The sequence below is a fragment of the Pinus tabuliformis genome, chromosome J, assembly GCF_031772625.1.
Source record: "Pinus tabuliformis cultivar Carrire ecotype Pingquan chromosome J, CPIR1, whole genome shotgun sequence".
Classification (NCBI taxonomy): Eukaryota; Viridiplantae; Streptophyta; class Pinopsida; order Pinales; family Pinaceae; genus Pinus; species Pinus tabuliformis.
This window is the reverse complement of record NC_142295.1, coordinates 248,538,917-248,683,095: the sequence shown is the minus strand read 5'-3', so window position 1 is coordinate 248,683,095 and position 144,179 is coordinate 248,538,917. Positions and strand designations below refer to the sequence as shown.

At 38.5% G+C, this 144,179-nt stretch overlaps 1 pseudogene; it reads right to left on the bottom strand.

Moving 5' to 3' along the window:
* Window positions 1-41,829: 41,829 nt before the first annotated feature.
* LOC149226697 (LRR receptor-like serine/threonine-protein kinase FEI 1) lies at window positions 41,830-114,442 on the bottom strand (annotated as a pseudogene).
* Window positions 114,443-144,179: the final 29,737 nt, after the last annotated feature.

Here is a 144,179-nt window from a genome sequence, read left to right as displayed (position 1 = left end):
ATGCTCAATAAGGAAATTTTGGAGGAAGAAATCCAAAATATGGTGTTCTTATTTCATTTGGATAAAACTCCTAGTCTGGATAGGTTTTCCACTCACTTTTATCATCAATTTTGGGAGGTAATAAAATATGATTTTTGTAGAATGATTGACTACTCATTTAAACACAATTGCATGGGTGGAGGAATCAATACTTTTTTCATAGCATTTGTTTCAAAGGAAGCAAATCAATCTTATTTTTCTAGGTTTACAACAATCTCTTTGTGTAATGTTTCTTATAAAGTCATTTCAAATATTTTTTCCTCAAGATTGAAATTTCTTCCCCTAAAATTAATCTTTCAGAACCAGGGTGGATTTGTGCACAAAATACAAATATTTGATAATATTATCCTCATATAGGAAGTAATTCATTCTAGTTAAGAAATAGGAGAACAAGCCATGATCATCAAGCTTGATATGGCTAATGCCTTTGACTAGGTTAGACATGATTATTTATTCAAGGTTATGCCAATATTTTGCTTTGATGAAAGGTTTATACATTGGGTTTCCCTCTGCAATAAATCACCTTGGATATCACCATTAATAAATGGAAAGGCGATTGGATTCTTTCATGCTTCTCATGGCCTTCATCAAGGCTTCCCTTTGTTCCCATTTTTATGTATCATAATGGCTTACTCCCTTAGCAGAAGCTTGGATTTTGAAAGAAGCCATGAACATGTACCCAGTCTCATGTTTTCTTTTGAAATAAAGGATATAAATCACTCTCAATTTTCTAATGATACCCTCATTTTGGGATGGGCTTCTACAATAATTGTACATAGATTTGAATTTGTCCTTGATATTTTTTTGGACATCTATGGAGGTCTAAAATACTCAAGAAAATCACAGATTTATTTTTTGAATACCTCCTCTTACAAGCAAAGACAAATAGGAAGTATTATGGGCTTCCACTGTGGAATCTTGGAGATAATTTAAATATTTGTGGATTCCTATTTGTATGAAAACATCCTTCAAAATATGATATGGTTTCATACTAAATTTAAAAATGAAACTTTCTCATAGGGATCTCGTTGGCTCAACTTAGCTAGCCACTTTATGTTGATCAAAGAAGTTATTTTTTAGCTCTCCCTTTGTACTAATTCCCTACCATTCTTGCCCCAAAAAATTTGTATCTATGGTGGATAAGGAAATTTGTAAGTTTCTTTAGGAAGGGGGGCATTCTATCCCGAAAACAATTATTTGATAAAATAGGCAAGAATTGAGTATCTGAAAACCCATGGGGGCCTTGGCATTAAATACCCTATTCTTATGAACAAAGAAATAGGAGTAGAGTTATTATGAAGGTTTATCACTCAGTAAAAATATTGGTAGAAGGAAATCCTTAAGGAAAAATATATTTAGATAAAATGAATTTTATTGCTTAGAGTCAATTCAATCCCCCAAAGGAGGCTTGAGGGTTTAGAAACTACTCACTTCAACCACCCCTTTGATTGGATTGGATGTCTTTTGGGAACCTATAAATGGAAGAGATGCTAATTTATGGAGGGAGTGGTTAAAAATCCCTTTGAACAAAATTATGAGTTTCTACCTCTAATGGAATTATTGTGTGCTCAAGGAAATCAACACTAACAGGCATTTCATTTTGGGACAATGAAGGAAATTGGATAATCTAGAACCTTGGAGGAGTCCCTACAAAGTTGCAACATTTGACTTACAAACTTCAAAATAGTCTAGTTGGTTTTGCTTCGTGGTGGCTAGAGGAGGTAGATTAGCTTGAATGGAAGCATTCTTTGTACTTGGTGAAGGAAGATTGCACATCCTTTCTTTTCCCTCAGCAATCTCCCTCTATATCAAATATTTGGATGAAGATATAAAGAGTTAATGTCAATATAAAGGTAAATTCATTTCGATAGCTCCTTGTGCATAAAAAATAATTCATGGCTAATAATTTTGAGAAACAAAGGAATTCAAGGTCCTTCAAGGTGTCTTCTTTGAAAGGAGTAACAGGAATATATCACTAGTACAAAATGGCTAATTAGTTACTAAAAAATGACTAAAATTTATATATAAATGATTATTTTTTGGTTGGTGACCAATAGTGACTAATATATAGTATCTTATAACGCAGCCAACTTTTAGTCATATTTAGCTTAATCATTAATTGGTTATCTCAAATTTATCATCTAGTAGTACATTTAGTCATTAATTCGGTCATTAATTTAGTCATTCATTTAGTCATTAATTGCCACAATTAATGGCCAAATACACAACAAATTATACTATTACATGATCACCCGAGAAAATCAATTAATGGCCAAAGAAATATAACCAAAATGTTGGTTGTGTTACAAGCTACTATAAATTAGCTACTATAGTCATATATATGCAAATTGTAGTCATCATTTGAAACCACTTAATGACCAAAGAAATATGACTAAATTTTGGTCGTGATATAAGATACTGTAAATTAGCTCGTATATATGCAAAATTTAGTTGTCATTTGTAATCACAAATTTATCATTTTGCAGTGGTCATTTATCTTCTTTTGGTAGTTTCATGTTCATTATATAAAATACTGATTTTGTACTTTCTATTCATTTCATTTAGTTTCATTAATAATCATTATAAACAACTAATTTAGTCATTATATATTCATTTTATTTGTGTTAATCATTAATCAATATATACTACTAATTTAGTAGTTTTAGATTGATTTTATGTGTTCAGTATTAATCAACATAAATTAATTAGTATGATTTTGTGACTAAATTAAAACAAGAGCCATGTGGTGGCATGTCACTAATTTTTAATATATATGAATTATATGATTTTTTGGTTTATTGATTGGCAAGGGGAAATTTTCCTACACTTATTTACTTGATCTCTAAATTGTGTTTAAGAGTAGCATAGAGATAGGAAGTAACCACAGAGAAAGGCCAATATGCTTGAAATGCATCATAGTATTGAAGATACATGTTATCAAGTTATAGAGGTATGCATTTTTGCATGGATAAGCATTAAGCATAATTTCCAAACTATCAAAATCCCCATGGTATGACAATGCTCAAACAATCCATCATGGATGTTCAAAGTGGTAAATCAACTTTTTATAATCCATCCAAGGAATTAGATATGCTTAGTACACACTGTGAAAATGTTACAAACTACAAATATAGTCATGTTATCTTACTTAAATATATATCATGTTTGATACAAGGCCTCACCAAGTATAGGCTCCCAAAAATATGTCTATTTTCCAAATATTGAATTTTCCATGATAATTATTGTTTAGATTTTTTTGAAACTATATTTATTTGAACATGGTAAAAAATGATTATTATGATTTCCAATGCTATAATTTCTAAAAATAGGAATTTAATAATAGAAAATCAAATGAAAGTTGTATATTTATATTAGTTTGTTACCCTTTCAACACTTGAAGTGTTGCATCAATACTTGGCAAAAGGAAAATTAGATATTAGCTTCAAATATTGCATTGTACCTGTCCAACATAAGCAATGAAACCTTGTTTTTGTAAATTTAAAATAGAAAAGATTCATACAACTAGTAGCATATAGTATACCTGTTACACAAAGCACTATTCCTCCAAGTGAAATTGAACCCCTTTATGAATCTCTTCTGAAGTAATCAAAGATGTATTTGGGATAGAAATCTTGGAGGACAATTGTATCATATTTGACGATATCGTAGACATTGATGAAGGTAATAAAGGAGTACCATATCAAAATAGCTGGAGCAAATGAGTAGTGAACTTTTAGGGTTTCAAATCTCTCCACAGTGAAAAGCATAATTAAGATGGCCATTGATATCCTAGTTATTTCCTATGCAAAACCATTTGCAACTTAATTTCCTTATTTCCATTATAATTTTTAACATAAACTCATAAAGCACCTTGATGAGTGCCTACCCTGGCTTATTGAATTGTCAACTTGTCGTATCACTTGAAATTTTGATAGAACTATTGCATGGAAATAATATTAGCTTTCTATATCAGGAAAAACCAAAAAACCAATGAGTAGAATATGGTGTTTATAATACAAATGTTAGTAATCCAATAACATATAAACTTAATAGTATCAAAACCTTTAGGTATGAAAGGCCTTTTGGATAAAAGTTCAATCAATAAACTAGTTTATACTATATAGCATATAGAGAGTTATTTCATGCTAAGTGAGTTTGATTGATGTTCCTATATAAAGTTCACATGATACATATGCATTAAAGTAACATGCAAGAGTATTCATATTTAGAGAAATGACTCATCTAAAAAAAAATGAATGTTCTTTAATAGGAGAGAATATCCATTCATCATATATCTTTCTTCATTGCATGTGTTTAAATTTATATACACATTTTATCCCATTCAACGTGTTTAGAATGTTTCGTGTATAAAATGAACTTTAATACTTTGGAAAACATGTTAAGGTATGACACCAAATTTTCCCAAGGAAAAAATAGATCTAGGAACCTCAATTGAATCAAAGGCTTTTATTTTACCTTATGAATGATTATAATCCATTACATACATAATAAATGATCCACCACCACAACCTAACAAAGTTTGGAAATTTTGTGGCTTACCTAGAAATTGCAATACAACTTCAACCAAGATGAATCTATTAAAAATGGAACAAGAAACCATTGAAATCTAATTGATACAGAAAGAAGTATGCCTCGCCTAGCATTAAGAGAAGCTCTGACACAGGAAGAAATAATGTTGCCATATCATTAATAGACCCTCTACTAAAGCAAAAATAAGTCATAGGCAAACCATTGTGTCCTTTGTTTTAAATTGCCAGGAACCTTCATTGAACATACTCTCTACATAAAGGATTCCCATCTTTATAATGTATCAAAAGTTTTCAATGGCTTGAATAGGGAAGGATCTATAGGGAAGCTAATGTCGGTCCCTTACAAAAATAAATTTACACTACTATATTATGCTAGTCATAATTTTCGAATTAGATAATTTATTTTCTTCATTAGATGATAAAAAGAGTCACACATCTTTAAAAATACTGTAAAAAACATGTAACAAACATAAAGTAATTGATTATTAATTTTGTGAAGGCAGGAATTCTCATAAAATAAATGTGCATATTATATGTAATAGTAATCATGCCTATAGATTGGCTATTTTCTTCCTAGTTATGCTCATAAAGCAAGAACATGGTGAGAAACCTACAACGAGCATCACAAGAAAATATTCTATTAGTTCCATTACAAAACCTACAAGAATATTCATAATTTTAGTGCATGGTATAGTGAAAAAAATGATAATACAGACTTTGAAATTATAGGTATTCTTACCAAATAAGGGAATTGAAAGAGATACAATCAATGTTGATGTAACACACTCCTCCCACATCTACCCATGTAATGGTCCAATCGAGGTAAACATGTAACAAGAGGCTACTATAATTAGATTCAACCTCCTAGGTGACCTTAAGGAAATGGAATCGAAGGAAACACATCATACATACCTTCCACGTTAGCTACAGGATCCCTGATAACCATCCCAAAACTTATGGTGACCAACCTGTGGGTCCCACTGAGGTTTTAGGTCACTTGACCTCTGGACGCTCCCATGCTATGGGCTTGCAAGCATCTAGGAGGCTCTGGAAACTCTCATGACAAGGCATGCTAGCATCTAGGGACTATTTTTCTCAGTGTTGTGCCAATGTCCCCGAGAATTGAGCCATGTTTTCAAGCCTAGAGCCTAGGTCACTGCCTGGAATTGAATGACACCTTCAAAACAATAAGATAATCGAGAAACAATGATGCAAAAGTAAATACTTGAACAAGCGCTTAATTGGACACCTACTAACCATGACAAACATTTCTTCAAACACATCACACATGTAATCTACAGGTGTAAATAATAGATTTAATCATAGGGATCTCATACTTATCTGGGAATCGCTAAGAAAAATTGTTCCCTCATATCATTTGTTGCATTATCATTTATTAGGTCATAGATACATATCCATTCATTTACATGTAAAAACATGATCAGAGCCATACATTGCCATTGTCATAAAACACATACATAACCAGCATAATAGAAACAAAAATACCAATGAAATCATAGCCATGTGATCCACATATAAACCAGTATAATACTCATAGAGATACAAGGGGAAATAACTTCATATTAATGATGTAAAATCCAAACCCGAGATGAGACTACCATGCTCCACCTCACCATAGAATGGTTAAGCCAAATCTCTCTTCAGCCATTCAACCCCATGCCATATTCCAAGCTTGAATGTGGGACTCAAACCAAAATAACTAACCAGGACATCCCAAGGCTAAACCACCTCACCCTCATTAATAAAAACTAGGCTTTACAGTAATCCATCCCCGATCACTAGGCCAACACAATGAACATGTAATAATAGGCTTTACCATTATCTCCACCAAATTACTAGGCCAAAATAAGCATGGATGCCACCAGATTTTCCCACCTACACTGTGGGGAATTTTCCTGTCTCCTAGTCTCTCAGGCTTTACTGCAATCTGCAGTTTGATTTAGGAATCACTATGCCCTAAACCAAGACACCACCCTCTAGGCTTTACTATATATCCCACCATTCACTGACAAGGATTCCTAGGCCTAATCAAGTGAAACCACCTCTAGGATTTACCATATATCCCACCATTCATCAACAAGTATTCCTAGGCCCACCAAGGCAACACAATCATGGATTTACCATAACTCATAATCTGGCTTAGGGGTCACTAGGTTAGTGGCTTTACTGTGATCCACAGTCTAGTTTAGGGAGCACTAGTCCATGTGTTCTATCATTTGGAGATCCACCTCACTCATCTTCGAATCCATCTGGCAATCCAGCTCAACCAAAACATGAGAAGCCCATCACACCATAGCTATCCGGAAATAGCAAGGCTAGGTTGAAAACACTATCACACCTGGAAAAACCCATGCCATAATAGAAAAAGAACCACATGAAATACCATGCATGCCAAATCTAGTAAGGAAATACCACGCATGAAAAAAATGCCATTTTCGCTTTCTAAAAAAGCCTTTTCCAATTTCCTTTAGCCATAATAAACTGAAATGAGCACCCACTAGGAATTTTTTCCCACCATTCATCTTGGAATATATGTCCTATCAATCGTGGTCTTATATATCCTTACATGAGTTTTTAACTAGGGTTGTTACAGAACCCTCCCCCTTGGGGGAACACCATCCTCAGTGTTCAATGACACCTATAACCAAGAATACTGCTAAAAGAAAAACATACTTCCCATGGAACTTTATAACCCAACTTGTTGAGTTATTTACAATGACCATTGTTGAAAAATGACAGTCATATTGTTTAATCGAGCTTTATAACACAACTCATTACGTTATTTACAATAACAACCAAATATACTTAAGCACATTTTCTTCAACCAAAAAATAACCATACTGTTTGTGGGAGTTTATAAAATAGCTCGATATAGTACTTACAATAATATACACATATCCACATTTTCTCAACCAGCAAATAAAAGGATACGATGCCTTCATCCGCAACAAGGGAATCTAGATACTCACACCTCCACCCTCAAAGTAATACTCACCTCCTTCCCAGGAAGTCCAAAATCCATTGTAAGGTCAAATCTGCATCCAATGTCCAGCGCTACAATCCAGTGCCGCTTGTCCTCTCAGCAAACAATTACATGGTCATTGTTCCAAGGTGCACTCCTAATGTGCATTTGATTCCATCTAGAAATTCTAATGACCAAAAAAATATACCCCTGACCTTCCCTTCTCTACTACATAGTCCCTCAATAAATCCAGGCATCCCCTTCCATGCAGTCACTCACCTTCCAAGCTCCCCTGCATCCCCTATCCTAGGTGATCCATCCCTTGGCTAGGCTTCCTCACATCAGAAGGTCAACAACTAAGGCATATATCTACCTCAAAACCATCATACAAGTAATAGCATGCTCATGGAAATAAATGGACATTATTGGATACCAGTGTCCCACAATGGCTCTGCTCCTGAAGTACTTTACCAACATACTACCGCATGTTCCAATTCCTTTCATGGATGCTACTAATTCTTGTAGTCATTTGTAACCATCCAACCAAGAATTTTCGTGCTTCCTATACCAAGCACATAACGTCCATTAAATTTAAAATGAATTGAAATAAATTCACATCATACCTCATTGATAGCTCGTTAATAAGGTACACTTGCAATCCTGTTTGCTTCCTATCACAACAATTCAAACTAAATTTTCAATAAAATCATCATGAATAAACATATTACATCAAGTTAGCTCAAAATATAACCATCATAAATCAAAATCATAAATCACATGTAACCATTATAAACCAGAATCATAGATCACATGTAATTATCACAGACTAAAGTCATAAATCACATGCATAATAAAACCGAAATAAAATACTGATACTTATCCTTTAACCAATCCTTAGATTCTACCTTTGTCCTTATTTCTTACTCACACCAATGAGTTTCCATACCTGACAAACACCTGGTGCTTCTCCTCAACCATGTGCACATACACATAGTCTGCATCATAAACATACAACCACACACGACATACAACGCCATGAAATACATGCACATATACCTAACATACAATGCATATAGCTACATTGAGTGTACAACACAAAACAACACATACACCTACATCCGGTGTACACCACCACACAATACATACACCTACACCCTATGTACAACACAATACATATACATACACATAGTACAACACAACGAATACACATGTCATGATACCGTGACTACACAATGCACATACATAGTATCGCATGCTCACAACCTAACATGTATGACATGCACGCAATACGACATGTACACCAATACCATATGTACAACATGTACACGATACCACCAGTACATGACACCATTTGCACAATGTGTACACAACGCCACATGTACACCACACCACATGTAAAACATGTACACAATATCACATGTACACAATACCACATGCACGACATGTACATGACACCACATGTAGACATTGCCACAAGCATGACATGTACACAACACCACCTAAAGACAACGCCACTTCTACAACATGTACACAACACCACATGCACACAGCACAACTTGTATAATCATGCACACAACACCATATGTAAATACCACCACATGTACAACATGCTTGCAACACCATATGTAAATAGCCCTACATATCCAACATGAACATAGAATCATCTGTACATAACACTACATATTCAACATGCGCACAACACCATATGCACACAATGACACATATATAACATGTACATAGCACCATCTATGCCCAATACTGTGTTGGGCACCAAATTGGCCTATCTCTTTCCTGCATTTCCACTCCTCTTCTCATCCTTTTTGTATTCATTCACATATATTTACTATGCTAAAATTGTGAGGTAATTCCCCTTTCTTCGTCTCTTGGAATATTTAATTAATGAAGTAGAGTCATGAGGGTTTTGCCTATGTGAACCACTAAAACATGTTATGACCGCAGATTCTGGAGCACAGACGTTGACCTCACGGCATATTGCAGCAGTTTCACTATTCACAGCAGCTGATCGACCACGATGAAATAGCATAACCAATTTTCAGCTATTCTCAACCCGGTTTGTCTCATTTCTGTTCTTTCTCTCTCGGTGTTGGTGCTATGTTGAACTGATGTATATCTTTGGGCATATAGTTGCCAGGTTTTGGGGAGAGATATTATTTCCCTTTGTACTGTATAAAATAAGGGTCACTCCTGTACAAGGGGTTAGCCAGACGCTGATCTATATTGTAACAATATTTCTTAGATTAATAAAGTACAACCCTTTTTGCTGGTCTATCTTTCGCTGTGAGTAATGCAGCCCTGATCAGAGAGTTCGGCCCGCTCTTCTGATCAGGTGCTGCGTGTTTTCCTATTATATGTGTTGTTCATTGCTGCGTGTATTTCTTGATTGTTGTTATAGATTTCTTTAGATTACTGTGAATGCCTTTTTAAGTTCTGTAGTTTAGTTTTTATCCCTATTACAACAATGCTTTGATTTTGTAATCGTGAACCCTTGGTCGATGACAGATTGTAACCTTGCCCCTACATATACCTTGCGTGTTACCTTGAAAAGGATACGCACCCGGATTGATAAGTTAATGTAGGAAGGGGGTGAATAATTTGTTCATACCTGGACACCAACATTTTAGCACCATTGTCAGGGAGGCTAACAAGGTGCAAGACACAATCTATATGAACCAGAGGGTCAATCTCTCATCCTGGGGAGAGAACGAGATTTCTCACTCTACTCTAGGTCCTGAGTGTAGGTATTTCTTTTGTTTTGTGCTTTTACTGTTTTCCTGTTTCTATTAGTGCTGATCTCTTATCCTGGGGAGGGAAGAGTCCTTTGACACCCTGCTCTAGGCCCTGAGCTTAGATTTTTCCAGTATTTTTGTTGTTTCAGTTTTGAGAAACCCAATCTCTTGCGTTGAGGAGGGAGGGGTCCTTTGGCACCCTACTTTAGGTCTTGAAGTGTTAGGTTTTATCACATGTGTGTTATTTTCTTGTTTGGATTCTTGTCCTAGGGAGGGAGGAGTCCTTTGACGCCTTGCTCCAGGCCCTGAACCCTAGGTTCCTATTTTATTTTTCGTAGTTGTTTTCCTTTCAACATGATCTCTTGTCCTAGAGAGGGAATGGTCTTTTGACGCCCTACTCCAGGTCTTGGGCACTGTGATTTGGTATCAACATCTTTCGTCATATCAATTTGTATGAACAAAGAGCCAAATAAGAGGGGCAGAGGGAGAGCCCCAAAGAAGGGAGGACAGGATTTGGGAAGGAATACTTATATCTAGAAAATCATTACAAAAGCTGAATCAGAGGCGTCTTCCCATGCAGCCGTGAGACCAGGTGTGCGGACAAGATCCAAGGGATAATTTGTAGATCAACCAATGTTGTTCACAACACCCCCTGCCAATTCGATACAACAGATCCTTCCAACAGCTAGAGAGGCAAGAAATAGTACACTTGATAAAGGGGTACCATTGCTCATAACAAAAGAAGAAGAAGTTGCAGAAAGGAGGTCTGAAGGGTCAAGCCACTGTGACATGGAGGAAGACTTTGTAGGAACATTCCTATCACCAAGGGATAGAGGGAGCGTTGTTAAGGAAACTCAAACCTCTGTGATAAGAGCCCTTCCTGCGAAGCTGGCTGAAATCCCCAGTGAGTATTGGAGGATATTCATGGCACCTACAACCTCTACTATTGACTTCCCAATTGGGGATCTTGGGACTAGTGCACCAACAAAGCCCATTCCTTTAACAGCTTTACCCAGCTTCCATGGGCTTACTTCAAAAGACCCCAACACATTTTTGTTTGAATTTGAAATTGTGTGTCGGGGATATGATTATATAACGGATGCTCAGAAATTGAAAATCTTCCCTGCTACGCTAAAATGGACAGCCCTGCAGTGGTTTATGGGTCTTGAGGGAAGGACTATCACAACATGAGAGGAGATGAAAACTGCTTTCTTGGAGAAATACCACGATTACTGTAAATCATGGGATATTAAGGAAGAACTTTTCAAGTTCACACAGAAAAAGGAAGAAAATATGGAAGACTGTGTGGGGCATTTTAAATACACATTGTAGAGATCAGGTCACTTTGACCTAGATAAGGACATTTTGAAAATTATCCTTCTCCGGGCCTTTCAAGAGGACTCTTTGGAATTGTTAAATATAGTCGGAAAGGGAGATATATCAAAGGAGAACTTTGACACCATCTACGAATTGTGCATCCAGTGCTCAAGGGGAGTTGCAAGGAATAAACAGGGGATTCAATCAACAAAAATATCTAGTGGAGGTGTCACAAAAGTAGAAATTGGAAATCTGCTGGACAGCCTGAGGACTGATATCCTGAGTACCTTGTCTGAACAGATAGACATGCTGCAGGTAAAACAGAAACAACTAGAATTGGAAAGAACTATGGCTGTATTTTTCCCAACGTGCAGGAAGAAACACCCATAGAGGGAATGTCCATTAAACTCTATAGAGGAGTGTGTAATTTGTGAGTTGAATCATGCGAAAAGTTCATGCCCATACTTGCCAAGACTGAAAGTGATTTTTCAAGGGACAGGCGAAGAGATGGAGTAGCTGTACTTTATGGGACCTAAAAAGCCATGGAAACCTCGGCCGTCAATGGGAAATCAAGTTATGTTTCTGGATCCATCTCAATATTTTAGTAATTTTAATATGGGTCCCCAGTCCATGGCTTATCTGCCCATGTGGCCCTAATACCAGTTTCCACCTTGGCAGTAGTGGGCTCCTCAAGCTAGTTCGAGTTCCTCATGGGCTCTGAACTGGTAGGGACCTTCTCCTCCTGGGCAGTTTCCCCAATCAATGCCACAACAGCAAATCCAGTTACCCTCTAATGTGCCTCCTGGTAATCAGCCTGTTCGTCCCCAACTTCCCATCCAACCCAATCTGAATCCTAACAATAAAGGGGCTCAACAAGCTGACACCCTCAACCTACCTTCATACAACATCTCTACCACAAAATTCTATGAGATGAATTTACGATCTGGGCAGATAGTAGATGCTCAACCCTCGCCAGTTATCATTGAACAAATTGACAGTGAGGAAAAGGAACCAGAAATGGTTGAAGAGGAATCAAACCGAGTCAACAAAAATCATACACCTCCTCAACCACTAGTTACTCAAAAACACCAAGTTGAACTGCCCTATCCAGAAAGGTTGGCTTTGAGTAAACAAATCCCTCAAGCTGAGTTTGACTTGTTAGGGGAGTTACAGAATTTATTTGTCAAGATTCCCCTGTTGCAAGCTATGAGGGATGTACCTATATATGTAAAAAAATATTAGGGAATATTGTGCTAAGAAGCCTAAAAGGAAATCAAGGGACTCGCTCACTATTCATGTAATGGGGAAGCTATCAGATTTTATGATGGGAAGGTAAATGCATATAAAGTATGGGGATCCCGGGAACCCAATTTTAACCGTGCAAATTAATGGGGTAGAAATTCCAAATGTACTGGTAGATTTTGATGCTACCATAAATGTCATCACTGCTAAAACTATGCATGCATTAGGTCTTCATAACTTGAAACACACACCTACAGTGTTAGAGCTGGCAGATTGATCTACAGTAAAATTGATAGGGAAGTTACAAGATATCACAATTTTAGTTGATTCGTGGCACTACCTTGTGGACTTCAAAGTACTGCAAACGCAATCTCCAGCTGGAGGCCATCCCCTGATTCTGGTAAGACCGTGGCTAGCAACTGTAGAAACTTATATTGGGTGTCGATCTGGACATATGGTCATTTCAAATGGAAAAAACACTAAGAATTTAGTGTTATATCCTCCCACAGAACCTAACTCATTAGAAAAACCATCAAGTTGCAAGAAATCTTTGCCCAGGAAAGAGTTTGTGGAAAATAAGGAATTAGGACCAGTTCTTAAGATTGGACAGGCCCTCCAGCTGAAAACAGAGACAGAAGATGACACCATTACTACTTTTATTAGTGATCCCTGTTCTGTTTCAGATTTAAATCAACAAATCTTGGAGTGTGTCTTGAGCTGTGAGACATAGGAAAGTATTGGAATAGTAGATGGATTTGATGAGCTACCTACAACTGTGCCCCATGACAGTATTTCCATGGAAATAGAACCAAGAAAAACCCTAAATATCAATCCAGATCTGTCAGAGTCCCAGAAGAAACAACTCTTGGATGTTCTTTGGAAACACAAAGAAGCCTTCACCTGGGACTACTCAGATATGAAGGGGATTCCTACTAATCTATGTACCCATCATATATGCATTAAGGAGGACTGTCGTCCTATGAGGCAACCCCAGAGGAGAATGAACCCTGCTCTGAAAAACATTGTCAAGGAAGAGCTTCAAAAGCTATTGGACGTGGGATTTATCTACCCCATTTCAGACAGCCAATGGGTTTCCCCATTGGTAATGGTCCCTAAGAAAAACGATAAATGGCAGATATGTGTGGATTATAGAGAATTAAATAAGGCAATGCAGAAAGACCATTTTTTGTTACCATTCATTGACCAAGTCTTGGATACGTTGGCTAGGAAGAAGTTTTTCTCCTTCCTAGATGGATTTAGTGGGTACAACCAGATCTAGATAGCTCCTAAAGATCAGGATAAGACCACTTTCACATGCCCTTGGGGGACGTTCGCATACTAGGTCCTCCCATTTGGTCTTTGTAATGTGCCTGCAACATTCCAGAGGACAATTTTAGGGATTTTCTCTGATTTGATGGATGATAGTGTTGAGATTTACATGGACAATTTCACGGCATATGGGGATTCATTCAAGGAAGCGTTGGGGAAGCTAGAAAAAGTTCTTGAAAGATGCAAGCAAGCGCATGTCTCTTTAAGTGCAGAAAAATGCCATATGATGATGAACGAAGTAATAGTCCTGGGACACCTTCTTTTTGCTACAGGAATCTGAATGGACCCAGCTAAGATAAAGGTAATACAACATTTTCCAATACCCAAAACACCCACACAAGTACGTAGCTTTATCGGTTGTGCTGGTTATTACAGGCGCTTTATAGAAAATTTTGCTAAAATAGCACATCTGCTTTTTCAATTACTGACAAAAGATGCATACTTTGTGTGGACATATGACTATGATGCAGCCTTTTTGAAGATCAAGGAACTGGTCTGTAGCGCCCCGATCCTTAAAGGGCTAGACTGGGCATTACCATTCCATATTCATGCTGATGCTTCCCAAACAATAGTTCAGGCAGTTTTGGGGCAACAAGTGGATAAGGTACCATATGCAGTTTACTATGTTAGTAAGAACTTGGCTCCTACTGAGTTAAACTACATAGTGACTGAAAAAGAATTCCTTACTATCATCTACGCCATCAACAAGTTTCGGCACTACATTACTGGGTACCCCACCTTTGTCCATACTGATCATGCAGCTATCAGGTATCTGATGAATAAACCTGTTACCCCAAGTCGTATTACAAGATGGCTTTTGGTACTTCATGAATTTGACATTACTATAGTAGATAAACTAGGGAAGGACAACGTGGTTGCTGATTTTGTCTAGGTTAGAAAATAATGCCGAAGGTACACCTATTGAAGATAGATTTCTAGATGAATATCTCTTTGCAATTTCCACTAACACTTCGTGGTATGCAAATATTGCTATGTATCTTGCTACAGGGAAGGTACCTCATCATTTTTCATATAAGGATCAACAGAAAATTATTCATCATAGTACCCAATATTCATGGATGGAAAGATACCTCTTTCATACAGGGGTTGATCAACAAATTCAGCGTTGTGTATCAGAGGATGATATCTATGAGATATTGAAGGCCACCCATGATGGACCTTGTGGAGGACATTTTGTAGATAAAAGAACAGGCCACAAGGTGTTGCAAATGGGATACTATTGGCCTTCTATCTTTCGCGATGCTAGAGATTATGTCTGAAGATGTGACAGCTGTCAGTGGGTGGGACAACTTGGGAAATCAGATGAAATTCCATTACAACCCTAGATAGTCCTTGAACCTTTTGAGAAGTGGGCCATCAATTTCATTGGGCCCTTCAACCCACCTTCTCACCAAAAATTTCACATCTTGGTCTACACTAATCATGTGACTAAGTGGGTGGAAGCTAGAGCTATTGCGAAAGCAACATAACAAGTGGTTGCAAATTTCCTTTTTGAAGAGATTTTTTCCCGATATGGTACCCCAAGAGAAATTGTTTCAGATGGAGGAGCACAGTTCACATCCCACATGATAGGGAGGCTTATGCAGAAATACGGGGTTAAACACAGAGTGACAACTCCTTACCATCCCTAAGCGAATGGATAGGTAGAAAGTACAAACAAGGTATTGGAAAATATCTTGACAAAAACTATAGCAAGTCATCACCGGGATTGGTCGCAAAAACTTCCAAAAGCTCTTTAGGCATATAGGATGACATGGTGGAATACAACTGGGTTTTCACCATTTGAGTTATTCTATGGGAAATCCCCCTTGTTTCCAGTAGAGTTCGAGATCAGTACACTCAGAACAGCTTTGGAAGTGGGGTTAGACTTATCAGAGGCCCAGAAACACTGGCTAGAATAACTCAATGAATTAGATGAGATTTTTTCAGTAGCTATCCAAAAAACTACTATTATCCAATAGTAGAGGATGAAATGGCATGATAAATTTATCAAGAATAAGGTGTTTCATACATGAGATTGGGCATTGCTTTATGACTCCCAGTTCAAAGATTTTAAAGGAAATCTTCACACTCGTTGGATGGGACCCTATGAAGTGGACACTGTATTCGACAATGGAATAGTCAGACTGGTTACAGTAGATGAAAATTGTACTTCCTTCCTAGTGAATGGACACCGTCTGAAGTTATACCACCGTCCAACTTCTAAGGATGCCTTCATCAAACATCTTTCTGATACATCTGGTTTGATTGTTGTTGGTGCAAAGAATAATCTCTCTGCCTTCTGTTAAATAAATAAATAAATTTATAATATTATAATAATAATATGCTATTACTACTTACTTGTTTGTCTTTTGCAGGAATAAGAACCGAATTATGACAAGGAAAAACCAAGAAATTTTCCAAGTAACAGTCGTTGTTGTTACTCCGCTGGTGCTGTTACTCCACCATTGTTGTTACTTCACTGTTGCTATTACTCCACTGATGTTGTTACTGTTGGGTGTGGAGCCTGATTATCTTCTGTATTCAAAGGTATCACTGCATTGGACCCCAGTTCGAAACGTTGCCGCCCGTAAAATATTTCCTGCGGGGGGTGCAGGCAGGGCAACTGCGACCTTTTGGGAGCCCCCCTCTGGTAGGGGATCAGGGGCAGCACCCCCGAAGCTAAGAATAGATGTAAAATTGCCTTGTAAAATGTTGTAATTTCATAGTCAATCTAGGTCGTTCATTAGGCGGAGATATGATGGTAGAAGTTATGTTTAATTTAGGGTTTTTTTCCCTAGAAGGAAACCTCTCACTATATATGAGGGAATTGTATTGCGTCTATGTATATCTGTATTTTAAGTGAGGAAGAGAGAGGAGATTGAGATCGAAGAGGGAGTTACAGTGGATCTATTGTAGGTTGTATCTCTTCAGTTTGCTGGATAATATAAAAGAAGGACTGGCTATTTCTCCGTGGGCGTAGCCCAAACTGGGTGAACCATAGATATCTGTGTCTCTCTTGTTTTATGCTTTTTCTGTGTTTATATTTTCTGCAATATTTTATGTGTTTGATTGCTCTGTAATATATAATTTTCTAACAACTGGTATCGGAGCCGAAGGTCTATTTGGTTGATAAAATCGTAGGAGAGAAGGGTTCCTGGTTCGAGTAGGAGCAATGGCGGAAGATGGTAGTTTTAGGGTCGAAAAATTCAACGGCCAAAACTACTAGCTATTGAAGATGCAGATGGAAGATTATCTGTATCAGAGAGATCTGTACCTACCATTGAGTGGAAAGACAAAAAAGCCAATGAGTATGACAGACACAGAATGGAATATTCTCGACAGAAAGGCACTTGGAACAATACAACTATGCCTAGCGGCGTCGGTAGCGTTTAACATTTCAAAGGAAACGACAACAGAGGGTTTAATGTCGACATTGGCCAAACTATATGAAAAACCCTCGGCCTCAAATAAGGTATTTATTATGAAGCATTTATTTAATATGAAGATGTCAAAAGGTGGATCTGTTGTTGATCATTTAAATGATTTTAATATAGTTACAAGTCAGTTAAGTTCTGTAGGGGTAAATTTTGATGATGAAGTTAGGGCTCTTTTATTTATGTGCTCATTGCCAGAAAGCTAGAATGGTTTAGTTATGGCCATTAGTAACTCTGTCTCTGGATCTAGTACTTTAAAGTTGTATGATGTTGTCAGTGCAATCCTGAGTGAGGAAATGCGACAGAAAAGCTCCGATGAGACATCAAGTAATGCTTTGACTACAGAAACTAAAAGAAGAAAAATGGAAAGAGGAAAGAGCCTAGGATACTGCAATAAGTCAAGAAAAGGTAGATCCAAGTCCAGATCGGGGATAGTGTACTGGAAATGTAGGAAGAAAGGACACCTGAAGAAAGACTGTAAGTCTTGGAGGGGAAAAGAAGGAGACGTGCAGCAATAAACTAATCATTGAATTGAGGCTTCTGTGATCCATATCAAGTTAATGAGAGATTTTTTGGCATAAATCACATGATATTTCTTTTTTAGACGTGTTTCAAACCGGCCAGTGTGGTTCATCATCAGGACAAGTTGAAAAATCAGATCTGGATTGCATGTTAAATAATCATAGCAGAATCTCCAACGGCTATAATCTCTGACCAGGCAACAGCTATATTGACTAACTAACCGCTATATTAACGACTCTATTTGACCAGGAATCCGTTAGTAGGACCAGACTCAGGAAAACAATAAATAAATAAAATAAACTAATTAATAAATTACTAATTAGTTATACTACTAAAAGGTATTAATAATTATATATATATATATATATATATATATATATATATATATATATATATATAGATATATATGAAAAGTATAACTCATTAATATTTTATTTTAATTTCATTTATTTTATTTTTATTTTCTTTTATTTTATTTTTATTTTAATTTAATTATTTAATTTATTATTTATTATTAATATTATTATTACTATTTATTTATTTATAGTCCTTTCAATTATAAGGTAATATAAATATATTAACATAGATTGATTAAAATATTAAAGTAATTATTTTTCTTTTATCAATTAAGTTACAATTAATAGCATAAACTAAATGTAAATAACACATCTAAAAACAAAGGCAAAAGAGAGAGGGGAATAACGCAGGGAAAATTCACTAATGAGAAAAACAGAACCAGTTATAAAAAGAGGGAGGGGAGGAAAAGAAGAACGATTAGGAAGTGAGGGCTGGGATCCAACAACCACTAATCTTCCAGCCATCCTCTCTATTGAGATTTCTCGGCCTTTTTTCGATTTCAAGGGCTTCCTTAAATTTACGGTGATGGAATTGTGAAACCCTAGCAATAACACTGGCCTCCTCTATACAAACATGGTGTTTGGTTTTTTCTGCATGCTCTGCTAAAGCAGAAGACTTGCTTCTCCTATGTTTAAGGTCAGCTGTGTGCTCACTAATCCTCTAATTAATGGAGCGCCCAGTTTCACCAATATAGGGGGTCCCACAGGAACATGGAATGATATAAACCCCCTTCATGTCCTTAGGGTCTATAGGATCCTTCACTGATCATAAGTCCCTCAGATCAATGAAGGATCCTATAGACCCTAAGGACATGAAGGGGGTTTATATCATTCCATGTTCCTGTGGGACCCCCTATATTGGTGAAACTGGGCACTCCATTAATCAGAGGATTAGTGAGCACGCAGCTGACCTTAAACATAGGAGAACCAAGTCTTCCACTTTAGCAGAGCATGTGGAAAAAACCAAACATCATGTTTGTATAGAGGAGGCCAGTGTTATTGCTAGGGTTTTGCAATTCCATCACCGTAAATTTAGGGAAGCCCTTGAAATCGAAAAAAGGTCGAGCAATCTCAATAGGGAGGATGGTTGGAAGATCAGTAGTTGTTGGATCCCAGCCCTCACTTCCTAATCGTTCTTATTTTCCTCCCCTCCCTCTTTTTATAGCTGGTTTTGGTTTTCTCATTAGTGAGTTTTCCCTGCGTTATCCCCCCTCTCTCTTTTGCCTTTGTTTTTTAGATGTGTTATTTACATTTAGTTTATGCTATTAATTGTAACTTAATTGATAAAAGAAAAATAATTACTTTAATATTTTAATCAATCTATGTTAATATATTTTTATTACCTTATAATTGAAATGATTAAAAATAAATAAATAATATTAATAATAAATTAAATAATTAAATAATTAAATTAAAATTAAAATTAAACTAAATTAAAATAAAATAAAAATAAATGAATTAAAATAAAATATTAATGAGTTATACTTTTCATATATATATATATATATCTATATATATATATATATATATATATATATATATATATATATATATATATATATATAGATATAGATATATAGATAGATAGATAGATAGATATATATATATATATAATTTTTAATACCTTTTAGTAGTAGAACTAACTATTAATTTATTAATTAGTTTATTTTATTTTATTTTATTTATTTATTTATTTATTTTCCTGAGTCTGGTCCTACTAATCGATTCCTGGTCAAATATAGCTGTTAATATAGTCATTAGTTAGTCAATATAGCCATTGCCTGGTCAGAGATTATAGTCGTTGGAGATTCTACTATGATTATTTAACATGCAATCCAGATCTGATTTTTCAACTTGTCCTGACGATGAACCACACTGGTTGGTTCGAAACGCGTCGACAAAAGAAATATCATGTGATTTACACCAAAGAAACTAATCATGAAGCGAATGTAACAGGTGATGTGTTGCAAGATGCTTTGATTCTTTCATTAGAAAATATTATTGATGCCTGGGTGGTAGATTCAGGGGCCTCATTCCATGCCACATCTGATAAGAAACATTTTCATGATTATGTTCAAGGAGATTTTGGACAAGTTCGATTGGGTGATGATAAACCCTGTAAAATCGTTGGAATGGGTACAGTTTTCATAAAACATCAAAATGGAAATCAATGGCTATTGAAGGAGGTAAGGCATGTTCCAGATCTAAAGAAAAATCTGATTTCAACAGGGCAGTTGGGAGGTGAAGGTTGCGTAACTTCTTTCATAGATAAAACCTGGAAGGTCACTAAAGGGTCCCTAGTAATAGCGAAAGGATGAAAGGTTGGTACATTGTATTTATGCAATGGTATTTCTAATTCTGTTAATGCTTTAACCTCTATAGGAGAAGATACGGCATTGTGGCATCATAGGCTCAGGCACATGAGTAAGAAGGGGATGTAGATTCTTCACTCAAGAAATTTGTTGCCAGGTTTGAAGCATGTTGATTTAAAATTCTGTGAGAATTGTGTTTATGGAAAACAAAAGAGAGTCAGATTCCTTAGAGTTGGGAAAGAAAAGAAGAACGAAAAATTAGAGCTTGTGCATACAGATGTATGGGGACCTGCTTAGGTATCATCTCTTGGTGGCTCTCGTTATTATGTTACTTTTATTGATGATGCAACTAGAAAAACCTGTATTTATTGTATTAGAAATAAATCTGATGTATTTGATACTTTCAAGAAATGGAAAGCTTTGGTTGAAAACGAGACAGGAAAAAGGTTGAAGTGTCTTAGATTAGACAATGGAGGTGAATATTGCAGCAAAGAGTTTGATAGGTACTATTTAGAGAATGAAATTCGTAGAGAGAAGACAGTTCCAAGAACACCACAAGAAAATGGTGTCAGAAAGGATGAACAGGACAATCATGGATCGTGCAAGGTGCATGAGATTGCATGCAGGATTGCCTTTACAATTTTCGGGAGATGCTGTAGATACTGTTGTTTATCTAATAAACATAGGGCCTTCAAGTTCCTTGGATGGTGGTATTCCAGAGGAGGCATGGATAGGTAAAAAGGTAAACTACTCTTCTTTTAAAGACTTTTGGTTATGAAGCATTTGTCCACATTAATAAAGAAAATAGAACAAAGCTTAAGGCAAAATTAAAGAAATGTACCTTTATTGGATATGGTGTTAATGATTTTGGTTATCGCTTATATGATTATGAAAATCACAAAATCATTAGGATAAAAGATGTAATATTCAATGAAAAGGTTTTGTATAAGGATCAACTACAGGAAAAAGAAAACAGAGAATACACAGTGCTTGACGATATCACAAGAAAAGTGATGGTGCCTGAAAATCATAATGATCAACAACTAGAACAACAACCACAACATCAACAAGGACTTCAAACACCTGAAAGTGGTATTAGAAGATCTACCAGGATAAGTAGACCCCCTAAATGATACTCTCCTTCATTATATTATGTATTGTTGACTGATTCTGGTGAACCAGAATGTTATGAAGAAGCAGTGCAGGTAGAAACCAGGAAGAAGTGGGAGCAAGCCATGAAAGAAGAGATGGAATCCTTAGCACATAACTAGACTTGGGACTTATTTAGGTTTCCTACAAGTAAAACAGAATTGCAGAATAAATGGGTTTACAAGTTGAAGGAAGAAGATGGAGGTAAGAAAAGGTATAAAGCTAGACTTGTGGTGAAAGGGTTTGCACAGAAAAAGGGTATAGACTTTGATGAAATATTTTCTCTTGTTGTTAAAATTACTTCAATCAAAACTATTTTAAGTCTAGTAGCAGCTGAAGATTTGCATCTTGAGCAGTTAGATGTAAAGACAACTTTTCTCCATGGGGATTTGGAAGAAGAGATATATATGCAGCAGCCACAAGGATATGAGGTAAAAGGGAAGGAGAAACTAGTGTGCAGGTTGAAGAAGAGCTTGTATGGCTTAAAACAAGCTCCAAGGTAGTGGTATCTAAAATTTGACAAGTTTATGTCTGAACAAGGTTATACTAGATGTCACTCTGAGCATTGTGTTTATCTGAAAAAGAAAAATGATGGTAGCTATATTATATTGTTATTCTATGTAGATGACATGCTTATTGCAGGGTCTAACATGCAGGAAATAAATGTGCTCAATAGAAAATTGGAAAATTCATTTGCAATGAAGGATTTGGGTGCTGAAAAACAAATCCTTGGTATGAGAATAACTAGAGATAGAAAAAATCGCAAATTAACATTGTCTCAGAATGAGTACATACAAAAGGTGTTGAAAAGATTTAATATGCATAATGCAAAACCAATTAGTACACCTTTTGCTAGCCATTTCAAACTTAGTAAGGAGATGTGCCCAAAGACCCAAGAAGACATGGATTATATGTCTAAAGTTCCATATGCATCCGCAGTTGGAAGCTTAATGTATGCAATGGTCTACACAAGGCCTGATATTGCACATGCAGTGGGAGTTGTAAGCAGGTACATGAACAATCCAAGAAAAGAACATTGGATGGTGGTGAAGTGGATTCTTAGGTATTTGAGAGGTACAACAAATCAAGCATTACGCTTTGATGGTTCAAACATTGCTCTACAGGGATATGTTGATGCAGATATGGCGGGTGATAGAGATAACAGGAAGAGCACAACAGGGCATGTGTTTACTATAGGTGGAACAGCTACCAGTTAGGTCTCAAAACTGCAAAGTGTTGTTGTGCTCTCAACAACAGAAGTAGATTATGTTTCTGCTATAGAGGTTAGTAAAGAAATGATTTGGTTACAAAGATTTCTGGATGAATTGGGTAAGAAGCAAGAGTTGGACAGGTTATACAGTGACAGCTAGAGTGCCATATATCTTGCAAAGAACTCTGCATTTCATTCAAAGACTAAGCATATACAGCTCAAGTACCATTTCATACGGTCAACATTGGAAGATGGACAGTTGAAGATGGAAAAGATACACACTAGCCAAAATCCTGCAGATATGTTAACAAAAGTTGTAACCAGGGAGAAACTGAGAATCTACTCAATTTCAATTGGTCTTCAAGTATGATGAAGAAGATGAGAAACAACCAAGTCCAAAGTGGAGTCATTGTCTAGCAAATGAAGCAGCGGTGGAGTTGCTATAATCAGTCTCCAAGTGGGAGATTGTTGGGTGTGGAGCCTGATTATCTTCTGTATTCAAAGGTATCTCCGCATTGGACCCTAGTTCGAAATGGGGCAGCAATGCTGCCCATAAATTATTCGTTGTAGGGGGGGTTTGTGGGGGCTAAGAATAGATGTAAAATTTCCTTGTAAAATGTTGTAATTTCGTAGTCAATCTTGGTCATTCATTAGGCGGAGATCTGACGGTAGAAGTTATGTTTAATTTAGGGTTCTTTTCCCTAGAAGGCAACCCCTCGCTATATATGAGGGAATTGTATTGAGTCTATGTATATCTGTATTCTAAGTGAGGAAGAGAGAGGAGATTGAGAGCGAAGAGGGAGTTACAGCGGATCTGCTGTAGGTTGTATCTCTTCAGTTTGCTGGATAATATAAAAAGGACTGGCTGTTTCTCTGTGGACGTAGCCCAAACTAGGTGAACCACGTATATTTGTGTCTCTCTTGTTTTATGCATTTTCTGTGTTTATATTTCTACAATATTTTATGTGTTCCATTGCTCTATAATATATAATTTTCTAACAGTTACTCCATTTTTGCTCTTACTCCGTCGGTGTTGTTACTCTGCCAGTGTTGTTACTACTCCGCCGGTGCTGTTACTCCACCGTTGTTACTCCATCATTGTTGTTACTTTGCCAGTGTTGTTACTCCGTCATTGTTGTTACTCCGTCGGTGCTATTACTCCACCATTGATGTTACTCCGCCGGTGTTGTTACTCCACCGTTGTTGTTACTCTTCCAGTGCTATTACTCCATTGTTTCCGTTACTTCGCCAATGCTATTACTCCGCCATTGTTGTTTCTCCGCCGGTGTTGTTACTTTGTTCTTGTTGTTACTCCGTTGTTGTTGTTACTCCACCGTTGTTGTTACTCCATTGGTGTTGTTACTCCGCCATTGTTGTTACGCCATCAACGTTGTTACTCCGTTGTTGTTGTTATTCTGCCAGTTATTTTTTTGTTACTCCGCCATTGTTATTACGCCATCAATGTTGTTACTCCACTAGATAAGTCGTCAGGTACGCCTTCACTGACTCTTACAGATTTAATTAAAATATTCCAAAAAGAGACTGGCACGAGTCGCGGATGGCCACATTTAAGTTGGGGGGCTCCCATCACAAATAAATGACGACGTACCTAAAATTGTAATTACATCACATCATTACCAAATCTAATGCGAACATAAATAAAAAATATTGCAATTTTGTAATTACAATTCTGATGCATTGGAATTTGAAATCATATGCCAAAAACCTTATTGGTCATTTTCCCAGTATGCCACATTCAATCACCATAATCATTCATCTATATTGCCATACCCTGCCATTATTTGCTATGTTTTTTGAGGTGTACCTGTCATTGTTACCAATCTTATACCCCACAGCCACCATGCTAATATTATTTCCATCGTCAGTTTGAATTGTTGTTACTCTCCCCCTACCAGTCGACTGTATCCATTGTGTTGATCCCATTCCTATAGTGATGGGTGGGTTGGTTGTGCGCCATGAGCCGGAGGATATGACAATGGTCCGAAATAATCGGAAAGTGTGGCAGGTTTTGAAAACGCAGGGTAGAATGTCTATCTCAATAGGTTGCAGGGTTTAACGAAGCAATTACGATTGAATTTTCACTCAATTTAGAGGAAGGGAGCTCTTGGGTCTGGGGGTTAGAAATCCCTGTTATAGAGGAAGCCATTGCAGAGGTCAGCAGGCTACCCTAGCAAGGACAGAGATGGTTTTCATGAACAACCTCCCTCCTGGAGTTCCCCAAAGAATTTTTGCAAGCTGGAGAGAATGTTTTTCAGAAAGGCCAGGGGTATGACCAAAATTCATTACCACATCCACGGGGTGAGAAAGTGGGTTTTGTAATAAGATACATAACCTACGAGGGGAGGTATGCCACTATGTTTAAATATCATTTCAGAGTATTGGCTCACCTCCGATTTCCACAATCAGAAGTTTTCTCATTGAATATGCCTTTCTTCCTATTAAAAAGGCTCTAACTGATGGTGCAATATACTTGGTGTTCACGACAAGTTGCAGCAGTCATTATCAACCATGGGCTAGTTCAACTGTTAGTCATGCATGCAATCGATTGATTTCAAATCCTATGGGAAACATTCCAGGATTCTACAGAGGAAGAGATAGCAACTACTATAGCTGTTAGAGAAGAAGAGTTGGAAGCGATGGAGGAAGAGCCTGGGGTAGAGGACGGATATGTAGACCAAGAAGAACCAGAAGAAATGGAGATGGAACCTAAGGAGCTAGAACAAAATCGAGAGCTTGAACCAAAAAGGATAGTCGAGGCTGCTCCACAAGAACCAGCCTTGACCGCAGAACCGATGGAAGAAGAAGTGCTACAGCAAGGAGCCGATATAGAAAAGGTCACCAGCACCACAACCGAGGTTGTCCCACAAGAACTAGCCTCGACTATGGAGCCAGTGGAATGAATCGGCAGCGCTGTAGCAAGAGAAGAGGTACCACAATAGGCTGAAGTGGAAGAATTTGTTAACATTGTAGCCAGGGGTGTCCCACAAGAACCACCCTTGAACGTGAAACCAATGGAGGAAGATGAACCAGGATGAGAGGAGCCCAAAGCTTAAAGAACCGTGGGGCCAACAGAAGAAGAGGCTATAGGTATAATGGATGGAGTTGACATAATGATAAAAGAGTCATTTTATCAACGTCATGCTGAAAGAAACAGTGACAACATCATCTGCTCAAGAATTGTTGGATACGAAGGATGGTGTTACACAAGAACCACCATCAACCAGTCCGGCTCTAGAAATTGTAGAGGAATTGGATCCTGAGGCTGACACTACTCCACAAGAACCAGCATCAACCTTGGAATGGAGGACTACATAAACAGGGGTCTCAACCCAAGCAGAGATGTTGTAGACAGAAGGAAAGAGCTTGAGGTCACAGCCAGGGTTGAGATAGACCAGGTAAAAAAATTCTTTCAATTCCCCTCTTATTTCTCCATTTTGAGAGGGGTGAGGGTGTCTCACTCTCCCCGACGTGCAAAGGAGGATGTTTCCATTCCTCCAATTTTTAATTTTGATGGGTCGATCAAGGGATCAGCTGCCACAGGTCTGTTAGCTGTAGATTTCCAGAGAGACTTTTCCCAGGAACCTAGAAGAGAGGAAAAGACAGGTGTTTCTGAGACAAGGGAACTTGGAGGGGAAATGTTGGCTGAAGCACCACTAGATACCCATCAAGTGAGCCCACCACCTATTGAGATAGCCTCATAGCAGATCGAGGTAGGGGTCAATGAGGAAGCAGTTTCTTTGAAGGAAGAGGGACCAAGCAGAGCATCCCCGTCGATTGAACCTATGGATACTCCCTCAATTAATCCACCACCTACCGAACTGGCTATAGTACCAGATGAGGTGGTAGTCAAACAGGAATGGATAGAGTTGTGTGAGCAACAAAGATTTCTTGTTAAGTAGAAATATCAGCTACAATTTAAGGAAACAATGTGGCTCGAAACAGAGGTTAAGAGGCTGAGAAGGCAAGTACACCAGTTAAAGAAACAGGTGAAGAAATATAAGCAGCGGGCTAAGAAGCCCAAAGCCACGATGGCCGAAGCAAAGACACAGGTAGAAAAAGTAGTAACAACCTCTATTGCCACTCGGACAAACCCTATCGAGTATTTGTTCGAAGACCGAGAGTTTTCCTTGACGGCTGAAGTGCAAACCTAGAAATCCACCACAGCGCGATATCGGAATGAAGTGAAGAGAGCGCAAGAATGAGTAGCCATGGCTATCTTCAAATATGTGGAGCACATAGACATAATGTGATTGAGGTATGCAAAGCAGAAACTCAAGGTGGAGTGACTGGAAGGGAAAGTGGCAGAATTGAAAGTCGACAAAGAATAGATGCTCAATTTAGCACAGGAGGTGATGGCATGTCGCCCCCCTACTTCCAATTATGCTTTATTTTTGCATGAACATTTTCTTTTCTTCTATTTGGAAATAATCAAGAAAGAAATTAGTGATGAGATTGAGGATGATGTACATTTCCTCCAGATATTGAGGGCCCATGACTTGCCAACTCAGCATTTGATGTGTGAGCTTTACATGCATGGGTATCTCCTGGATGTTGATAGAGAATTTAATCTGGTTCGATATGTGGGGGACATTCATTTAAGGGCCCTCATCTCTTACACTCTAAATCATATAAGTTGGTAGAAGGCTCCTAATACGTTTGAGTCAAATCAGGTCACAAAGCCTTTTATGGTAAGAGGACAGCACGAGTGGTCAGTGACTATGTACAATAAGCACAACACTTTTTAAGAAATTGTGGGGAACATGGAACAGATGCTGAAGACAAAAAGTGGCATTGATCTCTGTGTCAAGCAATTAGTCACGTTTCAAGATGAGGCCCTTGATAGTTGCCAAAAAAGGTGGATGATGTCACCCACGTCTGTTCGGAACATAGAATCGTTTGGAGTACATAATTTTTCATGAGAACTCAGTAGGGTGCCAAGGTATGTGGCATGCATCCAAACATGTGGGGTCTGGTGGATGGGAATTCGATTTTAGTACCTTATCATTTGATTGCCAGTAGAGCACTACACCCCCACATATAATGTACCAAATGATTGGTGGAAGGAATTTCGTCTCTCATAAGGGTTTAAGGTTCCAGGAATAGAAATGGCTGAGGAATACGATCTCGCCCAGCTTCATGAAGCCCACAGCCTATCCAATCAAGACCTGTGGAGGTGGTGAGATGCATGAGGGCATGCAGAAGGCTAGTTGGGGGGAGATGTTGGGCACCAAATCAGCCTATCTTTTTCCTGCATTTCCACTCCTCTTCTCATCCTTTTTGTATTCATTCACATATATTTACTATGCTAAAACTGTGAGGTAATTCCCCTTTCTTCGTCTCTTGGAATATTTAATTAATGAAGTAGAGTCATGAGGGTTTTGCCTATGTAAACCACTAAAACATGTTATGACTGCAGATTCCGGAGCACAGACGTTGACCTCACAACATATCACAGCAGTTTCGCAATTCACAGTAGCTAATCGAACACGATGAAACAACATAACCAATTTGCAACTATTCTCAACCCGTTTTGGATCATTTCTGTTCTTTCTCTCTCGGCACTAGTGCTGTGTTGAACTGATGTATATCTTTGGGCATATAGTTGCCAGGTTTTGGGGAGTGATGTTATTTCCCTTTGTACTATATAAAAGATGGGTAATTCCTGTACGAGGGGTTAGCTAGACCCTGATCTATATTGTAACAACATTTCTCAGATTAATAAAGTACAACCCTTCTTGTTGGTCTATCTTTCACTGTGAGTAATGTAGCACTGATGAGAGAGATGGGCCTGCTCTTCTGATCAAGTGCTGTGTGTTTTTCCTGTTATGTGTGTTTTTCATTGCTGTGTGTATTTCTTGATTGTTGTTACAGATTTCTTTAGATTAATATGAATGCCTTTTTAAGTTCTACAGTTTAGTTTTTATCCCTGTTACAGCAATGCTTTGATTTTGTAATCGCAAACCATTGGTGGATGATAGATTGTAACCTTGCCCTTGCATATACCTTGCGTGTTACCTTGAAAAGAATATGAACCCAGATTGATAAGCTAATGTAGGAAGGGGGTGAATAATTTGTTCATACCTAGACACCAACACACTGCATATGAAATATTCACTTAACACTATCTGTACCACCCTGTACATAACATTGCATAACAACATGTACACACAGTATATATACACAACGCCACATGTGCACAACATCACATATGAAACAATGTACAACATATGCACAGAAATAGTACCACACACCCAAAACCACACTGTCTCTACCAAGAAACCTTGCGTCAAGTGCCTTATTCATCCTTGTCCCATCATGTCGTAGACCACACTGCTTTCATTTCATTGATCTATCCCTCGATATAGCCTGCCCATAACATAGACATAATATAATCACATAATATCAACTCATAACCACATGATACTGACCTCATAGATTTGTCACGGTTACTCTTCCCAATTGATTCCTTGTAAGTCCAGGAACCTCTTTGTGCCCTTCACCTACATAAGTAATCATTCTTCCATAAGAATGATCCCTGATGAACTTGTCATCCAGTGACATAGATACATACATACATACATACATAGATATAAAATTAGCACAAAACAATCATGATCTCGTCAGAAAAATACATACATCTATACATATATATACATCGACGCAATCATGATCACAACATAATTACTATATATCATAAGGTCAAGGTTAAGATAAATTCCTTTATCTGTGCAACACATGTACAACATCGAGAACAACAATTCCCAATGTAGCTAAGGCATTTGATGCCTCAAATCTATTTACTTTACCTTTCCTGATTACTTTTCTCATGAATGTCCCACCATCGTCCATTTAAACCAATGGATCCAACTAATCCAACTAATTGTTATATGATTTCCTTCAGTTTCCCTTATACATGCACTAAGCTTCATTCAGGCCTTACATCACCTGTTAGGTTGCATTCAACTTTCCTTGAGCCCCATTAATTTTCCTCTTTCCCAACCAATTCCCAAGACTCAAAACTTAAAAGGAAAGAACAAGAAGAAAACAAGAGTAAACCCATGAAAACCATTAACAATACGACACCATGAACAAAGTGGTATAGTCATACTCTAGACATAAACAAAGTTGCAAATCAAGTGCAAACAAGGTACAAAGAATTGAATTCACAAGACTCTTAATAGACACCATGACTAAATCCCCATGGTTCCCAATGCTTCCAAGGGAAATCTCAACCTGAGCCTTCTTCAAGATTCCATTGCAATTTCTTTCCATGTAATCCCCTACATCATATTTCCGTAAACACATAATTATGAGTGCATAAATAAACATAAAAATACATCAATTACCTTACCTTCTTGTGCCGAACATGTTTCTTGCAACTAAACACATCCACACTATCTCTCAAGGGACTCTAATTCCCTTGATAGATCCACCTGTAACTAGAGACTAGCTAATAAACCTATCAAGTACATGTTCATGAATCTAGTACATATCCACATAATGTCAGAAAAGATTAAGGTTAGGAAGACTTCCTGTATGCAAATCACTCATTCATTTGGAATTAGGGCTTACAAACATATTGAAAACAATTCTTTCCCAATTCCTTTATTTAACATTTTCCTGTTGGCATTATGGCTAAAGTGTTGTCCTTGATGGCAACCCATTCAGGTGGTAGTTCACTATTCTTCAAGTCAGCAGCAGAAGTTGATGATCAGCTCTCATTTTATTGAAAAATTATGAAGGACGCAGGAAGCCAGTTCAGAAGGTGCGTACCCGCAGGTACACCATGCAGAAACTGCGTCTAGGGACGCAGGTCAGCCATTCAGGGGGTGCGTCTACCCAGTGCACACATTTCAAGGCAGAGAAAAGCACGTGGGGGTTTCTTGTGTGGTATCTAGCCGACGGTTTTATGTTTCTATGGTGTCGGCTCGTGGTATTGTTCCATGTTTTGGGGAGGAGCTTGCCTATATAAAGCAAAGGAGATCATTTGGTTTTTGTATGTCTTTTGTTGAATATCTTATGAGGTGAGATCTGGTCTAGATCTAATGAAGGCGAATCTATTAATGGACCGAGATCTCTTGGCGCATGTTCAGATCTGTGGATCTGATTGTCTGGGTTACTTCTAAAGTCTTGAAATCATCTATGCCCGGAGGGACGCAGGTGCAGTAAGGTTCAGGTGCGTCCGGGACACAGGAGCGAAGAGTTTCAGGTGCACCGGACGCAGGCGCAGAAGGGTTCAGGTGCGTCGGGACGCAGGCTAGCAGTTTAGCAGGGTGCGTCCAGGGACTCAGACCAGCAGTTGAGCAGGGTGAGTCCGGGACTCAGGCTAGCAGTTGAGTAGGGTGAGTCCGGACTCAGGCTAGCAGTTGAGCAGGGTGCTTCCTTCTCTTAAAATATTTGTTTATCATTGTTGTATTCTGGTTTTGGTCCTATTATTGTTGATCTGGTTATTTCAGTTGATTGGGTGTTTCAGAAGGTTGTTTGAGCTTCAATGTTGTTGTTGGGTCCAGTATGAAAATTGGATGAAATGTGGCCTTTCAGTTTATGGGTTGTGCTTTAGTGTATCCAGTATGAAAATTGATGAAACGTGGTACTTGAAGGAGAGAAGATTGTAGGCCGGCGCCTACGTACTAGTATCTAAGCTAGTACAAGAGCTAAAGGAAATCTTTGGAGCATTGTAACAGGTAGTAGCCTGCGTACTAGTAAATGGATCGGCTAGTACAAGAGCAAAGGGGGTTGTAGCTCCCGTACTGGTATAAGGCTGCACCAGTACAAATATTGTAAAAGAATTTTCTTATTAAGAAGAAGATTGAGATGACTTGCAGCAGGTGGTTTTTCTCCCGCATTGGGTTTCCACCTTACATCATTGTGTTCATGTGTGTGCCTTATGTGTGATGATCTACTTTATGTTACTGCATCTGTTAACTGATAATATGGTTGATAATGTTCTAATGCACTCATTGAAGATCGATTAACTTAATCATAAGAAGTTGTGGAAGTAGCATATATGAATCTGATTATGGAAATGAAAAAGTTTTATTAATATGATAATACTGATTCACCCCCCCTCTCAGTATTATTTCCAACAATTGGTATCAGAGCAGGTCCTTTGATAGAAGCTTGATCGCTTGAAGGAGATCCGTGGAACAATGGGAAAGAAGCTTAAGAAGAAAGCTAATAAGAAAAAGAAGTCATCTCAGAAGAACTATGACAGTGGAAGAATCGATTGGGGATTAGGCATAAGAAGCTCTTCAGATTCAGAATCAGATTCAGAGTCATTATCAGGTATGAATGTGTTATCCTCTGATGTTCCAGCTATATTTCCTTGTGAAAGAGATGAAAGTGATAGCGAAACTACTGAATTTGCTCTTATGGGTGAACAAGAAAGATATCAAATAGAGGCAGAATTTAAAAGGCTAACAGACAAAATTAGAGATCAACAAGATCTATTAAACAAAAAGGAATGTGATTTCAAAGAAGAAGCTACCAAACTAAGGGCACAACTAGAAGAAGGAAACAAGGTAAGAAAGCTACTCAAGGACAAGGAAGACCAGTGTCAAAAATTGCAGCATGAAGTGACATCATTAAGAAAAGAAGTCAACGAAAGAAGCACAACCATCAAGAAACTCAAAGATAGATCCAGCTACTATGAAAATCTTGAAGCTACAATCCTCTCACTAAAAGAAGATCTTGAAGAATCAAAGAAGCAGAATACAGATCTACTCCAAGCTATTGCAAAACAAGAAAACGAAGTCACCAGCTTAAAATCTCAACTGGAATGTGCCTTCCGAGTTCGTCAAATGCAGCAGGATCTGAATGAAGAACAAGAAAAGGAGATTCTCAAACTAAGGAAACAAATGAAAGCTGAAGAAGTTTTGAAAAAGAAATCTCTTGAAAAGGAAGAATAGCTTCAGGTTGAGGTAAATATCTTGAAAGGTAAACTAGAAGAAAAGGATAAGCTTTTACGATTTCAAGATAGCTCTAAAGTATTGGATGATATTCTTAGTAGTCAGAGGTCCCCTGCTATAAAGATTGGTCTTGGTTTCCATGAATCTGTTGAAGGTGAATCTAGTTCACAAGGTGAGGCAAGAAACTCTAAAAGGAAATCTAAAGTGATCAACGAAGAAGTGAAAGATCAATCTCATCATCAACCAAGGAAAGAGATTCCTCAAAGAAAATCCTTTACTCCTCCTATGAATAATGTTGAATGTTATGTATGTCATAATCTTGGACATGTTGCAGCTAGATGTAGAAGAAGAAGAGTTCAAGACCATTATGCAGAAAGGTCATCTCAATCAAGGTACTTTTATGGATATTGCTTTGCTTGCAATATGTTTGGTCACAAAGCTACTAATTGTTACAGGAGGAATATGAAACATGTAAGATGTTATGCATGTAACAAGCTTGGACATATAGCCAAGGAATGCAGGAACAAAGTTTGGGCACCATATCAAAAGGAGAAAATGTCATCATCACGCTTGAAGATATGGAGGAAAAAGGAAGTACAGTCAGAAAAGGATGGCACAGTACAATGTACAGACATACCAGAATCAGAGGAAGCTGAAAGTACAGGACGCAGTGCAGTAACAGGAGACCTGCGTGCGGACGCAGGCGAGACCAAGTCCAGGTGCGTCCAGGACGCAGTTCAGTAACTGAAGATCTGCGTGGGGATGCAGAGCGACTGAGGATCAGGTGCGTCCCTGAAGCAAAAGGACGCGGCGCGATAGTAATTTTTGGTGCGTCCCTGAGTAAAAGTACGCGGCGTGATAGTGTTTTTGGGTGCGTCCCTGTAGCAACAGGACGCAGCGCAGCAGAAGATAAAGTGCGTACCTGTCTCAAAGCATTTATTGGCTGTTTCTTCTTGATATGCATGATCAGATTTAACAGATGGCACTGGTTCAGGGGGAGCATATGTCCTAAATTCATTGTTGGCATTATGGTCCTTGGTGACAATGCTTATGATTCATCTTGCTATTATGAGTTGGTCACATGATCAGATGTATGGTTGATTCTCTAATGATGCTTGCATGAAGTATTTATTATCCTTGGCACATATATGGATGAGGTTGGCTGATTTCGTGGATGATTATTCAAAGTCGCATTGTTGGAGACATGATGATGATGAGTTACTCATATGCATTTCATGATGATGTTGACATGAGCAAGATGCATGATTTCTTTCTTGGCACAAATGGATGAGGATTGTTGGCTGGATACAGGGATGATTATTCTTACATATGTTGATTGATGCTGATGCTTTCATTTGATGGCTCTTGATTCATGTAGATCTGGATGGTTATGAGTTGATGTTGACAGATACTATGGAGCAGATTATACAGTGCTGTTGTTTGTCATGATCTTTAGATGTTTGGAAGGTCGTAGCAAGACTCATGTTGTAATAGTCTATCTATTATCGTCATCTCTTCAGGTCATGTAACAGCCTATGTCCCCCCACTATGCATAGGATGAAGATGTAATGTATTTGGTTTTCATATTTCTGATGTATTCCCACTTGGTTGGATGGATGATCCTTATTGTGATGGGTGATGGATGTATGTATTTTATAGAGTCATGTTCTTCTTGTAGAACATCTTTTTGCAGACCTTGCTTACAGTCAGGGGGAGCTTGAGCATGAACAGCACTATATAGCAGAGCAGACATCTCAGCTTGTTCTCAGAAAGACCATTATCAGATTGGAGCACCATGTCATATTCAAAGGGGGAGCTCATTCAGAGACTTCAGCAGATCTGGTTTATAGTCAAAGGGAGCATGTTCTTAGGGGGAGCATACCCCTTTGCCCTTGATGTCAAAGGGGGAGAGTGATCTGGTGTTGTTGCCATCAAGTCCATAGGGGGAGATTGTTGGCATTATGATGCATGTGTTGTATTTGATGGCAACCCCCCTCATAGAAGACCATCTCACTTATATACATTCAGAAGAGTGTAACATAATACATAGATGCAGGACAGCTCAAAGGAATCAAATGACAAGTTCTTAGTAAGCTTTGCCATCAAGTCCAAAGGGGGAGATTGTTGGCATTATGGCTAAAGTGTTGTCCTTGATGGCAACCCATTCAGGTGGTAGTTCACTATTCTTCAAGTCAGCAGCAGAAGTTGATGATCAGCTCTCATTTTATTGAAAAATTATGAAGGACGCAGGAAGCCAGTTCAGAAGGTGCGTACCCGTAGGTACACCATGCAGAAACTGCGTCTAGGGACGCAGGTCAGCCGTTCAAGGGGTGCGTCTACCCAGTGCACACATTTCAAGGCAGAGAAAAGCACGTGGGGGTTTCTTGTGTGGTATCTAGCCGACGGTTTTATGTTTCTATGGTGTCGGCTCGTGGTATTGTTCCATGTTTTGGGGAGGAGCTTGCCTATATAAAGCAAAGGAGATCATTTGGTTTTTGTATGTCTTTTGTTGAATATCTTATGAGGTGAGATCTGGTCTAGATCTAATGAAGGCGAATCTATTAATGGACCGAGATCTCTTGGCGCATGTTCAGATCTGTGGATCTGATTGTCTGGGTTACTTCTAAAGTCTTGAAATCATCTATGCCCGGAGGGACGTAGGTGCAGTAAGGTTCAGGTGCGTCCGGGACACAGGAGCGAAGAGTTTCAGGTGCACCGGACGCAGGCGCAGAAGGGTTCAGGTGCGCCGGGACGCAGGCAGTTCAGTAGACTCAGTGCGAGGGACGCAGGCTAGCAGTTTAGCAGGGTGCGTCCAGGGACTCAGGCCAGCAGTTGAGCAGGGTGAGTCCGGGACTCAGGCTAGCAGTTGAGCAGGGTGAGTCCGGACTCAGGCTAGCAGTTGAGCAGGGTGCTTCCTTCTCTTAAAATCTTTGTTTATCATTGTTGTATTCCGGTTTTGGTCCTATTATTGTTGATCTGGTTATTTCAGTTGATTGGGTGTTTCAGAAGGTTGTTTGAGCTTCAATGTTGTTGTTGGGTCCAGTATGAAAATTGGATGAAATGTGGCCTTTCAGTTTATGGGTTGTGCTTTAGTGTATCTAGTATGAAAATTGATGAAATGTGGTACTTGAAGGAGAGAAGATTGTAGGCCGGCGCCTACGTACTAGTATCTAAGCTAGTACAAGAGCTAAAGGAAATCTTTGGAGCATTGTAACAGGTAGTAGCCTGCGTACTAGTAAATGGATCGGCTAGTACAAGAGCAAAGGGGGTTGTAGCTCCCGTACTAGTATAAGGCTGCACCAGTACAAATATTGTAAAAGAATTTTCTTATTAAGAAGAAGATTGAGATGACTTGCAGCAGGTGGTTTTTCTCCCGCATTGGGTTTCCACCTTACATCATTGTGTTCATGTGTGTGCCTTATGTGTGATGATCTACTTTATGTTACTGCATCTGTTAACTGATAATATGGTTGATAATGTTCTAATGCACTCATTGAAGATCGATTAACTTAATCATAAGAAGTTGTGGAAGTAGCATATATGAATCTGATTATGGAAATGAAAAAGTTTTATTAATATGATAATACTGATTCACCCCCCTCTCAGTATTATTTCCAACATTTCCTTGCTGCAATTGATTTTATTATGCATTGTCACATCACCCAACTGTTAGTTATATAAACACATCAACTATTACCTTGTCATGATAATACCAAGCATGTTTCTTGCAATGTTTATACATGTCAGAAACATGTTCCAAATATCAAGACAATCATATCTATCAAATTGAAATCAAACTTTACCAAGATTAACAATCATGTCATAATTCATAGTCAACTCATAGTCATGAGACATACTGCTACAACTATCAGCTACTACACTCAAGTACATGTCATCCATCTCAATACATATGCATGAGTAAAGCCATCTTAAAGCACTACCATTTATTTATGCAATCTTATAGACACATGCTCATATCATGTGATTAATCAAACATTCAACAACAGATAGTTGACATAATAGACACCAACACTCAAACACCAAATAGAAGACATAATCAAACATTCAAGCACAAAGTAGATGACATAATCAAGATCATACCTTAATGTATCTCAGGGAGGCTATCTTGTCTACACAAGCAATCTATATTAGCATGATATAACTTCACAACATATCAACTCATCCATAATTAAGATCACAATATCCATAATAGTCACTTAATAACATGTTCACGTCATAAACTCATAAACACTTATCATTCATGCATCAAAATCACATGTGCACCATCCATCTAGATTAGTATGACATAATATCACAACATATTAACTCATACCTTAATGTCATAACCCTAACCATTCACATAGACCAATCCAACTTAGTATGATACATATAACATCAAGATCTTAATGTAATAACCACTAATCATCAAGTTACTAGCATATAGAAATAACAAGTTATAAAGCATGCTCATCAACAACATATAACCCAATCATCAAGCTAACTATCATATAAAAACAACACGTTAACCTACAACATACTCCTGAACAATGTATAACATAATCATCAAGTTATCTAACAGAAAATAACCATAGCAATGCATACAACCACAGGACACTATCATTCATGGCTATCTGACACATGTTCATATGACTACACTAATCAACTAGCATCTATCACATATGTACCCATCACATCAATAGAATGAAAGGAATACACATAACCATAATGCATATAACAACCCTTAACCTACATACCTACATGCCCAATATACAATACTTGTATGATGATCTTCTCTTACCCCAAAGTCTAGTGCTGAAACTTCACTTTAATGATCGAGATCTCCTACTCTATCTCATCCAATACATTATCATCATAACATACCAATATCATCTTAATGACCTAATTACATACAATTACCTCACAATGCATGTCTAACCTACCATACATGCATAACAAATGCATATAAAATCATACACTCATGACAACACATCCTACAACAACACCATCAACATTCACATGGTGACATCACTACAACCATGATCAACACCATGCAAATGCAACAAGCACATGGACTACAAGCATAAGGAACACATATGCAATCGACATGAATGCATTACCAACACACATGCCACCTAGTCCGAGGGGTGAACCATGCCCTTATACCACTTTGTAGTATCAAATATGATCCAAAGAGAGTGCAACCTACTCTAATACCACTTTGTAACACCCTCCTCCCACATCTACCCAAATTACTAGCAAAACGGGGTAAACATGTGACGAGAGGCTATTATAATTGGATTCAACCTCCTGTATGACCTTAAGGAAATGGAATCGAAGGAAGCACACCATACAAACTTTCCACATCCGCTACAGGACCCCTAAGAACCATCCCAACACTTTTGGTAACCAACCCCTGAGTCCCACTAAGGTTTTAGGTCGCTTGACCTCTATACACTCCCATGCTATGGGCTTGCCAGCATCTAGGAGGCTCTTGATGCTCTTGTGACAAGGCATGCTAGTGTCTAGGGACTACTTTTCTCAGCATTGTACCAGCATCCCTGGGATTTGAGCCAATTTTTCAGGCCTAGAGCCAAGGTCACTACCTAAAACTGGATGACACCTCTAGAACAGTAAGATAACAAGAAACAATGATGTAGTAAATACTTGAACAAGACCTTAACTGGACCCCTAATAACCATGATAGGAATTTCTTCAAACACGTCACAAATATGTAATCTACAAGTGTAAATAACATATTTAATCATAGGGATCTAATACTTATTTGGGAATCTCTAAGAACCATTGCTCCCTCATGTCATTTTTTGTATTATCCTTTATTAGGTCATAGATACATTTTCCATTCATTTATAAGTAAACACATGATGAGAACCATACATATCCACTGTCTTAAAAAACATACATAACCAACACAATAGCAAAAAAAATACTAATGAAATCACAACCATATGATCCACATATAAACCAGTATAATACTCATAGAAATACAAAAATAAATAACCTCATATTAATGATGTAAAATCAAAACCTAGGATGGGAGTACCATGCTCCACCCAACCATAGAATGGTTGCGCCAAATATCTCTTTATCCATCCCCCCCCATGCCATCTTCCAAGCATGAATGTGGGACTCAAACCAAAAGAACCAACCAAGGCATCCGAAGGCTAAACCACCTCACCCTCATCAATAGAAACCAAGCTTTACCATAATCCATCCTGAATCACTAGGCCAACATAACGAACATGTAATAACAATTTTTACCATGATCTCCACCAGATCACACGACAAAAAAAAACATGGATGCCACCGAATTTCTCCACCTACACCATGAGGAATTTTCATGTCTCCTAGTCTCTCAAGCTTTACCACAATCAATAGTCTGATCCAAGGATCATTAGGCCCTAAACCGAGAAACCACCCTCTAGGCTTTACTCTATATCCTGCCATTCACAGGAAAGGATTCCTAGGCCCACCGAGGCAAAAAAAATCCTAGCATTACCCCAACCCATAGTCTAGCTCGAGGGTCACTAGGCCAGTGGCTTTACTGTGATCCACAATCTACTTCAAGGACCACCAGGCCATGTGTTTTATCATTTCGATATCCACCTCACTCAACTTCAAATCCATTCGGTAATCCAGCTCAACCGAAACATGAGAACCCCATCACACCATGGCTATCTGGAAATGGTAATGTTAGGCTGAAAACACTGTCACACTTGGCAAAACCCATGCCATAATAGCAAAAGAACCACATGCAATACCATGCATGCCAAATCTAGCAAGGAAATGAACCATGCAATTCGATACCTACAAAGAATATTATTGTAGTTGCTTGATCATGCTCTTCCTTGCTTTGTCCTTCCTTCCTCTTACCTTATTTTCCTTTCTTGATCCAATGTGAAGGTGATCCAAGAAAAATGTGTGTCCATGAGAGAGAGAGAGAGAATAATGAGAGAGCTCCAAAACTAAAATGAAAAAAGTCCATGAACTGATCCTTAGAAGCCTTTTTATCAATTAGGCCTTTATTTTCTTCATTTCCATTATTTTTCCTTCATTTTCATCCTCACACGCAACCTGAAAACTTTCAACTTCCTTTTGTCCTAATTTCAATTATTTTCATAAATATATGTGCAAAAAATCTCATTTTTCCTTTCTAAAGGCTTTTCCATTGCCTTTGCCAATTTCCTTTAGCCATAATAAACTGAAATGAACACCCACTAGGATGTTTTTCCCACCATTCATCTTGGAATATGTGTCCCATCACTTGCGGTCTTATATATTCTTACATGAGTTTTTAACTAGGGTTGTTACAGTTGAGGCAACAAGACACTTCCAGATAATGAATGATATTACTGGGATTTTAATCTAGTTGTTAATACAAGTTGCTCCATTCTTAGTGTTACAACAGTGATGGTCAAATTTTATGGCTGCTTTTCCTCTCAATTATCATTTTTTTGAGACTCTCTTGCACTTATTTTCTAACAACACAGAGTGCCACGCAATTCAATTTTTACTTGGTGTTGTTACAATTAACCTATCAAGTGCTAGTTGAATCAGTCTATAATAATATGGTCAGAAAAAGGCTAAGCTTCTAAATATGAAAAGAGGTACCTACAAATACAAAGTCTACGTGACAAAAAACATATTGATATCAAATATTAAATGATAAGCTTCTCCTAAATTATTGTATACTAGTCATGACATTTATTTAAGGAATTTAATGTGCCTTCCCTATTAGTTTGAAAGAGTTCAATGTCCCTTAAAAACCCCAACCTTTTAGTCTCTAGGTATTGCATGAGGATAATCTTTCCTTTGACTTGAAATATCTCTGCCATGGGAAGAGGGACTTAGAAATAACCCATAGTGAGAAATTATTGTCATATATGCCTAGATTTTCTAATTACAGTTACAAAAAAAGGATGCCCTAGAATCTAAAAGGCTACAGGGAGAGAAAAGAGGTAAATCTCACCACTTCCTTAGAAGAAGTGCTAGCAACACTCTCTATTTTTTTATCTCCCTATTCCAAAGCAAATATCTCAAGTTTGAATTCTAAAAATATACACTTCATATTTAGATATATTGAAAAAAGTTTTGACAGTTGAAGTTTCTTATCTAAATCAATCACAGGCATAAGCCACATCAATATAGAGGTTTTCATCTAATAACATTCAATATTCCTTACCATTTTCCTTTCGTCCAAACTATATCTTTTCGCTAATTTTAGAGTGTTCTTTTGAGAAACAATTGATATTAGCTAAGGATGACAATTGTTCATTAATATTTGTATATGCATTGCTAGCTAATTCTCCTCTGTGTACATTATGCATTTTTTTTAGTTAAAGGTTAACATAGGTTTCAAAGGTGTGGAAACACATCTAGTAAATATTTATTCAAAGTGTTTTACGGTATGAAATGGAATAACCCATAGAATATTATATCTAAATTTCATTAATACAACTAACTGTTGATTATAATTCACATACAATTTATTTTTGTTTGGCACAAATGATATCATCTACCGTTATAAGAAATTAGAATACCTCATTATAGTTTATATACAAATGGGTAAATAAAAACAAAGGAGGAGGCTACTAAAGGCCTAGACAATGCATCCTCAATGAAAACAATCACTTTAAATGGAAAGCATTATCACGTTGAGTTATCTCTACATCTAGTAATCAAATTGAATTCATTTGTCATTATAATATGAGTCATAAAAATCACTATGGCAAGTAGACATAGTATCTTCTTCTAGCATTTGAACTAAATGGTTCATTATTGGGCAAATCTCCCTTGAGTAGAGAGGCATAATCTCTTCTTCTAGCATATGCACTACTCTTCTCATTGTTGGCCATTCTTCATGGATTGGTGTTATGCACCTAGCTACAATTTCAATAATTGTATCAATATTATCCCATGGTACACAAGCACATCTTGGATCAACAATCTCCTCCAATTTACTCTCTCTCATGTGTGCCTTCACTTGAATTTGTGATCATACATTCTCTAATAACAATATGCTGAAAAATATAGGGCATAATAGTAAGGTTTATTTGAATTTGATTTTTCTTTAATCCATGACATTTTCTTATGACATTATTAGTATCATTTAGTTATGTTTTATCATAAAGGAAAATGCCAATAAGAACATTACAATATAAACACAAGAATACCATGTGTAGGCTGCTAGTTAGGGCCAAAACCTCTCATATAGAGGAAAACCTGAAAATATATATATATATATATATATATATATAGATAGATATAGATATATATATATATATATATATATATATATATATATATATATATATATATATATATTCTCATACAATTTCAATGAAGACTTCCAACACCTTGACCAAACCTCAAGTGATGAGCCGACCAAACCCCAAAATAGGTCTCTGCAAAAACCAAACTAAGGAAAATTTAATTCTCCCTTCAAACTTGCATGTGTGAGAAACAAAGATAGAATTTTGCTTCCTTCCACAGATTTGTTGGCCTACCAAGAATTCACTCTTCTTCCCACACAGTTTCGTTGGATCAGACCTCACTCTTCTCTGTTAGAATCAGAGATAACTTGTTTTTTGATGTGTGTATAAAATGAGGTTAGGTTCTTCATTTTATAGGCCTCCATAAGAGTGATAAGGCCTCTCTAGTTTGAATTGAAGAGGGTTGACCGACTCATCACTTAAAGGCTTATAAACATGATATATTTGTAGAAATTCCTTATAGATTCAAATTGCTTATGTAATATACGAAAACAAAAGACCTTAATCTACTCTACTCATCAGTGGAAATAATTAAACGATTGAGAAGTTACAACATAAACATGAGATAAGATTCAATCACATATGCTCATAGATTTATATAAGGGGAAAACTAGCTACTCAAATCCCCTCACTATTTGTATATTGCATTAGGTCTGAAAATAGAGAAGAAATGCAATGCTTGTTCAACCTAAACAATCTCTGCACAAGGATAATCTATCTCACTGCTTCCTAGACAAGCTATGGTCAATACTTAACCAAATACAATCCTACCCAATTCCCTATTTCCTTGCATTGTTTCCTTAGGAATTAACCACCTATTAATTAGGGAAATCCCCATCCTGAATTGTGCAATCCCTATAGGCCCTTCTCTGAGTGCATGGACCACCTATACAACTTGGAAAATTATCCAACTGATAGTACATTTCTGTTGAACTCCAATTTCGACTGGGAAACTTGAATTTCATGCATTCATGAGTTAATTATGGTTGATTTATCAGTTAACTAGTTGAACATTGAAGCTGCACCCCACTGCTAGACCTCCTACTAGTTCCTCCAGCAGTTTGAACTAGTTAACTGACATTAACTCAGTTTAAATAAATTAAATTATTACAAATCAAATTAAACTCAACCTAATCTCATAAAATTTAGGAACCACTCTACATCACTCAAGTTAGGCCCTTAACTCGAATTGACTAATCCATCTAAGTGAACTTAACTTATTTAACTCATTCTTGTTGTCTTATGATGTGGAATTACAATTTTCTCCTAATTTAATTCAATGGAATATTAAATCAAGATTTTCATGTTGTCATTTTCAACACTCTCTCTTAACAAGAAAGGGATTCACATCTACCCTAATCCAGCACCTTTGGAATGTATTGCATGCAACACTTCTCACTATTTTTGTTGCTACTGTAACATCTACAAATGTTTACTAGGAAAACTGAGCTGCTACTAACTCTTCCATTGAGCCTCCTTCTCTACTGTCAACACTGCTATGAAATCCTTAGTTTCTTACTAACATTGATCTTCTTGCTACTAAATATTGTGGGCCCCCACAGCAAGGTAATGATCCATGAGACAAAAACACCTCAATGGACCCTGCCTAATTTTCTGCAACTCTTGGGGCTATTTCTTCACATCATCCCACCTCACACTAGGAGGTATGGCTACATGTGCTCCCTCTGCCCACTTAGCTCGAAATTCCCCTCTGCTTAAGGTATCTACTTGAGTTGATGTTTCCATTATGTCTCCTCTCTGCCTCTCCAATTATGGCTTCTCCACAACTTGTTGAGGATGATTCAAAGGCTCCATTTTGAGAGGTAAGTTATGCTCCCTCTTAACTACCAAGTCTTTAACCTTTTCCTTGCTCCTCAAGGCTTTTCATATTTCATATTTGACCTGAACTGCATATAGTTTCTTGACATGCACATCGATCTTCTTCGTCTGTCCTGTGGCGATGTGTCTAAGGAAAACCTTTCCTTTGCTAAATATTATAGTGTAGCCACAAACATTACATCACATCCTCGAGTCTAAGAGGGGAGCCTAACTCCTAGAAAGTAATTGTACCAATACCAATCGTGCTATAACTTCCATCTTCTCCAAACTCAATGTTCCGCTTGAGGTCTTTCTCCTGCAAGTCACTGAAGATATCTCTATTCCATGTCATATGGTACGAGGAAGCGTTGTCAAGATACCACATTCTTCCTATTATTGTGCTTTACATGCGTGCAATAGGAGTAAAATCAACCTCGAACTGTGAAGCTATAGCTTCACTTGCTGTTGCTACTACATGCTCCTTCTTGCTTGCCTTCTTCTGTGGACATTTCATTGAAAAGTGCCCAAATTCATGAGAGTGAAATAACTTGATGTTTGAAAATTATTTCCTCTTGCCCTCCTTGCCTTGGGAATTCTTTCCCTTGGATTTATTTCCTTTGCTTACTAACGCAAGGTCATATTCCTCTTCTTTGGGTGAGGTCCCATCTCAGTTATCCCTCCTTATTTCTTCCTGGACTATATTGTACCGTAACCATTCCCAACTCAGTAGTTTGTCTCTAACATTCATGGAATCTGCTATAACGGCGACAAACACCCTCCAAAGTTTTGCCTTAGCTTCATTTTGGAGCCTCCCTACTACAACCACCCTCCAAAACTTTTCCTTAGCTTCATTTTGGAGCTGCCCTAGTGACCATCCTTAGCAGCATGTCTTCCACTGTCAAGTACATAGGCTTCATTGGTTTCTCAAATGCTTGCTAGCCTGTGCATGTTAGTTTGCTTCTCTCCCCTTGCAGGTTGCCATTACATACCTAGCCTAGTTGTTGGTTGAGCAGCTCCCTCAGAAAATTGCGCAATTCTGTAAGGGAACCAACCTTCCCTCCAGAAATTGCGCAAATCTATTGGCCAGCCTGCTGGGCTCAGAAATTGCGCAGAGAAGTCAAACAGGCTTCCTTAGAAAAACTGCGTAATCTAGCCCAGGACTGCAACTCAGCCCAGAAATTTCAAAAATCAATTGGGCAGACTGCTGAGCTTCAAAATTACACAAAGCAGTCAGATAGAATTCCTTGGAAAAACTGCAAAATCTGGCCAGCACTGCAACTCAGCCCAGAAATTTTGCAATTCTAGGAAGCAGTCACCTACTCCTCCCAAAAATTTCAAAATCCCTTTGGGACATCCAACCCAGTTCCTCTTAGAAATTGTGCAAATCCCTCTCTCTGTCAACCAGGCCAAGTGTCGCTTTCTCCTAGATTTGTGGCATGCGCATCATAACCTCGACCTTATAAAAACTCATCAATCGAACATTGCAGAGATCATTCCTCACATCGACCTTGCAACTCTGACATCCCACATTGCATTAAGGAGTCTTCGACACTTTTAGGTTAGTTATTTCAAGGTAAGTTTGCTTTTCATGTCTTGTGTTGCGTTTCTGTCGCTTTTTGTGTTTCTCTTTGTGTGAGTGTTTTCTACTTGATTTCAATGAGTTATTGTTGTCGTTTTGATGTATGTTAGCTTGTAGAAGCACCGTTTCAGTTTTTGTTTGTATCTCATTGTTGTCGCAAGCATGACACTGTTTTTGCACCGAGGGTCACCATTGCGGTGACCTATTTCACGCACATGCATGTTTTCCCATTTTTTGAATCCTTCACTTGCTTTTCTCATGTGTAATCATTCACTCTTGGTTACACTCAGTATCACCATGCATTCAAAATTATCATGTTTTCAGTCACCCATCGGCGGGTCTGGGCTACCTTGGCCCAGATCTTGCCTTTCCCAGCTAGCAATGTGCATTTCTGGAAGTGAAGGCTCTACCTTCCCACGAGAAATTGTGCTTCACTGACCTTCCGACTTGCATTGCGCAATTCTGGGAGGCAGTGCCTTGCTAGCCCCAGAAACTACGCAATGTAGTTTGTTGGTTTGCATGTCACTACTGATTGAAATTATGCATTGTGAAATTTCAAATCTCAGCAGGCTAGTTTGGACTGTGCATTGCATAGTTCCAATAGTTAGTCATCCTCCTAACAACTCAGACTGTGCCTTGAGCAGTTTTCGCAGTCACTCTCCCAGCCTCTTGGTGAAAATTGCACAATCTTCACAGACAGTCACATAGGTATGTTGCATGTCAGTCCTCTAGTTTGTTTTAGACTTTGACTGACAGATTGCTTGACATGAATGTTTCTATGTCTCTAAGTATAACAGGTGTTCGTCTTCCTCTTAGTAGCATAGGTACAATGGCTTCCAAGAGGAAGAGTCAAAGACACCGTTTAGAGCACAACTAGGGATGCAATCGATCAAGTGTCTATGAACTTTCCTATCTATGAATACATCAAGTTTCTCATGGACAAGGATATCAAGATGAAATGGTGATAAGCACCATCAGCAGCAGAAAAAGGTATCACACATTCTTGCGACAAATGCAGGAGGAAGGTTGTTGACAGTGTCGAGGCGGAACAAAGCTGCAAGCTCAAGCAGATCCACTTGTGATGAAAGAAGATTTGGAGACGAAGGCTATGAGGCGACAGCGTGAAGGTAGAGATAGAAACTGAGGAATAATAGGATCTACACAAACAATAGAAGGAGTTGTAATGGGAATAGGCACAACAGGAGGTGCAACATCACAGATCGATGAAACTAAACCCATATAGGTTATGGACCCATCCAGCAGCTGACATGGAGCAGACAAGGTGAGCAGTGTTTTTGATCATGTGCAAGGGTATTCAAGAGCATGGATTCATTGTGTGCATGCATGCGATCCCACCCATTTTGCACACTCACTGGGGCAAAGACAAGAAGAAATTATGACTATAGATGAACATGTATTTCACCAAGTTGATGCGCATGGTCACCAGCACGCACTTGGAGATTAGCACAGGCACTATGCATCAGTATGTTTCTAGCCCAACTAACTCAAGATGATGATGCACATGTTATCAAATGCATAAGACAGAGGGGCCATATCAGTGTACCCAAATGCAACGAAAGCAAGATTTTTCTTTTAGCAAGATGTCACCATTGAGCACATAGACACCATCATGGATGACCAAGCTTGGCATCAGTTCGCCACCGTCGATCATCATAAGGATGTCGAAGAGTTGGTCTTACCACAATTGTCTGAGTGTTAGTGATGTCTTGCATGGCTTGCTCAACCCTATTTTGTCTCACATGGGTACATGTGTAGATTGTATGTAACATCTTGTCAAGTGGAAGTTCAAGTGTCAATAGTTGAATGTAATAGTCAGAGAGTAGTTGAAGAGTCATGAGGGTAGATGAAAAGTCACAAAGGGAAATTTCAAGGGCCACCCCACCCTTTGCTATATATAGTCCATCATAACTCATTATATAGGATTTTGGTCAGCCAAGCTTCCGATAGGAGTATGTTAGAGAAATCTTAGAGAGTATTGTAACGAGCCTTGGCTTCTCCACAATGCAGAGCTAGTACATCTCTTTGGAGGAGCAGGAGGCAGTGACTGTAACGTTCTACTATTGGGACTAGTGGTTTTTCATGGTTGTAATGTATGATTGGAACTTTCACTTCTTAATATAACAGAGCCAGCACGTTTCATGCATATGTTGTTATTGTATTTCATCTAACTTGTTTACTCTAATGATATATGTATCTGTTTGCTTACGCATGCATGTATGGAATTTTTTGTATAAGTATGTATGTATCTTACTGAAATGTGTTGTTGGTTTAACCATCACTTTGGATTGTTAGCTTACTTTCTTTCCAGATTATGATGCAACTTTTCCCGTGTGTTCCCTTCTTAGCCATGTGCTTTCACAGGTTTCATAGGGGCACACTCACATCACCCTCTATGTGTTCGAAGTGTTCATGGACCTTCCTTGTCTTGCTGCTTATGTCACACCCTTGCTACAAATAGGGACATATTACTTGCCTCTGTGTGTAAATGCGGTCAAGGCGATACCATACGACTCTGATCTGGACTTAAACAGGAATGCAATAAAATACAGAGATAACCATAAATACAGATATGCAGCGGAAATAATACTTCATTTCATTACTGTAAAATACTGAAATATTCTTACAAACAGAAATGGAAAGAAACCAGCTAGGGCGATGGTAGCTTATCTCTGAGGAGAGATGTGGCGGCTACATGCCTTTGAACTGTTCTAAAACTGTGTTACAATGAGGCTCGAAGGCCTATTTATTGTTGAGAAACAATGGAAAACCCTTCACATCCCAAAACCTAATGCTAGAAGATGAAATGCCAAATTGTGGGCCCCGTTTGGGTAAATTGGTACATCAATTTCCCGAGGTCGTAACTTTGGCATACAATCTCCATTTGACGTGTACGATAGCTCGTTAGAAAGATCTATCCGAGTACTACCACTTTGGAGGAAACATGGGTCCATAGACCCATGTTGCCCCAGATTTCCCAAAAAATGTCGTTTAGGGCCTCAAAACACTCCGGGGGTCATGGATGTGATGGCAATCTTCCCCTTACTTTGGGAGTGAACCAGACAGATGAATTTCCTGGTCTAGGAGATGAGCTTGCTGCCTTTCTTAGCGGTGATCAAAGATGTGGTAGTAGGTGGGGCTACCTTTGGTATCCTATATTCTGAATTACTCAAAGAAATAATGACAGCACGAGGCCTTGACTCATACACAGCATGTCGCCTCTATAAGTATGGCTAGCCTAATAATACATCACAAACATCCAGAGGTGTAACATCACACAATACCTCATCTGTGAAGGGCTTGATGTTGTAGGGAAGGTGGCACTGTTGGCGAACTTTGAGATCTCGTCCTTCATGAAGCCACCCGATACTGTACAGCTGTGGGTGTGGTGTAGTCGGTAGGCCCAACCGCTTCACGACCTCTACTGAAATGAGGTTCTTTTGGCTGCCACTGTCGACAATGAATTGTAGCGGCTAACCCTTCACCCACATCTGTGAGTGGAAAAGACGCTCCCCTTCCTCTGGATTTTCGGGCTCATCTTTTTGGATCTTGGCAGTGGCAACAGTGGCGCTGGGATCCACATCAATGATCTTCTTCCCTTTGCCATTCCCCTTGTCGAGTTCTGGCCCAGGGTCGGAACATGCATCTGATTCGGAAGCCTTCAACTCAGCCACCAGCGACTGCTTGGTCCGACACTCACTTGTGTTATGAGTGGGACTCTTGTGGAACTCACACCACTTCCCTGTGTCCTTCTTCGGCTTCATGGTGTTGTTCTTTTCTTGCGGCTTCGACGGGTTGTCTTGGGTCACCCCGCCATGGCTTTGTCCTTTGGGATTCGGATTTGCAGATCCAAAGTCTCGCTTCTTCTATTTGAACTTTTGCTCGATTTTCGGTATGCCGTGCCGAGCGAGGAGATGTTCAAGAACACCATCTCTTCCTGGGTGTATCTGTGCAGGCAGCCACAGTATTTGAGTACCAGATGTAGCTCAGAATCTTTGATACCCAACTTTGTGCGAAGGGTATGAAAAATGCTTGTGAACTCCGGCACATCTTGGTCTCGTCCCTGTCGCAGTGTGGTCCATTTGATGTATTTGTCCTCGTAGCTTTTGACAGGGTAGTACTGCTCCTTGATGGCATCCCCGAAAGTCATTCCAAGTGGGTGCGGCTAAAAATAGTGAGCCTGTACTTTCATCCTTCTGCTCGCAGTAGGTTTCCCACCAGTCCTTGACGTGGGGGGTTGCTTTGAGAAGAGCGAAAACAATCTTTTCCCGACTTGAAAATTCATGAACAGAAAAATACCCATCTAGCAGATTTAACCATTTATCTACGGCATCTGCGTCTATTTGACCCTCGAAGATGGGGATTTCAAAATTAACTTGTACCTTAAATGGTGTGGCGTTTCCAGAGTAGCTATTAGAAGTCGATGCGTCGCCTCTGGGTAGCCACTGAAGGATCTGCGCAAAGCTATCCATCATCGTGTTCCTTTGCCGCTCGAGGGCTTCTTCGAGCAAGATTTTGATAGGATCTCCTACCCCCTCGTCTTTCTTCTCATCCGCCATGTGAGGCCTTCGGGATTTGTGAGGCTGTTCTTGCAAAGGTTCAACCAGATCAAGCCCTAACTCCTTATATCCCGACCTCGTTGGGGACATGCAAAGAAAAACAGAGAAAAAGTAGACTGCTCTGATACCACTGATCCGGACTTAAACAGGAACGCAATAAAATACAGAGATAACCATAAATACAGATATGCAGCGGAAATAATACTTCATTTCATTACTGTAAAATATTGAAATATTCTTACAAACAGAAATGGAAAGAAACTGGCTAGGGTGATGGTAGCTTATCTCTGAGGAGAGATGTGGCGGCTACATGCCTCTGAAATATTCTAAAACTATGTTACAATGAGGCTCAAAGGCCTATTTATTGTTGAGAAACAATGGAAAACCCTTCACATCCCAAAACCTAACGCTAGAAGATGAAACGCCAAATTGTGGGCCCCGTTTGGGTAAATTGGTACATCAATTTCCCGGGGTCGTAACTTTGGCATACGATCTCCGTTTGACACGTACGATAGCTCGTTAGAAAGATCTATCCGAGTACTACCACTTTGGTAGGAAACATGGGTCCATGGACCCATGCTGCCCCAGATTTCCCAAAAAACGTCGTTTAGGGCCTCAAAACGCTCCGTAAGTTCAGGACCCGAAAAACTACTAAAAATAGTAAATTGTGCTACAATTTAGGAAACTGAAAAAGCTGAAAGAGACAGTTGTGGGGGGGTCCAAATGGGATAGGTGGGTGGCCACCAACATCTGCCTGGATCAGACCCACTGCTAGGACTCCTACACCAAATAGTGTGAGGTCTAGTTGGGCCTTCTTACTGGGGAGATCCCCTTACATGTTGGCGGGTCCAACCTCATTAACATCTTGGTACTAGAAGGTGTGCTAGATGGAAAGCTGAGTCCTCACAATCTATGTTTGAATCTATGCATATAGATCATGGCTAACTATAGAGTTTCTCTTTCAGAGTGTATGTCTTATGGAAACAACTTCGAAATCTCAGAAGAGATCTAGGATGACTTGTCACATAAAACATACGATGGTGGAGGCTACATAGCCATGGTTAGACACGTGGTCAGCATTGTAGGCTCATTTGAAAGACATGGAATCTTTGAAGAATACATGACCTCCATGGTGTTTTTCTACACGCTTCGAGGGCACCCAATGCACTAGTGTGCCACACTGCCTGAAAAATATATTCATTCTCTTTCTCATTTGGTCATAGAGACAGGCCGTGCTTTCAATCACTTTAACCGTAAAGCACTCAACAAAGAAATTGTGGAATTGTGAAAAGAACTATTGCATACCAATTTCCCGAAGATGAGATTGATTGGGAATTTCTCGATGGAATACTTGAGTATCTTCTTCACATATCCAAAAATCCACTATTCTTGAAATCATCTGAACCCCACTCAGCACACTTCGGTGATGGAGCTGCACAATCACAGGCAGACGCAGTTTCTATCACAAGTGATTGTCCGTATTCACCTCATTGAACAACTCTACCACCGCAGAGTGATGTGGGAGAACATGCACACACATTTGTCGGACTGTCACATCCTCCCAACCCACCTACTATAGATATCTGTGCAGATTTGGCTTGTAGGTCTGTTGGTTGTCACATGGATTCATTCCCTCAACCTCTATCCCCGCATTCTATTGATCCTCTAGATTGTACTTTCTTATGCTCTTTCGTTCCCGACTCCACACTTGCTATGAATTAGGATCAAGTTGTCGATGGAGTTGGTGATATGCAACCAACTTTCTGATCTGTAAATGAGATCTAAGACATTTATTAAGGTATTACAGACTCATGTGCATGGATATGCCTATATTACTTTGTGCAATGGATCGATAAGATTGCGAAATACATAGACAATGAAGCAGTTAAAGAAACATAATAGACAACACACATAAACACAGTAAGTTTAATATGGAGTTCACCCAAAACTCCTGGGCTACATCTCTTGGTCCAGCCTTCAGTGGTGGCCTCTCTATTATGTCTTCAGAAGCAGAGTTTTACAATAGTGAGCTCAAATTGAGCCTCACACAATAGATACAAAACAATAAGGCTTTTACTTGGATCCTGTTACGGGACTAAGTACCCTAGGGTTTTGGTTTGGAACCCCAACAGAGCAAAAGCAATCTACAGTAAGAAACACACATACAACTCATGCAACATGCTTATATAAACAAACTATGCAATAACGATCATACCCAGATGTCCTTCGTTTGGGTAGTTCCAGCAGGGTTCAGACCCTCTACAACTCCTGATGATCTTCAAAACTGCAAATCAACCAATTCGAACATACATAGCAGCATATAGATAAAGCATTTTAATGAAATAAACTTAGAAAATGGTTAGTTATACATCAAAATAATCATTCATACATGAATTACAACAAAAACATCTTATGCATAAACAAAATCAATCTTAGGAACAAGACAGTGTTTCTTTTTATTGTAGAAAGCTATAATAGATACGAAAAGAGTTCATCTGATTCTTCTTCTTCCGGCTCCATAACCAATACCATGATATCTCAAGAAAGTGGGAGAATATCAACACTCAAGGAAACAAGGGTTTCCTGAACTTGGGGAAGTGCTTGAAGCACAGGGATACTTCAGACTTGGTCAGGGGATAATCTCAGTATAGTAATTCTATCTCTTCTCTCCTCCTTAAGGCCTTCCCATATAAGTCTATTTATACTTCTCCCAATTAGTTTTTTAGTTGGGAAACAGTTGGGCCATGGGCACTAGGAGGTAATCAATAGGTAAAACCTGTGAACTCTACCCATAGTTAAGGAAATTTATTTTTTTTAAGTGTTTTAACACATATACGTGGGTTGGGTATTGACTAACCTACGTGTACACGCTTTTATCACAGGGAAAAGTAGCGTACAGGGAGTAAAACATTGTTTTTAAAATATTTGGACCAAGTTTGGACGGATGGGTTGCCCTAGGCCATAAACTCAGCATCACAAATACCAAGGGTGATATTTGGAGTTGTAATAGATGCGCCTAATATATGAGGTCAAAAGGGGTACATGATGGCCGAAATGTATTAAGTATATGGAAAGGAAACCTGTTGAAACTGACAAGGACTTCACCAGATTTCAGCCTCCCAAGCCACCAAAAAGAGATCAGAAAGAAACAGCTGTCTGAGGCAAGCATACCCATGCTCAGAGAAAGTAAAGCATGTCTGCATATCAAGTAGAACCGGATCCACTATGTATACAAGTATAAAAGACTGAAAGTACATAATGGATCATCTAATCATGATCAAACAAGTACATGTCTGAACATCACATATATAAGAAGATGATCAATGAAGTTGAAGGATGGAGCTGATCACTGATGTCAAAAACTGATCCCAATACTACCAAATGAACATGATGGAATAAGATGATACTACATCGCAACTCAGATGCCAGCATATAAGATGTCACTATGAAGGACTGCAACATACAATGTGGATGGTGTCAACTAGTAGCAATAGGAGCAACTGACAAGTGAACCAAAGAATGCTGATGCAACCCAAGGTCTTCACCAACCGTCGTGGTACATTTCTACACAATGGGAATAAATGATCTGAAGTCGACCATGTGAGAAATCGTTTGGTTACCGATCATTGATGTATACTGTTAACAAACGTGAGACTACTCACCGATAATGATAATGAGATTCAAGGTACCTAGTACAATCTAACAAGTCCAAATGAATGAGCTAAGGTCGAACACCTGGAAGAATCTATCAATCAGGGGACAATAATGGTTTCCCACTATCGATAGCGAAGGATCTACCACTGATGACTGCAAACCCCAAGGTACTGCCAAATGGACTCTAGATCTTTGCCCTGGAGCAATGAGTCATAGTCGATAGGAAATGATTCACTAGAAGGAAGGCATTAAGGCATCCTTCATCAATCTAGTGCGAGTGTAACCCGTAGGCCAATAATGTGGAAGGAATCGAATGAAAAAAGATGTAGTAACCCAACTAAAGCATGTTTCCGGCGTACACAAGATGTAGCTAGCGCACAATAGAAACCCTTTAAACCAACCAATAATGAAAGCTGACACAAAGGCGAGGAAACCACCAATAGGGTTAAATGGAAACCAAGGCACTGCACGAATCCCAAAGTGTGATAATGAAAGTTGATGTCAAGCACAAGGGAAACCACTCAGTCAAATACCCATGATATTGATCAATGTTGAGCACAAGGTGACCTATCAATAATGAAAATAGGGCCAAGGTGTAACTCTAGGCATGCTCTATCATCATGTCATGATTTAAAAATCGGCGAGTGAACATGGTTTACTAACCATAACACGATGGAGTTGACCCTATGGCAAGTGTATCGACAAGTGGAGGCTAGTATGAAAGATGCAATGGAAAAAAATGGTTTCCCTAACCTAAATTCCAATGAGTAAACGATACCTGCCATGACGGGTCGACGGTCATGGAACCAATATGAAATCTCGAAGATGCATCCAAAATACCCTAAAAAAAGACCCTATGGCAAGTGTATCGACAAATGGAGGCTAGTATGCAAGATGCAATGGAAAAAATGGTTTCCCTAACCTAAATTCCAATGAGTAAACGATACCTGCCATAACGGGTTGGTGGTCATGGAACCGATATGAAATCTCGAAGAATCATCCAAAATAACTTGAAAAAACAACCTATTCCCGACAATCCAAGCTCACAAGTTAAAAGATTCATGAGATGAAAAAAAATCAAGTTTTGAAAAAATTTGACAATTTCAAAGCTATAAAATGACCTTTTGACTCACCATTTGTGTCATTTGTGTTGAGAGCAAAAGCTGTGGAGAAAAAAGAGCAAACTTTCCCCCCAAAGAATTGGACCGTTCAAATTGGATCAAAATCATCAGGTAACCCTCAATTCAAGCTTGCATTACTTTGTGATTGTTTTTAGAAATTTTTATTAAGGTTTGACCGTAGGAATTTATGTTAAAAATTCCAACTCGGTGTACATGCGGGTTGGATTTTATCAGCCCGTGTATACGACGGCCCTACACGTGACTGCATGTAAAAGGAACCCACATATACGCGGTTTGAAATTTAAATACAAAAATCTAATGGTTGAAACTTATTTTTTTCAGGATGACAATCACATGGAGAGAGAGGGAACATACCACAATTGATAATGAAATTATGAATGACCAATAGGAATTAGATGCATTGAGGGGATGTGTCTTGTTGAAATTTTTCAAAATGCCCAACATGAAAGCCAACACTCGTCTAGTTGAAATGCTAATCCACTATTGGAGTGTCGAGGACAATGCATTTATGATTGATCAGATGCCTTTGAGGATAGAGGTGGAGAATATTTATTTTATCACTAGTCTCTCTCGGAAAGGAGAAGTTGTGCATTCGACAGGCCGGACACAAAGTAGTCTTTCAGTGGAAGACTACTTACACATATACGGTCCTGGGCATCCGGAAAAAATTAGAAGTCAAATTCCAATAAAACATGTGGAGAGCTTATCCCTGAGGATTCTACTATTCACCATAGCCAGGATAAATGGATCAACCTCATTGCACCAAGCTTCATGAGTATCCATGAGCTTGGTCGTGGAGTGACTCACCACTTTTTTTGATTGGTGTACACCTCTTCTTACCAATATGAAGAGCCAATTGTCCTCTATTCAGAAAGGGCAAACCAAAAATTTCAGATATGGGACTATTTTATGCTTCTTCTTCGATAAGGTGCCTGGGTTACGTCCCAAGGTATCAGTCTCTATCAGCAGCCCCCGAGATCCTCGGATGGGTAGGTGGGATGATTTGATGAAATGCCTTGGAGGCAAGGACGTGCCGAGGACTACTTTTGATGATGATTTCTTTGCCTGGTGGGAACAACAAATCATCGATGTGGATGACTATCCCTATGCTGGTATGGATTTCCGAGGAGATCCAGACTTGGTGCTGCCACCAAACGCAGCATGGGGAGAGATAGGTAACAATTTTTTTAAGTTTTTATCAAATTTTAAGTGTTTTTTTATGTTTTTTAAATATGAAAATGAACTTAGAAATATTTTTGGTGGGATTAAAATACTGACATAATGATCATGTTCGAGATGTGGGTCCGTAAGACCAGATTGATTTCTATGGCACAGGTGTCGCGGAAGAGGTGTCGAAGAGGCAGTTGCTGAGATAGAGAGCGTCTTATATTCAGTCCAAAGAAACCTGGTGAGATTGACTCACCAGGTACCGATGGTGGCCATAGAGGACCTACCTAAGGAGATGCAGCGCCACGTGGTAGGAGTACCATGAGACTAGGTCCACATACTTCATCGTGTGGCCAATGCAATAGTCACCTTCTTAGCCGCTCATCCTGAGCTGGGTCAATAGATAGACTGGACATGATTATGGGCATTTAATCCCGATTTTGTATATTATTTTTGAACACTTTATGTACACACGGGTGGTTTTATGATATATATATATATATAGATACAGTTCCAAATTTTTGATGTTTGCTTTTATCTTGATGAATGATTGATATGCCAATCTAATGCTTGATTAGCGATAGAATCCGCTAATGAATTTTCAGATCATGGAATGTGCAAAAAAGTAATATAAACAAATGACCATTGCAACACGCTCACTCTCAAAAATTGGCGATATAAATAAGGATCCTCAACCCAATAAATGTTATTTAATTGTGACACTACCAGCTGTGAGTCAAGATACACTACCAATGAATCAATTCCATAAGAAATAGCTTCGAATAGTAAATTAATAATGGTAGTATTGTTTGAAGCAAAACCAATACATACTCCCCTTGATCCAAATTGGATCCATAGAAGACTGTCAAAGAACCATGACTGTATCAGGTCAAACAAATCTCTAAAGAAATCCAAAACAGTGATAAAAAACACCCCTGAACCGGTGGCAATGGCAGCCAACGTGGAAAAACGAGGACCTTGGTCAAAGCATGCTGACCGGAGCCCATGGAGACAACGCAGGAGGCCAAAGTAGCCCCTGGGGGCCCCAGAATGGGAAAAGGAGGTGGAATTTGATGCGCGCTAATCGCACATCGTTGGGTGAACAGGGCCATGAAGGAAAAGAACGAGCACTCGGTCGGGTAACGGAACCGGAGGATCGCGGGCGGGACCCGTGCTCTGGAAAACCAGCAGTATTGATCGGGGTGCCCTTAAATGGTAAGAGGTTTTGGACAAGAGCAGAGTGATTCCATACATTGATCAATGCATGGCAGGCAGAGGTGAGAGAAAACTGTCGTTGATCAGATGCTATCGGTCGAGCAGGTCAACCGCGCGAAACATGCATATGGCGTCGGATCTGGAGGGCCCAGATCGGATGGCTGAGATCGCACCCGATGGGAGGAAGTGGAATCGACAGGGAATTAAGTCGTGTTTTAGAAGGATTTGGAATCTGTTTGACTGCCACGATGGAGGAAGAACGCATCCATGATGTAACTGAAGAAACAAACCGATGAAGCAGGTTGGCATTGTTTAGAGGGGGACAAGTGGCCACTCCCTGAGCATTCATGATGACGCCAAACAGGGAACTCCAAGTGTAGCTGCAGAAGGTGGATCGACAGAGGCAGAAGAGGAACCGAACAAGCATAGGGTTCAAATGGCTAAAGCCATGAACAGAGGAAGAAGACAGTCAGTTGAGTTAGACAGAAGTCGAGAGACGAAGTGGAACAATGAACCCATAGAGGAGGACTGAACACAGAGAACAGTAAAGCAAAGTAGAAGAGACAGAGGGCCGAGCTGACCAGTGACAACATCAAGCACCAAAGAGCTTGAAGATTCAATCCATCCCATAGAGGAATCTGTCCGGACTAAGCATCACATTTGGTTCTTTCCACTGTAGACCAGAAGGTCATAGAGTTGGTAGGAAGAAGAAGAGTCTGTGTACTCCAGTGGTTTGGGGAATCCAAGAAACCACCCTTCCAAGCAAACCTGCTTTAGGAGAACTCAAATTGAGTCCCTGTATTGTAATTTCTCTGCTTAAAGGCACAATAAAATAAGGCCACCACTAAAAGCTGGACCAGAGACGTAGCCCTGGAGAATAGGGTGAACTGCTTCTTAAAATTTCTTGTGTCTTTGTGTTTTCTTACTATATTTCTCTGTTGTCTTTCCATTTTATTGTATGTGTATTGGCAATCTGATCGATCCGTTGCTTCAATAACACAGAACACACACCATCACATGAGTTTGTAATACCTTTGTTTAATAAATCTTTAACTAATGTCACTCATGGGGTGAATATCAGATCAAGTGGTATCAGAGCTCTATGATGTAAGGTTAGACAAGCTTGTGTTGGTTTAGATGTGAACGCTCACAAGATCAAAGCTCAAATTAGGAGAAGGAGAGTTGGTGGAAACTAATCCTGAAATTGGGAGAGTCTATCCTTGAAAGACAATGTCAGAGGAAGGTTATGTAGGGCCAGACCCTCAATTCATAGAGACTTTCCTAGCTATAAAGTCTATGGTTGAAGAAATGTACAAAGACTTTAGAAAGCAAAAGGTGGAAGATGCATCAGGCTCTAAACAAGAAAAAGAAGAAGATGAGTCTCACTTCCATGACCACTCCAAAGGAAAGGGGAAAGAGGAAAGCTTTCTCACATCTCCTAATAGCCCTATGCATAATAAGAAAGCATCTTTGATAAGGCTAGATGTTAAATTTGATTTTCCTATATATGATGGAGAGCTAAGTGCTAAAAAGTTGGACAATTGGATTAGACAAATTGATGTGTATTGCAAGGTACAAAACATAAACTTAGACAAGAGTAAGATTCAGCTGGAAAGCCTAAGCCTAGGAGGCACTGCCTTGGTTTGGTGGGAAGGCAGAACCCAAGCCGATATAAAAAGACATGGCAAGACCATCTCTGTCTGGAGTGAATTTGTTTCTGCAATCAAAAAGCAGTTCTATCCATTGGCCTACATGCAACAAGCCATGATGAGTTGGCAAACTCTTCGACAGTTGAAGGGGCAAACTGTGCAAGGGTATACTCAAGAGTTCAAAAAGAGAGCATTGATGTTGGGCAGCTCATTAAATTCACCAGAGACTCTTTTGAAGTACATTGGTGGTCTACACAACTACATGAGGCATACCATCCTCATGTTTAATCCCACTAGTATAGATGAAGTATCTGTATAGCTACTCATCTAGAATCTAGAGGAAAGAATGGCAATCCAGAAGTTGGGGGACCATCCCAACCCACTATAAGCAAGAGCAAGGAGAAAAGGGAACAGAAGTGGAAAGAAAGGAAGGCTAACACTGCACAAAAATCCAAAGCTTCATGCACTCACTGTAAAAAGGAGGGGCATGATGATGAGCATTGTTGGATTCTACATCCAGATCTGAGACCTAAGAAGTCCGAGGGCAAGAAGAAGAAGACAGTTGCAGCTACTCAGCGAGATTTGGCGTCAAACTCAGGAGATGAAACAACTATAGCAGCCACAGATATAAAAGGTAAGAATTCTAAAGCATCTACTAGTAATTTTGCTTAATCTGTTATTGATGAAAAGAATGAGAGAAAAAGACGTGAGCTTTTCCATATTCGAGTTATTTCCAAAAATAAAAAGGTTGATACTTTTTTTGATAGTGGCTCACAAGTAAATTTGATTTCTGAAGCAATTGTAAAGAAATTGGGATTAGCAACTACACCTCACAAGAAACCATACCCATTAGGATGGTTGAACGATAAAGCACAACTACAAGTGACTAGACAGTGCAAACTCAAGTTTTCTTTTGGGTCAGCGTTTGTAGATGAGGTTGAGTTAGACATAATTCCTTTGGATATATGTGGAATTATTTTAGGAAGTCCTTACTTGTATGATAGAAAGGCTATTTTCTATAGAGCTGAGAACAAATATCTACTTGTTAAAGATGGAATCGAATACTTTGTAAGAGCTCATAAGCTCAAGAATAATTATACTCTCATAAACTCAGGACAGATGAAAAGAATGATAAATTCATGCAAACAATTCTTACTGATGGTTGTAAAGGAAAATAAACCTGATAAAACCAATGTATTTGAGGGTTGTAATGCTGAACAGCAAGTTGATATAGAAAAGGTTGTTTCAGAGTATGATGTCTTGTTTCAAGAACCTAAAGGTCTGCCACCCAAAAAGGGAATAGTACATGATATTATTTTTCAGCAAGATGTTCCATTTCCTAACATTGGGATGTATAGGTTGTCTACTTTAGAGAATGCTAAAATCAAGAAGCAGGTGCAGGAGTTGCTCAAGAAGGGCTTCATCAGGCATAGCACATCAGCATGTGGGTCACCAATCGTTTTGGTGAGAAAGAAATATGGATCTTGGAGAATGTGCATTGATTACCGAGCACTGAATAAGATAACAATCAAAAATCGTTATTCCCTTCCTCGCATAGATGATCTTTTAGATAAATTGAAAGAAGATTTTTATTTCACCAAGCTGGATTTGCACAGTGAATACCATCAGGTCAGAGTTGCAGAGCAAGATGCATGGAAGACTACTTTCAAAACAAAGCAGAGATTATATGAATGGCTGGTTATGCATTTTTGCTTAACTAATGCTCCTACTTCTTTCATGAGATTAATGAATGATATACTCAGACCTTTTCTTGATGATTTTGTTATTGTGTATCTGGATGACATTCTAATTTTTGGTAAAACGTGGGAAGAACATTTAAAGCATGTTAAGCAGACATTAGATGTTTTGAAAAGAGAAAAACTTTATGTTAAACTCTCAAAATTTGAATTTGGCAAAACATCTCTAAACTATTTGGGTCATATAGTAGGCGGAGGTGAATTGAAAATAAATCCCTCTAAAGTGGCAGTCATTGTGAATTGGCCTAAACCCAGGTCTGCTACAGAAGTGAGAAGCTTCTTAGGAGCATCACAATATTGGAGGAAGTTCATTTCTAACTTCTCCTCAATTGCAGCTCCCTTACATGCTTTAAAAGGATTGAATAAGGTGTTTCAGTGGGGAGGCAAACATCAGAAAGCCTTCGACACCTTGAAAGAAAAAAATTAGTACAACACTTGTACTAGCACTGCTCGATCTACAAATACCATTTGAGATCCAAACTGATGCCAATGACTATGCCATGGGAGCAGTGTTGACATAGCACAGTAAACCCATATGTTATCATTCTGAGACTTTTAATCCTGTAGTAGTTAACTATCCTACATATGATAAAGAATTGTATGCATTAGTTCAAAGTGTGAAAAAGTGGAAACATTACTTAATGGGAAAAGAGACAGTAATACATATTGATCATCAGCCACTTCAATATCTACACTCCCAAACTAAGTTGCAACAATCAAGACATTACATATGGATGGGGTTTCTACAATAGTTTCACTTAGTCATCAGATATAAAAAGGGCATACATAACAAGGTTGTAGACATGTTATATAGACCCATTATAAATGCATCTACCATAAGCATAATTTTGTGCTACATGAAAGCTACATAGAACAGTATGCTCAGGATATGGACTTTAAAGATGTATATGCAACTTTGAGTCAAGGCAAAAGAGTAGAAGAATTGGACTATCATATAAAGGACCGACTCTTATACCATTGTGGGAAACTCTGCATTCCACAAACTGAGAGGATAAAGATAATTAGGGAAGCACACACTTCTCTGATATTAGGTCACTTTGGGGTAAGTAAAACAGTTGCACAGCTGCAAAGATTATGCTATTAGTCGAAAATGAATGAGACAGTTTCTAGATATGTAAGAGGGTGTGCCATGTGTGCTAAAAGCAAGCCCAACAATAGAAAACTAGGCTTGTACACTCCATTTCCAGTTCCTTCTCACCCTTGGGAAAGTGTTTCCATGGATTTTGTTGGAGGACTGCCTAAATCTAGGAAAGGTCATGATTATCTATATGTTGTTGTGGATAGGTTCAGCAAAATGTGTATTTTAATACCTTGTAGTAAACAGGTCACAGCTGAACAGACTACAAAATTGTTCTTTGAACATGTATGGGTTAATTTTGGATTACCCAGTTCCATTGTATCTGATCGAGACACCCGATTTGTGGGTAAGTTTTGGTCGAGTCTGTGGGAACTGATGGACACCAAGTTGAAGAAAAGCATAGCTTTTCATCCACAAATAGATGGCCAGACAGAAGTAGTAAATAGGACAGTGATCCAGTTACTGAGAGGATATTGCAGCAAACATCCTAAGCTTTGGGATGAACACTTGTGTTATGTGCAGCATGCTTACAATAGAGCCAAACACTCTTCTACACAGAGATCTCCTTTTAAGACCTGCTTTGGTTTCACACCAAGGTCTCCTTTGGATTTTATCTTTGGTAAAGATACCATGGTTGATGGACACAGTGATGTGGACAAGGCAACTAGGTTCATTGAACAGATCCAAGAGATCCACCAGGCAGTATAGGAACAGTTGGAAAAGAGCCAGGACAAGTACAAGGCTAGACATGATAAGCATCGGATGGAGCATAGTTTTCAAGTTGCAGACCAAGTCTGGCTATATATTAGTAAGGACAGGATGCAAGGTGAAGGTAAAAATCTAAATTCTATCAGGTATGGACCTTTTAGGATACTTGAGAAGATTGGTGAAAATGCTTTTCACCTTGATCTACCAGCTTACATGCACATATACTTAGTTGTAAATGCAGATTTCTTGAGATTGTTTGAACCTTCAATGATTGAGGAACCTAAAAAGCAAATTCAATTGCCTTCTATTAATGACCTGCTACCTGAATACCTCAATGAGTTGCAGGAAGACACAGTGTTGGATAGGAAGGTGAGGACAACGTGCAAGGGAGATGTTGAGTACCTTAGAATTGGGCTCAAAGGTTCAAAGAAGAGCAGCGCAAAGTGGATTGAGATTGGACAAGTGAAGAAATAGTATCCTCACTTAGTCGATGCTTGAAAACCAACTTTTGGTGGTCCAAAAGCTTTTTCAGTGGGAAGGCTGTGATCCGAATTGGATCCATAGAAGACTGTCAGAGAACCATGACTGTATCAGGTCAAACAAATATATAAAGAAATCCAAAATAGCGATCAAAAACACCCCTAAACCAGTGGCAATGGTAGCCAACGTGGAATGACGAGGACCTCGGTCAAAGCGCACTGACCGAGGCCCATGGAGACCTTTCAGTAGGCCAAAGTATCCCCTGGGAGCCCCGAAATGGGAAAAGGAGGTGGAATTTGATGCGCGATTAGAGCACATCGCTAGGAGAACAGGGCCGTAAAGGAAAATCCCAAGCACTTGGTCGAGTGGGGGAATTGGAGGACCAAGGGTAGAAAAAGGGAAAAGCGCTAAAACACAACAGCGGGACCCGTGCTTTGGAAAACTGGCAGTATTGATTGGGGCACCCTTAAATGGTAAGAGGTTTTGGACGAGAGCGGACTGATTCCATACATCGATCGACGCGTGGCAGGCGGAGGTGAGAGAAAACCATCGTTGATCACACGCTATCGGTTGAGCAAGTCAATCGTGAAAAACGTGCGTATGGCGTCGGATCTGGAGGCCCCAGATCAGACGGCTGAGATCATGCCCAATAGGAGGAAGCAGAAATGACAAGGAATTAAGCCATGTTTTAGAAGGATTTGGAATCTGTTTGACCGCCATGGTGGAGGAAGAACGCATCCACGATGTAACTGAAGAAACGAACCGACGAAGCAAGCTAGCATTGTTTAGAGGAGGACAAGTGGCCACTCCCTGAGCGTTCATGATGACACCAAACAGGGAACTCCAAGCGCAACTGCAGAAGGTGGATCGATAGAGGCGGAAGAGGAACCGAACAGGCATAGGGTTCGAATGGCTAAAGCCGTGAATAGAGAAAGAAGACAGTCAGTTGAGTTAGACAGAAGTCGAGAGACGAAGTGGAATAGTGAACCCAGAGAGGAGGACTGAACACAGAGAACAGTAAAGCAAAGCAGAAGAGATAGAGGGCTGAGCTGACCAGTGGCAACATCGAGCACCAGAGAGCTTGAAGATTCAAGCCATCCCATAGAGGAATCTATTTGGACTGAGCATCACATTTGGTTCTTTCCGCTGTAGACCAGAAGGTCACAGATTTGGTAGGAAGAAGAAGAGTCTGTGTACTCCAGTGGCTTGGGGAATCCATGAAACCACCATGCCAAGCAAACCTACTTCAGGAGAACTCACATTGAGTCCATGTATTGTAATTTCTCTACTTAAAGGCATAATATAATAAGGCCACCACTGAAAGCTGGACCGGAGCCGTAGCCCTAGAGAATAGAGTGAACTCCTTATTAAAATTTCTTATGTCTTTATGTTTGCTTACTGTATTTCTCTGCTATCTTTCCATTTTATTGTCTGTGTATTAGCAATCTGATCGATCCATTGCTTCAATAACATAGAACACACACCAGCACATGAGTCTGTAATACCTTTGTTTAATAAATATTTAACTGATGTCACTCATAGGGTGAATATTAGATCACCTCTTGACACCATCAACTGACCAGATGGATCATAAATCACCCAAGTTACGGAAGCAAGATTCTAAGTGTGCCGACTATCACTATCGGTGAATTTGAAATAGACCAAGTCATCCATCAACACCTGCCAAAGCAGATCAAAAAGTGTCGATATAACAAAAATTGCCAATAAAATATGTACAAAAATACAAAATATACAAAGAAGCCATTACTCGGTTGTAACCTAAGCAAAATACTTCTTGAGGTAGAGCCCATTTTGGGGCTCTGTCAATTCGTTCCCTTCAAAATCGACCAATTCATAAGCCCATTTTCCTAAAACTCGTTTCACTATAAAGGGACCATACCACATAGACTTGAATTTGCCTGCCCCCAAGGCATCTTTATCTTGGTCATAGACCAAGACAAGGTCGCCTTCAGAAAAGACCCGAGGACGGACAACTTTATCATACTGAGTTTTAACCCTTTTCTTATGGGCCTCATTTATTATGGCGGCATCTCGACGTTGCTCATCGAGATGTTCCAAATGAACGAGGTGCTCTTCGAGACTAGAGGTCTCTGGAAGAAGCTCAACAACTAGCTTAAGGGATGGAATTTTACATTCAATAGCAAAAATAGATTCAAGCCTGTAAACTAACTAAAAACGTGTAAAACCAGTGGTAGTCTTTACCGAGGTTCGGTATGCCGAAAGAGCCGGAGACAGCATGATGTGCCAATTCGAGTGATTTTTGTCAATTTTCCTTTACAGGATCATCTTGAGGGACTTATTCATGGCTTTGACTTGCCCATTGGCCTGAGGATAATATAGAGATGAATGTTGCTGCCAGAAGCCTAACTTAAGAGCCAATTCGATCATCAGTTGGTTCTAGAAATGACTACCATGATCAGTGACAATCTCTCTCGGGATACCAAAACGTGAAATAATTTGATTGAAGAGGAACAATGCTGCTGTCTCACTATCATTTTTATAAGTAGGCATAGCTTCAACCCACTTCGTAAAGTAGTCTACGGCCACTATAATGTACTTGTGATTTGTTGTTGAAGGCGGATTACAAGTAGTAAAGTCAATGCCCCACTTTGTAAAAGTACCGACAGTGACAACAGGAAAAAGAGGAGCTAGATGCGCGTGCATCTTCCAAGTATAGACTTGACAAGGGTGGCAACGTTTGACTGCTTCAATACAATCTTTGAAAATCGAAGGCCAAAATTAGTCGGCACGCAAGATTTTTTGGGTTGTTGCAAGCCCTGATAGATGACCACCACAAGCTCCACTATGGCAATCATTGAGCACAGACTCTGCTTCCTCTAAAGTTAAACAACGCCTAAGGATTGAATCAACCCCTCGGCGATATAATGTATCACCAATGATGACATAGTTCTTAGCAAGGTGATGTAATTTTCGATGTCTATCCTTGGAGAAAGCAGGGGGGAACTTCGAAGTCTAGAGATAGATGATAATGTCTCCATACCAGGGATCTTGTGAAGAGATGAGGAATAGATGTTCGTCTGGGAAACTTTCCTCATAAAAAATATCTTCTTCACAAGGTAGGTCGAAAATTAATTCTGCAAAAACCAATGACTTCTTAGACTTGGCTGACAAGAACTCGAGATCGAATTCTCGTAAAACAACAATCCATTGATTGTATTTTCCCCAAATCACTCGCTTACTAAGGACAAATTGGAAAGGATTGACTACCACTAAGATGAATGTTTTGTGTAGTAGAATATAATGATGACCGCTAGACATCATAAACAGCTGCCAAGGCCAATTTCTCAACCAGAGAATAGCGCAGTTCAGGGCCTACCAAGCCTCAACTCAAGTAGTAAATCACATGCTCCGTGAGAGCATCATCTTCCTGAACCAGAACCATACCTATGGTTGATTCTACCATTGCAAGATATAAAAAGAAATCTCTACCATAATCTGGCAGACTCAAAAGTGGGGAAGAGATCAATGCCTACTTCAAGGAATCAAAATATCATTACGCAAAGTCGTCCCATAAAAATAGAACTCATTTCTTCAGCAAACGCATAAATCCTTTAGTTATCTCAGCATAGTTTGCTATAAACCGTCTCAAGAAATTTGTTTTTCCTTGGAGACTTTGAAGTTTTCGGATTGAAGACGGGGGAGGCAACTGAATTATTGCCTAAACCTTGGAAGGATCAACTCGAATCCCTTCGGTTGATACAATGAACCCTAACAACCGACCAAATGTAACTGTGAAAATGCACTTATTTGGATTCAATCGGATCTTGTAAAATCAACATCTCTCAAAAACTAACTGAAGGTGACTGAGATGATTGATTCTCTTTCGAGAACGAGTAGCTAAATCATCCAAGTATGCTTCAATGACATGCTTGATTTCATGGAAAGCATAAGACATGGCCTGCTAAAACGTAGCTCCAACATTTTCAAGACCAAAAGGCAGCTTTTTGTATGCAAAGGTACCCCAGGAACAAATGAAAGTTGTCTTATATTGGTCTTCTAGATGGATAGATATTTGATTATAACTGGAGAAACCGTCCATGAATGAGAAAATCTCATTACTCGTATATTCATCAACTATCTAATCGATAAATGGTGTGGGTAATTGTCTTTCAAACAAGCCTTGTTCAAATCCCTAAAGTCAATGCACACTCGGATCGTTTCTTGTTTTTTATCAACTAGGACTGGATTAGAAACCCACTCCATTGGAGGAATGAGGTATATAAAACCTACCTTGAGCAGCTTTTCTACTTCATCTTTAATAGTTGTTGCTTTCCTAGGATTGACCAGCGGAAGATTTTAACGAATCGGCTTGGCGTTTTCATACGTCTTGATCTCATGCTGAATGATGGATGGATCAATACTAGGTATTTCTTCATAAGACCAAGTGAATACATCCTGAAACTCTTCAAAGAGATCGATGTAAATTTGAATCTCTTCAGGAGAACACTTAGCTCCAATGAAGACATTTTCTATCACATTAGGGTTCCTAGAGATGTTTATTGGTAAGGTTTTTTCAATAACTGACATATTACCTTCAGCACGTATGTGTGGTGGAGCCAAATGGTTTGAAATTGTACAAGCATCGCTAGTAAGTAGATTGGAGAACCTGGATTCGACTTCCTTCAATGGAGGAAGAAAATATGAGTGATGGTGTAAATCTTCCCACGATCGATCTACACCAGTCATTGCTTCTAAAATTGATTCCTCAAATGGTAAAACTGTATCTAAGCAATCCATAGCAGAAGTAGAGTCAAGTGTCCAAGCTGGAGCCACATCACCATCTAACTCCTCCTCTGAAAAAGGAGTAGGATGGTTGTTTGTACAGTTAACGATCGATTGATATCTAAGCTCTGTTGCAGACATAAGGAATGCCATTTTGCTATCCTGCCCTTCATCTAATGTGGTTGTAGATGAAGGTAAGGTCCAAGGGTCTAAAAAATAACAAGTTTGAAAGAACTCTTCCCGTGAAGACTCCTTGGAAGATGAAATGGCATTGATTCTAGCTATAGGAGTGGGGAGATCAAATATACCCATCAATGAAGAGTACATCCCAACTCCTAAATTCTCGATAGGTTGATGAGGGTTATCGACCAATGGAACCATAGAATCCGAAGTTGCACGAGGGTCACTTAGAGAATAATCCAATTGATCAATTTTAACAATTCTCCCCTCATGAGGAAAATAGAGGATGCGGAATAAATATGACACTATAGCATCCATTTCATAAATCCAATTCCTTCCTAATAGGAGATTGTAATCCAGGTTGGCATCAACGATTTCTACTTCGATATTAACGACCTTTCCTCCAACACATATAGCAAAGTTCGGGATAATCCCATGTGGCCTATGAGAATGTCCATCAAATGCTGTCAAGAGAGTGGGTGAAGGTTCAGCTAAAGGCGATTCAATGGCCTTCCAACATGACATAGACATTACGCATGTGGAAGCTCCCTCATCTATAATTGTTCGAAAAATATTAGTTTTCCCGTAAGTAGACTTTATTTGAAAAGCCATATGGTGAGGAAGTCTCTTTTTGACATTGAGCATGTCAAAAGTGAGCACTAAAGAATTTTTTGGATCTACTACCTGTCAGGCGGAAAGAGTCGATAGTGCGGACACAACCAACCTCCCTAGGAGCCTAAGACTCTCTAGTGACAAACAAGAAAAACAAGAGCAATCCTTCTCTAAACATGCATTTACTATATAAGAAATCAAGTGTTTAGATCCTACCTGTAGTCCAACGCTGTTGTAGCAGTCCAGCCTCACTGATCCGGATGAGCTCCTCCTTCACTTTGAAACCTGCATCCACTAACAATCAAACGATTAAATAGCACTTGATAATCTCATAGAATAAAACATATTTAACACATAGACCAAGGAGTACATGAAACAACTCATAAATAACAAGTTATTGAGAAGAATGGACTCATTTGCATTAATAGGAAACAAAAGGAACAAATACAACCTGAGCCTTGGTGTTGTGAAAGTCCCTCCCAGGGTCCATCAAGAGTTCTCCTTTACCTTGACAAAGCTCACCCACTTCCAAATAGAATAAGCAAAGATGGCAATCTCTCCTCACAAGCTTCTAAATGGGAGTCCTAATTCCAGCAGCATCTACCCTTAGAAATGTTTAGCTTCCAACCTCCCCTCCTTCTGGCCCAATGCCTGTATTTATAGTGCTCAAGAGGAAGTTATTCAGGTCCACCATCAATGGGATAATCCCCTCTTTGGATGGGATAGCTCCCTTATTGATGGGATAAGTTCCTCTTTGATAGGGGTACATGAACCATCTGGAGGCGCTCAATACACGTCGAACAACCTTCTAGAATGCTCTAGAAATGACCACAAGTAACTTTTTAAAGATGAAACTTGCGCATTTTTACCTTTACAGGGGGACGCACCTGCCCCTTTACATACAGAGCGTACAAGTACGCAGCTTTTGTGAACATTGGGTGCGTACCCGCAGGTAAGGTTGAGAGAACCTGCGTACCCAGAGATAAATACATTTATAAAGACTTTCTCTCTTTTTGGAGTTTGACATGGAGAGCAGAGGCATAAGACTTGCCTAAGAGGATAGCATGACTGTTGATAGAGCCATACTAACTGTAAATAGTCATGGTGACATTTTTTAGTGTAACAGATTGCCCCCTAAAGTGCGAAGCCTGTAATAGATTAGGGTTTTGTATTATCTAGGAAGGGTGAAGCGCTTTATCATTTCAAGGATTATCTCGTGGAGAGCCTGGTCAGAACCTGCAATTTTCAACACAAAATACATGTATAAGATTATATCATCGCTGAGGTAGGCATTCCCATACTCAGATCAAAACTTTAACTAACAGACTAACTACTCTGATACAGGAATGATCTTGTAGTGCATCATAATCATAGACTTGCGTAGACATAGTATGGACGCAGCCATTTGTTTATAATTGGTCTACTATATAATGAATACAAAACTCCTTGCAGCCTGGATGGTGGGAACTAGATCCAGGGTCTTCATTTCTACTTCCCGAATTGGTACGATTCTAGCCATGCGAATAAATGAGTTGATGTCGAACATGGTAGAAACCACTTGATTACCAGTCGATGATGTAAACTGTTAACAAGTGTGAGAGAGACCACCAGTAATGTCAATGGTTCTCAAAGTACCCAGTACAATCCATGAGACGTGAATGAATGAGTTGAAGTCGAACATTTCACGGAATCCTTCGATCGAAAGTCAATGATGTAAACTGACGTCAAAGGCGAGAAACCTACCATTGATGCATGCAGACTTCAAGGTACTGACGATTTCTAAGTCATCTCTCTAGATAATGTGCTGATGTCGATAGAAAGCGACCCGTTGCAGGCAAGCCCACAACACGAAATCATAGTTCAAGTTGGAGAAAATGTTGCTGTAAGGACTGACTCAGGGATGGTCAAATGGATGACAAGTATTTCGCAGATGAAAGTTTTGTTTGCAGACCTTTTGAACACATAACGACACAACAGATGGCTTGGTAACGAATGACTCAAAGTTAATCCCCGGAACCCGGTTAAAGACTTTCAATGTGGTTTGATCAACTGTGAGGTAAAGGATTTCCCAACCCAGGTGAATGAAAAGTGTCATGTCCAAGAGTGGTAATAAAGTTTCTTCTGAGACAAAAGATAACAAATAGGCTCATTCTTCTCTCTTTTCCCCCACAATTTCTGGCAAGTACCTCTTTATTTTTTACAAGCTTGAGGAGGATAACATATGCTTGATTATAAGCTCATCCTTCGGATGAGTCCAACTTAGTTTTGATTCGAACCCTAAGAAGGAGTGGTTCGTTCTTGTTTGTAATCGAACAGGTCCTTTACTGTGAAATTTTAACGAGTCCAGTATAGGAGAAACTCAGCGTTTTTCAATTTTAGAGAGTCGGAAAAACTTAAGAAGACTCCAAGTTGAACTTTTTCGTAGATTTGTGTCCCCCAAGCCCGAAAAAGTATAAAATAATACCTGGGGGAACCGCTTAGTCTTACGACCAAGGAGTACTTTCATGATTAGTGTCTTTGACCTGAAAAGTAAAAAGCGATCAAGGACACGTCATTTTATTTCCAGTATCGAATTTGAAACGACAAAAATCCGGCAATCTTTTCCTGTTTTTACGGTCAGAAAAGGGCTATAAGGGGACCGTCTTTTAATTCTGTTTTAACGAGTGTAAAAGAAATGCTCGGCAATCTTTTCATGTTTTAGGAGTCTGAAAAGGGCTTAAAAGAGAACTCCAAGGTTTCACTTTTTCGTAAGTTTTAACGAGTTCGAAAAAATGATAAAAATGTACTCATGGCTTTCACTTTTTCGTAAATTTTAATGAGTTCGAAAAAGGGATAAAAATGTACTCATATGGCCGACTTTCAATTTACTTTATGAGCAAGAAAAGACGGAAAGAACTCAGCATTTTCATTTGTTTTACGAGAATGAAAGATACCAAAATAATCTCAAAATTTTCATGAGTTTAACGAGTCTTGAAAATAACTGAAATTGACTCGAGATAGGTTTCATTTTTACAAAAGCTTGAAACAGAGAAAAACTATGCTTCAGAGTAGTTTCATTTTTTACACAAGCTTGAAACAGAGAGAAAACTGTGCTTGATGCCCCCCAGCTTCATTTCATTCAACTAAGTTCAAGCTGGATGGAATGAAGGTTCATGAACGAGATCGTTTGAAAGACTCGACCTAAAACTGTAAGAAAACTATGCAAAACACTGAAATAACTAACCTAAATATATAACTTAACATTTATGAGATCTAGTCAAACTCTCGACTCAAGTAGAGGAGGATTTGTTTCATTTTTTAACGAGCTTGACACAGGAAAAGAACTATGCTCGAATCCAGTTTCATGTTTACGCAAGCTTGAAACGAAAAAACTATGCTTGTTATAAGTTCGCATGCCCCCAGCACAATGACGCCAATCAAGGTACATGCCTCCCAAGCTTCATTGCATTCAATGAGGTGGATGGAATGAAGCTTTACTTTCGAAATCTTGGAAAGACTTGTAAACCTTGATTCATTTTTTAACGAGCTTGACACAAGACAAGGAACTATGCTCTAAAATCCTTGATTCATTTTTTAACGAGCTTGACACAAGACAAGGAACTTTAAACCTTGATTCATTTTTTAACGAGCTTGACACAAGACAAGGAACTATGCTCTAAAATCCTTGATTCATTTTTTAACGAGCTTGACACAAGACAAGGAACTTTTCTCTAAAATCCTTGATTCATTTTTTAACGAGCTTGACACAAGACAAGGAACTTTGCTCATGACTACTCTCTACAATCTACCTACTTAACCTACCCTTGTTTCATTTTTTAACGAGCTTGACACAAGACAAGGAACTATGCTCAAGAAGTTCGCATGCCCCCAGCATAATGACGCAAATCAAGGTACATGCCCCCCAAGCTTCATTTCATTCAACCAGCTGGATGGAATGAAGCTTTACTTTCAAGATCGTGTAAAGATCCGACTTGAAAAGGGAGTTGTTTCATTTTTTAACGAGGTTGACACAAGAAAAGAACTGTCCTCATACTCACTGATTCATTTTTTAACGAGGTCGACACAGTAAAAGGAACTTTCCTTGTACACACTGATTCATTTTTTAACGAGGTTGACACAGTAAAAGGAACTTTCCTCACACACACTGATTCATTTTTTAACGAGGTTGACACAGTAAAAGGAACTTTCCTCACACACACTGATTCATTTTTTAACAAGGTTGACACAGTAAAAGGAACTTTCCTCACTAGATCCAGTTTCATTTTTTAACGAGGTTGAGACGGGAACAAACTATCCTCACGACTCCCTGTTTCATTTTTTAACGAGGTTGTCACAGGAACAAAACTATCCTCCTACCCACTGATTCATTTTTTAACGAGGTTGACACAGTAAAAGGAACTTTCCTCACACTCCTTGTTTCATTTTTTAACGAGGTTGATACAAGAAAAAACTATCCTCTCGAACACTGATCATGGCTTCCAACTGGAAGAAAGACATGTCAATGGACACACCTTGATCATGGCTTCCAAGAGGTCTTCATCAGAAGGAAGAATAGTTCTCTTGAAGGAACACATGTCAAGGGACACAAAAGGGATAAGAACATCGTGTTCAAGTAATCCCATAGAGTTTTCCATGTCAATTACCGGATCTAAATCAAAGGAAGATGAGAAAACAGTGAGAGGCTCACTTACATCGGTAACTGAAAACATGGGACCAGTTGCCACATAATTAACCCGTGGCAGGGTAGATACCACTTTAGAATCAGGAACATTTAGGGATGTCATATTATTGGTAGTTGAAACAAGACTAGGGAACGAAAGTTGGTCTACAGTCACAATACTGCCATTGTGAGGGAAAGACATCACGCGAAAGAGTGTCGATACGAAAGCTTTCATTGCATAAACATAGTCTCGTCCAAGGAGTAAATTGAAATCCAAGGGACCTCGAACTACCATAAGATCAATACAGACAGTTTTACCTTCCAAGGTAATGGAAAACTTAGGAAGGATCCCTAAAGGTTCACTAATGGTTCTGTTAAAAGCTTTCAGATTCTGCGTAATAGGCGCAAGCTGAGGGGAACCCAAATCTTTCCAAACAGTTGAGGATAAAATACTAACAGAAGCACCTTCATCTACCTGTGTACGATGTATGTCCCTACCACTAGCCTTGACAATGATTTGGAAAGGGATGGAGGAAGGAAGACGAGGTTCTGTCAGTCTATTCCAATCAAAGGAAAAGACCTCAGTGCTTGGAGGGGGTTCTGTAGAAACAGGTGAAATGCCCCCCAGCATAGAAGAATCCGATGTAACGAGAAGAACATCAGCGGTATGAAATTTACTCTCGAAAGGGAGAGTGTGATCGACCGAATGTGAAATTGAATTGACCACTTGATCAACTAATGGATCATCAACCTGAGTGACATGAGTTTCACTCTCCAATGGAAGAGTGTGATTGACTGTACTTGAAATTTGATCAATCACTCCGTCAGTTGACGGGAGGTTGGGAGAAAGTTTATGGTAACCAGTTGGAAATTCTTGCTGTGGAACAGTAAGGTTTTCCAACAATGTTGAGGCTTCATCCATGTGAGGGCAAATGTGAGTTTGATGACTCCCTTTGCATAACTTACATGGAAACCTAACTTTACCCTTTTTCCCAGGAACCTGACTATCACTGGTTGATGGATCAATAGAAAGTTGATGAGATTTTTCTGACCATACTTCCAAGACCTTTGGAATACCAGGACAATTGACAAGGAAGTGGTCACCCTTACAAAGCCTGCAAGGGTACTTGGGTTTACGATGCATGTCGGAGTTTTCCTCAACACAACTAACACTTACAGTCGTGGTTGGTTGGTTGACTTCTTTCTTATCTTGCTTCTTCTTCTTCTTCTTCTTCTTCCCTTTCTTCTTCTTCTTAGCCTCCTGGTTACTAGCATCAAGGCTTTTACCAGGTGAAGAGGAAGAAATGGAGGAAGAAAAATTAGGCGAAGAAGGTAAAGGGTCAACAGAAGGTTGGTGATGTTGAGATGGTGAACTCTGTTGAGGTGAAGCATCTGGTTGAGATGGAACAATTGGAGTATTTTGGGCCAACGAAGTTGAAAATAACCATATCGGTAAACCTATTGTAAATCCAGGTAATGACAAAGTAGCCATATAAGGAGGACCAACATTTCCAAAGTAAGGAAAAGTACTAGGATTCTCATTAGGAGGGGTTCCTAGGTTGGTAAATTCCAGAACATTTGCCATTATATTCAACTTCAGTGAATTTTATTAACAATTTAAAACTAAAATTAACAATTCACAATTCACACCTAACAATTAAAATTCACAATTCACACCTATGGTCTCTAAAAGTAAAAACAAACAAATTAACGCGCGCTATCAAATCTAGGAGTCAAACCACACACAAACAGTAACCTTCCAGACCGAAAACACTAGTTGGTGATGAAATCCAACATCGCAGAATTCAGTACAGAAGTGGCGGGTGGGACAGTTACCCCGGCAACCTGCTTAATGAATAGACTGGACCAAGTTCCTCCACTTTAACCGTCTCGAGTGAAGTGAACCCCCCAGAAATTCCAAGTGAGTCTAGCCGACGTCTGCTCCAGGTACAGTGGGATCTTCCCTCCACCGTCACCTTGGGTAGAATCCTAAAGATAATGGTCACTAAGGTCACCAACAGCAACAAATACACCTGGGGGAACAGTCTATGACCCGATAGCACGCAAGGGTAGAGTAACAAGCTCAATCCCCTTGCCGGCTCCTTGACAATAATCCAAAGTTTACCGACAAGTGACCCCAGGCTCCTCGACAATAATTCGAGGTTTACCGTTTGTAGTACGTGTGTATCTGGCGTCTTTCCCAATGAAGGAGGATTGATCCCCTCACTGGTTCGGACACGGTCTCGTGCTTCTCCTTTAAGAGGAGCTTTCCCAGAGCATAAATGTAACAGTTGGATTTATCCTACCACAAGATGAGCTACTTGTTTGGTTTTGCTGTCTTGGAGAGTTAATTACTCTCCTACTCCAAGACACTAGCCTAAGCTATATTGGTGTATCAGAGCCCTAGAAATGTAAAAATTACTAGATGAATTTTAATTAAGCGCTGTGTTATTAAGGCTGTTATTACTTAAATGGGTAAATGGATATGAAACCAATGGTGTTATGACCCGACTCAACTGAATGCAATCGAATATGATAATGTAATTTTTTCAATTCGATGAATCCTAACTAAAGTAAGGAGAGAGTTTCCATTCACTTCCAACAATGCAAAAAATTGATCACTAAGAGAAAATATAACAAATTCTCTAATGCACTAATTTCATCAAGAAAAACTAATGCAAATCAATTCCAAAATCTTTTTATTTTTATTTTTATTTTTGTGTAAATTCAAATCAAAGAAAACTGATCTAAATCTACGATTGATTTTTCAGAATGTAAACTATGCAATTGTAATCTATGCACAATTCACTTGAAAAGTATGCAAATGTAATCTATGCACATTTTTCATTCATATCCTGAGAATGAGAATTCTAATTATACAAATGTGATCTATGCAAGAGAATTCTCAAACACAAGACGATTCTAATGTGATCTAAGAACCAATCAAGTGCAAGTTGAGAAAATTGGGTGAGAGTTCCAAAGGTCAAAAAATAAAAACACTCAGAGGCGATTAACACTCATACACAATTTAGCCCCCCCCAGCGAATGAGGGGGAAATTTTTTTGCAAAAACAGAAGCAAAAAGATGCAAAATTGTGAAAAGACTGAGAGAAACCTCCAAGTAATGACCAAAGGAAATCAAATCAAGAATTTCTCAACAAGAGACTCAAAACACCCAATTGATGAAAGCTTAAAGCAGGAATGCTAATGAAATTAGCTTAGGTGAAGATTTATGGCAGGTAACCAGTGGATCTGGGCAGTAAAATCTAAGAAAAAGCAAAATCTAAGAGGAAAAATGCAAAAGATGGAAATTTCTTAATTTTTAGCAGGGGACGCAGGCAACCGGTTAAGCCAGGTGCGGGCCCGCTCTGTGCACACAGCAACAGTGCGTACAAGTACGCACTGTGCAATACTCATAGGGTGCGTCCTACTGAAAAAACCAAGAAAAACTAAATTCAATCTAACCCTAAGCTAACCCACCCAAAAACAAAGTCACAGAGCAAAAAACCAGAAAACAAATGACTTTTCTCAGATCAAAGTTGCATACAAAGGAAAAGACTTTCACATCAATGGATTCCCCAGCGGAGTCGCCATTTTGTCAGGCGGAAAGAGTCGATAGTGCGGACACAACCAACCTCCCTAGGAGCCTAAGACTCTCTAGTGACAAACAAGACAAACAAGAGCAATCCTTCTCTAAACATGCATTTACTATATAAGAAATCAAGTGTTTAGATCCTACCTGTAGTCCAACGCTGTTGTAGCAGTCCAGCCTCACTGATCCGGATGAGCTCCTCCTTCACTTTGAAACCTGCATCCACTAACAATCAAACGATTAAATAGCACTTGATAATCTCATAGAATAAAACATATTTAACACATAGACCAAGGAGTACATGAAACAACTCATAAATAACAAGTTATTGAGAAGAATGGACTCATTTGCATTAATAGGAAACAAAAGGAACAAATACAACCTGAGCCTTGGTGTTGTGCAAGTCCCTCCCAGGGTCCATCAAGAGTTCTCCTTTACTTTGACAAAGCTCACCCACTTCCAAATAGAATAAGCAAAGATGGCAATCTCTCCTCACAAGCTTCTAAATGGGAGTCCTAATTCCAGCAGCATCTACCCTTAGAAATGTTTAGCTTCCAACCTCCCCTCCTTCTGGCCCAATGCCTGTATTTATAGTGCTCAAGAAGAAGTTATTCAGGTCCACCATTAATGGGATAATCCCCTCTTTGGATGGGATAGCTCCCTTATTGATGGGATAAGTTCCTCTTTGATAGGGGTACATGAACCATCTGGAGGCGCTCAATACACGTCGAACAACCTTCTAGAATGCTCTAGAAATGACCACAAGTAACTTTTTAAAGATGAAACTTGCGCATTTTGACCTTTACAGGGGGACGCACCTGCCCCTTTACATACAGAGCGTACAAGTACGCAGCTTTTGTGAACATTGGGTGCGTACCCGCAGGTAAGGTTGAGAGAACCTGCATACCCAGAGATAAATACATTTATAAAGACTTTCTCTCTTTTTGGAGTTTGACATGGAGAGCAGAGGCATAAGACTTGCCTAAGAGGATAGCATGACTGTTGATAGAGCCATACTAACTGTAAATAGTCATGGTGACATTTTTTAGTGTAACACTACCCCAATCGCTAAAAGCAAAGGACTTCGTTGATTAGGACACGACTAGAGTACCTCTAAAGCAGACATAGCGCAAGGACTTTGAGCCATATCTTCTACAATCAAGTAGTTCTGGGTCACCTTAGCATTAGGGTTAATAGTCATTTGCTTAGCAGAACCTTTTTGGTATCCGAGGTATAAACTCGATAAAGGGTCGCACAATATGAAGCGGGTCCATAGTTCCGGGAACAAATTTATCCTTAGATGTTTCTGTTTCACCGTAATCATGTGCTTGTGTAGCCACATTAACATGAGAACTCTTCATGAAAACATTTGAGGAATTGTCCCCTTCTTGGTTGCCCCCTGCAGAGGTACCAGGGTTTGAGTTCACGCCAGCAAGAAACTGCTGCCCTTGGGGGAAAGGGTTAGTTAAGATAGCTTGGGAGCTAGAAGACCCTTGTTGCACTAACAAGCGCTGAGCATCTAGAATTTTCGGGCATAGATGAGTCAAATGATCTCCACTGCATAACTTGCATGGAAATTTAACCTTTTTCTTAGAATCTTTTCTACCCTCACCAGCACCGTTGCTAGGCTTGTTCGCATTACCCTTCCCTTCCTGATTCTTCTTTTTACCTTGTCCCTTCTGCTTCCCATCAGATTGTTTATTTCCTTTGGGGTTAGAGGCCTGAACGGTGTTTATGGAAGAAGGTTGGGAAGGTGAAGGAGTAGACAGTGTGGCCTGGTTGGAAGAAGCAGCTTGTAGAGACAACTGCTACAATTGGTTCAAAAGGTTCACCGTATTTGCATCAACCAATCCAACTATACCATCAACGTGAGGGCTTGGCTTTGGTTTGGCTACATCAACCATGGATCTAGGAGCATCAAGTAAGATTTTCTGAAGAGTCCCAGACTGAGAATATATCAGTTCTAATTGCTGAGCACGAAAGATAGCCTGCTCTTCCGAATAAACACTAGAAAGAGAAACATCCTTGGAGATCTCAGGTTGTAATGATTTTAGAAACCATTCGAGACAGAATTCTGGTGGAATTTCGGCTTTGATAAGCCTTTTTCTCCATCTCCATTCCTGGATATGATTCGAAAAGTGAGTAGCCGTGTCTTGACGAAAATTAGCCAGAAGCTCAGTTTCGACTTCATAATGGACAGGCAACTGAAAATGGTTTTAAAAAATGTTATCCAAATCAGCGAAAGAAGTAAAGGTTCCCCTGGCAACTATATATACCACTTAGTCGCATTCCCAGTTAAGGTGCACTGAAATAACCTCAACCTGATCAAATCATCGATCAGGGAGTTGGATGAGCACCATAAATGGAACGTGGTTACATGGTTGCCTAGGTCTTCACCATTCTTCCCTTCGAATTTTGGAATATCCGATGGAAGTTTGGTTGGGACCGGAGGCCAAGCCAGATTGTATCTAATTGGATCATTTGTCAACTTAGTTAAGTCTAGAAGATTAAGCGTGGCTAGAAAAGGAAGTCATGGGGGACCTTAGGGATTCCACCCAGATTGGGTGGAGTTCCCAAAAGTCTGAAAAGAATGACCTAGATTTTGAAAGGCACCAGGTTGCTCGAAGTAACTTATAGAACCTACTGCACCAAAGGGTGATCCTTGTGGTCTAGCAAAATTCAGAGTTTGACCAACTCCAGCCGAAAATCCTCTGTAACCGGTAAAGTTACCCCCTAACGAAGTATTGTAAGGAGATGACAGCCCCTAATAAGGGTTCCAAGCATTAGCTAAGGGTGGAAAACTCTGAAATGAAGTAACCGAGGAATACGGCACATTCCCTTATTGGCCGAAAAACTGATTCCTAGCTCCTAACCCATTAACTGCAGGGTTTGTTTAACTCTTAAAGGGATCATTGCCTTGACTTGTAAAAGGAAAAGGCATAGACCCTACTATCAGATTGGAATGTGGTATATGACCACTTCCAAATGGGAAACCCTGAAAAGAAGTCGATCCACTCATCATGGACGTGGAGGCGGTTCATGGTACATTCAATGGAACTGAAGGAATACCTTGAGAGGGCATTCGAAAAGGGAAAAATCCAAAACTGGATGCATTAGCCTGAGAACTTCCACCCATCGATGGAATGGAATTGGACCCAAATATGGATGTGTCAGGAGTGTTAGAAGGGATGGAAATAGTTCCTCCCCCTTGCACCGATATGGGAGTCTTCATGCTCGCAACACTCATAGTGGACGCCATGCTTCCAACAGTGGTCATCGAAGGGATAAATGTGTGTGGACCTGGGCTCGAAGGCTTGTGAGTCAGAGTTCCAATGTATAACAATAAGTCTAGATGATCAGGAGGGAGAGGAGAATTTGGAGCCGCAACCGACTCTGAAAGCTCTTCTACTTCAATTTTTTCTTCCGACTGGAAGAGTACTCGAGAAAGAACTGGTGTGTTCCTCTCTAACTCTGTAGTAGTACCAGGTATATCTTGTAAATTAATGCCCCCAAGTGGAGGATCAATCTCCGATGCGCCTGCTACCACTAGTTGAAAACCACTGGCAGAATTGCTCCTACACCTTCTAGGAGAAGGATCTGGACTTGCAGGTGAAAGCCCACGAAGTCTACGGGACCGTTGAGATGTTCGGACAACCACTTTGAATTATTTTTATAAGATCTACTTAAAGACTCAAGAAAATTGAAAGCTAGGCTGACTAGGAGCACAGAACACACACTAAAAATGTCCCTAAAGAGATCAGCAATCAAACAACTTCCAAGTATTTCCGCTCTGGGTGATTAGGACCAAACACAAAAATACAAGAAAGTTAATAATAAGGGCCTTCTGAAAATAAACTTGGGTAATTACGCCCCAGGTCTACTAGCGAAGGTATCATAGGTAGTTACGCTTGTTATCACTTAGATTTTCCTTGAAGTTGGTAGGAAGAGGAAAGGGGTCTGAGGTAACCACAAACCAACTTTTAGATATAGAATCTAGGCAATCTGTATCCAGAGAGGGCTCTCTCTTTATGATTTAGCTTGGTTTTGAAAGATATTAGGCTAGTTGTGAAGTTTAGGAGTTTTGTTTGAGTTTGGGTGGTGAGATTCAATAGTAGAGGGGTAGGACTGAGTAGTTTAGGCCATTGGGATAATGGAGTCAAAGAAAGATGGCTTAACTGGATTTGGTTTCTTAACAAAAGATGGTTTCACAGGGCCAGATGGTCAAACAGGGTACAAATAACAACTTGGAATAGATGGGATGGGCTCAAAATGGGTGAAGGGCAGTTAAGAATCCTTCAGCCTATTTAAAGAGGGAACTTGAATTATTACTAATAAAGAGCAGTTAAGTATTCTTTACTAAGTAATCAAAATGGACGAACTAGAAAACAGGAGCAATTAAGATTTCACTGTTTATCCTAATTCAGAACAAAACATAGAGAATAATAACGATTGAAAACAGAGTGCAATCAAGCATGTTCCGAATTACTCTTTTTCACTTATCATTCAGATATGAAACATAGATGATATAATAAATGAGGAAAACTTTAAAAGATAAGGTATAGAGGACTTATTGATCCGGTGTTTGATTCAAGAAATCTGTGGAAAGTCCTTTGCATCAATTTTTTATCCAGCAAACCATACAAAAGTTGGTCCAATAGCACTTTATTCCAAAATAATCAGTACTACAGCAATGTCTAAGAATCCACACAAAATACTTCAAATGGAGAAGTATTTATACTAATTGTAAATTGAAATATCTTGAAAAAATATCGACATTAGTTTCACAATTATCTCCAACTAGTTTACATTAATAGAACTTTAATAAAGGAAATTCCAAACTAATGAATCTATTTGGCAATATGTTTATGGATTTATGGTGACAAAGAAGAGAAAGTCGAATTTGGTAGCAACTCTTAGTTGATGATGAGGCATCCCAGTCACTAACTGCATCCTTCCTTTGTGCATTCTGCCCCAGAAATTCTGCAAACTTAGGGTCAAATGATATGCTTGTATATCTCAATCCATAATATATATGTAAAAAGTGAAAGAGGTTTTTGTGGATAGGAATGTCTGTGAGATAAACCTCTCTCGGTTTCCCAAACTTCATGTCCAGTTGTTCATAATATTCTCTGCAAAAAGATGTCAAAAACAGGACTTTGCACAAACTGAAAAATAGGTTGTGAAGACATGCACTTATCTCCCTCTTGGTAATACCTATGTAAAAAGTGAGATTTTTTGTAGACAAGACTTTTGGGAACAAAAACCTCCTCCAGTTTCTCAAAATACTTGTTGGAGTGGCCACAATAGTTTCTGCAAAACTATGACTTAAACAAGAAATTTCTGAAGAATGTACCATTTCTATTCTGATTTCATCGTTTAACCTTAAATTCCTTTCAACTGTTTTTCACTTTTACTTTGGATAAACTTCATTGTACTTGGTGAAAGTGCTTTCATCTTTTTTTAACCCTTAATGTCTTCATGTTTACTCTTACTGTTTACTGTTTACTTTTTAATTTTACCGCTTTGTTTTTTCATTTGTCTTTACTTTGACATGAATTTGTATACTCTATTTTGTAACTGTCTTCCCTGTTGTTTATCTTCATGCTAGCTGATTTACTTGACTTGCCCTTCAATCTGATACTCTTTAATCCTGATACACTTTGACTGTTCTTTACTGTGTCCTTTTACCTTCACTGTATATTTTAGGTTTTTACTGTCTATTTCAACAGTAAATCATTTAATTTCATGTTTCCTCTACTTGTCTTTTTACTGTATGTTTTATCTTCTATCTCTATTTGAATAGATTTGATAACAATCTTGGAGTAAACATGTCTTACGACTAGTATTAAGACTGTTTATCCAAGGATGTGGTCTTCTGATCACTTGTAAAACAAAACAAATTGTTAAGAAAGCATTGGTTTGCAGGGGAGGTCGAAAAGGTTTCATTTGAGCTTGAGAGGTCTATGGAATGAGTCCAAAATGATTTTTAGGAGGTAAATCATGCTCGAATTGGTTAACAGAGGCTTCAGGTGGCACAGCTAGCTTACAAAGGGTTTTACTACACAATCAGGTGAAAATGAGCAACACTGGGGTTTTTGTGTTTAAACGGGTAAATGGTTGGTATTGGCGAGTGAAAGGATGAATGATGAGACATTTTGTTGTTTAGTAGAAGGTGGTAAGCGGTTTCTATCGCACCGCTTATGGGGAAGGGTGGTATTTAGCCTCGAGCCAGCGATTCCATAGATTACTCGATGCGTGGCGGAGGCACTGTACAAAAACTGCTTTGCGATCACGCGCTAACGCGTGGTCGCAAAGGGTCATGCGATATGCACGAAAGCCGTTGGATCTGGGCACATTGATCGGATGGCTATCAGGGCTTTGAAGTGACGGGGATATAATGGAGGCAGGCCCGATACATTTAAGAATTAATTAATCGCATCGGGGGTGGTGGGATTGGCTGTTGAGGTTATTAATTAACCATGAGAGTTAATTAATCCTGTTTATTGGAGCGGAGGGTCGAGGTTCTTAATGGGTTACTGATTAACTCATTAATCCTATTTTAAAACAGATTATGGTTATATTTTAACCAAAGGGGTAGGATATGTAAAAATTTTGGGTTTTGTATAATATAATAATACAGGAGAGGGTAAAGTTGTTTTATTCGGGAATTTACATAATAATAACATTGGTGGTTAATATGACCAAATGAATGGGAAAGCGATAAGTTTAATGTTTTCTAAAAATGCATCTCATCATACAACACTTATACCTTAGGCTAATGATATATGAGGATTTCATGTAGATAGAAAAGCTTTATAAAGGGAATGAGTGACTTTATGAAGGGGTGAATATTGATGAAGGGGATTTAAGTGCTTTAGGTATTTCAAATTATTGGGCCGAGGGTCCAGTCCCTCCAAAAGTCAGAGAAATGCTCTAAGCCCCCCTAACTTGTTTATAGGTACCTTTAGCACTTAGGGGAAATTAGTGAATTTTTTGAGAAAAATGGAGTAAAGAAGTTAATTAGTTTGACTTTGTCTCCTTGATGTGTTGTCTCCAATGTGAGTTGTGCTTTGTCCAAGTGATGAAAGCAAAAGATTTAAGCATTAAACTTAACCATTCACCACACATTTATTCTGCAACCATCATCTACTTACCCTACCTACTTTATCCTAGCATTTTTACTTCTTTATTAGGGTGCACTTAAACTGGCAAACCCTTATCACACTTTCTTTTCTTTTACATGTAGATATCTATCTAAGTCTAGCCTTATTTCATCCAAGGGATCAGATTAAACTATTGAGCTCTTTTTATTCACTCTACCTATCTACTTATCTGCCAAGATTAAACAGTTTGGTCAGATTTTATTCTCTACTTCTAAAACATGAAATTCAAATATGAACTAGCCAAGCTTAAGCTGTTTGACTATTCATCAATTGTGGCATAAGTTAACAAGCTGCACACAATTGTTTATTGTACAAGAGTAAAAAGTAGTGGCATTTAGGCTTGCACACTTTCCTTGGTTTTTCTTTTTGGTGGGGTTCATTTTCTTTCACTTTTTTGACCATCTTATTCTTTTTACCCTTTGATTTTTCTTTTAGGGTATACCCTCTTTACATTTTTTAAATTTTTTGATTTTTTGACAATATGGAAAACCTTTGCAACAAGGAAAGGTATGAACATATTACATAGCTCATCAAGTCAATCATGAAATATGACACCTATTGGTATAGGAGCATAACAACGCTAACCTCCAGACAACAGCCTTTGCCGATGCAAGCCCCCAAGCTTCACAAGGGTGCCCTCCAGAAGTACTACTGAACATGACGCAACATCAACCTTAGGTGCCACAGGATTCCCCTTCGCAGCCACCTATGTAGATCCCTAGGATAGGAAACTAAAGACACCAACTCGTATCAGAAGCCAGGCAGAACAGTCGTGAGGTAGGATCCAACAAGTAAGAGAGGGGGTATCTCTCATCCTTATCTTCATGAACCCTCGTGCTTAACTCCTAGTCACGAAGCTTTCCTGGTCTCCCTAATGCTATTGGATTTCACTCTTTAATCAGACTTCTATGTTTTACAATTTAGAGTGGCCTTGGAGAGTTTACTCTCCTCTCGCCTAATCCAAGGCCCTAAATAAACCTAAAACTTGTTGGTGTATTCTGATGACAATACAAAAATTTCTAGTTTATTTTATTAAGCGCTTGATTTTAAGTGGCTGTTCTTTTAAGTCAAAGGGACAATATGGAAATGAAACCAATGGTGTTTGTATGACGCAAAAGAAATTAATGAAAAACTAACTTATATGAAATGCACTTGTTTTTTCTTCAATGAAAAGCAATTTCTACTTGGGTTCTAAGAAACTTCTATAAAGAAAAAACTTTTTCCTTTTATTTTCTTATAGCAGACTTCACACTCACAAAAGCTAAAAAGACTATTGATGCTTTAATAATGCAAAACTCCCCTAGTGCAAGGTTTATATGATAATGCAAGATTCTAGATCACTCTAAAAAGAAATGAAAGCAATTGTTTATAACTTTTAATAAGACAACTTAAATGTTTGAAAAGAATGCAAGTTTCAAATACAAATTTTCCTCCAAACAAGCAAGGCAAATCTCGAGGAAACTTTGTAAGTTACCAATTCGACACAAATGAAAACTTAAACAAAAAATGGTTTCAACTTGCACTAAACGATCCAAAAGTAGCAAAAGAGCTTTGAGAAACTGACCAAGAAGGTAGGAAAGAAACACTTTCTAATTCATCGAAAAGAAACTTTCAAAAATAAAGAAAAGGTGTAAGGCCACGAAACGACAAAAAGCAAAGCAAGTAGACCAATAATCAAGCTTGACACAAAGATTGAAAACAATCTTATGTTCTGGAAGACTAGAACAATCAAGAACCTCTATAAGAAGTCTTGTGTGTTCAAACACAAATCATAAAACTCACTCAAAAGCAAACCTAGGCCAAAACTTTTCAAAGCAGAAGAGAATTCAAAACAGTAAGCTCACTGAATAATTAAATTCTAAAGATAGAAACTGACCACTTAGAAACCAAACAAGCTAAGAAACAAATATTTCTGGGTAGAAAGATTTGGAAAATGCATGAAAAAAATGGTATATGCGACTGTGTTCCAGCATAGGTGTGTGTACACACACTTCTGACAAAAGAAACTTGCGTATACGCAGTTTCACTTCACAGAAACAAGCGTGTGTACGCTACTGTAAACAGACAAAGATGCGTATACTAAGTTTTGCAAGAAAAATAAAAAACAAGGCCTGATCAAAAAGATCAAACTTGAGGTCTGAGTTCCTATAGGAGCAGGCAATACTATCACAGCAAGCAAACCAAGAACTGAGCCCTAATTGACACTGAACAACCCAAACTAGGAATAACAAGATTGTTATCCCCAGCGAAGTCACTAATTCTGTTACGGGACTAAGTACCCTAGGGTTTTGGGTTGGAACCCCAACAGACAAAAAAGCAATCCACAGTAAGAAACACGCATACAACTCAGACAACATGCTTATATAAACAAACTATGTGATAACGATCATACCCAAATGTCCTTTGTTTGGGTAGTTCCAGCAGGGTTCGGACCCTCTACAACTCCTGATGATCTTCGAATCTACAAATCAACCAATTCAAACATACATATCAGCATATAATAAATCATTTTAATGAAATCAACTTATATCGTATAAAAAAATGGTTAGCTATACATCAAAATAATCATTCATACATGGATTACAACAACAACATCTGATGCACAAACAAAGTCAATCTCAAAAACATGACAGTGTTTCTTTTTATTGTAGAAAGTTATAATAGATACAGAAAGAGTTCACCTGAATCTTCTTCTTCTGGCTCCAAGCGGAACCGTCCTCCAGATCCGTCCAGTCCTAGTCTTCAACAACCTCCTTCCATAACCAATACCATGATATCTCAAGCAAGTGGGAGAATATCAACACTCAAGGAAACAAGGGTTTCCTGAACTTGGGGAAGTGCTTGAAGCACAGGGATACTTCAGACTTGGTCAGGGGATAATCTCAGTATATTAATTCTATCTCTTCTCTCCTCCTTAAGGCCTTCCCATAGAAGTCTATTTATACTTCTCCCAATTAGTTTTTTAGTTGGGAAACAGTTGGGCCATGGGAACTAGGAGGTAATCAATAGGTAAAACCCGTGAACTCCACCCATAGTTAAGGAAATTTAATTTTTTTAAGTGTTTTAACACATATACGTGGGTTGGGTATTGACTAACCCATGTGTACACGCTTTTATCACAGGGAAAAGTAGCATACAGGGAGTAAAACATTGTTTTTAAAATATTTGGACCAAGTTTGGAAGGAGGGGTTGCCCTAGGCCATAAACCAAGCATCACAAATACCAAGGGTGATATTTGGAGATATAACAGATCCCCCAGGTCTCTTTGAGTACACAGATTCTCCTTACTAACTCTCTGTCTCTGTTGATCTCTGTCTCAGCACTGCCTGTCCTATCTTCTATCTTCTGTGGCTTTAAAGCCAATCTGCGTTGTCTGTTCATTTCCTCTTCTTGAGCTTTCTGGCTCCTAGCCTCTGTCCACTCGAATCCCCCTTCTGGGCATTAAATAATCATTGCTAACATTTTTAGGGGAGGTGGCCACCTATTCTGCAACGGAAGAGTCCAACTGGCCGTTGAAATCCCTTAAACAACCATTCTCTGGTTACACATAGAAATGCCTTCAAACTCGGGAAAATCCACCACAACACAGTCTTTCAGACTTCAAACATTCATAAATTCACCTTATATTTCTATCGGATGCACCTTTAGGTTGACTTCGCATCTCCACCATTGATCTGGGAGATATAGATCCAATGACTGTGGTTCATTTCGGGCGGCACTTTCGTATGAGGGTTAACTGCCCGATGAGGGTGGTTTTCTCTCTCCTCAACCTTCACACGTGGCATCCAATGTATGGGCTCGGGCGGAGCCCGGCCCAAACCACTTACCACTTTATTCCTCCCAAAATCCCACTTGTTTTGTGGATTTCCTTTTCATTTTGAAAATATGTAAAAACACTAAAAATCCCATAAAAATGGCTTTGGGTAGATTTGAAATATTATTCATTTTCATTCCCCAACCCTTTTGGGTCTGGTTTTCATCGCATCGGTGCTCCCCTTCAGGTTTCGTTTAATAAACGAAACATGCAAAAATACATTAAAAATGCCATTTGGTGGATATCAAATCTTATAAAATAGTGTTTATATTTCCATCGGGTCCAGCTATTGCATCGCACATATGTATATATGTATGTCCCCGCTTCATTTTGTTTTCCGATTGCAATATCGTAATGCAATTTATCGCAATTGCATATTGCGATAACCTCGGCCCATTTGGTGAGCACTCTATTGTGGTTTGCCGACATGATGTTGTGATGCAACATGGGCTGTCGATCTGCGCACTTGATCAACGATCCTTGTTGACCCCACTGATCGCTATTGCATATCTCGTGTGGTCTTCACTGATAGCCTTCACTTGCCACTGCCGATTGCGATTTGCCGACCAGATCTGGACCATTGATCGACCAGATCTGACAGCTACTTTGCATTACTCCTTTGACCACCGATAAGCCTGTTTTCCACTATTTCTTGGTGTTTTTGGGTCCTAATAGTGTTTTCTGCTATTTTAAGTGATTTTGAAGACTTAGAGAGTTCTTGGATCCATTTTGGATCAGCCTTCCCACTGAAAAGGCTTTTGGACCACCAAAATTTGGTTTGTAAGCATCAACCAAGTGAGGATATAGCTTCCTCACTTGCCCAATCTCTATCCATTTTGCACTACTTGGTTTTGAACCTTTGAGTCCAATTCTGAGGTACTCAACATCCCCTCTACAGTTAGTTCTCACCTTCCTATCCAGAACTGTATCTTCCTATAACTCATTGAGATATTTAGGCAACAGATCATCAATACAAGGAAACTGACTTTCTCTTTGGGATCTTCAATCAATGAAGGTTCAAATAGTCTCAAGTTTTTTGCGTTAACTACTGAATAGATGTGCATGTAAGCTGGAAAATCAAGGCAAAAAGCATTCTCACCAATTTTCTCAAGTATCTTTAAAGGCTCATACCTTATTGGCTTCAGCTTCTTACCTTCACCTTACATTCTATCTTTGTTGATGTACAACTAGACTTGATCACCAACTTGGAAGCTATGCTCAATTCAATGCTTATCATGCCTTGCCTTGTACTTGGCTTGGCTCTTTTCCAATTGTTCCTACATTGTCTGGTGAATTTCTTGGATCTATTCAATGAACTTGGTTTCTTTGTCCACATCACTATGTCCATCAACTACTATGTCTTTACTAAAGACAAAATCTAAGGGAGACCGTGGTGTAAACCCAAAACAAGTCTCAAAAGGAGATCTTTGTGTAGAAGAATGTTTAGCATGGTTGTAAGCATGTTGCACATAACATAAATTTTCATCCCAAAGCTTGGGATGCTTGCTGCAATAGCCCCTGAGCAACTAGATCACTGTCCTATTGACCACCTCTGTTTGGCCATCTGTTTGTGGGTAAAACGTTGTGCTCTTCTTCAATCTGGTGTCCATCAATTCCCACAGACTTGACCAAAACTTCCCAACAAATCGGGAATCTCGGTCAGATACTATGGAAGTGGGTAACCCAAAATGCACCCAAACATGCTGAAAGAACAACTTTACTGTTTTTTCAGTTGTAATCTGCTTGTTACAAGGTGTTAAAATACACATTTTGTTGAACCTATCCACAATAACATATAAATAGTCATGATCTTTTCTAGATGTTGGCAGTCCCCCAACAAAGTCCATGGAAACACTTTCCTAAGGATGAGAAGGAACTGGAAGTAGAGTGTACAAGCCTATTTTTCTATTGCTAGGCTTTCTTTTAGCACACATGGTACACCCTTTAATATATCTAGAAATTGTTTCAAGCATTCTTGGCCAATAGCAGAATCTTTGCAGTTATGCAACTGTTTTACTTACACCAAAATGACCTGATATTAGAGAAGTATGTGCTTCTCAGATTATATTAACTCTTTCAGTTTGTGGAATGCATAGCTTTCCCAAATGATACAAGAGTTGGTCCTTAATATGATAATCCAATTCTTCTACTTGTTTGCCATGACTTAAAGTTGCATATACATCTTGAGCATCTTGTTCAATGTAGCTTTCATGCAATACTGAATTATGCTTAAGTATAGTAGTTGCATTTATGATTGGTCTAGACAACATATCTGCATAATGGATTGTAGATTTCTATGGTTTGGTTTTTTAGAATCTGAACTCAGATATTCCACAGTTTTCATCTTTGCTTTGTCGACGTTTTGAGTCTAGACCAAGACTCATCATCAGGACTTGTTTTACAAAGGAGAGAGACAGTAGTGATAAATAAGGTTAGGTTGAGATGTCCAGTCTGAGAGCCGACCAACATAATGATTTGAATATAATCGCCATAACAAAATTCTGCACCTGCATATTTCAAGGCGAATCATAGAAATCTACAATCCATTATCTTGACCCTGTACAGAGGAGAAACATGGAAGGAGATACGTAATCTTGAAAAGACAAGGGTTAAAATAAAAAGGAACGATAATGGACTATAGATTTCTGTGATTCGCCTTGAAGTACGCAGGTGTAGAATTTTGTTACGGCGATTATATTCATATCATTAGGCTGGTTAGCTCTCAGACTGGACATCTCAACCTAACCTTATTTATCACTATTGTCTCTCTCCTTTGTAAAACAAGTCCTGATGATGAGTCTTGGTCTAGACTCGAAACGTTGACAAATCAAAGATGAAAACTGTGGAATATCTGAGTTCAGTTTCTAAAAAACATATATGCAACTTTATTGTGTATGCCTTTCTTATATATGATGACTAGATGAAACTATTGTAGAAAACCCATCCACCTATAGTGTCGTGACTGCTGCAACTTAGTTTGTGAGTGTAAATATTGAAGTGGTTGATGATCATTATGTATAACTATTTCTTTGCCAAATAGGTAATGTTTCTACTTTTTCACCCTCTGCACTAATGCATACAATTCTTTATCATATGTGGGATAATTAACTACTGCAGAATTAAATGTCTGAGAATGATAACATATGGGTTTACCATGTTGCATCAACACTGCTCCCATGTCATAGTCACTGGCATCTGTTTCAATCTCAAATGGTGTTTGAAGATCTAGAATGCTAGTACTGGTGTTGCACTAATATTTTCTTTCAAGGTGTCGAAGGCTTTCTGATGTTTTCCTCCCCACTAAAACACCTTGTTCAATCCTTTCAAAGCATGTAAGGGAGCTGCAATTAAGGAAAAGTTAGCAACAAACTTTCTCCAATATTGTGCTACCCCTAGGAAGCTCCTAACTTCTATAGCAGATTTGGGTTTAGGCTAGTTCATAATGACTTCGACCTTAGAGGGATCTATCTTCAATTCACCACCCCCTACAATATGACCCAAATAATTCAAATATGTTTTGCCAAATTCACATTTTGATAACTTAACATAGAGATTTTCTTTTTTCAAACCATGTAGAGTTTGCTTTACATGCTTCAAATATTCTTCCCACGTTTTACTGAAAACAAGAATGTCATCTAAATATACAATTACAAAATCATCAATAAAAGGTTGGAGTACATCATTCATAACTCTCATGAAAGTGGCAGGAGAATTAGTTAAGCCAAAAGGCATAACTACCCATTCATACAGCCCTTGCTTCGTTTTGAAAGCAGTCTTCCATGCATCTTGCTCTGCAACTCTGACCTGATGGTAGCCACTATGCAAGTCCAACTTGGAAAAGTAAACAACTTCTTTCAACTGATCCAATAGATCATCAATGCGAGGAAGGGGATAACGATGCTTAATTGTTATTTTATTTAGCACTCTGTAATCAATTCACATCCTCCACGAACCATCTTTCTTTCTCACCAACACGATTGGAGATCCACATGGTGATGTGCTTGGCCTTATGAACCCTTTATCGAGTAGCTCTTATACCTGCTTCTTGATCTCTGCATTCTCTAAAGCGAATATCCTGTATATTCTGATGTTAGGCAATGGACCATCTTGCTGCAAATGAATATCATCTAAAATTTCCCTTTTGGGTGGCAGACCTTTAGGTTCTTGAAATAGGATATCATATATTGAAACAATTTTTTCTAAATCAGCTTTCTGTTTAGCATCACATCCCTCAAATACATTGGTTTTATCAAGTTTCTTTTCCTTTACAAACATTAGTAAAAATTGCTTGCATGAATTTACAATTATTTTCATCTGCCCTGAGTTTATGAGAGTGTTGTTATTTTTGAGTTGATGATCTCTTGCAGTATATTCTATTCCATCTTTTGTGAGTTGATACTTATTTTCAGCTCTATAGAAAATGGCTTTTCTATCATACAAGTAAGGATTTCCTAAAGTAATACCACATATATCCAGGGGAACTATGTCTAACTCAACCTCATCTACAAATGCTGACCCAAAAGCAAACCTAAGTTTACATTTTCTAGTCACTTGTAGCTTTGCTTTATCACATACCCAACCTAATGGATATGGCTTTTTGTGAGGTGTGGTTAGTAGTCCCAACTTCTTTACAATTGCTTCAGAAATCAAGTTTACTTGTGAACCACTATCAAATAAAGTATCAATCTTTTGATGCTTGGAAATAACTCGCATATGAAAAAGCTCATGTATTTTCCTCTCATTTTCTTCATTATCAATAGATTGTGTAGAATTACTAGTAGATGCTTCAGAATTTTTACCTTTTATACCTGCGGTTGTGATTGTTGTTTCATCACCTCAGTCTAACCCTAAGTCTTTCTGAATAGTAGCAGCAATGTTCTTCTTCTTGCCATTGAACTTCTTGGGTTTCAGCTCTAGATGCAAAGACCAGCAATGCTCATCATCATGTGCAACCTTCTTGCAGTGATTGCATGAATGTTTGTCTTTCTGTACAGCATTTGCCTTCCTCTCTTTCTATTTTTGCTTCCTCTTTTCCTTGTTCTTTCTTACAGTGGGTTTTGATGATCCCCCAATCTCTGGGTTCACATTCTTGCCTCTAGCCTCTAGATGTGTAGCCTAAACTGATACCTCATCTATGCTAGTATGGTTAAACATGAGAATGGTGTGCCTCAAATAGTTGTGTAGACCACCTATATACTTCAGCAAAGTTTCAGGTGAGTCTAAATAAATGCCTAGAATTAAAGCTCTTTTTATAAATTCCTAGGTATATCTTTGTGCACTTTGCCCCTTTAACTGGTGAAGAGTTTGCCCAGACATCATGGCTTGCTGCATATAAGCTAGTGGATAGAATTGTTTTTTAATGGCAGAAACAAATTCACTCCGAGTAGAAAGAATTTTACCATGCTTCTTCAAATCAGCTTGGGTCCTGCCTTCCCTCGATACTAAGGCAGTTCCTCCAAGGCGTAGACTGGCTAGCTGAATCTTTCTCCTTTCTGAATTGATGTCCTGCACTCTGAAATATACATCAATTTGTCTAATCTAGTTATCTAGCTTTTCTACATTTAATTCCCCATCATATATTGGAAAATCAAATTTTACATCTAATTTAATCAAAGGGCTAGAAGGAGGTGTTGTTAGAAGAGGCTTTTCTCCTTTCCCTTTGCCTACAAAATGGCCATCTAGAAGAGGTTCTTCTATTCCTTTGTCTTGTTTGGATGTTGAAGTATCTTCACCTCTACTTTTCTTAAATTCTCGATACATCTCTTCTACCATGGCTCTCATGGTCATGAAACTATCCATGAACTGAGAGTCTGATTATGAGGGAATTTCTTCTACCATTTTCCTCCTAGGATAGACTCTTCCTATTTCTGGGTTAGTCTCAACCAGTTCACCTTCTCCTAATTTGAGCTTTGACCTAGTTAGCATTCAACAATCCAACACAAGCTTGTCCAACCTTAGCAAACCTAAATCTCTAATACCAATTGATATGTAAATGAGATCTAAGACATTTATTAAGGTATTACAAACTCATTTGCATAGATATGCCTATGTTACTTTGTGCAATGGATCGATAAGATTGTGAAATGCATAGACAATGAAGCATTTAAAGAAACATAATAGACAACACACATAAACACAACAATTTTAATATGGAGTTCACCCAAAACTCCTAGGCTACATCTCCTGGTCTAGCCTTCAGTGGTGACCTCTCTATTATGTCTTCGGAAGCAGAGTTTTACAACAGTGAGCTCAAAATGAGACTCACACAACAGATACAAAACAATAAGGCTTTTACTTGGATCCCCCAAGTCTGTTTGAGTACACAGACTCTCCTTACTGACTCTCTGTCTCTGTTGATCTCTGTCTCAGCACTGCCTGTCCTGTCTTCTATCTTTTGTGGCTTTAAAGCCAATCTGCGTTGTCTGTTCATTTCCTCTTCTCAGGCTTTCTGGCTCCCAGCCTCTATCTACTCAAATCCCCCTTCTAGGCATTAAATAATCATTGCTAATATTTTTAGGGGAGGTTACCACTTGTTCTGCAATGGAAGAGTCCAACTGGCCATTGAAATCCCTGAAATAGCCATTCTCTAGTTACATAGAGAAATGCATTCAAACTCAGGAAAATCCGCCACAACACCATCTTTCGGACTTCAAACATTCATAAATCCACTTTATATTTCTATCGGATCTACCTTTAGGTTGATTTCGCATCTCCACCATTGATCTAGGAGATCTAGATCCAACGGTTGTGGTTCATTTCGAGTGGCCCTTTCGTACAGGCGTCAACCACTCGATGAGGGTGGTTTTCTCTCTCCTTAGCCTGGGCACGTGGCATCCAATGTATGGGCTCAGGTAGAGCCCAGCCCAAACCACTTACCTCTTTGTTCCTCCCGAAATCCCACTTGTTTCATGGATTTCCTTTACATTTTAAAAATACATAAAAACACTAAAAATCCCATAAAAATGGCTTTGGGTAGATTTGAAATATTATTCATTTTAATTCCCAAACCCTTTCGGGTTTGGTTTTCATCACATCGGTGCTCCCCTTCATGCGAAAATACATTAAAAATGCCATTTGGCGAATCTCAAATCTTATAAAATAGTGTTTATATTTCCATCGGATCCGGCTATCACATCACACATATGTATATATGTATGTGTCTACTCCATTGTGTTTTCTGATTGCGATATCGTGATGTGATTGATCACAATCACATATCGTGATAACCTCGGCCCATTTGGTGAGTGCTCTATTGTGGTTTGCCAATGCGATGTTGCGATGCAACGTGGGCCATCGATCTGTGCACTTGATCGACGGTCCTCGTTGACCCTGCTAATCACTGTCATGTATCCCATGTGGTCTCCACCAATAGCCTTCACTTGCCATTGTTGATTGCGATTTTCTGACCATATCTAGACCGTTGATCGGCCAGATCTGACGGCTACTGTGCATCACTCCTTTGACCAACGATAAGCCTGTTTTCCATTGTTTCTTAGTGTTTTTGTGTCCTGATAGTGTTTTTTGCTATTTTATGAAGATTTTATCATGCGATTATTTTGATCTTTTAAGCAATTTTGAAGACTTAGAGAGTTCTTGGATCCATTTTGGATCACCTACACCATCGTTCATGATGAGTGTGTGCAGGAATCTAAAGAAGAACTTGCGGTGAAGGATAAATCCCTTCCATCCGTGCCTCACCCGCTCTATCCTGACATCAATTGCGATTCTACCACTATTGATTTCCCATGTCAAAACTCATTTCTAGATGTTTCTACTTCCGATCATTCACATGACACATCGGATGATAGTCTCTCATCACATTGTGGAGAGTAGACATCTTCCTCTAAAAATTCGTCCAATCTGTCATATGTCATTTCTAAAAACATAGAGGGTGAACATCCTTGCTTCTCATCTACCCCCCTACACAATTCATCAAATCATGAGGATGTCGACAATCATCCTGAATTTTCTGATCTTTGTTGTCGTGATCTCTCTACTTATTCATATGATCACGATGTTGATTCAATCATTATTAATCTATCTAAGACACTAGTCTACAATGATCTATCTATCAATGAAGTCGAAACCCCGCAGACTGTCGAGGAACTTCAGGTTCTCGTTGTCCTGAGGTTGGTTTCACTTCTGATGAGGAAATTTTTGAAACACACAAGGCTCCTCATCACTCTCTGCTTTGCATTGAAGATCAACCAAACACCCATATTTAGCTTCCTCCACTCGAGCTACACGATCCCATCGCTCATGCATTGGAGGAATCTTACACAGAAAGCACACTTGCACAACGTAAGTGGTCTACCTTTCTCACATTTTCTTGCATGTCATAGTCAAGAGAATGCATACACTCAACATATGCATGCAGTGTATCACAACACCATGGAAAGTCCATAGAGTGCATGTCATGTGCTTTCATTCATTTCTTTTATGTGGACGCACTTGAACCCGGAGTGTGTTTGTCTTCATCATTATATCTTTCATGTTTGTTGGTTCACAGAGTTGTACTATTCGTGAACCATGCGTTCACCAACACGGGTCGACCAATGCGCCAATGGCTGCATTGGAAGTATCAATTCATGTGAGAAAACCCATGCACCATCAGTTTAGGATTAGGAGTAGTGTTTTCTTTTGGTTTGTTTGCTTGCATGCATGTTTGCTTCTTAATTTGCATGTTTGTTTGTTTTCCTACATGTTTGCTTCTTACTTTGCATGTTTGTTTGCTTGCATGCTTGTTTGCTTATTCACTTTTCTTATGCATTTACTTCTTGTTTTGTTTTTTTTTCTGTATGCTTGTTTTCGTACGTAGGTTAGTTTCGCATGAGACCGTTCATGACTCTTGAAACAAGTTGGGTAGAGTATAAGAGGACTTGTGCAGTTATCAATACTTGGTTATTTGTCATCTTGCCTCTATACGAAGAACTTGTTATCTTCAGTCCATGATACACTGATGGAAAATACATACTGTTCAAAGTGAACCTTGGTGAAAACACAATGCTTGCACGCTAATTTGTATCACCTACTCTATTCGGTTTTTTTTGGGTTATTCCTTTTTAACTTAGTCAAGTAGAGTAAGATGAGGGGGAAAATGTTAACAAGCACGTTAGAGGTATATATAAACTAGTTATCTGAAGGAACAACCTCTTCTACTCTCAATAAGTAGGGATCCCTCCTCCGCCTCTGAAATGAATAAGTACTATGCAGAGTTATGAAAAATTAAAATGTGTAAAAATTTTGAAACAAATGAAAAATGAATAAGGTGAAAGAAGAGAAAGGCTTCCTGCGTAGAGAGGTGATGCAAGTAAATCTGTTGGGGTATTGACCAGGCTCACTGGCAGCGGAGCGATGTCTTTGTTCCTGCATGACTCTGTCGGGGTACTATCTAGGCTTGTTGGCAGCGGAGCAACACCATAGATGAAACTAAATCTCTGACGACCATAAATCTGGTGCACCAATATACCCATCATCCAAATCAAAACAACTGTGTTTGCTTGGCTTGAAATGTGTGTCAACCGACCAAGATCTTGGTAGATGCTACATCTTACGATCAAACAAGTGTAGAAACCAAGACAAACAGAGAACTGAACAATACTTCTAGAGGTGTTAGAATTGTTTTTTATGAACAAGGTCCATTTAGAGAGCTAGAGTTCTACCGATGTGTCGCCAAGTGTTGTAGCGGCTGCAACCACCCTCTAAAATTTTGCCTTAGATTCATTTTAGAGCCTCCCTAACAACCATCCTTAGCAGCATGTCTTGCACTGTGAAGTACATAGGCTTCATTGGATTTTCAGCATCTTTCCAGCTTGTGCATGTTAATTTTCTTCTCTCCCCTCACAGGTTGCCATTCTTGACTTGGGCTAGTTTCTAGCTGAGCAGATCCCTTATAAAATTGTGCAATTCGGGAGGGGAACCATCCTTCCCCCCAGAAATTGCACAAATTTGTTGGACATCCTACTGGGCTCAAAAATTGTGCAGAGTATTCAGACAGGATTCCTTGGAAAAACTGCGCAATATGGCTGAACACTACAGCTCAGCCCAGAAATTGCAAAAATCAGTTGGGTAGGTTGTTGAGCTCCAAAATTGCGTAGAGCAGTCAGATAGGCTTCCTTGGAAAAACTACGCAATCTAGCCAGCACTGTAGCTCAACCTAGAAATTTCACTATTCTGGGCAGCAGTCACCTACTCCTCCCAAAAATTGCTTAATCCCTATGGGACAGCCAGCCCAGTTCCTCTCAGAAATTGCGCAAATCCCTCTCCCAGTCAAGCAGGTTGATGCATGTGCCTTCCAGTTGATCAGTTCCCTCTAGAACCAAGAAAACTTGATTTGCATGCATGGGCTGCTCTTCCTAAAATAGTAAAATCCAGCATGCAAAAGGCATCCCTAGATCTAGGGATCTATTTTTAGCAGTTGGAGGTTACATGCAAAGCTCATTTAGAAACCACTTGCCAAGTGTCAATTTTTCCTAGATTTGTGACATTCACATCATAACCTTGACCTTATAAAAATCATCAACCAGACACTACAAAGCTCATTCCTTACATTGACCTTGTAGCTCTGACATCCCACATTGCATCCAGGAGTCTTCAGCACTTTCAGCTTAGTTGTTTCAGGGTAAGTATTATTTTCATGTCTTGCGCTGCATTTCTGTCGCCTTTTGTGTTTCGCTTTGTGTGAGTGTTGTCTACTTGATTTCAATGAGCGCTTGTTGTCTCTTTGATGTATGCTAGCTTGTAGAAGCGTCGTTTTAGTTTTCATTCACATCTCATTTCTATCACATGCATGACATTGTTTTTGCACTGATGGTCACTGTTGTGGTGACCCATTTCACACACATGCATATTTTCCCATTTTCTGAATACTTCACTTGTTGTTTGCATGCATGATCATTCACTCTTGTTTACACTCAATATCACCATGCATTCAAACTTATCATGCTTTCAGTCGCTCGTCAGTGGGTTTGGACTGCCTTGGCCTGGATCTTGCCTTTCCCGGCTAGAATTGCACATTTCTGGAAGTGAAGCCTCTACCTTCCCTCCATAAATTGCACAAGTCTGGCCTAGCACTAACCTCCAAGCTTTGCATTGTGCAATTCTGGGAGGCAGTGCCTTGCTGGCCCCAGAAACTGTGCAATGTAGTTTGTTGGTTTGCATGTCACTACTGACAAAAATTGTGGATTGTGCTGTTTCATCCCTCAGCAGGCCAGTCTAGACTATGAATTGCGTAGTTCCAGTAGTTAGTCAACCTCTTGATAGCCCGGAATATGCCTTGCACAATTTTGGGAGTCAGTTTCCCATCTTCCTGGTGAAAATTATGCAATCTTCACAGACAGTCACAAAGGTATGTTGCATGTCAGTCCTCTAGTTTGTTTTGGATTTCGACTGATAGATTACTTTTCATGAGTGTTTCTATGTCTCCAAGTATCATAGGTGTTCGTCTACCTCTCAACTGCACAGGTACAATGGCTTCGAGGAGAGAAGATTCAAAGACACCATTCAGAGCACAACTGGGGATGCAGTCGATCAAGTGTCTATGAACTTGCCTATCTATGAAGAGATCAAGTTGTTCATGGACAAGGATATCAAGATAAAATGGTGAGTAGTGCCATCAACAATAGCAGAAGGTAGCACACCTGCATGCGAAAAATTCAAGAGGAAGGTTGTTGATAGCGCCGAGGCAGAACAAAGCTGCAAGCTCAAGCAGATCCACTTGTGATGAAAGCAGCTTAGGAGATTAAGGCTATGAGGCGACAGCGCGAAGGTAGAGAGAGAAATAAAGAAGGAGTAATAGGAGCTGCATAGACAACAGAAGGATTTTCAGTGGGAATAGGCACAACAGGAGGCGCAACATATACAGACCGATGAAACTGCGCCCATATAGGTTATGGACCCATCCAACAGCTGGCATGGAGTAGACAAGGTGAACAATGTTGTCGATTGCATGCAAGGGTATTCAGGAGCATGGATTTCATTGTGTGCACACATGTGATCCCACCCATTTGGCACACTCACTCAGGCGAAGACAAGAATCAAGTCCTACTAGAGTTGAACATGTATTTCGACAAGTTGATGCGTATGGTCACCAACACACACTTGGAGATAAGCACAGACACTATGCATTAGTATATTGTTGTTCCAACTACACTCAAGATGATGATGTGCATGCTATTAAATGAGTAGGATAGAGGGGCCATATCAGTGTACCCGGATGCAACAGAGGAAAGAGTTTTCTTTCAGCAGGATGTCACCATTGAGCGCACGAACACCATCACAAATGACTAAGCTTAGCACCAGTTTTCCACCATCGATCATCGCAAGGATGTCAAAGAGTTGGTCTTACCACAACTGTCCAAGTGTTAGTGATGTCTTGCATGACTTTCTCAAGCCTATTTTGTCTCACATGAGTACATGTGCAGATTGTATGTAACATCACGTCAAGTGGAATTTCAAGTATCGATAGTTGAATGTAACAGTCATAGAGTAGTTGAAGAGTCATGAGGGTAGATGAATAGTCACAAAGGGGAATGTCAAGGGTCAACCTACCCTTTGTTATATATAGTCCCTCATAACTTGTTGTATAAGCTTTTCGTTAGCCAAGCTTCCGATAGGAGTATCTTAGAGAAAGCTTGGAGAGTATTGTAATGAGCCTTGGCTTCTCCACAGTACATAGCTAGTACATCTCTTTGTAGGAGCAGGCGGTAGTGACTATAACGTTTCGCTATCGGGACTAGTGGTTGTTCATGGTTGTATTGTATGATTGGAACTTTCACTTCTTAATATAATAGAGCCAGCATGTTTCATGCATATGTTGTTATTGTATTTCAGCTAACTTGTTTACTCTAATGATATATGTCTATGTTTGCTTATGGAATTTTCTGTATAAGTATGTATGAATCTTACTGAAATGTGTTGTTGGTTTAACCATCACTTTGGATTGTTAGCTTACTTTCTTTCCAGTTTGTGATGCATCTTTGCTCGTGTGTTCCCTTCTTAGCCATGTGCTTTCATAGGTTTCCAAGGGGCACACTCACATCACCCTCCTTGTTATAGAACCGTTCATGCACCTTCCTTGACTTGCTGCATACGTCGCACCCTTGCTACCAACAGGGACATCTTACTTGCCTCTGTACACAACCACAGTCAAGGAAATATCGTATGACCCACTGCTCAAACTCCTACACCAAACGGTCTAAGGTGTATTTGGGACTTCTTACTGGGGAGATCCCCTGACATGTTGGCGGGTCCAGTACCGTCAAAAGAATCCTAATAACTATGTCATCTCTTGGGAAGACCAAATAGATCTAGAGCTACTAAATCTTCTTCAGGGATAGTCACACAGACCTCACGATGTTCATCACGACATTGTATAGACTTTCTCACTTACTACAGAATTGTGTCATTCTTTTGCGTCTTGATACTCCAAAGCTTGTCCTTGGGTGTCAAATTCCTGTGGTCATATTATTCTCAAACAATTTTGTCATTGTTTTCCACATCAAGAATGAAATTTATTTCCCATGAAGATTTGATACAGTATGATATCCAACTCCCTCCAATATGATCCTCCTCACTTTAGCCACATCCTTCTTCCACTAAGTGAGATCTCGGGAATCAACCACTGGGTGTTTAGCTACATATGTTTTGATGTAATCTACTAGCTCGTTATCATCTAATACTGCCTCAATACGGATCTTCCATGCTACAAAATTTTTGGTTCCTTCCAAATCATACTCGAGCCTGAGTCTAATGGAAGTCATCTTCTCAACCCCAGAGAAAACTTGCAACATTGATCCTGTAATTAAAACCTCCTAAACAAACTTTGAATTCTCTTTTCTATTGTGATTCTAGCTTTGAGACCATGTATAAATTCCTTATAGATTCAAATTTCTTATGTAATATGCTAAAACAAAAGACTTGAATCTATTCTACCCGTTAGTGGAAATAATTAATCGATCAAGAAATCACAACATAAACATGAGACAAGATTCAATCACATATGCTCAGAGATTTATCTAAATGGAAAGATAGCTACTTAGAACCCCTTCCTATATGTATATTGCATTATATCCAAAAATAGAGAAGAAATACAATACTTTTTCAACATGAACAATCTCTGCACAAGTATAATCTATCTCACTGCTTCCTAGACAAGTTATGGTCAATACTTAACCAAATACAATCCTACCCAAGTCGCTATTTCCTTGTGTTTTTCCTTACGAATTAGCCCCCTATTAATTATGGAAATCCCCATCCTGAATTGCACAATCCGTATAGGCCCCTCTCTGATTGCATGCACCACCTGTACAACTCGGAAAATTATTCAATTGATAGTACATTGCCCTTGAACTCCAATATCAACTGGGTAAATTGAATTTCATGCATGCATGAGTTAATTATGGCTGATTTTTCAATTAACTGGTTTAACACATAAGTTTCACCTCACTGCTAGACCTCCTACTAGTTCCTCCAACTGTTGGAACTAGTTTAACTCACATTAACTTAGTTTAACTGAATTAAATTATTACAACTCAAATTAAACTCAACCTAGGCTCTTAAAATTTAGGAACCACTCTACATAACTCAATTTAGGCCCTCAACTTGAATTGAATGAGACAACTAAGTGAAACTAACTTATTTAACTCATTCTTGTTGTCTTATGATATGGAGTTACAATTTTCTCCTAATTTGTTTCAAGGGAAAATTAAATCAGAATTTTCTTGTTGCCATTTTCAACAATATTACATTAAATCTTTTTCCTTCTTGTTAAATGGGCCCTCCAAAGGCTAGTACATCATGATATTGACTCTTGACTTGGCAATAAGACCCCTAGAGCACACAATGGGTTATTTTACCTAGGACCACAACGTACTGGGCAAGAAACCCATTTCAATAAAATATTTTTTTTTACAAATAAATTTTCATTTATTTTCTTGCGAAAAGTACATAAATAATTACATCAATTCGTGACTCAAGAAAACTTATGAATACCGACTCTAGTTACATTTCAACACTCCCTCTTAACTATGAAGGTATTCATAATTGACCACAAGTACAAGGAAAATACATCCATTGAATTATTCTCATAAGAAGAGTCATATAGGTAATCCATCTTAAGAATCAACATTATTATCAATATACAACTAGCATTGTCAACATAGAAAGGCATTGAATAACACGCTCTATCTCTCAATAGATCACATAAAAATGTTGGGAAGTTTTACATGGGACACCACACTACCTCTTAAGGAACATACCCCATTTGGATGTTCACGAGGTATGTCCCTATAGGACTAATCATGTCTTGGATTTACACATCCTCAATAAATTTCCTCTTTGACTACTCTTACCTATTGGATTCCCTACCCCACCCTCAAATAGTATCATTCACCTGACTACTCCCTATCTCTAATTCAGAATACTCAAGTATTATCTATCTTAGATGCTTACCCAACCCTTTGGATGCCATTATCTCCTCATGGCCTTCACTAAGACTTGTGGTTGTTAATCTTGGTCCAGTTCATGACACATGAAGCTAAGAACTATACCCTTCAATCCGTCTCAACCAGGGAGGAGCTCCCTCTCAACTAGGGAGAAGTGTCAATCATAAACTACTATGATAGAAGCTCTCAGGGCTCTATTGTTATCATCACATGTGAAAAATTTTCTTTGAACCTCACAGGTTCCCCTGAATACAACATCATCATGATATAAACTTCAACTTCATCATAGAGCCTGTATTTTTCATAACTTCTTTGTAAGGCATAGGCCATCTTCCACATCACTTCTCTTCAGCAAACCATAGTGTAGAACTAGTAGTTATGTCATCCTTTTTCTTTCTTAGAAATTGATATTTTAGTCCACATCTATCTATCCTTCATACAAATGCCTATTTCAATTCATGCCTCTTTCAGGATCTTCCATCCAATCACATGAGTACTATTTTTTAAGTGATATTCTACAACCCTCTTTTGGTAGCCCTATTTCAACCCAAACAGATGAGTTCAAAAATTAAAATGAACATCAAATTAAAGTTACCTCTTTATGATGGCCCTTTTTCACAAACTAATCATCATCAAGCTCGAACATGTATCCCTCTTGAACATGATTATCAAATCATATGCAACCTAATATCATATATTTTCTTGTGGAGTACATAAGCTGCTCATACTAAGTACCAAAGACACAACCCAAGGGAGTCATCATATCCTTCTTAAAGTGAATCTTCTTCATATAGCAAGAACATATAGAACCTAAAAGTATATCATGTCTTCATCAACATCATGGTATTCCTTCAATATTCATCACAGTCTTTAGTGGAACATATCTTAGTCAATCATCTAGCCCTACTCATCGTTTCTAGGATGAGATCCATCATGTTGCAACTAAACCATCAAGCTTCTTAAGAGGCTTGCTCCAAAGATAGAGAGAGTAGAAAATAACAGTGATATAATCATGGTCATTCTTCCCAAGATGAAGAACTAATTTCATGACATCACGAAGGAGGATCCATAAATGATCCTTATTATCGGCTTGCAACAAATTGGTTAGTTGAATGCTATATCAGGTTCATGAATTCTTCCATATGTTGTTATTAACTCTTCCAAGCATCCATAGTTGCACAATTACATCATGAATCTATTAGAGTGCCCAAGGATCTAAGGGTCCTTACAGTTCCCTCCTTCCATCACACTTACCAAAACAGAGGCTCTACTCATCCTTATTTCTTTACTTCATTTACCTGCAACATTTATTGACAAGTACACCCAAAAAAAATATACAATAATAAAATCATGATGTCAATATGTCAATCTAGGATTACCATGATATCTAGAGGATGTATTCCTAGGCTTTTAAGGTGCTGTTGTGCTCTACAACAACCCCCCATTTCATATCATTTTTATTTATAAATATTAACATATGAAATGGGTCCCTTTAAAGTTTAATTGGTATCAATACTTTTATCGTTCAAAAAGGTCCGATAATCAAATGAACTCATTTTATAAAACCCTTTTGAAAAACCCATCTAAAGAAATAAAGCAAATCTTTGTCATTGCGATAAAGCGATCGCAAGATCGCATATCGCAATGACATAAGAAATATAAATAAGCGGCACATTGATTTCCGCCGATGCGATATTGCAATCGGCGATCGGCAATACTTCATGCACATTTTAAAGCGCCCCATGCTATTAGCCCCGATACGATGCGAAATCGGCGATCGGATATCGGCGGTAATCTTTACTTAAGTCTTAATGCGCTCAAGGCTTTTCCCCCCCGATGCGATGCAATCGGCAATCAGCAATCGGAAATATCGAATGCACATCATTAAGGCGCACAGGTCATACCCCCGATGCGATCCGATATCGCTATCGGCGATCGGCGATACACTATATGTGCACTTTATAATCCTCATTCTCCCGACGCGATGCGATAAAGCGCAGTTTTCAATAAAAAGCCGTTAAGTGATGGGATATCACAATTCATTCATATTTAAAGCTTGATCGGTTAAGCAATCATTCACCTGCGCTCAACCGCCAAAACGCCCACTGCACGCTTAAGTGAATCATTCAGCCGAATAACGATATAATGGGCATTTAAGGGATGACAGGTTTTAAACGGCCAATTAATGAGATCATAAGTCTTAAAATCTTTCCATGGATTGTGTCCGCGCCCATTTTTAAAGGCTAATCCCTTATTACGCACCTATGCATATGTTCTCATCACTTGCAAGTTTTCATTGTTATCTCTCTGTATTACGCATATTTGCGCCGCTGTGCAGAATTCATCCATAGAAGGAAGCTCAAATAAGATGGGGAAGAAATCTAAGAAGACCGCGGGCACTTCCGCTACACCAGTTGCAGGACAAGCTGCCGTAGACAAGAAGAAGGGCTTAATTTTTTATACTACGTGTACGGGTCTCACCAGAGCCACTTGGCAAGGCACTTACAATTTGATTGAAGCCGAACAACCAGTGAAGACAGTAACAGAAGCTAGTGTGGATTTACTTCGGAAGTCTGAAAGCACCCTCAAAGATTTGGCCGACTCTTTCCTTCACAGGATAGCGGCTAGAGAGCAAATTCTCCCATACACAGACGTCGTGCGATGGGCGATTGAAGAAATTCCAATCTTGGACAGAACTTTTAGCACCAGAGATGGGAGGATTTTCGGATCATTCAAGGCAGATGATCTAAGGCAAATGTATCATTTGCCCGAGCCAGAGAAGGTGTATAACAAGGCGTTCCTGGAGAAGTTTGCAAACGATAATGAAAAAGAATCCGAACCCATCCGGGATTGGAGACAGAATCCAGCCAAACACAAGCACGAATCTTCCGGTAAGTACTCGGTTGATTCTCTGGCTTCTCCTTATTGCTATGTGGGGATAATGATGTGTAGATTATGGGGATTGCATGACTCTGCTAATTTTACCATAGAAATGGTTCCTCTAATGGAGGCAGCAGTAAACAGTATAATCATGGATTGGGCCACTATCCTTTCCGACAAACTAGCACAAGCTGTGCTTGAGTTTAGAAGCAAGACCTGGGTTACTGAAAGGATAATTCCCCCATTTTACTACAGCGCTTATATTCTAGACACCCTCTGTTATAATTCTGAATTCCCCGTACTCGGCTGGAGGTGGACTGTGCAAGACCCCTCACCCATTCATATATATCACCAGAAATTGTGGAAGTCTTCTTATAAAGATCATCTATACCAAGTTTGTAATGGTTTCATGTTGCCTATTCATTATTCCATTTTTGATAGACCTGCTCCCAAGATCTCTTATCAAGCCGGATTTGATTTAGCCGGAATAGCCAGTTGGTTTGGAGAGGAAAGGTTTACCTACATAAGAGTTTTCGGCAGCCAAGCCAGACCCCATGTCCTCCCTCTGTACATACCATATAAACTTCTAGCAAGGGAAATCTCTTACCAAATCATTTCCGAGAGTGTTACACAAACACTTAAGAAGAATAAAAAGCAAGGCTGGCCCCCTTTTCCTTTGAGGTGTGGTGTGTATACCTTGCATGACCTCAAACATGCAGAAAAGGAAGCCACAAAGATTCAATCTCTGACTCTGGCGACTATCCCCAATAGGCCATATGATCTAAGTAAAGTTGCCTATATTGCACTAGAACAGGCCAAATTGACAAAATTTGAGCACAAAGAAGATATATTTGACGACCTGTTCATTGCAACCAAATCAATAAGTCAGGCTAGAGAACTCGCTAGAATGAAGTATAATGATGAAGGGTTAACTGAGTTTAATAAACTTAGAGAACAGAGGTTGCAAACTCTGCCTCTAGATTTACTGGCAACGACCCCAGCTACATCATCAAGCGAGCCCGGTCGGCAACAGTCGAGCCAACCTCCTGTTATAACAAAAGATCATAAAAAAGAACAGGCAGAAAGGCAGAGAAAAGAGCAAGCAGAAAAGCAGCAGAGAGCACAAGAAGAACGGCAGAGGAAGGAAAATGAGGAAAGACAGAGGAAAGAGAAAGAGGAACAGCTAAAGAAAGAACATGAGGAAAGGCAACAGAAGGAACAAGAGGAGCAACAGAAGAAAGAGCAGGAAAAAGAACGGGAGGAGTCCCAAGCCGAAAAGGAGAAACAGACCACCCCTGATGTCAATGTGGACACTACTATAGACCCCAAATTGCTCCAGGAATGGCAGCAGTTTCATTCTATCATCAGTGGCTTGGAATGTTCAAAAGATACAGACACTTCCAAGACAAATGACACACAGGACATCAATTCACCTCAGGTTCTAAGTGGAACCAGCGGCCCACCTATTTCTAAGGATGTTGAGATAATTCCAAAGGACCCCTCCGATCAAATCATTCTCCAGGTAGAAGATATTCCTCCCCTGGATGTTTTCTACAGCCCGAGGCATAGAGCAGTTGTAAAGCGATCAAGGAAAAGACGAAGGACTGATCAACCTTCTATCTTTCCAGAGCAAACAGTCACAGGTAATGTAGTATGGAAGGAGGAATTGGACCCCTCCGATGACCTAACAAAGCTGTCACAATATGCGGGAGCCTATTCCGCAGCGACAATCGACAAGGCATCGGAGGTAAGTCTTCTACTGAAGACTAAAGACCAAGAAATTTTTGCATTGCAGGCGGAGTTGGCCGAATCAAAGCAGGAGGCAGCGCAAGCAGATGAGCAGTTGCTGGCACGACGACAAATGAACGATCAATTAACCCAGCAATTGCAAGAAGAAAGGCAAAGGATCGACCTAAGCGCAATCCAGAAACAAAAGGAATTGTCAGAGGCATTGGCACAATTAAGAGCAGCGAATGATCAAATGATGAAAACAAAGGATGAGCAAATCGCTCAATTGTCATCGCAGCTCGAAAAAGCAAAGGGCACTTCACAAGTGGCAGAATTCAGAAAAGAAGCATCACTAATCAACAGTGCATTGATATCCCAGATTAGGCTCCTGTGTCAACAAATCGCTCAGGCAGAGCCATTGTGTGAGCTAACGACATCCATAAATCAGCAGGTAGAGGAGGCCAGAAATGAGTTAGACCAGGCCGAAGAGATCATAACTGGATATCTTGACTGGCAAGATTCTGATCAAAGGAGAGAAGCAAATTTGCCCAAGATTTCAGAAACATATAAAGACATAGTTTTCACAGAATGGCACACTCAGGTGATGAAAGCAGAAAGGGCAGCTTCAAGGTGTAAATCAACTTCCAACAATCTGGTTGATCTAGTTAACAACACTCTCTACTTAGCGAGTATGATTTCCCAATGTACACCAGGAAAGATAACAACAACAAACATGTTGGAGCAAACGTGTTATCCTGACTTGGAGGAAAAGGGGAGATTAATCGCTGGGGTTAACAGTTTGACCTTCGATGCCTATTGGCTCTTCCTGATTAAGCCACACACACAGAGAGCCGCCCTTAAGTGTTTAACAGATGCAATCGGGTGTATAATTCCCGATATTCAGGATGCCACCTATGCCGCCCAGCTCAGTTCGCGCCTCAACAAACCTCCTAAAGTAGAGCCAATGCTTGCGATAAGTCAGCTCAGATTCAAGGGAAAGCAGCCGACTTGATGAATCATGTTCCCGCTTGCCAGCTCGCTGGCCAAAAATAGGATCAAAAGTTATTGATGCCAATTATGTAGGATTTTTGTTTATTAGATGTTTAGATTAATTTAGTATTTATAGACCCTTTCATGTTTTTAGAAAGGGTCGTAAAGTTTTGTAACAGACTTAAAAGACTGAAGTTTGCACTATTGTGCTTCAGTCAATATTCTTTTATGAAACTGGGCCAATTGTTCTTAATTTAACAAGGAAGCTTCTTTATGCAATTGTGCACTATTGTCGTTGTTGAGAATGTTTTTGCGTTGAAGGAAGAACTACAAATAGCGATTGATATTTGGGAGTGTCAAGCAGCTCATATGGTATTTCTATCTATGTCTGAATTCATTCCTTTTATATGAATTGTTATGTGATTATTCTTGCTATTGTTGATTATATGCATGCGCTGTAACAGCAGATCTTTATTCATTCCACTATTGGATGTTTTATGATGTGCCTTTTCTTTTAATCATGCGTATGACAATGATATAAATGATAAAGTGTGGTAATTTCGCTTTAATCGCTTTGCTTAACTATTTAGGCACAACAATCTTGAATGAATTAATATCTATGTCTTAAAGATGGAGTCATCTATATGCCTGTCTTTAGACACAGACCATCAAACGCTACGCTTTAGAGCTCAATAAGTCCCCGGGATAGATCGTAGTTATTATATTCTTGCTGATAGTTTTAGTTATTCGCTTACCGCTAGCATACTCTATAAGTCATTCATTCATCCCGTTTATCTATTTTTGGGAAACTGGTCCCACTATCCCCAGTCGGAGCCACTATTCCAAACGGAAAAGGAGTTGTACTAAGGTCCGGACCGGGTGGTTTCCCAAATGTTGTTGCAACGATTTTCGAGGCATCAACAGGTGCCAACCGTAGACAAATTTTTCATGCTTAGTTATGAGTCCTACATTGCATACAAACCCTAAATACAAGGGTTAGGGTTTCTATGAGGGAATAAAGTTAGGGTTTCCAAATGACTATGGTTTTACCAATATTAAAAAATTTAACAACAAATCCTAGATTAATATACTCAACCTACCCTACAATTTTTATGTTGGATCATTAATAACACATGTCATACATACCTTAATGTTACATGCATTTGTTCTAGTGATTTGTTATTCTGGATGCCATGGTTGCTTCATCATTTTTCCTCAAGGTGTACATAAACTTAAGAGATTCTTTACTGCATTTATCTGCCTCCCTTTTCTTGGTTCAAGATCAGTATGCTACTACTCTTTATCAGTGATGCACAAATATAGAGAATTGTTTGCAATGGTATATCACTTACCGAAGAACGTCTAGAAGTTTCCAATATGTTGATAATGAATGTCAACAAAACTTATCTTGATGTCAACTACTAATGAAATGATAATCTTTTGATCATAACCCTTCTTCAGAGAGATTTAATGACCCTTCTCACTACCTCTTTACTATTATTCCTTCTAATAATACGGATGCTTTTTTGTTAGCAATTTTTTTATTGTACAAGTCACACAAAGCTGACTGCTACTATAAGGTCTTCCACAAAAAAATGTCAAATTTGAATATTTCTTGTCATAACTCAATGACTCCAAGGAGGAATCCTTGTTGTCAATATGGAACTACTTACATTCTATAGCTTATATGTCTAGTCTATATGTGACTTTCTCACTTATGTCTATACAAACATTTTAGTATAGGCCCATACTCAAAATTGATTCTCGAAAGAATGCCATAGTATGATTTAATGATAAATGAATGCATCTTTTTGTTGTAGGTTGACTTACTAAATTTTTTTGAATTAGATTATATATATATAGATATATATATATATTCTTGAAATAATGCCATAGTATGATTTAATGATAAATGAATGTACCTTTTTGTTGTAGGTCAACTTACTAAATTTTGTTGACTTAGATTATATATGTGTGTGTGTGTGTGTGTGTGTGTGTGTGTGTGTGTGTGTGCGTGTGTGTGTGTGTGTGTGCATAGTTCCTTCATACCTTAGAGGATCTCATACCACTTCACAATTTGGTTCATCTTATATGTATTCTCAGAAGCTTGTCGTTTATGCACACGTTTATCTTCTTTCAAATAGTGTTTTCGGCTCCTTTACAAACATGCTCACAATTTTGATTTATTTTAAATGATAGACTTGAGACTTTATAATTTGGCTTCTTCAATTCATATTTGACTTTGCAAACCATGCTTAGAACTTTCTTTGAATGCACAGAAGAAGTGTATGAGAATTTGTTTCAAAACTTCCGACTAGAATCCTTAATTAATTTTGTCTCAGATCTCCTTATCCACACATGTAGAGTGAGAATTTTGATTCCTTTATTGACTATATTTTTAGGGATATTAATGAGACATTTATGCCTAGGACAATGCTCCAATTTTATTTTTTTTAGAAGTCTTGGTAACTTTCAAAACTGTAATGAATTTACAGACTGTAATATACATGCCAGAGATGAAAAAATGCTCATATTTTTTAGATCTTGTGATGCCACTTTTGACCTTTGCTCCTATACCAAAGAGTGTGACTTTCAGAGGGATGCTTGGTAAGGGTATCATCCTTCATAAATGACCTTCTTATGACCTCACTCGGTTGAAGTAGATATGTGGCCTTGTGATAAATATTAGGGCTAATAGGCAAGCCCAAAAAACTTTGATATTCTTATCATTGGCTTGTTAAGAGGTGAAAGTTTGAGAGGACTATTAGATTAGCCTTTAGGTTCCTTATATCAGGGCTTGTAAACCCTTCCAATAATTTTTCTCTTGCATTGAATACTGTGACATGATCTCTAAAATAGGTCTAGAAAATGTGCCCAGAAAAATTATCTTTTTCCTCTCACAAATTCAGTCTACAATATTTGATTTTCTTGTGAAGAGACTAAGCCAACCTAACCAACTTTCTACCCTCTAATCAAAGCCCTAGCTATGATACTATGTTGAAAAATCTAGGGAATAATAGTAAGGTTTATTTTAAATATGATTTCTCTTTAATCCATGAAATTTTATTGTGACATTTTTATTATCATTTAGTTATGTTTTATCATCAAGACAAATGCCAATAAGAAGATTACAATACAAACACGAGAACACCATATGTAGACTGCTAGCCATGGCCAAAACCTCTCCTAGAGAGGAAAACATGAAAAAGTCTCTTCTTATAGAATTTCAATTAAGACTTCCAAAACCTTAACCTTGATCTTGAACAAACCCCAAGTGATGATCCAGCCAAACCCCAAAATAAATCTATTTAAAAACTAGACTGAGGAAATCCTAGTTCTCCCTTCAAACTTACACATGTGAGCAACAAAGACATAACTTCGCTTCCTTCCATAAATTTGTTGGCTCCTAAGAATTTGCTCCTCTTCCCACACAATTTCACTAGATTAGACCTCTCTCTTCTTTGTTAGGATCAAGGATAACTTGTTGATTGATGTGTGTATCAAATTAGGTGAGTCTATTCTTTTTATATTCCTCCATGAGAGCAAATTAGGCCTCTCTAGGCCAACTTGAAGAGGTTTGGCTGACTCATCACTTGGAGGCTCCTAAACATGACATAATACATTAATTTTTTTTCCTTCTTGCTACATGGTCCCTCCAAGGGCATCATGACCTTGATCCTTGACCTGACAACAAGACCCCTAGAGCACACAATGGGTGCTTTGACCTACGACCTCATCATAATGGGAAAGAAACTCATTTCAATAAAATAATATTTCTTTTTACAAATAAATTTTCTTTTCTTTTCTTTTGACAAATACATCAATAATTACATCAAGTCATGACTCAAGAAAAAATATGAAGATCAATACTAGTTACATTTCAACACAATCTTGAACTTATAAATTCAAGTGGAAATGGCCATCAGAAAACTGCATAACAGGTTGTACTCCACAGGTAGTTTGCAGACCAAGAAAATATCATGTATCAAGGAAGATTTAAGATAAGGAACTACAATAGAGAATTATTGTGCATATATAATTAAATTCATGGGAAACATAACTTCACATTTCAAAATGAAAGGAAATATATGGATTTATACGCACCCATCGTACCAAATTCACTCCCTCATTCATAAAGGAAGGATCAATTGGTCTTATTCCACTAAGCAATTTTAGAAATACTACTCCAAAGTTGTACACATTTGATTTCAATGTTTCTCTATCACTTTTCAAGTACTCTATTTTGACATTAGATAATAAAAGTAGGTGTTCTACTGCACACAATAAATATTAATAAACTTAGCCTCATGTGCAAAAGGAAGGCCAGAATACCTAAGCTAAGTATCCAAGTGTGCCTGCAACGATGGTGGTAACATGTGCTTTTCCATCTTCCAAGAGATTTGCAAGACCAAATTCTGATACATGTGCCTCCAACCTTTCATCAATGAGTATATTGCTAGACATTATGTTATAGTGGAAAATTCCAAGGTCATAGTCATGTTGCAAGTAAGCCAAGCCTTTGCTTGCTTCAAGTGCTATATTTAATCAGGCCATCCAGTTTAAATGTGGAGTAGGTTGTTTGCAGTATGAATAAAATCAGAAACCTTATAAGCATGCATACATCATGGTTGAAAAATACAACATCAATAAAAATATCTATCTAATTTTCAAATTACTAACCATGGAGAAATTCATCTAAGCTCCCCATGAGAAAGAGAGCATAGATAAGAATTTTAGCTGATGGATATTTACAATAACCCTACAAATTAACAATATTCTTGTGTTTAATGCTTCCTAAAATATCCATCTCCCTCTCAAATATCTGATTGGATGCTACATCACACTTATCAATTTTCTTCACTACAAATAAGATGTTATTGTCCGTCACGACCTTGCGCATAGTTCCAAATCCCTAGAACCAATGATGTCAATGCCATGAAGCATATCTATCTTTTTTTTTATAATATCCTCATATGTGTATGGAAAATCTCCATGGAATGTAACAAGTTTTGTTTTGAAAGAGGAATTTTCACCTATCACAATCTAGTGTTTGGAAGGTTTCCAAAGAAGTAAACAATTCCTAAATATCACTCCTTAAATATTTCCTAGAACATAAAAAATTATCAAAGAGAACAATTTTGTTGATATATCTATAAATTTATATATCACTTTCAATTTGCAAGGTCTATAACTATTTGGTTCTTGGGTAGTTGCTCCATATTTATATATTCCTTTTCCTCTTTGACTCCTTTCTTACAAAAAAAACAAACCCATAAGAACACAAGGAGCACAGAAAGGGCCACTCCCACTGTAACCATTGCTCCAATAAGGATTCCATTCAAGTAGTGTGCCAATGTCATGTTCTTCTGAAATCCAATGTGTTCTATATAATCAATATTAAATTTTATTCATAAACATATACCAGAACACTTAGAAAGTCACCACCAAACTCTATGACTCTCTTTCGTCATATGGACTTCAGAAGCTACTAGACACTATATTGGTATTTTTGTAAAACAATAATAATACTTTAATGTTAAGCTCACAACATCGCCATACAAAAAATTGAAGTATGAGACACTTTTGTTTGTGGGACAATAACGTTAAGGTCATAGCCTATCTAGACACCAAATTGGTGTATGAGACACTTTTGTTTGTAGGACAAGGGACCCATCTATGCAACAAACATTTATTTGTTTTCCTTTCATATGTTGAGAATTGATCTACCCTTTTTGTAAAATTGGTCTAGTTTTTCGACAATCATGGTGTTATTTATTTTGGGGTAGTTTTAGTGATCACTAATCCAATTACACAAGTCATGTCTGATTAATGAAAAAGTCACCAAATAAACAAACGTAAAATGGTACTATAATTTTATTTTATTTTTCATTTTTTTTTTGTTGGTGATTTTCTCTTTGTTGTACTTCAAAGGTGATTTTCAAATATTTAGATTCTATTTGGGAAAGCTCAGGGTGTCAAAATCCATACTTATTAGCTAGACACACAATAATTAAATTTGAATGCAGAAGAGAAAAAAACAAAGAATTACCATGGAAACCAAATATAACTCCATAAATGGATAATTGCTACATTAATATTAGGATTGTATCATTTTCTTTTTTTAAATCTGATGGTATCACTTTATTTCTCTAATCATTTCCTATAATCATCCCATTTTTTCCAGTGCACTTACAAAACTTTCGGAAATTATTCCCAAAAACATATGCAGTGATAAAGGAACTGCACTACTAATTGAAGTAGGCTAGTTGATAATCAAATTATAGCTATTTGTAGTGAACTACTAGTACCTTACTACAATACCATGACCCCAACCCACACACAATTTTTAATTAAACAATGGTAATACTCTCCAATGATTCATTTGTAGGGCGTAGAGTTTAAATACCAAATGGATTTATTACAAGAATGGTGCATGGAAGGTTTCAATAGATTTTATTTAGGATTTTCACCTCCCCACCTTGAGGCTTATGCTTACTATTGTGAAAATTTACTTCTAAATTCCCTACCATAAAAGACTATTTTTCTCTAAAACCCATTAGGATGGGAGGATGTCAAGATGATGTTGTCAACTTATTGGACTAGGTATTAGCATATTATCTCTTGTGAGAAACATTTCCATGGCCCTGAAATAAGGATTAGAAGGATATTATCGCCTTCTTAGAAATCAAAGGACCACTTCCCTAGTAGTAAATTAAAAAGGAAAAACCTCTGAATCAAGACAAGACCTTTCAGTACCAAGACTTTTCAAGAAGGTAAGCAAGGGATGTATGTATGAAGTAAACTCTCTTTGATTGTAGATTCAAAAAGAATAACACAAAAAATAAGGAATCAATAGAAAAATGATGCAACATGCCAAAAAAGTAGACAATTAATTAAGAAGATACCATGCTACCCCACAAGTTCCTTCACTTCTAATACACATCTTATCTCTATTTCTAATTGAAAAATTGTGATATCATAGTCTTTCTATTCATAGGAATCTATTGTTTGCACAGAAGTTATTCATCTGCTTTCTTGACACAAGATTCTTCATCTACCTCAATTGTTTTCCTTGATGCGATCTATGATTCCCATCTGAATAGACTCAACTTAGCTACTGTTCTCTCCAAACCTCACTCCCAATCTATCCTGGAAAAAATAAACAAAATGGCGAAAGTAGAAGAAATTTGGGAAATTAGCTAGCCACACCATATGATGTTGATACCATAGAAAATCGTATGTGAAGAGGGACCTTATTTGTGGGTAATTTCTCAGCTCATAAAGTCCCCTAATAGACATACCTTCTGCTATGAAGCCTAGGACACTTAAGTTTTATAAGTATATTATTCCATAGCCCATTTGTCCCAACATCAACCCAAATGACACTGAAGAGACCCATTACAACCAAGCAAGTGGACTGGAGCTAAGAAAATGTACATATAAGCCAACATTATTACATGATTCACTACAACTAAGTAAAGATTTCCATAAGTGGAGCACTCCATAACCAAATTGAAGTGGGATAATATATGGTTAATATTTCTCCACCTCCTAATCTTGTATTATCGACAGTTTTCCTTCCTCACAAATGATAGTTGCCATAAATGCATTATAATTGACTAATTTTCTAATTTAAAGAAGCTTCCACTAATGACCTGTTAAATCAGATCATACAAGATAATGTTTGTTCTAAAGATAAAACAATTACTCAAGCTACTAAGAAGCTATGGAGATTAAACACTACATTACTTTGAATCCTTGTAAATGCTATTAATTTTCAACTGAAAGTATAAATATTCATAGTAATTATGATATATATAAATATATATAACACTTTCTCATTTAAATTGCAAATCAATAATTAAAGAATAGTCTAAATTTACAATGAAACCCTTCCAAAAGAAATACTCTAGAGATATTTGGTACTTTTCCTATAACCTCCTTACATATAGGGGATCTTCTAAAATAATTGTACTATCTAAAACCTGTATTTCATAATATTATCCCCAAAAATCATGGATGTCATGACAACCAAACAAACTTGGGATGTTACAAGATTATAACTTCTATAATAAATGAATACATAATGCAATTTTGGCTTTATCTTTGTGGAAATTCATTCAATTAATCACATACGACATCCCTTAGCTCTCCACTGTAGACACTTCATAAATGTTTAAATTAAAAAACATTGTAGCCATGTTTAGATGAAATCCTTTTGGTCTGCTCAAAATTGTTATTTTAAATGAGAACTCTGCCCTTGTTTTTGTTGGGTGTGGAGCCTGATTATCTTCTGTACTCAAAGGTATCACTGCATTGGACCCCAATTCGAAATGGGGCGGCAACGCCGGCCGTAAAATATTAGCTATAGGGGGGGGTCCAGGGGAGGGTGGCTGCGACCATTCAAGAGCCCCCCGTGGTGGGTGGATCGGGGGCAGTGCCCCCGAAGCTAAGAATAGATGTAAAATTGCCTTGTAAAATGTTGTAATTTCGTAGTCAATCTAGGCCATTCATTAGGTAGAGATTTGACGGTAGAAGTTATGTTTAATTTAGGGTTTTTTGCCTTAGAAGGCAACCCCTCACTATATATGAGGGAATTGTATTGCGTCTATGTAGATCTATATTCTGAGTGAGGAAGAGAGAGGAGATTGAGAGCGAACAGGGAGTTACAGTGGATCTGTTGTAGGTTGTATCTCTTCAATTTACTAGATAATATAAAAAGAAGGACTGGTTGTTTCTCCGTGGACGTAAACTGGGTGAACCACGTATATCTGTGTCTCTCTTGTTTTATGCTTTTTCTATGTTTATATTTCTGCAATATTTTATGTGTTCCATTGCTTTGTAATATATAATTTTCTAACAACTAGTATCAGACCCGAAGGTCTATTTGGCTAATAAACTCACAGGAGAGAAGGGTTCTTGGTTCAACTGGGAGCAATGGCGGAAGATGGTAGGTTTAGGGTTGAAAAATTCAACGGCCAAAACTACCAGCTGTGGAAGATGCAGATGGAAGATTATCTGTATCAGAGAGATCTGTACCAACCATTGAGCAGAAAGACAAAGAAGTTGACAAGTATGACAAATACAGAATGGGATATTCTCGACAGAAAGGCACTTGGAACAATACGGTTGTGCCTAGCGGCATCGGTAGCGTTTAATATTTCAAAGGAAATGACAATAGATGGTTTAATGTCGACATTGGCCAAACTATATGAAAAACCCTCAGCCTCAAATAAGGTATTTCTTATGAAACGTTTATTTAATATGAAGATGTCAGAAGGTGGATATGTTGCTGATCATTTAAATGAATTTAATATAGTTACCAGTCAGTTAAGTTCTATAGGGATAACTTTTGATGATGAAGTTAGGGCTCTGTTATTTCTGTGCTCATTGCTAGAAAGTTGAATGGTTTAGTTATGGCCATTAGTAAGTCTGTCTCTGGATCTAGTACTTTAAAGTTTGATGATGTTTTCAGTGCAATCCTTAATGAGGAAATGCGATGGAAAAGCTCCGGTGAGACATCAGGTAATGCTTTAACTACAGAGACTAGGGGAAGGAAAATGGAAAGAGGAAAGAGGCTTGGATATTGAAGTAAGTCAAGAAAAGGTAGATCCAAGTCCAGATTGGGGATAGTGTGCTGGAAATGCAGGAAGAAAGGACACCTGAAGAAAGACTGCAAGTCTCGAAAGGGAAAAGAAGGAGATGCGCAGCAAGAAACTAATCATGAAGCGAATGTAACAGGTGATGTGTTGCAAGATGCTTTGATTCTTTCATTAGAAAATATTATTGATGCCTGGGTGGTAGATTCAGGGGCCTCATTCCATGCCACACCTGATAGGAAACATTTTTATGATTATGTTCAAGGAGATTTTGGACAGGTTCGATTGGGTGATGATAAACCCTGTAAAATCATTGGAATGGGTACAGTTTTCATAAAACAACAAAATGGAAATCAGTGGCTATTGAAGGAGGTAAGGCATGTTCCAGATTTGAAGAAAAAATTGATTTCAACAGGGCAGTTGGGAGGTGAAGGTTGTGTAACTACTTTCACAGATAAAACCTGGAAGGTCACTAAAGGATCCCTGGTAATAGAGAAAAGAGGAAAGATTGGTACATTGTATTTATGCAATGGTATTTCTAATTCTGTTAATGCTTTAACCTCTACAGGAGAAGATACGACATTGTGGCATCATAAGCTCGGGCACATGAGTGAGAAGGGGATGCAGATTTTTCACTCAAGAAATTTGTTGCAAGGTTTGAAGCATGTTGATTTAAAATTTTGTGAGAATTGTGTTTATGGAAAACAAAAGAGAGTCAAATTCCTTAGAGTTGGGAAAGAAAAGAAAAGCAAAAAATTAGAGCTTGTGCATACATATGTATGGGGACCTGCTCAGGGATCATCTCTTGGTGGCTCTCGTTATTATGTTACTTTTATTGATGATGCAACCAGAAAAAATTGGATTTATTGTATTCAAAATAAATCTGATGTATTTGATATTTTTAAGAAATGGAAAGCTTTGGTTGAAAATAACACAAGAAAAAAGTTGAAGTGTCTCAGATCAGACAATGGGGGTGAATATTGCAGCAAAGAGTTTGATAGGTATTGTTTAGAGAATGGAATTCGTAGAGAGAAGACAGTTCCAGGAACACCACAAGAAAATGGTGTGTTAGAAAGGATGAACAAGACAATCATGGAGCGTGCAAGGTGCATGAGATTGCATGCAGGATTGCCTTTACAATTTTGGGCAGATGTTGTAGATACTGTTGTTTATCTAATAAATAGAGGGCCTTCAAGTTCCTTGGATGGTGGTATTCCAGAGGAGGCATGGACAGGTAAAAAGGTAAACTACTCTTTTTTAAAGACTTTTGGTTGTGAAGCCTTTGTCCACATTAATAAACAAAACAGAAAAAAGCTTGAGGCAAAATCAAAGAAATGTACCTTTATTGGATATGCTGTTAATGATTTTGGTTATCACTTTTATGATTATGAAAAACACAAAATCATTAGGAGCAAAGATGTCATATTCAATGAAAAAGTTTTGTATAAGGATCAGCTGTAGGAAAAGAAACAGGAAAAAGAAAATAGAGAATACATAATGCTTGACGAGATCATAGAAAAAGTGATGGTGCCTGAAAATCATAATGATCAACAACCAGAACAACAACCACAACAGCAAAAAGCACCTCAAAGACCTGAAAGTGGTGTTAGAAGATCTACCAGGATAAGTAGATCCCTTGAACGATACTCTCCTTCATTATATTATGTATTGTTGACTAATTCTAGTGAGCCAGAATGTTATGAATAAGCAGTGCAGGTAGAAACCAGGAAGATGTGGGAGCAAGCCATGAAAGAAGAGATGGACTCCTTAGCACATAACCAGACTTGGGACTTAGTCAGGTTGCCTGCGGGTAAAATATCATTGCAGAATAAATCGGTTTACAAGTTCAAGGAAGAATATGGAGGTAGAAAAATGTATAAAACTAGACTTGTGGTGAAAGTGTTTGCACAGAAAAAGGGTATAGACTTTGACGAAATATTTTCTCCTGTTGTTAAAATGACTTCAATCAGAACTATTTTAAGTCTAGTAGTAGTTGAAGATTTGCATAATGAGCAGTTAGATGTAAAGACATCCTCTCTCCATGGGGATTTGGAGGAAGAGATATATATGTAGCAGCCACAAGGATATCAGGTAAAAGGGAAGGAGAAACTAGTGTGCAGGTTGAAGAAGAGCTTGTATGGCTTAAAACAGGCTCCAAGGCAATGGTATCTAAAATTTGACAGGTTTATGTTTGAACAAGGTTATACTAGATGTCACTCTGATCATTGTGTTTATCTCAAAAGGCAAAATGATGGCAGCTATATTATATTGTTATTGTAAGTAGATGACATGCTTGTTGTAGGTTCTAACATGCAGGAAATAAATGGGCTCAAAAGAAAATTGGAAAACTCATTTGCAATGAAGTATTTGGGTGATGCAAAACAAATCCTTGGTATGAGAATAACTAGATATAGGAAGAATCGCAAATTAACATTGTCTCCAAGTGAGTACATAGAAAAGGTGTTGAAAAGGTTTAATATGTAGAATGCAAAACTAGTTAATATACCTTTGGCTAGCCATTTCAAATTAAGTAAGGAGGAGTGTCACAAGGCTTAGGAAGAAATGGCTCATATGTCAAAAGTTCCATATGCATCAGCAATTGGAAGCTTAATGTATGCAATGGTCTGCACAAGGCCTAATATTGCACATGCAGTGGGAGTTGTAAGCAGGTACATGAACAATCCAGGAAAAGAACATTGGATGGTGGTGAAGTGGATTCTCAGGTATTTGAGAGGTACCACAAATCAAGCATTATGCTTTGGTGGTTAAAACATTGCTCTACAGGGATATGATGACGCAGATATGGCGGGTGATAGAGATAACAGGAGGAGCACAACAGGGTATGTGTTTTCTATAGGTGGAACAACTGTCAGTTGGGTCTCAAAACTGCAAAGTGTTGTTGCACTCTCAACAACAGAAGCAGAGTATGTTGCTACTATAGAGGCTAGTAAAGAAATGATTTGGTTGAAAAGATTTCTGTATGAATTGGGTAAGAAGCGGGAGTTGGGCAGGTTATACAGTGATAGCCAGAGTGCCATACATCTTGCAAAGAACTCTGCATCTCATTCCAAGCCTAAGCATATACATCTCAAGTACCATTTCATACGGTTAGCATTGGAAGATGGATAGTTGAAGCTGGAAAAGATACACACTAGCCAGAATCCTGCAGATATGTTAACAAAAGTTGTAACCAGGGAGAAACTAAGAATCTGCTCAATTTCAATTGGTCTTCAAGTATGATGAAGAAGATGAGAAACAGACAGGTCCAAATTGGATTCATTGTTGAGAAAATGAAGCAGCGGTGGAGCTGCTATAATCAGTCTCCAAGTGGGAGATTATTGGGTGTGGAGCCTGATTATCTTTTGTACTCAAAGGTATCACTGCCTTGGACCCCAATTCGAAATGGGGTGGCAACACTGCCCGTAAAATATTCACTGTAGGGGGGGTCCACGGAGGGTCCAGGGGGTCGCCCCTGAAGCTAAGAATATATGTAAAATTGCCTTGTAAAATGTTGTAATTTTGTAGTTAATCTGGGTCGTTCATTAGGCAGAGATCTGACGGTAGAAGTTATGTTTAATTTAGGGTTTTTTGCCCTAGAAGGCAACCCCTCACTATATATGAGGGAATTGTATTGCATCTATGTAGATCTGTATTCTGAGTGAGGAAGAGAGAGGAGATTGAGAGCAAAGAGGGAGTTACAGCAGATCTATTGTAGGTTGTATCTCTTCAGTTTACTAGATAATATAAAAAGAAGGACTGGTTGTTTCTCCGTGGACATAGCCCAAACTGGGTGAACCATGTATATTTGTGTCTCTCTTGTCTTATGTGTTTTCTGTGTTTATATTTATGCAATATTTTATGTGTTCCATTGCTCTGTAATATATAATTTTCTAACAATTTTATATTCAAATATTTCATGATAGATACTCCCAATGGAGAAACATAATTTTCCAGGTAATTAAGAGGTTGTACCTATAAATCAGTAGAGACAATACCATGACATAAATACTATATCCTTTTTTTATCTTAGGACTCAAACATTGACTTGTGCTTATTAGATGCCAATATTTGGCTAATTAATTAATAATATATTTTTGGCCAATGAACTAAACATACACATTGACAACGATATTATTGTTAGTTTGGATAATTGATTAACAATATATATTTTGGCCAATTAAATAAAAATATACATTGAAAACTGTATTATTTTAGGTTGGTTTAAATCAAATGAATTTAATTTTTATTTTGATTTTTTATTTTAATGTGTAAATAATTGCTCAAACTTCATCCATACTTATTAAGTACCCAATGCCCAATCACACTTAAAAAATATACATGAAACATCAAATCATAAACATGAAAAATGCCAAAACCCTCATCAAATTCCACTACTAAAAAAAATGCTTCTTCACCATTGGGAAGGAAGATTTATAATGGATTGGATTAAGACCATTTTCCTTCATATTAAAGACTAGATCTCCTACTATGCAAGACTTTTCTTCTCTAAAATCTAATTTGGGTTAAGGGGACATAAACTTCATGTTGACATCTTATGTGAGGGAACAGGATTGAGTATCTTCTCTTTTTGTGTAGGAGACATTGAAATGTCCCAGAAACAAAGACTCATTTGGATACCATCCCCCAATTGGAAGTCAAAGACATGTAAAATTACCATTAGAAAAGAGATCAACTAAATACTATGGTACCACACAAACTCCTCTTCTGATATGCAACTTCATCTCTGGTGCAAATTTGAAATTATTGTCATGGCATTATAAAGAATCTATGGTTTGTAGCAAGGGTTACTAAACTATTGTGTTGATAGAAGTTATTTTTCCTCATCCACATCATTGACTTTTCTTGATGTCATATGTAATTTACCATCTACATAGTCTCCAACTAGTTGATGGGTTCTCAATGCCTCAAACTCCCAATGTGTCTTCAAAACAACAAACAAAATAGAAAGAGCACAAGAAATTTGGGAAACTAGCAAGCCATACCACAAACCCCAAAATCAAATCTTATAAAAATGCCAGAGCCATGGTGACAATAGTGCCACAAAAGTAAAAGGAATCCAAGTTGATATGGACCCTTATAGTGGGCCTTGTGCTACCTCTCAATACACCACAACCTGTTGTCTGAGGGTTATTCCCCAACTCACAGAGGCCCATGATGGAAATAACTACCACTGATAAGGCTAGGACACTCTCATCCTTTGTAAAAACAATATCCCATCTATCCCTTAGCAAAGCAGTCCATGTTACGTTGATCAAACCCATCACAACTGCACAACCTAGGGTTACTAGAGTGGCAAGACTTACCCTATCAGGCCTATAGGCACCCATCTCATTGCCCTCCCGGGTAGATACAAAGGAGCTAAAATCCATTAAAACAATCTACATGAGCTTGGTGGTCTCAATCAGGATCATAGTAGTCTAATAGTTCCTGGGAAACTGGGAAATTGCCTACAAATAAGGTTCCTATTCATAAGAAACATATGGTATGGCTAGCTAATTGCCCAAATTACTTCTTCTTTCACCATTTTGATTGTTGTTTCCAAATTATATTGGGAGTGAGGCTTGGAGAGACCAACAACTAAGAGGAGGCTATTTCAATGGGAATCAGAGATCACATCAATGAAAACCATTGAGGTAAATGAATAAAGGGTCTTTGTGTCAATAGAGAAGATGAATAGATTTTATGCAAACAATAGATTTCTATGAATAGAAAGACTATGATATCATAATTTTGAATTTTTCACTAGAGATAAGATGTGTATCAGAAGAGAAGGAACTTGTGGGGTATCATGGTATTTTCTCAATTAGTTTTCTGCATTTCTGGAATGTTGCATCATTTTTTCATTGATTCTTTCTTCTTTGTGTTATTGCTTTTGCATATCTAATCAAATAGAGTCTACTTCATATATACATCCCATACATCCTATACATCCCTTCTTGACAAGGCTTGTACTGAAAGGTATTGTCTTGATTCAAGGATTTTTACTTTCCAATTTACTAGTAGGGAAGTGGGCCTTTGATTTCTAACATGGGGATAACATCCTTATGATCCTTATTTAAGGGCCACGGTAATATTTCTGATAAGAGAGAAGTTGCCAATACCTACTCATATAAGTAGACAACATTAGCCTGACATCCTCCCATCTTGATAGGTTTTAGAGAAACACAGTCTTCTATGGTAGGGCATTTAGAAGTAATTTTTTACACTAGTGAGATTAAGCCTCAAGGTGGGGAGGTAAAAAGCCTAACTAAAAACTATTGAAGCATTGCATGCACCATTATTGTAATAAATCCTTTCGGGATTTAAGTTTTGGGCCCAATAGATGAATCACTTGAGAGTATTACTATTGTTAAATTAAGGGTTGTGTGTGGGTTGCTGTCATGGTCTCGTGGTAAGGTGCTAGTAGTTCACTACAAATGGCTCCAATTTTGTTATCAACTAGCCCAATTCAATTCGTAGTGCAGTTCCTTTCATACTGCATATTTTGGGGAATAATTTCCAAGACTTTCGTAAGTGCTATGGCCAAAATGGGATGGTTATAGGTAATAATTAGAGAAAGAAAGCGATACCATTGTAATTATAAAAATAAAATGCTATCATCTTAATATTAATGTAGCAGTTATCTGGACTACCTGGTGGAACTTGACATCAATTAGCTGGTAGGAGAGAGCTCTGAAAACACGCGGAACTAGGGTTTGTTGTAGGATTTCAGAGTTGGGCGCCATGGAGGGGCGAGAAGGGGGGAGCTCCACTCCCTCCTATAGTCATGTTGTATCAAACCGCTTCAAGAAGCCCATGGAAGCGGAAACAGGGGGTACAGACAGAGGAAAACAGGAAAACAACAGAGCACAGAGGCAGGCAAAAACGCAGGAGGAAGTCAGAAGAGAGAAGCATATAGGAGTAGACAGTCAGAAGGCTGACCCCAGTAGTAGGACAGGACCATGTAAACCTAAGGCATCCATCACACCCCGTGTGGTGTTAAGTGCTCCAGTGCTACAAGTGCACAGGGAGCACATGGAGACTTATGCAGTGATATGTAAATTCATGGGGTTCTAGCCAATGGAGAAGGCACTACACGCATGGATAAAGAACCATTGGAAACCTAAGGGAGAAATAGAGCTACACCTTGGATCCAAGGGTTTCTTCATAGTTGTGTTTACGAACCTAGTGGATAAAGATAGGGTGTTTGAAGGAGGTCCTTACTTCTATGTGGCTGTAGACCTCTATATGAGGCCATGGGTAATGAACTTTGTTCTGGAGAGAGAAATATTTACATTAGTTCTGGTGTGGGTAAGACTATATTCCCTACCTCTAATTACTGGCTGCTAGAATCGGTAAAAGCCATAGGTAATAAACTAGGGCATTTTTTAAAAATATCCAAAGCCACTTTGCGAGGAAAATATACCTCCTTTGCCAGAATATGCATGGAAATGGACCTTTCTAGGGCTTTACCAGATGAAAGAATTTTAGAAATATATGATGAAGAATGGGTACAGGCAGTGGACTATGAGCATGTACCCTTCAGATGTTGCCAATGCCATGAACGCGGGCACCTCTTCAGAGACTGCCCTTTAAGTAAAATGGAGTGCAACATCAAAGCAACCTCAGGTAAAGAGACTAAAAGCTTTACCAAGGTCGGGGGCAGAGGAAAAGGAGGGAGAAAAAATAAAATAAAAAAAGCTATGAGGAAAAACAACCTAGTCATAATAGGTTCAAGATATTAGAAGAAGAAGAGGGGGATGAAAGAACGAATCAAGTAATTAAGGACAATCTAGTAGAGAAGGAAAAGGATGGGAGCATGGAGGATAGACTTGATAAAAGCCAGTAAAAGGAGGATCAGCCAGGCACTATGGAACTTGATAGGGACCAAGAGATGACCCCAAGAGAAGTGGGTACGGAGGATCATGAACTGTAGTTCATACTAGAAAGGGAGCATCTTGGTCTAGAAAAGTTCCAGGAGGAAGGAACAACCAAAGGAGTGGATTCGCTACCTCAAGATGAATTTAATAGAGTACAATAGCTCTTTCTCTGGAGAACGTAGGCAAAGGGTGCAGGGATCAAAAGAGTCTATGATAGTCAAGACAATGAAGGGGTTAAAACTATGGAGGCAATAGGGGGACAAGCTCCCAAGAATCCAGGAAGGAAAAGAGGAAGAAAAAAAAGAATGAGCTGTTGATTGAATGTGGAAAACTCATGATCGACTCAGGTAAGATGAAAGACCTAACTAGTTACTCCTTTACATATCTTTCTTAATGAAGCTTACAACATGGAATATTAGGGTCTAGGAAGCAAAAGGAAACAAAGAAATATTAGCAATAGAATGAAAGCAGAAAAACCAGATATGATAATTATTCGAGAAACAAAATGTTCAATAGAAAAAATAAGAGAAATACACAGCAAATGGTTGATTAAATATGAATATCTAGAAGTTAAAGCAGATAAAACTGCAGGAGGAATCCTCACACTTTGGAACCCTCAGAAACTAGGAATCCTTGATGCTGAAGCATCCAGGAACTATTTATCAATGGTCATCCAACCTTTGGGTGACAAAGAAGTTTATTTGATTACAAATATTTATGGTCCACAAAAGCCTGAAGGCAAACTCGGGCTTCTTATCTCACTAGAGGAATTAAGAAACAGGCATTCGAGTATCCCCTAGATTTTGGGAGGGGACTTTAACATGATCAGGTCCTTATCAGAAAAAAAAAGGGTGGAACCAGATCACTAGGCAGAGATTCCATAACATTTCAGAATTTCATAAATAACATGAGGCTAGTAGATATAGAGACAAGTAATGGTATCTTCACCTGGAATAATAACATGGGAGGAGAGTCTCAAGTGGCCTCAAAACTAGACAGATTTATTATCTCAGAGAACCTCATCCTTACAGGCCCTGACTTGTCAGCTACGATACTCCCTTTTGGTGGCTCATGTCACTGGCATGTTCAACTTGAAGCGTCCTTTATAGGAACTCCAAGAAACAAACCTTTCAGGTTTGAAAACATTTGGCTTACCCATCCTGACTTTATCAACAATATTGAAAAATGGTGGACAGAGGATATGCAAGTTCAAGGCACTAAAATGTTCCTCCTGCATAAAAGATTGAAACACATCAAACTCAGGCTTAAAGATTGGAATAAGAATGAGTTTGGCAACATTTTTGAAGCCAAAAAAATAGTTGAACGGAAACTACAAGAAATTAACCAGATCCTCATCACAGATGGCTTCAACGAGGAGAGAAAGGAACAAGCTGACCATCATCAACAAGAATGGGAAGGATTATGCAAGCAAGAGGAGATATTCTGGAAACAAAAATCAAGGGTACTATGGTTAAAAGAAGGAGAAAGGAATACTCGGTTTTTTCACAAATCTACCATGGATCACAGGTCTCATAACAAGATTTCAAAAATCAAAGATTCTCAAGGAAATCAACTCAATACCCACAAAGAAATAGAAGTTATTCTGGTTTAACATTTCCAAGGCATAGCTGAGGAACCTCTCTTAGACAGATCTCAATTCATCAATGAATTTACAAAGCATAATCCTAAGCTTGTGACAAGAGAAGATAATTATAATCTAAACAGACCAGTGAATGAAGAGGAGGTCAGCGGAGTCATTAAAGAGATGTAAAAAGGAAAAGCACCAGGTCTATATGGCTTTAATGTTGACTTCTTTAAAGCATGTTGGGGAATAGTCAAGCACGATATCATTGATGTGGTGGAGGACTCAAGGAAAAACAAAACTATTTTGAAGGCGCTCAATACCTCTTTCATATCCTTGATTCCAAAGCAGGTTAATGCTATGACACCAGACAAACTTAAACCAATAGCATTATACAATGTGGTGTACAAAATTATTTCCAAAATAATTGCCAACAAGTTTAAGCCCCTTCTTCCAATTCTCATGTCTGAGGAGCAAAGTGGATATGTAGAAGGCAACCAAATTCTCAACAATATCATTCAAGTTCATGAGGTGGTTCACTCACTTAAGAACAATAGGCAAGCAGGAATGATTATACAACTTGACTTAGAAAAGGCTTATGATAAGCTAAGCTGGGCTTACATCAGGGAAGTTCTAATAGCTTATGGCTTCGACCATAACTGGATAAGATGGGTAATGGCCCTTGTAACTACCTCTAGTTTTTCAATCCTGTTAAATGGTTCACCATCCACAACCTTCAAACCTTCGAGAGGTCTTAGACAAGTAGATCCAATCTCACCCTTCCTCTTTATTCTCATGATGGAAGGGCTTGGAAATGCTATCAAATTTTCCAGAGCAGAAGGCCAAATCCAAGGTCTCAAACTTACCATGAATGGAGAGGCTCTGACCCATCAATAATTTGTGGACGATAGCATGCTGCAGGGTACACCCACGGTCAAGGAAGCTCTAGCTTACAAACAAATCTTGAACGACTTTGCAAAGGCTGCGGGTACAGAGGTAAGCCTTTCCAAATCAAATATATTCTTTTTTAATACTGACATTGCTATTCAGAGACATATTTATGGAATTCTAGGCTTTCAGAGAGATATGCTACCCTCCAAATATTTGGGAGTACCTCTAGCAGACAAACCTCTGAGCAAGGAAGTTTGGGAGCCTATGACTAATAAGCTCCAGGACAAAATCTGGAAATGGACAAACAGGTCTTTGAATTTAGCAAGATGACTAGTGCTCACAAAAGTTGTCCTTCAAACTGTTCCCATCTTTATGTTTTCAACCCTTCTAGCTCCTAAAGGAGTTATGCAACAATGCATAAATATCCAAAGAGATTTTCTTTTGGGCAAAGGGGAAGAGAAAAAAAAGTGGGCTTTGGTACCCTAGGAAAAGATTTGTAAACCTAAGACACATGGAAGTTTGGGACTTGATGACCCTAAAATGCTTAACAAAGTTTTAGGGGCAAAACTATGGTGGAGATGGCTAAAATATTCGGCTTCACCTTGGACCAAAATTTTGAAACAGAAATATGCTAACAATTGGCAAGAAAGGGATCACATTATAATGTTTGGGCACATCAAAGGCTCCCACATTTGGAACAAATCTTGGGAGAATAGAGCCATTGTTCAGAAACACAGTTTCTGGGAAATAAGAGATGGAAACCTTGCTTGGTTTTGGGAAGATAATTGGCAATAGGAACCTAAACTATTAAGAGAAGAATTTGCCAATCTCAAGAACGATGCTGATAACAAAGGGTTACTCAAGGTAAATGACTTCTGGGATCAGGAAAGAAGCGAGGGAAAATGGAGAATATGGAAGAACCTGGTATACAGTGATGACTCCCTGTTGAAGGCATAGGCAGAAGATTTAACAGCCACCTTGGAACAGAGAAAGATTCTGAAATCAACTGAGATGGGGCAAAAACAATGAAGGCAACTTTAACCTCAAAGAGGCCAAGCGCATAGCCCTTGGACTTGACTATCCAAACCTTGATTGGGTATGGAAAGACTTATGGCAGAACCAAAGCTGGATGAAAATCAAACTGTTCATGTGGTTAGTGCAGCATAAAAAAATTCTGACCTGGGAAAACCTAAGGAAAAGACAGGTATCCGATCCATCTAGATGTGATCCAGGTGGATCTTCAGGAACACACACAGGACAAGGAGGACTCAAAGATGCTCAAAAATCAAAGTCATCAAAATGACTTCAACCTAGGACTAGAGCATAGGGCTCGTCTTCTTGATCGCAATGGCGCGAACAGTTCCTCAATTTGAGCTCATATGCAACAGATAGAGCTCTTCAAAGTTTTGGCATGACAAAGGAAAAGTGGGACCCAGAGTACGCCACATGGCATCCTAGTGAGCACGTGGGACCCTCATGACAACATTCAAATCTCGACACTTGACTTTCCCCCGTGACCTACTAAACCTACACAAGAGACAAACAACATTTAATTATAATTTTTATATAGTTAATACTTTAACTATATAACCAAACCCAAATATATATTAAACAAAACTATAACAAAAAAAATATATATATATGTCAACATCCAACCATATGTATATTAACCAAAATCAAACAATATAATAAAAATCATTTTTGTTATATTAAAATGTTATAACAAAAAAACTCCATTAAGAAACCAACGTGACATTCACGTGGAAGGGTGTTAGTTAAAAGGTATATATATATATATAAGTCAAAACCCAAAATCTTGGAATAAACGTTGGCACGAATTAAAACAAAACTATATATAATATAAAGCCAACCGTTTAATGTAACCAACTATGGGCCACCGTATACATATGTATAGCCACATAAATTTTGGGCGCCGGCATATAACAGCCGTTAACCATTGGGAACGGGCGCGGGGTGCGGGTAGGCGGCCACGTATGTGGTCCCGCCACCCAACCACCGACCCCTCAAATCAACGCAGATCCAAAATTTTAATGCGGTTGTCTATGGTGTGTGGGGATGGCTGCGGCCCGCCACCCCGCGGGTAGCGGCCACGTATGTGGTCCCGCCACCTAACCACCGACCCCTCAAATCAACGCAGATCCAAAATTTTAATGCGGTTGTGTATGGTGTGTGGGGATGGGTGCGGGCGGGCCCGTTACCCAACAAAATATTTTGATATATGTTAATAACCATACGGTTGGGTTTTACAACAACATATGTTATTTATTGGGTTTTCAAACTGTAAAAAGGATATTTGTGGAGGGGCAGGATTTGACTTCCTAACCTCTTCCACACTATTTTAAAATTATTACCAATCCACCCAACCCAGCACCTTGATAGCTTCACCAGGGATATTATTTAAGAATTCAGTTTCTGTCAGCGCTCGGGAAGGACTGCTCGAATTTCAAGACAGGCGCTGGCACGCAAATCGAGGCAGTTTAATAATTTTTTAAGGCATGGATCATGAATTTTGCAGGAGGGCAAAATTTTTAGCTTCTCAAAAATTGACAAATTTTATATGGATTTTACACCTCTCGTCGCCACGAATACGATGGCGCTATCCATTTTTCAATATGAGTTCTGCATCTTCTAGTCATTTCCAGAATGCACGCAAAACCATGATTTCAGCGAAAACAAGTAGTGGAACCATGAGCCATGAAATTTTCCCACGGAGGTAAAATTTCACTTTGTCAGAATATGGTCAAGTATATACTTGTTTTTCATGGTTTTCTGCAGGGATCCTAACGGTGAAATCATATTTGACATCTGAGCAGTGGATTTTCAACTCATCCCTGAAACAGAATCTTCGAGGAATCTCAAGGGAATCTAAAAGATTCCTTGAGCTCTGAATTTTCAAATTCTCAGAATTCAGATTTTGGACAGTCGTTTCAACACTGCTTGACACCAAAAATCTAATGGTGTATTCAGATTTGTCTTTCTCTCATTTCTTCTTTCAGTCACTTTTCTAAGTGCCAGTGCAGATGTTCATCTTCATGTGCGAATAGTCTTCTTCTTGTGATCGATGCCATGAGATCGATGTTTCAGCAAGCTTCAACACTTTGATAGCCTTTGCTTTAGATGGCCCTTGGTGGTGAGGTATATGATGTGTTCATGTACTTCTTATTTCTGCATTATGTTGTACAGATCCATGATTGATGATTGATGGAGGATCTTATTTATTTCATGTTGTCATGATTTCTTGCTTTATGTTATGTGGAATCTTTCTATGTGATGTACTTTCTGTCATAACTCTTTATGTTATGCTTTGAGATCCCTTGTTGTATGTTGTTGGGATACTCTTGTTGTCGTCATACATGTGTTTTTCTTTGACGTCCCTTTTGCGCCATGTTGGCGGGATGCGCACCATGCTTGTTTTGTGTCATACTAATAGGAGTCTTTTGATTGAGAGTTCTAGTTGTGGAACATCTCTTAGAGCCACTCCTGTGTGAGGGCATTCTTCCTTGTATGATTGAGACATCATCTCTGTGTACATCATCTTTATTGACAACACATAATGCAGCGGCCTACACCATCTTGACACCGGGGCCCGGAGACGTAGTCCCTCCTAGACAAACTCCATTATCAACGACTTTTGTTTTCATGTGTTGATGATTGTTATATTCCTCTTCCTTATAGTTTGCAGCTGCATTTGTTAATGTTCTTTTAAAAGCAATTTTATCACATCACAAAAGTAAAAGGTCTTGGAAGGGTCCTTCTCCACACTAGGACCTGGATCAAGATGCCAGCGATGTGAATTACAAGAAGAAACTATGGAGCACCTACTCAACTTTTTCCCTTTCACATCCACCTTGTGGAACTGGGTAGCTTCAATATTCAGACAAACAGACAGGAACATGGGCAGCATTACCAGTACTTTGAAGAAGTGGAGGAAAAATTTCTCTGACAATGAAATAATCAACAAAGCTTTGGCTTTAGTTCCAGGCTTTCTAATTTTGGATGTCTGGAAAGAATGCAATAACAGAATATTCAAGAATAGGAAAGGTTCTCCCCAGAATATCATGATTCATATTTTAAGACAGCTCAATGAGACAGTTGGGACCCTCATTAAAAACCCCCCTGAGGACCAACCAAAAGATTCAGATGTGAAAATACCACTGCATTTGGGTCTTTAGGGGCTTGTCGCACAGGGAAAAAACATGACTGTAAGTCATATAATAACTGATAAGGATTTCTGGCAACCTCCCCCTCATCTTTTTATGAAATCGAATATAGATTGGGCCTCAAAAGGAAACCCGGGTATGGCAGGGTATGGAGGATTAATAAGAGATGAAAAGGGTTTCATAAAAACCAACTTTCATAGTCATTTGGGAAAAGCCACTAACAATATGGCAGAGCTCATGGCCCTTGAGCAATGCCTTGAAATATTGAGGGACTCAAATCTTCATAATACCATAATTGAAGTTGATTCCGAATTGATTATTAATTCGGTCAAGAAAATTTGTTATGGCTCAGCTCCAGATAAAGTCTCGATACATTGGCAGCTTCTACAAGTTTATCAACGGATTCAATGCCACCTGCAGAACATGAGAACCCTTAGTTTTACTCATGTGTGCTGAACAGCCAACAAATTAGCAGACATATTAGCTAATGAAGGTGTACTCTGTGCTAAGAGAAATAAAATATATGATTGGAAAGGGACCCCCCAAGGCAGAATGAGGGAAGAGTGTCTCAGACAGGCAAACACGGACAGGGAATTCTATCAAAGAAGGGGAAACTAGAAGGATGTAGACTAAAGGAAACAGGGGAATTTTGATCTTTATGGTGAAGCAGTGCATGGAATTATGCGGACAGGATATCTGGTCTTCGAGCGGGAATCTGTACCCAAAACTCTACAAGCCCAAAGTTATCGGGCAGGAGTCAATATAAAGAAAAAGTATTTTTAGGAAAACGAAATTCTCTAAAATTTGCCTTTGAATTAGATATGCCAGGCACTTGGTTAACATACTAGCAGTTAGGCAAATTTGAGACAATCCTAGGGATTTCGCATGGAAAATTGCATGGAGGTTACCATGCCAGGAGGACCATAAATTAACTTAAACGATGGCTTTATTTGACTTCGGGTCCGGGCACGTTGTTAATTACGTTCATGTTACTCAGCAAGGTTAGGATCGGTGGATTTCAGGTGGATTACATGCTCGAGGGTTATCCCCCCCAGGCGAACCCGAAATCATTTTAGTGCGGTATCTATTTCCTCATCGAGTCTGATTCAAAGCTTAAAGAGTTTGCTTGTTAGCTTTCGGAAATAGTTCCTCTTCTGTTAGATCTCTGGACGCGAATCGAATGGTCTTGGCAAAAGATTGAATTTTGGAGGTCAATATGTTATGTTTTGTGGGCCCGTGGGCCGGAGTGTGGGCCTTTGGCTCAGCCCCCAAGACTTTGTGAGGCTCAATAACTTTATGGGCCACATCTCCTTTGGGAATATATGTATTTTATGTAATTTGTTTTTACGATATAATGAAAAAGAAGGACCGACTCTTGCATTAGCAAAAAAAATGCAGCAGTTATCCATTTCTGGAGTTATATCTTGTTTCGACAACACTTCTTTGTTTTTATTGATCTGCATTCAAATTTAATTGTTGTTTGTTTCGCTAATAAGTATGGAGTTTGACACCACGAGCTTTCCTAAACAGAATCTGAATCTTTAAAAGTCTTGTTTAAAGTACATCAAAGAGCATATCACCATCACAAAATCAAAATGAAAAATAAAATAAAATTATAGTACCATTTTACGTTTGTTTATTTGGTGGATTTTTTGTTAAACAGACATGACTTGTGTAATTGGATTAGTGATCACTGAAACTACCCCAAAATACCTAGCAACATGACTTTGGAAAACTAGACCAATTTTACAAAAAAGGAAGATATGTTCTCAACATACGAAAAGAAAACAAATAAAGGTTTGTTGCACAGATGGGTCCCTTGTCCCACAAACAAAAGTGTCTCATACACTAATTTGGTGTCTGGCTAGGCAACCTTAACATTGCTTTCCCACAAATAAAAGTGTCTAATACTTTAACATGTTGTATGGCTATGTTGCGAGCTTAATATTAACGTATTATTATTATTTTACAAAACATAAAAATTATTCCCAATGTAAGAAAAAATAAGGAAAGGTATTTTCAATACTCAATTTAGTATCTAGTTAGGCTCTAACATCATCATTATTTTTATTGTTGTATGAACAAAAACACCCACCCATCAAAATAAATACTAGTATCGCATTTCACTTGTGTGATTGGATTAGAAATCATTGAAACCACCCCAAAATCCCTAATGACATAGTTATAACAAATTAACCCAATTTTACAAAAAGGGTAGAATTGTTCCCAACATGGAAAGAGAAAAGAAATATAGATTTATGAGCAAAATGTGGTTGTAGAAGTACAAAACCAGAAATGGCCCAACAAAATTGGTGTCAAATTTAGTTCAACTAAAAAAAAATCAGGTTTTCCCCCAACACCGAGGGACCATAAAAAAATGAGATAAAATAATACACGTGTGTGTAACATCCTTTGATCCCTTCCTAATCCATGGGACCCCTTATCTTATATTAGACGATTTTGATCAAAGTTATTGGGTTTTAAAGATCATTAAGAACTCAGTTATTTAATATGTGTATGTATTCGATCCAAAGCAATTTGCAATGTGATCATGACTGTCAAACCTAGTGTTGAGTCCCAAACTTGCATCTTCCCTATACACCCTTTCAGCCTTCCTTTCCATTTACTTGACCCACCAAGCTGTCAAATCATTGCATATTAGTTTAAAAAGAGCTTATAAAATGGTTTCCTAACTATGTTTGTGACCACTGTTTGATTTAGATTTTTGTTCAATCAGTTGCGGAAACTTGTCACTTTCCGCAGCCAACTCAAGTTTCCGCAGCCATTTTGTTGAAGACTATGTTACAGGTGTCCAATGGAGAATCCGGCCACATGGGCAAGCTGCAAATGACATGTACATGGAGCGTGTCCCCTTGGTTCAGCGAATCACTCACAAATAGCCATGGTCAAGGACGGTCAAAGGAGTGGTCAAACCAAGAGTTTTGCGGTGGCACGACTCTGTTTTGCCCACGTGAAGTTTTGCGTGGCAAGGTCCTCAATCTCCGGAGGTGTGTTAACACCTGTGGATCAATCTGTGAACTAAAATCGAACAGCCACGACTCCATAGATTTATTTGTCACGGCTACCATACTGCTAGATCTCAGGACGTGGAGATTTATGTGTCTATTTGGCAGCGTAGAATTTAGGAATCAATTATAGCATCTTCAGTTATAAATAACGTGTTATCATATACTTGATAGTTAGCTTTTACATGTAACCTTGAATGTGTTTACGAGCCCACTGTGCCGTGCTCTATCTTTATGTTTTGACTGCACTTTAATATACGAGAAGACAACATTCTTAAGTTCAATTTGTGACTGAGTATTGATTGGCCGAGGTTGCAGAGGGCCCCTGTACACCAAGGCTCTGTATCTACTGTATAATTTCTCGCTTTCTTTCATTATGTCACTTCTTTCATAATCGTTTACTTGTATATTATTCATGTTAAATGCTGTCCATATTTCCTTTTATGCTTTCTCATGATTGTTAGCTGATCAATGTTTTTCTTTCAGGTTCTTGTAGGCAGCCCGGGAAACTTACATAGTTTTAATGACTAATGACATGAGATCATCTTGTCCTTTCTGTTGATTCATTTTCTGAGTTTTAATTCCAGCATTGTCATTTCTTTCAGTTCTGCTTTGCTTATTTGCTTTTATGCAATTTAGATATCATATTACTCATTTGTTTATGATTTCCTTCCTATAGCCAAGCGACTCAAATAGTGAGGAATCAGAATATTACTTGATGTAGTATGATTTAGTTTACTTTCCTGCAAGTTAGTGATTAAATTACTTATGTCATTTTCATGGATTGAAGTATGAATGAGTAGTTTAAATCTTAGTTTCATTTATGCAATTTCATTTCCTGCAATTTAGATATCATATTACTCAATTTGTTTATGATTACTTTCTATAGCCAGAGCGAGTCGAAAGGTGAAGGATCTGAATATGAGTTGAAGTAGTGTGATTTAGTTTTCTTTTCTTACAGTCTTTGAATTGCTTTGAGTTCAATTTTTTATTTTCTTTTTATACAACAGTAAGGATACTGGGCTTCATTGTCACTAGTTCACTGTTTTGGTACATTTTTATTTTCTTTTGAGAATTGATTTCATCACAACAAGTTTGAAACCTTTTTGAGAACTTTAAAGTTTGGAAAATCATTGTAGAAATCACCATTACCATCCATACTTTACTTTCAATTCTGCCATCTCACATTAGGGAATCAACAGAAGATAAACCCAAAAACAAACCAAAAACTCAAAAACGACAAAGAACTAAGAACTCGGTTATCTTGCATATACAGTGCACTTCACTTCAGCAGTTTACGACTCTCGGATTGACATTTTAAATAGAAATTTAGGACACACTAAATTGACCAAACATTTTGGCGCCGTTGCCGGGAAAGTGAAACTAGGTAGCCAATTTCTTAAAAAAAAACAAAAAAAACAAGAAAATTTCAAGGAAGGTAAAAATTGATAACTTCTCAAAGTATGCTCTCCTCTTGCACCTAGTGTGATCTGGAGGATCAGAAAAGAGAGTTATTGGTTTAATAATTTCTTGAGTATGCTCTCTTCTTTCACCTAAAGTGACCTGGAAGATCAGAAAGAGAATTATTAGCCCGACTTGAAGAAAAATAAAAAAAATGACATGCATAGAGCAAAAGATTCTAGGGGAAGGTTTTTAGCTAGGGCCAAGAGTTCGATTTTTACAACTCCATCTACTTCAAGAAATAGAAAGAAACACCTCCATCATCTCCAACTCACACTCCTAGCCTTAGGATTCCTGGAATTCAAGAGGTAGTAGTTGAATTAGGAGACTCTCCCACACCATCCACCAAATCTGAATTAGGAAAAGACCCTTTCTTTACTTCTACAGGAAAACACATTGTAATTGAAGAATTAGAATCACTTGAAGAAGAAGAGGGAGAAATTCCTCCTCGTTCGCCATTAGTAGAGGAACCAGAGGACTCTGAAGTCTCTGAGGAAACTATCATGACAGAGGAAGTAATAAACGGATTTGGTAGAGGTAGAGGTAGAGGAGGAGGAGGAAACAATGGAGGAGGTAGAGGTAACAATGGGGGAAATAGGGATGGAGATAACTCATTCGGATTTCCTATAGTTGATGAGGATTCTCAAGCGACAATGAAAAACATCTCACCATCTGTCCTCCCAAACTTTCATGGGTTAAGAAATGAGGATCCTGAAGCATTTCTATTTGAGTTTGAAGTCGTGTGTCAAACTTATGATTATCTGGAAGACTCTCAAAAACTCAAATTGTTTCCTTCAACATTGAAAGGAGCTGCTTTGAAATGGTTCATGGGATTAGTCACTCAATCCATTAGGACTTGGAATGATATGAAACAAACATTTTTGGATAGATACCTGGACTATTGTATGCCCACCAATCACAAGGATGAGGTATTCAAAATGGTGCAAAGAGAAGATGAAAACTTGGAGGATTTACTTGAAAGATTTCAATACAACCTGAAAAGAGCAAAAATGAATAACTTAGATGAGGAAACCTTGAAATCCATTCTATTAAAAGCCATTAGAGATGAATGGATAGATATTTTGAACATGATGGGAAAAGGAGATATATCTCAACTTCCACTTCATGATATAGCAGAGCTATGTGTCCATCTCTCAAGAGGAAAATCTAAAACTGTAAAAGGGCCTAGAGATCCTTCTCTCATTAGAGCAAACAAATCTGCAACCGGATCAGTAAGTAGGGCTGAGATTGGCAACATGCTTGATGAATTCAAAACTGATATCTTAGGGAGCCTTAGTGAGCAACTAGACACCCTTAAGATACAAAACAAGCAGAAAGCAGAAGCTGAAGCTTTGGCCATCTTTTGCCCAAAATGTAGAAAGAAACATGCTCTAAGGGAATGTCCCTTGGATGCAAAAGTTGTAGAAACATGTGTGATTTGTTCAGAAAACCATGAGACTAAGGATTGTCCTTCAATTCCTGGGCTCAAAGTTGTCTTTCAAGAAGATCCAAATTCAATTGAGTCTCTCTGTTTTGTTGCAAGGAGACCTTGGCAGGGGCAACAAAATCAAGGGTTTAACAACTCTATGAACTTTCAACCCCCACCAAATTGGAATCCTTGGCAACAACCTTGGTCCCAAACTCAAAATCCTTTTCAATCATGGGTACAAGGTATGCAAAATCCTTATGGGATATTTGCTCAATTTTATCAATATGCTCCATCTTTTCAAAATCAACAGGCTCCACAACTTCCAAATCAAAATCCATAACTATCATTGCCATTTCCACAACAACAACAACCTTCTCAATAGAATCCAGATTCTCAACTCTTGCTTCCATTCCAACAGAAGACAAATCAACTACCTTCCCAGCCATTGCCGAACCCCAACAATAAAAACCCTCAAAATGCTTACATGGTAGAAGGACAACAATTTCCTACCTATATGATTGTTCCTCTCAATGATGTACAACTTAGATCTGGTAGAGTTTTAGATAAGCCTTCTATAGATGCTCAAAAGCAAAGCATTTCTGAGAAAGATTCTCTTGAAGCCAATAAAGGTTCTGAAGCATCTCTTCAAAACCCAAGCACTCAAAAAGAAAAAGAAAAAGAGTCAACCCCCACAACTCCTATAGTTGAGCAACCTGCACCTTCATCCACACCTCCTTTTCCTGAAAGATTACAAATTATCAAAGGGGTGGAAAAACAAATCTTGTTGCGTGACTATGATTTTCTAGATGAATTAAAGAATGTCTGTATCAAGATTCCCTTGTTACAAGCCATTAGAGAGAATCCTATTCTAGCAAAAACAATAAAGGAGTTGAGTCTTAAAAGACCAGGAAGGAAACCAAGAGATACAAGAAGAATCCACCTGGTAGGAAAAATTGCAGATATCATGATGGGAAAAATTACTATGTAGAAGTATGTAGATCCCGGTAGTCCAATTGTCAAAAAGCATATCAATGGGGTAGAAATTCCAAATACTTTGATTGATTTAGGGGCTGCTATCAACATTATGAGTAGACAGACTATGGAACAGCTAAAACTTCCTAATCTTCTTTTTACACCTACTTTACTGCAACTTGCAGATCGATCAATTATCAAACCAGATGGTGTACTAGAAGACATTTTGGTCTCCTTAGATTCTTGGAAATATCCAGTAGATTTCATGATTTTAACTCCCAAAAGTAATCTATGAGGACACCCTCTCATCTTAGGAAGACCTTGGTTAGCCACAGCTGATGCTTTTATCAGTTGTAGATCTGGGGATATGTATATTTCTGATGGTAATTCGACAAAGAAATTCAATATGTATCCTCCAGCAAAAGAAATTACAGAAATAGGAGATAATGCGTGGGTTGATGATGAGGATACTATACAACCTGTCTTTACCATTTCTGAAATCAGTGAAGATAGTCAAATTCTGAACACATTAGAAAACTTTGAAACATCTTCAGAATATGACCACACACAATTTCAGTTAGATTCTGACATTGAGTATCTATCATCTAGACAAATGTCTCTTTTCTCTATGGAAGAGTTTGGTAGTTTCGCCATTGAGATCTTTCCAGGTAAAACATTGAATATCAACAAAAACTTGGAAAAATCACAACAGGGAGAGCTAACCAAAATCTTGTAAAAACATTCTACTGCATTTGCATGGGAGTATACTGATATGAAAAGTATTGACCCTAAGACTTGCATTCATCACATCTACATTGAGGAAAACAGTAGACCAATCAGACAACCTTAGAGAAGGATGAATCCAAACCTTAGGGAGATAGTGAAACAAGAGCTCCAAAAACTACTCAATGTAAACTTCATTTATCCAATTTCAGATAGCCGATGGGTTTCTCCTTTGGTTATAGTACCTAAAAAGAATGGTGAATGGAGGGTGTGCATTGATTACAGGGAATTGAACAAAGCAACTTTGAAGGATCACTTTCCTTTACCCTTTATCGATCAGGTATTAGATACTCTAGTAGGCAAGAAGTACTTTTCATTCTTGGATGGTTTTAGTGGCTATAATCAGATTCAGGTAGCACCTGAAGATCAAGATAAGACCACATTTACCTGTCCATGGGGAACTTTTGCTTACCGAGTACTTCCTTTTGGATTATGTAATGCACCCGCAACATTTAAAAGGGCAGTACTAGGAATCTTTTCTAATCTAATCATGATTGTGTAGAGGTTTATATGGATGATTTTACAGTTTATGGTGATTCATTTGAAGAAACATTAGAGAATTTGGAAAAAGTCCTTATAAAGTGTAAAGAAACAAACCTTTCATTGAGTCATGAAAAATGCTTTATGATGTTTACTGAAGGTATTGTTTTGGGACATCATATTTCAGGGGATGGGATTAAAGTTGATATATCAAAAGTTGAAGTCATCTCCAAGTTGCCTATTCCAAATTGTCAAAAAGATGTTAGAAGTTTTCTGGGATTTACGGGATACTATAGAAGATTTATAGAAAACTTCACCAAAATAGCATCTCCACTCTTCAAATTACTTACAAAATACTATGAATTCAAATAGGATCTTTATTGTCAATCTGCATTTGAAACTTTGAAAACAAGAATATCTGAAGCACCCATTTTGAGAGGGCCAAATTGGAAACTTCCTTTCCATATTTCTACAGATGCTTCAGATACAGCTCTAGGAGCTGTGTTGGGTCAAAAGGACTTAGTTCCTTATGCCATTTACTACACCAGTAAAAATTTGACTCCCACTTAGTTGAACTATACTGTGACTGAAAAAGAGTTCTTATCCATTGTTCATGCAATCAATAAGTTTAGACATTATATAATAGGCTATGAAACTTTCGTCCATACTGATCATTCTGCAATTAGATATCTAATGAACAAACCTGTTACTAATGGCAGAGTTACAAGATGGCTCTTACTTTTACAAGAATTCAATATTACTGTATTGGATAGACCAGGGAAACAAAATATAGTAGCTGATTTCTTGTCTATGATCCAAAATACTAATGAAGATTCTCCTGTAGAGGATAAGTTTCCAGATGAATATTTATTTGTAGTAACTACTAAAACTCCTTGGTATGCAGATATTGCTAACTATTTGGTTATAGGGAAGCTACCTCCACATTTATTTCCTAGTGAAAAAAGAAGAATTATTCAGGAGAGTTCGAATTATTCATGGATTTCTAACGAATTGTTTAAAACAGGGCTAGATTGTGTGATCAGAAGATGTGTTCGGGAAGATGAAATGCCTGACATCCTCAAGGCATGTTATGATGAACCATGCGGTGGACACTTTGCTGACAAAAGGACGGCCTATAAAATCCTTTCTTTAGGATATTATTGGCCTTCCCTCTTCAAAGATACAAAACAATATGTCAGAAGGTGTGATAGCTGCCATAGAGTTGGGAGACCGACTCTTTCAAATGAAATGCCATTACAACCACAGGTACTCATCGAACCCTTTGAAAAATGGGCTTCAAATTTCATTGGACCCATTAATCCACCATCTAAACAGAAGAAGTATATATTGGTATGCACTGATTATGTCACTAAATGAGTAGAAGCCAAAGCATTGCCTTTTGCCACTGAAAATTCAGTTGTTAATTTTCTTTATGAGGATATTTTTACTCATTTGGGTGTCCCAAGAGAAATTGTGGCAGATCAAGGAAGTCAATTTACATCTAACTTGATGGAGAAGCTGATGGAAGAATACAAAATCAAGCACAGAAAATCTACTCCTTACCATCCGCAAGCAAATGGCCAAGTGGAGTCTACAAACAAAGTTCTTGAGAACATCATCACCAAAACTGTCCATCTACACAGAAGAGATTGGGCAAAAAGGCTTCCTGAAGCCTTGTGGGCCTACAAAACTACATGGAGGAATACAACAGGACATTCTCCCTATGAACTCGTTTATGGGAAAGAAGTCCTACTCCCCATTAAGTTTCAAGTCAAGACTTTCAAGATGGCAGTTCAGTTGGGGATGAATCTATCAGAAGCCCAAAAGCACAGAATGGAGTAGCTGAATGAGCTAGATGAGATCAGACAAGAAGCAATCTTAAGAACTGGTCTAGTTCAACATCAAAGAGCTAAGTGGCATGACAGATACATCAAAGAGAAAAAGTTTCAAGAGGGAGATTGGGCACTACTGTTTGATTCCAAGTTTAAAGACTTCAAAGGTAAATTTCAGACCCATTGGCCTGGGCCATATGAGATTGACAAAGTCTTTAGCAATGGAGCAGTAAGAATCAAGACCATTGATGAATTTCAAACTCCTCTTATTGTGAATGGCCATCGATTGAAAATTTATCATAAGCCACTCTCAAAAGAGGAATTCGTCAAAATGTTTCAAGAGAATTCTACAATAAGGCTGGTGAAGAAGAATCCTTCTTCCCCACCAGCCTAGCCTTTGTTTCTTTCAGTTAAAAAAAAAAAAAAAAAAAAAAAAATTTATAAGTCTAAAAACCAACCACTGATTAGCAGTCTTATACAAAAAATATAGAGTGAAAATTAGGGACACCTGACACTCTATATTTTCCAAAAAAAATTCTTCTCTCCTTCTTTTTCCATCTTCACTCCACTTCATTTGCCATCCCACTCCATCTCCATCTCATTTTCATTTCACTTCACTCCGCTTCATCTCACTCCATTTCATTCATTTCATTCCATTTCATCAATAAATGTCCCTTTCAGGACCATTTTCACTTAGTCAGTTATTATCTAACTATCTTTGTTCAGCTAAGTGGGTGTTGTGTCAGTTTCCGCAGCTGGTAGCATTTTCCGCAGCCAGAAGCAGTTTCCGTATCCAGAAGCAGTTTCCGCAGCCACCACTCTGTTTTTTCAAAATTTACAGTCAAAATATTAGTGCAATAATCATGAAAATGCAGGTGTGATTGAGCATATGCTATGAAGATATGGAGCATCTCCAGACATCAATAAAGAGCAGTTGGTTAAAATCTAATGGACAACAAATGACAAGTTTCCCAAAGGTAT